The sequence below is a fragment of the Anabrus simplex genome, chromosome 7, assembly GCF_040414725.1.
Source record: "Anabrus simplex isolate iqAnaSimp1 chromosome 7, ASM4041472v1, whole genome shotgun sequence".
NCBI lineage: Eukaryota > Metazoa > Arthropoda > Insecta > Orthoptera > Tettigoniidae > Anabrus > Anabrus simplex.
Window position 1 is genome coordinate 218,952,470 of NC_090271.1, and position 121,896 is coordinate 219,074,365.

At 39.3% G+C, this 121,896-nt stretch overlaps 1 protein-coding gene across 3 annotated transcripts; it reads right to left on the reverse strand.

The window, feature by feature from the left end:
• Positions 1–64,423: 64,423 nt before the first annotated feature.
• Positions 64,424–121,449, reverse strand: Phb1 (prohibitin l(2)37Cc). 3 transcript variants are annotated; one of them, XM_067150862.2, is made up of 7 exons: positions 121,301–121,449; positions 120,756–120,858; positions 113,025–113,186; positions 95,912–96,054; positions 82,102–82,218; positions 65,207–65,302; positions 64,424–64,989 (listed from the first exon to the last, which is right to left on the reverse strand). In XM_067150862.2, the coding sequence occupies exons 2-7, from the start codon at positions 120,841–120,843 to the stop codon at positions 64,774–64,776; spliced, it is 822 nt and encodes a 273-aa protein (XP_067006963.2). In that variant the 5' UTR covers positions 120,844–120,858; positions 121,301–121,449; the 3' UTR covers positions 64,424–64,773. The 3 variants fall into 3 exon arrangements, with proteins under 3 accessions (XP_067006963.2, XP_067006964.2, XP_067006965.2); XM_067150863.2 differs by having other exon boundaries at positions 121,289–121,308; XM_067150864.2 differs by lacking the exon at positions 121,301–121,449 and adding an exon at positions 121,070–121,091.
• Positions 121,450–121,896: the final 447 nt, after the last annotated feature.

Consider the following 121,896-nt stretch of genomic DNA (forward strand, 5'->3'; position numbering starts at 1 on the left):
TGAAAACACATTAAATCCAACATCTTACTTGTGATAAAAACAGCTTTGAAAGTATTCAGTCTATCGCTGCCAGTATCTGTTCTCAGAATATGAATATTTATCTTCAAAATTATGGAATAGATTTGCTGGAGTATCTAGTGTACCTGAAATTGTATTAATATATTTTACCTGAACGGAATTCCTCTCTTGAGACTTAGAAAGAAAATGCAACGTAGAGCATTCAGTAATCAATATGACCTCGTACGTTTTAACAGATACCACCAATGATCGAGGGAGCTAAAAGACGGCGTATTAGTGAAGAAAGTCAATGGAAGAACAACCATTCCAGTGGATTACTAGCTTCCGCTGCTTAATCTGTCAACGGTAAACACCACGTATGTATAGCAGAAGAATTGTTGAGTATGAATAGCTGTAGAAAAAGTCCGCGTTAGTATATACTTATCTGTAGAAGATAACCCTCCATATGCATCTTATTGTTATAATTTTCAGTAAAAAGAAACCTTAAAAATGAGGAATTTATCACCTAGTCCTAAATAAAATAGTTTATTCGCCTCAATAATAGTAATTCATTTCATGTGGCTATTGCTAGCTTGATGCAGCACTTGTAAGGCAGACCCTTTGACGAGGATGGGGGGTGTCTGCCGTGTATGTGAAACTGCGTGATCTTATGATGGAGGATAGAGTTGTATGTGGTGCATTGGTTGCCGGAGTGTTGGGGACAGCACAAATATCCAGTCCCAGAGCGAAGAGAATTAACCGTTTAAGGTTAAGATAAAAATACCCTTCATAGCAGACTGTATAATTTGCAGCCCTTAGTTGAATTGTCAGCGTTGCGGCCTTCGGTTTAAAAGGTCCCGGCTTCGATTCACGGTCGAATCGATTATTTTAATCGCGTCTCATTACATCCTTTGACTCCAGGACTGGGTGTTTGTGTTTTTTCCCAACACATTAGAAAAGTTTGGTCACTTTTTATTTATATGCTTTTACCTCCATGATACGCACGCATATTGAAAAAAAACCTTCTTCTCTGCCCACTTAAGAACTGAAATGAGAAGTGTTCTTTGAATACTCAATACACGACGGCATGGCATGCGTCATAAATAAAGTCATACATCAATCTTAATAAGGGTTATTGCCACCCCTCGCATGGATAACAGCTTTATAACGCCTTCTCGTGCTTCTGACAAGGCGCCGCACGTTCAGTCGAGGCAGATATCTCCACTCTTCCAAACGAGCGTCTTAATGTTTCGAGTGGTTGATTTCTCACTCGGATGTGTTGCTCCAGTTGGACCCGCACTTCTTCGATCGGATTCAAATTCTGCTGGAAGTAGGCATAGGCCTACTGCTTTAAAAATATGACTGCAGCACGCTTTGCATGGAACATTCCGAGTGAAGTGTATCCAAAAAGAAAATAGGGCCTTATTCTGCGTGCAGTAATGGCACACCAAACACGGACTTTCCGATCGTGAAGAGGAATTTCATGCGACTGTCAGTGTACCAATACCATGAATTCTGAGAATTCATATACACACTTAAATGGAAATAAGCTTCGTCCATTATAATTAAAAGAGAAGGATCGACAATACTATCATGGACAGACTGCAGCATCCAGCTACAGAAACGTACGCAGGCAGCAGGATCCCCTGGTGTTAACTGATGAACCGCTGACACTTCGTAAGGATAAAACTGAAGCATTTTGATTCCCCGTAACGGCGATCTTTGTGAAATACCGCACTCCTGCGCCAATCGACGTGAATATTTCCTCAGGCACCCACTGTTGCTTGAATACCTGCAAGCTGGGCAGCACTGACTAAAGTGTCAGTAACTTTTCGCTGCCTCTCCCTGTAATAACTATGGGTTTGGAGGGTGCAAGGCGAAGCGCCCACTATTTAGATAAAGAGAGTAGCCTACACGAGTAAGGCGCGACACTAGCAGAAATAGGTGCACAGGGAAGCAACAATTTCTCTTCTGGGTGACTTCCGACAAAATAAGTAGTGTTACGAAAATGCAGCACACATCGCGCTGGGGAGAATTAGGAGCAAGGAGACGAGTTGCTCCACTAAGCGGTATATCCAACGCTGTCATTGGAGAGATGGCATGGAATTCCCATAGTAGAAGAATAAGCCTGAATGGAATTTTTTAAAGTAGGAAAAAGTAAGAATTTTAAAAGTAGGAAATTAACAGGATATACTGGGAAAAGTATTCATCTATAGCAAGGCCTCTCAAACGCCCAAAATCTCACGCGTGCAAACAGGCGCAGAGGTCATGTTCACAGTGCATCGGTTCCACTCGGCTTGGCTCGCACCAGCGCGTCGTCTCGGGACGACTCGACTAAGCTCGGCTCGGATTTGGAGCGTTAAGGAACAAGTGAGGAAGAGGGAGACAGGCGGAGCGAGCGAGACAGGAGTGGGGAAAGAGAGAGACAGCGCTATTGCTCCAAATCGCGGAGTGGGGGTCTGCACTCTGGTCAACCAAGCGAAGTCGTCTTTTGCACCGTGCACCACGCAATGCACTGGTGCATACACCCTGAGAGGCCCTGGTTTATAGGAAGAGATATTATTCTAAAACTTACCAAGGGAAATGTTCAATAAATTTCCAATTTCTTTGAAATAATTTAAGAAAAGATTAGCTAAACAACTGATTAGGAATCTGCCGCCTGGATGACAGTCCTAAATGAAAATTAGTTGTGACTGATTGATTGATTTGCAGTGTTCTCATTTTTTATTAAATGTTTGCTGTACTTTGCAGCTAATATATATTTTGTTGTTGAATATAATCAGCAGTATCTATGAATTACAACAGGTGCGTAGGGGGAATTACTGGGGGGAGGAGTGTAGAACCCCACCCCATGTAAATTTTACAAAAATAAAATAAACAGAAATTGACAATGAACAATAAAGCTTCAGAGAGACAATTGTAGAACCAAGAGATCTGTTGAATCTATTATCTAGTAAGCCTCGAATGTTGGATTTTAGGTTGTAAACTGAACATACCATTCGCTGTAAAACTGCTGACCTCTGATCGTATTGTTCTTGTTCTGTATTTTAATATAAGATTTTGTAGTGTACTGCAATCTGAATATCAACATAATTCACTTTTGTCAGTGCCGTTATAATGACAAGTCTTGCATGCGCGCATCACACACGCACAAGCACCTTCACTGTGTTCTTATCATCATTTTGTAATTATAGCCCCCACCCCATTAGCTGATCCTGGATACGCTACTGAATTACAATTTATTTATTATTCATTGAGTTTTATAAATCTTCACATTTCCTGCCAATTTATGAAATCCGTCCCTACAATTATCAAAGAAAGATGAATGCCACTACGGTTGGCAAAACTGCGATGGAACCTTTGTCAAACTGGTCTAATATTACAGCTCCTTCCTTCATTATTACATGCTAGTAGTACCTGGCAGCTCCGCCCGCACTAACGTTAGAATGAGAAATTACCGGGCGAGTTGGCCGTGCGCGTAGAGGCGCGCGGCTGTGAGCTTGCATCCGGGAGATAGTAGGTTCGAATCCCACTATCGGCAGCCCTGAAAATGGTTTTCCGTGGTTTCCCATTTTCACACCAGGCAAATGCTGGGGCTGTACCTTAATTAAGGCCACGGCCGCTTCCTTCCAACTCCTAGGCCTTTCCTATCCCATCGTCGCCATAAGACCTATCTGTGTCGGCGCGACGTAAAGCCCGTGGCAAAAAAAAAAATGAGAAATTTGATTTGAACCAGTGTTGGTGAGAACCTCCCTCCTCCCCCAAGGCACTACAGCCCTAGAAGGGCCTTGGCCTACCAAGCGACCGCTGCTCAGCCCGAAGGCCTGGGGATTACGAGGTGTCGTGTGGTCAGCACGACGAATCCTCTCGGCTGCTAATCCTGGCTTTCTAGACCGGAGCCGCTATCTCGCCGTCAGATAGCTCCTCAATTCTAATCATGTAGGCTGAGTGGACCTCGAACCAGCCCTCAAGTCCAGGTAAAAGTCCCTGACCTGGCCGGGAATCAAACTCGTGGCCTTCGGGTAAGAGGCAGGCACCTATACCACGGGGCCGGCTGTTGGTGAGAACAGTCCAATAATAACTTACCTCTGATCAACCTCTTTGTCATGCTTCATCTCTCTCCTCAATTAATTTGTCAGTTCGCACAGTCAAGAAACATGACTTCTACGAGATTAGGCAGTTTATTCCCTTTTAAGGGTTCTAGACGTACATTTCCTTCGGCTTGCTCCAAATGTACTTTCATTGTCACCCACCTTTCAACTTAATTAGTGATGTGATGAGTCGAATATTTCCACTCGTTTACCTCAAGTCAAACATGTATTCGAGTCAGCTCAAGTGACTTCGTCTGCTTGCTCCAGCATGAGGTCAAAGATACAAAATGACCCGAACAGCCCCGAGTGCTTTCAGGTTATGGATTGATTCCTATAAGCAAGAAACCAGTTATTAACTTCCACCTTCTTTTTTTTTTACATTTCCTTTTTTCCTTTAGTTTTAGTACATATGCCAGAGAATTAATCTTCTTTGCAAAGGTTTGAGACTATTATTTGGTTTACGATTCAGAAGAATTCAATATTTTTGTTTTCCTATTTATTAAAAGTTTTTTTCTAACTGCCAAACCACATGAAATCACAGAAATCACATTATTACCATTTGAATACTACGAATACGATTGCTTTTCATTTCCATGCCTGGAATGGGCAACCTGCATATTCACAGTCATAAAACAGATTCGAGTAAACTATGTGAATATAAAAAATACATTCGAGTTCACTCACCCACCTCTTTCACGAGACATAGCGATAGCCTCTCTCACTCTCTCTCTCTCTCTCTCTCTTGATTTCTCTAAGGCATTTGACTCTGTTAATCATGAGTTGTTTCTTGCAAAGTTGAAGTCAATTGGTTTCTCGCAGAGTGCTCTATCTTGGTTTGAATCATATCTATCAAGTAGATCACAAAGAGTTACATTTGTTGACGGACGATCCTCTATCTGGGAATCAGTAAACTGTGGCGTACCACAAGGATCAGTCCTCGGTCCTTTATGCTTTTCTATTTATATTAATGACATTTCTGAAGTCTTTAAAAGTAGTACTTTCCATATGTATGCTGATGACTTACAAGCTTACTTCCACTTCAGTCCCACTAACGCACCTTCTTGTATAATGCATTTCAACCATGATATCTCTCGATTGATCGAATGGAGCGCAAATCATAATCTCCAATTAAATGTGGCTAAGACCCAGCTTATTTGCATAGGTTACTCAAAACTCCTGAAAACTGTTGACCTCAAATCCCTCCCACCAATAAAAATTCTAGATTCAGATATCCATTATAGTGACACCGTTAACAATCTAGGACTCATTTTCGACAGAACCCTATCCTGGTCTGATCATACGTCAAATGTGATCAGAAAAGTTGTGTCATCCATGCATATTTTGAAACGTAACGTGTCATGTACACCACCTTTTATGCGGAAACTACTTGTTCAAAGTCTTATATTCCCCATAATTGACTATGGATCAGTCGTATACAACGACTTATCCGAAACTTTGAACATACAACTACAGAGGGTGCAAAACGCATGTGTTCGTTACGTGACAAATGCCAGGCGTGATGAACACATAACACCCTATTACATTCAGCTGCAATGGTTGAAACTCCATGAACGACGGGAAATCTCAGTAGCCGTTGCTACGCACAAAATTCTCAAACTGAAGACCCCACCCTACCTATATAATGCATTTAAATCTATGGAGTCAGTACATAACAGAGATAATAGGTTTACAAAAACTACCCTTCAAATTCCCCTTCATCGTACCACTAAATTTAACAAATCTTTTGTTTGCACTGCATCCCGTATCTTCAATGTCTTTAACCTTCACCGTTTCGCAAATGACAGGAACTGCACCCAACTAAAGCAGTCCTTAACATCTATCTTCCTGGAGGAGTACGCAAGGGGCTGAGATCAGGTATTCTTGTGTCCAATAATAATAAATATGTATATTTCTAAGAAAATTGTTTCTGTTTTTTATATTCCTGAGATTCTTGTAGCCTAAAATATTAAAAAATCGAATGATATGCTTTTCTACTTCTTATATGATTTATGTTTTAACTTTATTGGAATTGTTATCTGTATTTTAATTTTAAGTTTAATTTTAAGTTTAATGTTTAATTTGATATTTTAATATTCTAAAATGTAGTTAGTATATTCATAAACTTGTATTGTGTTATAAGTAGACGCTACATAAAGGGGCTTTTCAGCCTCAGTGGCATGTATATCATCATTATCAATAAATTCAATTCAATTCAATTCTCTCTCTCTCTCTCTCTCTCTCTCTCTCTCTCTCTTTCTCTCTCTCCGAATACGAGTTACTCGAGTTGAGGAAGTATTCGACTCGGCGCATCTCTAATCTTCATTTAAAGTTTCTCTCACAGAGCAAAAATGTACAACAAATGTTGGCCTTGCACTACTAAAGCTTACCCATAACGATTTTCTGTTGCAATATGGCTAAATGAGAGATGGGACCAATATCAGAAATAAAAAACCGAATTGAGGAATCACGGGTAGCATTTCATCGGATGAAGAACGTATTATGTAATCTGAACTTAAATCTTCATCTTAGTACCCAATTCGTAAGTGTTATGTCTTCTCCACTTTGTATTACGGTGCGGAGGCTTGAATACTCACGGCAGTAATAATTAAACGCTTAAATGCCTTTGAGCTCTGTAGTCATCGTCGCATGCACAGAATATTTTGACTGCATTATGTAACGAACGACGTAGTTATGCAACGCATGAAAAAACAATTAGAAATAACTAAGACCGTCAAAGAAAGGAAGGCACCATACTTTGGCCAGATTATGCGTAACGAGAAATACCACCTCCAGCAACTTACAGTATACTTCAATGAAAAGTAAAAGGAAGAAGAAGCTCTGGGCGACGACACATTTCCTGGTTGGGAAACCTTCGCCATTGGTCCAATTCATCATCAACTGGCTTATTTAGAGCAGCTGTTAACAAGGAGCCCTGGACCACATTGACCGCCAACGTCCATTGAGGATATGGCACTTCCAGAAGAAGAATATAAGGAGAGATCCAGAATTTATATCTAGAGAGAATCTGAAGCTCGACTATTCCACTATTTAGCAAATAACTACAAAATTAAATGAATGATGATATAATAGTGCATAAATATAAAACAAATCAAATACATAGGTATTCATAATCTACAAAGAGAACAAAACTTTAGTGCGGATATATACTGTTTAATTTTTGCATGTGAGCTCTTTGCGTCGCAGTCACCCAATACGTCACCTAGCAGCTGCATCGGAATAACATATAGACTAATTTACATTGTGCACTCTATGGCCAGTCAAATACATGCTGTAAAGATGTCTCACAGTCCTGTTCTAATGAATTTACATAAAAGCAAGCGCGCTCAAGTGCGATAAAATGAAAATAACAGGGAAACGATAAAATTGTGGCGATAGACAGGTGCTGATTGGTTGAAGTTCCTGATATTCTTACATAGGATTGGTGTCCGGCTCCATGGCTCAATGGTTAGCGAGCTGGCCTTTGGTCACAGGGGTCCCGGGTTCGATTCCCGGCAGGGTAGAGAATTTTAACCATCATTGGTTAATTTCGCTGGCACGGGGACTGGGTGTATGTGTTGTCTTCATGATCATTTCATCCTCATCACGACGCGCAGGTCACCTACGGGAGTCAAATCAAAAGACCTGCACTTGGCGAACCGAACATGTCATCGGACACTCCCGGCACTAAAAGCCATACGCCATTTTATTTCATAGGATTGGCCATTGGAACTACGAGATTAATAGTCACCCTAATCCACCCAACAGTACCACGCTCGATGAGTGATATTTCTGGGCCTAATGTACTTCAACATGTAAAAGAGCAATTATCTGGCAGACTATTAGTGTTATGAAGAAAGTGCATACCAACATTTTGTGCAAAAATTATTTCTTAATCCTATATGTATGCTCCTTTTCAGATACGACTAACAGTATACCTATAATTTTTTATTGGATAAAGCTTGAACCAAAAGGCAGAAAGGTATTTCTTCCTACAAAAATGCTAGAGTAGGAAGAAAAAATTATTTCTTTTTTTTTCTTCAGAAAATTAAATTACAATCAGACTTGATGGGTTGCATTTTAGTAGGCCTATATACTACTAACCGATCATGTGCCATGCTCAATGGCTAGATGGTTAGCGTGCTGGCTTTTGGTCCAGAGGATCTCGGGTTCGATTCCCGGCCGGGTCGGAGATTTTAACCTTAAATGGTTAATTCCCGTGGCTCGTTGACTGTATGTTTGTGCTGTCCCCAACATCCCTGCAACTCACACACCACAAATAATACTATCCTCCATCACAATAACACGCAGTTACCTACAGTACACATGGCAGACACCGCCCACCCACATGGGAGGGTTTGCCTTACTAGGGCTGCGTTCTGCTAGAAGTAGCCACACGAAGTTAAAACCGTTCAGGTAGCGTATTTCCTTTTAAAGGTCTTTGGCGCAGATTTTTGTCCAACTTTCCATACTTTAGAAAAACCTTCTTGCTCCACTGATATGTTAGCATAACTATATGTAACCTAAAATAATCTGAAATAATCTTTTTAATGATGATATAATTAGCGTCTCAAAAAACCTTAAAAGTAGTTAGTGCGACGAAAAAACCGATAACATTATTATTATAATTACTGAAGTCGATTGAGTGGTTCCCAAGATTAGCCTCCATTTACAAACTCAAGACATTATAATATTAGTACAATGAAGTTCGACTCAGGGCGGCCGGCAAGAATGCCACCGAGGCATAATAATTGCTAGTGATGGGCAACGCTCTCGCTCGAGATTCTCGAGAGTGACGTCACAGATCTCGAGGCACTCGCGAAATTCTCGAGACCGATTCTCCCGTTCTGCGATCTGTGCGACGTTCCTGTAACTATGAGTTTGAGCTTGATAGTATATCAGCAATTATTGCGTGAAATAACGTTCTCATATGGAAACGTGTGTGCCAATAAATGTTGCCAAAAGCTTGGAAAAGTACTGCATGTTCAACTATGAACCCCTTAACACCAATAACGAAAGTTAAAACAGAATGTCAGTATCTTAAATAGTTCACGACTTATTTGAGGTGGATATCTTAGCTGAATAACGCTGCATAATTTGTGAATAACTGTAGATAGGATGTAAACCTACCTGGATACTAGAGGCGTGCATTATTCGAACATGAGACTGGGCAAGATGCGCCTTACTCTATATGCAACCACCATTACGTATGAGTGGAACGTGTAATCAAATTTGACTGTGTTTGCTCCAATTCTTTCGACAGGGTAGTAATGGTGGACAATGCTCTCGAGACCGATCCTCCAGTGCTACGATCTGTGCGACGTCCCAGTAACAACGAGCGTAAGCTTCATAGTATACCACCAGCGTTCTCATATGGAAAGGTGTGTACCGATACATTTTGTCAAAAATCTAGAAAAATATTGCATGTTCAACTATGAGCCCCTTAATACCATTAACGAAAGTGAAAACACAATGTCAGTGCCTTAAACGGTTCATGAGTTAGACGTCTTAGCCGAATAACCCTGTGTAATTTGTGAATAACTGTAGATAGGATGTACACCTACCTGAATACCTCGCAATGTCGACAGGATAGCTTCTTGCGATGTTGGCCGGGCCGGAGATGTTTCCTGTGACGATTCCCCTTCAGTGATGATATGTGTTCTTAAGTGCCGGATCATCCCAAAAGTATTTCTACTGATGTGTTTTACTTCTTTTGAATAAACAGCACAACGGGCTGTGCTACGTGGCATCTCTTCAAAAATAACCTACGAGTACATCCACGACTTACGTTGCGTTTCGGACATCGTCTTAAATTTGTCACGTACAATTAGACACAATTACACATTGCACCGTCATATACCGATGCACCTATTATTGACGCGAATACTCTATAACAATGTAAGAAATTATTCCCTTCGTCACCAAAATGCCGGTAAACACAAGCAGTATCAAAAGAATTGGAGCAAACTCAGGCAATTCAGATTACACGTTTCACCCATGCGTAGTGGTGGTTGCATATGCAGCAAGCTGTATCTTGACGCGTCTCCAGTACGAACGTCCGGCTCCATGGCTAAATGGTTAGCGTGCTGGCCTTTGGTAATAGGGGTCCCGGGTTCGATTCCCGGCACGGTCGGGAATTTTGTAACCTTAATTGGTTAATTTCGCTGGCACGGGGGCTGGGTGTATGTGTCGTCTTCATCATCATTTCATCCTCATCACGATCCGCAGGTCGCCTACGGGAGTCAAATCAGAAGACCTGCATCTGGCGAGCCGAACTTGTCCCCGGACACTCCCGGCACTAAAAGCCATACGCCATTTCATTTTTCCAGTTCGAATAACGCACGCCTCTAGTATCAAAATAGGTGTACCTACAGCAGCCGTCAGTTTCTGTACTTAGCCTCAGTGGCGGCTGCTAGTATCTGAAGCTGGGTGTTGCACCAAAATTTTCAGTGTCACATTTTTATAGCTTACAGAAACTACAAGAAACTCTATTATCGTTAATTAACGAACTACTTTCCTACTAAAACTGAAATATATCTGGCAATTACAACCCAGGAAATAAGAGGCTAATTACACACTATAACTACAGTTACTTTTTTTTTTGCCAGTTGCTTTACGTCGCACCGACACAGATAGGTCTTATGGCGACGATGGGACAGGAAAGGGCTAGGAGTGGGAAGGAAGCGGCCGTGGCCTTAACTAAGGTACAGCCCCAGCATTTGCCTGGTGTGAAAATGGGAAACCACGGAAAACCATTTTCAGGGCTGCCGACAGTGGGGTTCGAACCTACTATCTCCCGAATACTGGATACTGGCCGCACTTAAGCGACTGCAGCTATCGAGCTCGGTACTACAGTTACTCTTAATAATAATAATGTTACTGGTTTTACGTCCCACTAACGACATTTTTACGGTTTTAGGAGGAGCCGAGGTGCCGGAATTTAGTCCCGCGGGAGTTTTTTTACATGCCAGTAAATCTACTGACACGAGGCTGTTGTGTTTGAGCACCGTCAAATACCACTGGACTGATCCAGGATCGAATATGCCACGTTGGGGTCAGAAGGCCAGCGCCTCACCCGTCTGACTAAGCCCGGCACAGTTACGTTTGCCTCACCTGAATTGAAAATTTACCCTGTTGTTTTAATTGAAGCAAGATGTTGGTAATATTGTGGCTGGCGTGGTATATCATGGGAAAGAAATTACCCGGCAAGTCGGCTGCGCGGTTAGTGTCGCGTAGCGGTAAGCTTGCATTTAGGGGATAGTGAGTTCAAACACCACTGTTGAAAGCCCTGAAGATGGTTTTCCATGGTTTACTATTCTCACACCAGGCAAATGCTGTGGTTGTGCCTTAATTAAAGCCACGGTCGCTTCCTTCCAACTCCTAGCCCTTTCTTAGGCCATCATCGCCGTAAGACCTATCTGCGTTGGCGCAACGCAAAGCAAAAAGTCTAAATTTTAAAAATGGAAATGGAATTACCTTTGCGAGAGGAGAGAAAGTAGGAATGAAGTAACCCCCGCAGAGTGGTGCAATCTAACGGGGGCATTTGGAACTATTTCTCGATAGGGGACTTGCTAGTCTCGTGCAACTCCCTGAGACCGACACTGGTGAGCATGCTACCTGATGCTATACAGGCTTAATAGGCTCGTCCCTGCTGAGGTACATTGCGCCGCGCTGTCCACTAGGGAGTTGTTGTAGGAAAGCAAACGCCCTGAGTTTGACTCGAAGCCAGCCACGTTTACTGGTCCGTTACGAAGCGTTGGTACAGCGAACGACCAAAGACGGTTGATTTTAACATGTTTTCGGATATATGTTAGGATTATTCTAAAACATTCGAAGAAATGACGACAAATGAAGTGCAAAATGATTGGGAATTGTGCAACACTGCAACAATACCACGCACCGCCCTTGTTTAGCCTACTCATTCGTGTACTTACCACTGCATACAATGCCAGAATGCGTATCCTTTATAATTATGTTCTCCTGCGTCAAACAGATCTCGGTAGAAATGAACGCCCCAGTCGCTTGTTGACACGTGTTCACGTAATGGAGAAGGCCCGTGGTTGGCTATTCGCATACTCGGCATAAACAACATTCAGCTGTGTCAACCTGTAGGCCTACGACACGCTGCTCACCAGACAATGCGGGGTCAACGCTCTCAAGACTTCTCGAAATTTCTCGTGAGAAACTGACTGCGCTAGTCTCGGGAAATCTCGAGACTCTGTCTCTCACTACTCATCATTAATAATTGCGGCGCAGCGGCGACGATGTGGATGGAGCCACGAGCGAGCAAAACAATAGCGTCGGCAAACTGTTGAGACTCGCGGTGAGGAAGCCACCAGAATTTGGAAGCTGATAAACAATGGACCAAACGCCCAGAATGATCTGGAGGTAGAATATACTAGAATCTCCCGCTAGTCTATGTAAGAGCAAAACTGTGGGAGCGCAGTCAATCTGTAGTCTGTCATTCGCGAGCGAAATAAGGCCCTTCGTCCACCAGTGCAACGCAACTGCGATTCGACTCAAGAAAGTCACATGAGCTTTGCACTGAAGTCGTTTCACAGTCGGACCCCTGTCAACTGCGCAGTTCTCGTCCACTGCACGACTGCAACGCACTCGTCGATCAACTAATGAACGACCAACTCACAAACGACTGGCTTGTCAGTTGCCTGGTCCGACTAGAGTCAGACGCTCCTGCTATTTTTCGTAATTCACCACTCGTGTAATTCAATTGTATTATGTCATATCGTGATCAGGAGTTGTGTACACAACTCGTAGAAACACAGGAAAAGCACCCTTGTTCATTCAACTACAGTTTGTCCAAACACTGCTTCTATTCGAACAAGTTTAGTGAAATATCCTTCTGTTTTGTGATTCGGAATTTTTTAACAACTTCAAGCATTTTTAATCATATTTTTTCCTATTATATTGAACTTTTAAAAATTTGAAACTTGATGTAAAAATGATTGTGTAAAAAATAATAATTACAATGAATACAACTTACTTCAAAGTAATCAGTAGTCTTTCTTCCACTGAGATACATCTCCTCCTGTTTGTGCCCTTCTTCCTGATTATTGGGTCAAGTTTTCAAACCAGATCCTAAAAAGTTCCGTACACACCCTGTAAAATCCCTTGAACTTTTCTTCGTCTTCTTCAAGTTCTCGAGCTAACGCGATTGAACGTGACTGATTTTCACTAATTAAAGGATAAACCCAAAATTCCCGCCTTCTTTGAAATCTTCTCAAGTACCAGTACGCAATGACAACATTCCGATTACGTACTGCACGGCTTGCTATTCTGGAGCAGACCGACAAACTATTGATTTGACCGTCACAGAAGAGTTGCGTCAGTGGACGAGGAACATGCAACATAACTCTCATACAACTGTCACAAACAAGTCGGATTTTAGTTGGGTTGGGTTGGGTTGCGTTACGTTGCGTTGCGTTGCGCCGCCTAAGCAAGCAGTACGAGACGATCGCGAGTACGTGACGAGTCATTCGTTGGGAGTGAGTCCGTCAGATGGCTACGCGGAATTTAACGATGCTTGCTGTTGTGAAGTGTTCTGGAATGACATTGCGCTGTCAGCTGTGTAGCGAACGGGAGTTCAACACGTTTTTGTCCAAGTGTGTTATGATCGTGAGTAATAACTGTGTCGAGTGGAAAACTAAAACGCGAATGAACTTGTGATTAACTGTAAACAGTACTTCCAATGCATTTAGTTGATAGTAAAACACACTATCTCTCCGTACAATAATTCAAGGTTCACGGTCTTCGATAAGTACAGTATAAAAGACAGACGAGGCTTCCGATGTTCGATTCGATGATTGAAACTTTTTGGATTGCGTTTCCGTTATAAGATCACTTGCTACCTATTTATGGACAGAGTATTATTGCACTTATCACCTGGACACAGGCTAGAGCATAAGATAGCTTCGACTGATATTCAAGGGTGTGAAAAGTGGTCCAGAGACACCGAAAAACTTGACCAAAACCTCAAAACGCAAACTTCTCAACCAGTCACTAGGCTAATATTTTAGGAGTTAATGCCCTGGAGTATTCCAAATTACACAGGTAGTTGTTAAAGTCCCAGCCCTTAGTCCAACAGATACTTTGAAAGTGAAAGCTTGCGCGAACACCACAATTAACTGTGATTTTTTCAGGTTGATGATGGTGAAGTTCCAAGGCTCCAGAGCCAGTACCGTATTTTTATACACTTGTTTGTATACCCAGAAATGTTTCAGTTTCAATTTACTGTACTACAGACAGTTTAAAACAAGTAGGTTGTGGCAAAAAGTAAAGGTTGTTTCAAATCTATTAGAATTTTAATCTTACTGCCACCTTCTGGCGCTCAAGTTTACCTCTCCAGAGATAGTTCAATTCCTCCTCTTTTAGAATCAGTAAACAATACTTGTTCAGTTTTGATTCTCGTAAAAATAAATGACTCCCGTGGTCTCGTCACCAAGCATGAAATGTAATTCTATAGAGTTTTGCCCTAAAAATGACAAGAAGAGAACTGCCACAAATTCTCTGGGAGACAAAAAGAGAAAGAGCAGCCCAAGAAACATGACTTTACGAAAAACTGAAGGATTTCGTCCGAACCAGTAGAAAGGGGTATTGGCCAGATTTTCACGGTCTCTGGACCAGTATGCTGTACAAAAGAATGAAAGCTGCAGAGACATGGGTAGCGGTGACTAGTGTGCCTTGATGCTACGAAAGATGTTACTCACAGGGGAGTGACAACTGAATGACATCGATACAAGTTTCTCAACACGGTGACTGAGACTCGAGCTGACCAATGAATGTGAAATTTCTAAAATGAAAATTCGATTCTCTTTAAACGATCGTAACTCCATGAACTACCCTGGGCATTAATACTCCAAGACTAAGAGACAACGGGACAAAAACACCGAGATTAACCTCTCTTCCATTAATGGTTAGAGGCAGACTAAGTGTTTCAGACAGCAGAGTGCTAGTTTTCTGAGCCCTAGTTCGCGGGTTAAATCTCAACTCAGTCCCGTGGTACTGGAACTGTTCAAATACGTCACCCTCGTGTCGGCAGATTTACTAGCTCGTAAAACAACTTCTATGGGATAAAATTTCCGACAACTAGACTCGACGTTTCCGAAAACCCTAGAAGTAGTTAATGGGACTTGAAAGTGATAAGAATACCCAACAATTTTTATCTAAATAAATAACACATAAAGGAGTTATATTCTGTTATATAAATGACTGTTCAATATATGAACAATCCTTCACGATTTCTCTTACTGTTCAAGATATGAACAATCCTTCAAGATTTCTCTTACAGGCATTGCAATTTTAGGTATATTTAAAAATGCAAACTAACTAAAGGGGCAGATAGCTATACGCTGAAAGATAAATGCTCTCAAGTTACTCAATTCTACGAACAAAACATAAATTTGCTTATCAATATTTGCAATAATTTATGCTGAGTAGTTGCAAGATTTTAAAAAGTTCACGGTTTATTCGGGTCAAAAAATAACCTGGTACTGTTCTAGTTTTACCCGAAGATATACAGTATATGAAGGGTTTACAACCGTAATGAATCAAAGCCATTTTTTCTACTACTACTGTGCCAAAGATGTCAAATAAGCATTTGGGACAAAAAGCGCCATTGAAAGGAACTCGTATCTTTCTGGTAAGTCAAAAAACGTAAATATCTCACAATGACATTATACGTCGTTATCGGCCTTTGAAAAGACGCTCCTCAATTACTTGAGTTTGATGACCACGTTGTTCAGACTACCTGAAGCCAAGTTTTAACGAGATTTAGGGAGTTACTTTATGCCCTTCTTTCATGGCCGTCTTTCAATTTAACCCCACCCCATATTCACTGAAAGGTCAGAACTCTGCAGTTATCCCTAATGATGGTTCCTCAGTGGCTCATTAAACATTACCTTTTAGGAAAGTCACTAATTACTTGGCCAACCACAGGCACGCTAAACATTTTTTCTGTAAGAAAGTTTCTTATATTTCTGTTATTCCAGTAGTAGCCTTATTATGATTTTAGTACTAATAAAGAGACCTCTCTCATGACAATTGGGTTGTTCCTGAAAATCGCATACATCAAGCGATATTTCCAAATACATCGAATCCCTACTCTGACCCACCAGGTCACCGGAGCTTGGTCCGGTAGAAGATATTAATTTTCTTTTTACCCGAAAACATACATTATATGAAGGGTTCGCAACCATAATGAATCAAGTCAGCTTTTTATATGTTGATACATCTGGTGTACAAGATGCTGGAAATTCTGCTCCATTCTGTATTCAGAGTACATTTTGTCAACTACTATCAAGATTGGGTTTTGATGGCCTTTGTGGGAAAGAAACAAATGCATAATTGGAGGGATTACAGAGACGGTTGAGTGGACACCCGACCGTCATAGTAAAATCTTTCGTTGCATAGCACATAGGCCTAGAATCAGTTACGTAAATCTCTGACGAACAGTGAAATCCAACACAAGAAACTTCCCATTTTTCGTATCCGGGTTATCTGATTTGAGGGTTAATCCTACAAACTAAAACAGAAATAAAATATAAACAGTAGTATACATCACTCTTTATCGTTTTTGAACTAGGTTTTCCCTAAGTTGAGTTGTGTAGCAGTTACGAAACCAAAAAACATCACGCCGCGTGGCAGTAGACTGTTGTATCAATTGCACTTCAATAATTGAATTCAAGCTCGTTTTTCTGCTATTAATCAGTCTGTATGGTCTACTACAGTTCTATCTCATCATGGTAGAAGAACGTAACAAAACTGCTCCACAATAATACAAAACTCGAAAGTTATTTAGTTATTTAAAAAGTCGAAAGAGGAGAAGAATATGACTAGCGACCGCGCTGTGGCAGTGAGCAATAACACCGTGTTTCACCGTTGTGACATGCTGCTTGAATATTTGAGTCAACACGGCTTTCACTGGAGAAATGTTAAAACTTCTCCACAGAACTTGAGTACAGGGATGCTCACCAGTACACCTGCTCTTTTCTTGCCAGCAGGTTAGTCCGTATGCACGAGTACACTATTATTCTGTTGCGCTAAATCAAGCATTAGAATACGTCACCTAAATGTGTGTTAAGTCTTCAGTCCGAAAAGCCCCACCAAAGGTTGTGCGATTATACGAAAAACCAATGGTGTTACCAACATGAGGCGTGAGGTGATGAGGAGTGAGTTGTTTGCCGCTGCTTTCCTCGCAACTTTCAAACACTAGCCATGCGTCAGTTAATGCTCCGAATGACATTACTCAGCACCGTACCTCAGCAGCTTCTATACTGTCACAGCCATGAATGAGGCTGAGACTTCAGTGGAAGCCTGTGCCAATAGATCAGGGCCTCTCAGGGTGCATGCGCGTGGTGCATGCACTGTGCACGGTGCAAGAGACGACTTGGCTTGGTCGAACAGAGTGCAGACCCCCCACTCCTCGATTTGGAGCAATAGCGCTTACTCTCTCTTTACTCACGCCTGTCTCGCTCGCTCCGCCTGTCTCCCTCTGCCCCACTTGCGCCGTAGTGCTCCAAATCCAGGCTGACTTGAGCCGAGCAGAGGCGAGTTGAGCCGAGCTTAGCCGAGTAGCCCAGAGACGAAGCGCTGATCCGAGCCATGCCGAGCGGCAGCGATGCACAGTGCACGGAGCTCTTGCGCCTCTATCTGCACGCGTGAGATTTTGGGCGTTTGAGAGGCCCTGCAATAGATAGATGCAGAAACTCCGCATCCATCGAGCCGAATGGCTAAATGCAGCACCAGCACTGCCAACTCAAAATTCCATTTGGCGCTGCACAAACTTTAAAAATCTGTTGAATTTGAATTTTTTTTTAAACGCCAGATTTTTCTTATGTGCAATTTCTGGAACAATGCATAAAATAATAAGGCCATTACACCTGATTCAAGACGTTACTGAGTACTTTGTAAACAACTGGTTTGAGATATGACTGACTATTAGTATATAATTCAAAGGAGCACATGCCTACCGGCATTAAATCTGGGTTTAATTCTGTCTGTAAGATTTCATAAATGCTTACTCTAATGCAAAACGATAAAACATTAAATATTGTATAACAAATAAGAATGAAATAGCATGAAATAGCGTATGGCTTTTAGTGCCGGGATGTGTCCGAGGACTTCGGCTCGCCAGGTGCAGGTCTTTTTATTTGACTCCCGTAGGCGACCTGCGCGTCGTGATGAGGATGAAATGATGATGAAGACGACACATACATCCAGTCACCGTGCCAGGAGAATTAACCAATTATGGTTAAAATTCCCGATCCTGTCGGGAATCGAACCCTGGACCTCTGTGATCAAAGGCCAGCACGCTAACCATTTAGCCATGGAGCCGGACACAAACAAGAATGTAAATATATATTAGTTCAGTCTGATATTATTTGATCTTATGATTAAATATATAAACGTATTTATACAAACAACGATTACAACGATTTTCAACAGCAATGGACGAGAAAGGAAATTGACGTGGTTGCACTAAAGCAAGTTAACATGAATTGTATACATTGATTAGTTATCAGTTGTCTACAAATGATACAAAACCCTGTTTTTACTGAACTCAAATGAAAAAATACAATATTATGGACCTACTGACGTCAGCTCTGCTAGAATAAATAAAAACTGCAAATAAATAGCTAGCCGCTGCCGGTAAAATTTTGCATCTAACTGTGGTCCTAAAAGCTCCATTGACTTGGCAGTACTGAGCAGGAAGAAAATAAAATGTGAAAACCTACAACGTCCTAAGTTGCTAAAACACATTAACAATAACATTACTGGACCCCGGATTTTTAGGCAGGAATTTCATTATTAGGAAGTGTCGTATAGCTCGTTCTTCCGTTATGTAGCGAGAGTAATATAAACTTTAGCGGTTCTGATGGGCCGTACCCCTAATGATTATGCAAATCTCATGGCATAACCGTTGTGCAGCATAGACTATACTTGTTACCCACTGCAGTAAGTTTGCTTTCTAACCTATTGAAAATGAAAACCTACAACCTGTTTTCCAGTCTTTGACCGGGTCAGGGATGTAATGAATAAACCATATAGGCTATTATTACAATGGGGTCGCCACTCCCAAGGTGATATTAATGACTGATAAATGTTATGAAATGATAATGGAGAGTGTTGCTGGAATGAAAGATGACAGGGAAAACCGGAGTACCCGGAGAAAAACCTGTCCCGCCTCCGCTTTGTCCAGCACAAATCTCACATGGAGTGACCGGGATTTGAACCACGGTATCCAGCGGTGAGAGGCCGACGCGCTGCCGTCTGAGCCACAGAGGCTCTATTCTAACCTATTATCGCCTAAAAATCCTATTTCTAAACATTAAACTTACTGTTACAGGAATTGTTGCCGTTAGTCAAAGTGTGCTTTGTCTCCTCTGCTGTCATTCATCTCCAATAGATGGGACTATTGTTGCAGTTACATGGAAGACGGATATAACAGTTATCTTCTATGTAAGTAAAAATACAGTTTTGTTTGTACACTTCACAATTTTGCCACATACTTTTTTTTTTTTTACCTTAGATCAGATATATAAAAGTCAAAAGTGTGTCCATTTTAATTTCTGTCTGGATACTTGTGTGAACATCGCGGGAAATTGTTTTGACAGAATTTCTTGAAACTAGGTAAGTCAGTTAAGTTCAGGGATATCCGGAGAGTACACTAGGCTATATATTATTTGATTAGTATACAGTTGCATAACAATATTAAGAGGACTACAAAAGGGAGAGTTCAATAACGAAAAAAGTTCTGTAAATATAGCTTCCGATCTTTTATGTCCTACGCACTTCCACTTAGCGAATAATAATAATAATAATAATAATAATAATAATAATAATAATAATAATAATAATAATAATAACGGAGATGTTCGCGATTGTTACTTTTTCACACAAACTTTCAAATGTCTCCGGTAAAACACTCATGTTCATAAAGAACAAAACACCTTGAAAGACTAGAGACAGGAAATTCATGTTCACTGGACATGTGCATTAGTATGTTCGAAGAAATGATTAGCATTTGAACCATGTCGGCCCTCAGGTTCAACAAGGGCCACATCGATATTTCGGCGCACCACCACCGACTGGTAAAAATGTGCCTGCGGCTCTCGTTATCGCTATAAACCGAAGGTAATAGATCTGTGTGACTTGAGCAGACGTATGCGAGAACCGTACCGTCAAATGAGTGAGTTTGAAAGAGGGCGCAATATTGGCATGAGAGAACGTTATGCATCCATCCGAGAAATTGCTGCTCGTGTGGGACGAAGTGTGTGGGCAGTGCAACGAGTGTGCACAGAATGGTTCACAGAAGGCCGTAGAACACGACGAGATGGGTCTGGTCGCACCCTCCAGACCACCCTCCGAGAAGATCGACACCTCATCCGAATGGCATTGCAGGACAGATCTGCGTCCTCCTCGGCTCAGGCGCAACAGTGGACTACATCGTACACTATCAGGAGTGACAGTCCGTCGCCGTTTATTACGGCCTGGATTACCGGCGCGTCGTCCACTTCTCCGCCTACCATTGACTAATGTGCATAAACATGTTAGACTGCAATGGTGTATGGAACGACGTCACTGGTGACAGGAATGGCAGCAGGCAGTGTTTTCGGATGAATCCAGGTTCTGTTTATTTGAAAATGGTTCGCCGCAGACAGGGGAAGAGGCATCACACTGACTGTATTCACACAAGACATACAGCGCCAACTCAAGGCCTTATAGTGAGGGGTGCTATTGGGTACAACCACAAATCATAGTTGGTGCGTGTCCAGGGTGTTGTAACCAGTTTGACCTACGTGAATGATATCCTGCGACCCGTAGCCATACCCTTCCTGCACGACACCCCAGACGCCATATTTCAGCAGGACAATGCGCAACCACATGTTGCTGCAAGAACATGTACCTTCATGTTGTCATAGGATGTCAGACTGTTACCCTAACCCGCCCGATCACCGGACTTGTCACCAAACAAAAATGTGTGGGATATCGTGAAACGACGGGTGCGGCACTGTGCAAAGATGAGCTGTGGAACCAGGTGAATGCAGTATGGATGGCTATACAGTCCGTCGACGTTTATTACGGTCTAGGTTACCGGCGCGTCCGCTTCTTCGCCTACCTTTCACTGATGTACATAAACATGCTAGACTACAATGGTATATGGAACGACGTCACTGGGGACAGGAATGGCAGCAGACATTCTTCAACTGTGTTCTATTCTTCTATCCTGTGAGTCCTTCGCTGCACTTTATTTTATTATTTTTATTGTCTATTTATTTCTTCCACCACATTCGTCCCATGACCTTACTGTTACTTCGTAACGCACATGCGGTCTAACAAGAAACATCTTAACTGGAACTTAGATGGTGTCGTGAGCTCCCAGTCGGAATGCTTGCGTACAGCGAGCCATCTGGTAACGAATGAGAGTACCAGTTACCATAGACAACGGTAAAGCAATCTTAAATTCAAACTTTCATTATTGGAGAAGCGTTCCTCGTGAACAGTCGAGATTTTCTTTTGAAGACGCGAAGCAAAGTTCGCTGCGAAACGTGAAGAATTTCGCCTTTTTTTTTTTTTTTTTTTTTTTTTTTTTTTGCGTCGCGCCGACACAGATACGTCTTATGGCGATGAGGGGACAGGAAAGGCCTAGGAATGGGAAGGAAGCGGCCGTAGCCTTAATTAAGGTACAGCCCCAGCATTTGCCTGGTGTGAAAATGGGAAACCATGGAAAACCATCTTCAGGGCTGCCGACAGTGGGGTTCGAACCTACTATCTCCCGAATATTGGATACTGGCCGCACTTAAGCGATTGCAACTATCGGGCTCGGTACCTTGTTTTCTAACATGGCAAAAGCCCAAAAGCTATTATCATGGCTACAATTATACGGGCCGTGGAAGTATCAGTCTAAACGATAATAACGAAGATATTCACCAGAAGCAGGCTATGCGCCGACGCCGAGTTTCATCCTCTACCTACCTCGTTATCATTATCATACACTAATCGCACATCGAAACACGCAGGTCGCCCATGAACGAGAAATAGAAAGTGGTGGTGAATATTGTTTAAAGAGCAAGTACGCTTTATTCCATCATAAAGGTGTACTTAAAACGGATAGAAAATCTAATTTCTGATATGTTTTTACCGTTTGAACTACAATAATAGAGATTTTTACGATTTTTTTTAAATTTGCTAAGTCCATCAAAGCGAACGTCGCTAACGGGTATACATCTTTCAGATGTCATTGTAACCAGCTAACTAACAATGTTGTAACTGGTTTAATAAGTTCGCGTGGTCATTAGTTACTGACCAGGAAAATAACGAGGAAAAAATACGCGAGCGATCATTCGACGAGCGAGGGAAAAAGGTACCATAAAAGAGGAGGTTGGAAGGCTAGGCTTCGAATGCTCCAATATCACTGGAAAACAAAATGTAATGGCCTTCAGAGTCCGGCAGCAATGATATTGTTGTTAGTTGAGGTGTGCTACCACTCGTATCTACTAGATGGAATTACTGCCGCAATTATAGTTAGGCGAACCTTTTCTTGAGTCCTGATCTACATAGTGCTGAATGGGAACTAGGGCTCAAGGAAAGGTTCGTGTACTATACATAAACACTAACCTTTCAACGATGGGCACGAAGTAAACATATTTCTAGGGCGGGTAGTTTGGTCCCTAGTCTTGGCAGTAAACACATAAATCTCCCACAAGCAAAACAAGATCAAATTTATTCGATTCACCTTTCGAAATGAATTTATGATTGCGACTCTATACTTAAGTTTAACCCACTCCTCTCACAAACACGAACGAACAAACAAATATCACCGAGCTTGATAGCTGCAGTCGCTTAAGTGCGGTCAGTATCCAGTATTCGGGAGATAGTAGGTTCGAACCCCACTGTCGGCAGCCCTGAAAATGATTTTCCGCGGTTTCCCATTTTCACACCAGGCAAATGCTGGGGCTGTACATTAATTAAGGCCACGGCCGCTTCCTTCCCTTTCCTAGCCCTTCCCTGTCCCATCGTCGCCATAAGACCTATCTGTGTCGGTGCGACGTAAAGCAAATTGCAAACAAATATCACACCACAGTCTTCGAAATGAAATCTTTATCACGTTTTAGCATATCTTGCATGTTTACAATTTGCTTTACGCCGCACCGATGCAGATAGGTCTAATTGCCACAATGGGTTAGGGAAGGACTAGGAGTGGGAAGGAAGCGGGAAACCAAGGAAAACAATCTTCAAGGCTGTCGACAGTTGGGTTCGAACCCACTATCTCCCGAATGCAAGCTCACAGCTGCGCGATCCAAACCGCACGGCCAACTCTTTCAATACCCTACCTTTCGCCAGTTTTTTTCCTCCACTGAATTGGATTATCCGTGTTTTACTGTTTATCGTGCAATTCCCTGTATTAGCCCGAATACTGTATTTCTGAATGGGAGCACGCAAAGATATAAAGTTAGCAGAAAATTGAACCAATTAGTCTAACATGCCTCAAGCTGTTGAAACAGAAAAGAAGGACAAAAACGTTCAAGCATTTAGAATTTCATGGAGAATAAAGGGCGCTTGCGATTCTATTTTGTCAGCTTAAAGTGTAATGCAATTCAATAGTGTCTCCCCCAAGAGAGCATGCTCGTCTGGTTGCCATGGATACCGTCAAGGATGGATGATCGTTGCTACTATGTGAGATAATGCAGGTCATTAGCTAAAAGGTACCTCTGCATTTTCTGTCTGTCACTGAAGCCAAGTATTTTTGTTCTTGTTTACTTGTACACCTACACTTCATCTTCTGGCTTGGCTTTTAAGGCAACACGATAATAGCAAAGTTATTTGAGAGTAGCAACAAGGGGAAACATAATAATAAGAGTCGGGAAGAAAGTTCGTTCTGATGGACTAATTATCAAAACGGTTCAATAGTGAATAAAAATACTTTGGTATATAACTCGTTGTTTGAAATTTGTGAGCGGAAAGGAAATGTTGGTCAAGTTTTAAAATCAAATAAAAGGGACGCTCATATTTTTACCCATGATATTCCAATTTATAGGCTGCTATTACGACAAATTTCTTAAATAAAGTAGGCCTATATTATAAAGGAAAGTTACAGAGGAAATATTTACAGTCTACTAATACGAAGTGAACAAACTGTTTCTCATAATCTGAAGAAAGACCTTCAGCGCCAATGGAGATCCCGAATAACTGGTCTACAGTACTTACACCAAAGCGGACAAAAGTAAAGAAATAATATTATTATTCTGCATGCCACAGAAGACCTATCCTACAACTGTCCTTAAGGTTGTGCATGTATGAAATAATTCGCCGTGGGCCATAAACCTCCTTTTGTATCTTGGTCCACTACCAATGACTGATCTTCATCAGCCTCAAATCGAACCGTAAGATCAACAACAAAGTCTGATCTCGTATTCTTATCGATTGCCAGGGTGTCAACTCTACAAGTACTTTCGTTGGTTACAACGCAGTGGAATTCCTCGTAGACCCTAAAGGTTTTGATGGCCAGTGCTGTCCGGTATATTGCTCCTAATTAGAAGATGTCTTATATTTATCTGAAGATCCGCATAACGGCAGAAGCCAAGAGTATGTACAAGAGTTTTTATCTCCCTGCAGACACCGCAACGGGTACCGTCCTAACTCCTTCGTGGAAAGCCCTCAAGGGGGTTATATTACGGTGGAATTTAATAGCGTCCCGTCGTTCATAACTACAACATGACGAATATAATACAGTAAAACCTTGTTTATCCGCATCCCGATAAGGTGGACTTCGCTTAATCAGGACACAAGAAAAAAAAGCAGGGAGAAAAGGGAAATCCCTTAGAAAATGTAGAATGCACAGTTTCATAGGTTGCTGGAAGTCAACAATCGCACTCGTCACATAGCTCCGAAGTGGTTAAGACTGTTTACCCATAGTTGTGGATACACGCTGCAGTCAGTTTAAGCTGTTGCCTAGAAAGGCATCTCGTTTTGTACCGTACAGTACTGCAGTTTATTAAATGTTAACATGTTATCATTACAGTATTCAGTAAGCCCCCCCCCCCTTTTTTTTTTTTTTTGGACAGAACAAATACAAGGGTCTTTCTATTCATGAAAAATTAGCAATAATAGAAAAAACTTGAAAAAGGTGCACCAAAACGTAATATTGTGCCGAGCAGATAATCACAATACAGACTGTCTCCGACATTAAGAACGAAAGTGAACTGTTGACATTTAAGCCAAAATTTTTAAAAAAAGTGAAGTGAAGCGAATCAGGAAGTCTGCAGAGCAATCCCCGAGATGATGCTCGCGCACAAGTGATTTACACAACTACGTATGAGTGGACTGGCAGTCAGAGGAACTAAAATTGAAGTTGCTACGGAAATACTGGTAAAGTTAGGCATACGTCTTCAGCGAGTTCAGGCTGGCTTTTTTTCTTTCAGATTTCCAAGACACCATAACATTACGAATATTTTTAAGGCCAATGCCCTTTTACCATCCATAGGGTAAGCAAGACCCATCAGTTTTGGTGAAGGCAAACTGTCTAGGAGAAGGAAAACCCTGAAGCGTCTGTTGCCCATGTTAGGGACGACTGAAAACAGACCCCGACGCCAGGCTGGGACGAAAGGTTGGTCGCTGTTATTGTCACAACAAAATGAATCAAATGACAGGGCCACTAATCATGTTACATGCTAGACCATCCCCTCCAGGCGATGCACGCTGACTTCGCCCAACAAACGTGAGAAGTGTGCAAGGGGTACCGATTTACGAGCTGAACAGGATAAAGAAGCAAACTCAGAAAGGTTTCACTCACTGCGAATTGCCATCCTCAACATCAGAACACTGACTGGACGCAGCCGTGAGTGTCGCTGCATACGCATTGCATGCCTTTAAGAGACCACATGGAAGAGCCAGAAATCCAAGGACATTTGAAAGGGTAACAAGTTGATTTACCGGCATATGATCAACAACAATGGTGTTGCCGTTGTTGTGAGTGAGGACATACGCAGTCATGTAACCAAAGTCTTAAGAAACTCCTCGACCGTCTTATGTCACACCCGCCGGCTCCAAGTGTTCTAAGCAAACGCTCCGCAAACAAGACTCGATGAAGACACCAAAGATGAATTCAGGAACGAGCTTCATATCTCTGCCTGTCCCGAAGAAGACCTCTTTTCTACCTATGGTGAGTTGAATGACCAATGAATACCAATGAAATGAAAATCGCTGTAATGGAAACCGAAATAACAAAGTACCGGTACGAATCCTCGAGTTCGCAGCAACAAATAATCTTGTAATCAGGATACGTTTTTCAGGAAATGCACCAACCACTTTTTTACCTACACAAGCTCTGGTAACAGCAGTCAGCTAGATTGTTTTCCTTCTGAGCAGACGCGATTCTCCCATTATATCTGTCACAATGGTTATTTCCGATCATCCTGCTCCCCAACACGGGATCACAAAGTTGCGCTGATCAGTACACTCACATTTCCATCCATAAGTGCCGACTCTGTCGACACCAACTGGTCAGCACTCCGAAAGTGCATCTCCATCACTAACAAGGAAAGCCAGAGAATCACGAAACCGGCCCGCAAATAAGCAAGTATGGTTCTGGACTGAACATGCGCAAAAGAAAAAGTATGAGAAGAAACAGGCAGGTAACTGTGATCAAAATCGGCAACGAAGAAGGCGGTTGATGAAGCCAGGACGGATCTCTACAAATACTGTATTTATACTTTCATCTAGAAACGTGGAAAGGAGAGAGGAAGGTTAAGTTTACCGATTGGCCAAGGCTCACAAAAGGGCTTTCCAAAATATCAAACATCATGGCATGTGCATAAAGGATAAGGATAGCAGAAGACTCCAGGATACATGTAAAATCCTGAAAAAATGGTGAGGTCATGAAAATGAGATTTCCAACATTGAAATCTCATACTCACCTATTCCAGAAGGCAATCTGATCTATGGGTCAATCCCAACTATCACTACCACTGAAGTGTTCACAGCAGTCAACAGCATGAAGAACATGAAGGCACCTGGTTTCACGATCTGCCAGTAGATTTCTGGAAAATAAAATAAATCTGCGACAAGAAAGTACCCTGGCTGACCTATTTCTTCAACATCATAACAAACATCAGCCATGTTCCAACTGTTTGGACAACAAACATCTCAGTCCCCATCTTCAAGGATAATGAAAACTAAGCCGACTATACCAAGCACCGTCCAGTCCATCTTCTTGAGAGAATCCTGGATCAGCCATGCACAGTATAATAAAACTCATCATTGACCAGTGTGATTTTGATAAAGGCTATAAAACGACTGATGCCATTTTTGCTACCCGCCACTTCACAGAGAAACATCAAGAAAAGGCCAAACCATTGTACATGGCATTCTTAAAACTGGAAAAGGCATTCAAAAGCATCCCACACTAACTCATCATACGACCTCCGAGACCATGGTGTACCCAAGCCACTCATTGACTGGATCAGAATGTTGTACAAGAACACCATCAGCTGTGTATGATGCTCAACTGGCCCCTCCAGCAGTTTCCCAGTAACAGTTTGAGTAAACCACAGTGCAGCACCATCACCCGGGCCTGCAGCTGAAGCACCATGGACCTTGCTTTATGCCAATGACATCATACGTGCTGTTGGCTCTATAGAGAAACTCCAGCAACAGGTCCAAGCAAAGAATGACCATCTAAATTAGTTTGTCCAGAGTATCTGGAGACGGTAGACATTCCAGGAAAGCTTCATATCAATGGACAGAATTTAAATAAGGTAGACACTTTTTCGGTAACTGGGCTCCATTTTGCAAGGGGATGGTGGCATTAACAATGATGCGAGAAGGAGAGTAAGTGCGGCCTGGATGAGTTGGCAGAAGTTTCTAGGATCCAGTGTGCTGCACGATTTTAAAAATGCCGGTTTGTCTCAAAACCAAGATCTACAAGACAGTTCAGACACCCTCTTGCACTGTATGGCACTGAGTGCTGGGTGGTAACAATGGACACCGAAAGACATTTCCATACCATGGAAATGTGCATGCTCCGTTGGGTCGTCGGTGCTTCTTTGTTTGACCACGTCAGCAATCCAGCATCTGCTTTCTGAATAATCACTGCCTAGTCATAATGAAGTCTATTTGATACCGTCCAGTGTCTCCAGGTCTTGTCCACATATACAGCTGTTGTTTGTAGTGTTTGAACCAAGTGTTAGCAAGGACTAAATTACGACTGGTGCAGAATTCTACCAGCAGACTTCCTCTTTCATTCCTTTGTCCCAGTCCAAATTCTCCTACTACATTACCTTCTCTTCCTTGGCCTATCTTTGCATTACAATCTCCAGTCACAATTAGGTCCTCATATCCTTTTACATAGGCCCTGCTGTATTAAATCTTCTCTCTCTTTATATATTATTTTGTTTCCATCATCATCTACAGAAACCAGTAGGCATATAGACCGGCACTATTTGGTGGGTATTGGCTTGGTGTCTATCTTAACAACAGTAATCATTTCACTACTGTGTACTGGTCATAGAAGCTTACTCCCGCCCCATTTTCTTATTCATTACTAAACCAACTCCTGCATTTCCCCTGTTTGCTTTTGTGTTAATTATGTAGCTGCCTAACCAACAGTCCTGCACTTCCTGCCAACGTACTTCACTTATACCAGCTACATCCAACTTTAGTCTACCCATTTCCCTTTCCAGGTTTCCTAACCTATTGCAACGATTCAGATTTCTAACATTCCACGCTACAACTCGCAAAAAGTCAATATTCAGATGATGCCCCTTCTCATGTAGTCCCCACATGCATATCCGAATAGGGGACTATTTTAAAAAAATCAAAATCTCTTTATTTGCAAATGAGGTGTCTACCTCGGTGGCAAATGGTACACTAAAATACATTATTGTCAAGCACCAAATTTTAAATTAACAGGAGACGAAGAAAATTTTTCCTAGAATACAATATTATACAATTTACGCTAATAATTTTTTCTATTAAACACACACATCATCCTTAATAAATTTATATTGTTTACAAAATTCTACTTATAATATCTTACAAACATAGTCAACTCATATACAGTACGGTATGTGAAATTACTTCTAATAATACTATACAACTGGTATAAGATTAAAATTAACATTGAATTTATTTACATATTTACATTTTACCCATTTTGGAACCTAAGTAGCATAACGACCTGCTGCGTCTTAACCAGAGCCCCTTTTGCCACCACTTTTCAGAGTTCCTGAAGGGCCTTCACAGCTGCCGTAGCGGTCCCAGGGCCCTCGAAGTCCCCACTGTACTTCACCCCTACAGGCAGTCCCCTACTTAGGCTGTCCAAACTCCTTAGACCAGGGGATGGAATTAATTTAATCACACACATTTATTATTTACAATATCCTGCACTGGTCGAATGCCCTCTAACATTTAATTTATTATCTCTGTTGTTGTTTATTCTCTTCTTGAATATCTGTACAGATTTTGGAAAAGGATCAAACACTACCCCTGGTAAACTGTTCCACTCCTTCACGCCCTTCCCAATGAAAGAAAATTTACCCCAATCGCTTCTGCTAAAATTCCTTCTAATTTTGTACTTGTGGTCAGTTCTACCAATATAATTATTTTCCAACCGAAGTCTCTCACGGATATCTCCCCATGCTTCTTCTCCTGTATAGGCTCTATATAATCCTATAAGTCTACTTTTCTCCCTTCTCTTACTTAAAGTTTCCCACCCAAGTTCCTTTAACATTTCTGATACACTACTCTTTCTCCTGAAATCCCCTGTTACAAACCTTGCTGCTTTCCTCTGCACACCATCTAGTTCTTTTATTAGGTATTTTACCTCTGGAATATTTTACCCAGGAGGAAGCCTTCGGTAAATCATTCATTCATACAGAGAAGCTGCATGTCCTTGGGAGATACCTACAGCTGTACTTTCCTGTTGCTTTCAACCATGTAACAGTATCAACATACATAAACCATGTTAAATGTTATTACAAGGCCACATCAGTCAATCATCCGGACTGCTGCCCTTGTAACTTCTGAAAAGCTGCTACCTAGTGATGGAAATATTGAACACAAAACAATTGCTCATTCGATAATTTCATTTTATTTGATTATTTTTTTGGTTATTCAATTAGTTTTCCATTCCATTATTTTTTTCGATTATTCATCTGAAATTCCATTTGAATGACAGGGGCAATTGAACAGTTTATGCTTTCAAACTAATTGAATGAAAAGTAATCCTAACACAGTCACCAACTCAACAATCTCATCACAGGGTATTACAAATGGTCTCTGATAAGCCTTCCAAAAATAATACGAATTCATACTCCACACATATGAATCATGCACTCAGATGCCATTACTTAAAGTGCATAGATTAATATATTGCATCATGTACCCCACACAGTAATGCGAAGGGCAATGTTGTAGTACTGACTACTTGGCTCAACAAATTTATCAAGTCATAAATTAAAATTGGTCAGAATTTTCTCTAAAATATAGCATAGTCGCTATCTTTGAAATTCGGTTGTTAAATGCCTTCAAGAAGACTTCAGATCGTTAATGGTGATGATGATGATGATGATGATGATGATGATGATGATGATGATGATGATGACATTTTGTGATAGTGGTTCTTTCCCCAGCCAAGTTCAATAAGGGTTGAAAACAATGAAGGAAAAGGTGGTGGTGGTGGTGGTGGTGGTGGTGGTGGTGGTGCTAACTCTTTCAAGGGGGAGTACAACTGGACAACCATCCTCTATTAATATTTATCAGAGTGAAAAAAATGGAAGGTGTCCGACACTTCAAAAACTGAAAGTATCAGGCAAAGAAAGACAAGGCCTATGAAGGGCCTAGACCTTGGAACCTAATACAGTCGGGATTGGAAAAAAAAATTTTTTACAAGTTGCTTTATGATGCACTGACACAGATAGGTCTTATGGCGACGATGGGACAGGAAAAGGCTAGGATTGGGAAGGAAGCAGTCATGGCCTTAATTAAGGTACAGCCCTGGTGTGAAAATGAGAAACCATGGAAAACCAACTTCAGGGCTGCCGACAGTGCGGTTTGAACACACTACCTCCTGAATACTGTGGAAAAGAACAAGAGTTAACTAAAGAAGGTTGGTTAGGATAGATGAAAGGAAGGAGCCTGGCACAAGTGAGTGGAAGCAATTCCTAGACTCAGCTAAGGGCCCCGTTGTCGCCAACCCAGGCTCTCTCGCTCATTCACTCAATCAATAGCCACTGATATGTATTTAGGGCAGTCACTCGGGTGGCAGATTGCAGATCAATTGTTTACCTAGTCTTTTCTTAAATAATTTAAGAGCCCCTGGAGCCCCTTTTAGTCATTTCTTATGACAGGCAGAGGGATACCGTGGATTTTATTCTACCACTCCAACCCACAGGGAGTCCGACTCGTTGGCTGAACAGTCAGCGTACTGACCTTCGGTTCAGAGGGTCTCGGGTTTGATTCCCGACCGGGTCGGGGATTTTAACCTTCATCGGTTAATTCCAATGGTCCGGGGGCTGGGTGTTTGTGCAGTCCCCAACATCCCTGCAAGTCACACACCACACATATCACTATCCTCCACCACAATTACACGCAGTTACCTACACGTGGCAGATGCCGCCCACCCTCATCGGAGGGTCTGCCTCACAAGGGCTGCACTCGGCTAGAAATAGCCACACGAAATTATATATATTATACCCACAGGGAAAAATAATGGTTGGTGAATGAAAGAGAGGTGTATTATTATCATCATAAAAGTATTTTTCGTCGCCGTAAGACCTATCTGTGTCGGTGCGACATAAAGCCACCAGAAAACATATATTTCACCAGCAAAAATATATATATTTTGCTGTGTTCTTGAAGCTAATATAATGTATTTTTCCCTTTGACATAAATATATAATACTGGCATGTGGCCTCCAGAGAGGCCTGGTGTACTGTAGGTCTTTCAAGTTAACACCATAAAGGTGACCTGCACTTCTATGAGGATGGGACCCTACCTAAGATGAAGTCTAATGTTGAAGATGGCACAAATACCCAGCCCCGAGCTATAGGACTTAACTAATGAAAATTACAATCCCTGACCCTGTCGGGAATCAAACCCAGGACTCCTTGGACCAAAGACCAGCATGCTAATCATTTATCCATGGAGATGAATGACAAAATTAAACTAAGTATATTGTCTGCTGCTAGTTAAAAAAATTTCTAATTGTAGTGCTGGGGGTTAGTTCCATTATGTGGCCAGAAGATGGCATTTACTTAAATAAGGAACTTTACTTTACAGATAAAGATTAAGACAGGTAATTCACTCATTTAGTTTCAACATTTGGAGATTCATTTGGGGAAAAAAGGCATATTTATATTTTTCATAAGAGTTAATTTATTCACTTATTTTGATCATTATCCACTCCACACACACAAAACGAAAAATTTATTCTTGATGTATCTGATTATTATATGCAATACAACTGAATGATATTTGAAACTCATTTGATTATTTTATACTAATTATTCTATTATTTAATTGGTTAATTTTGCTGGCACGGGGGCTGGGTGCATGTGTCTTCTTCATCATCATTTCATCCTCATCACGACGCGCAGGTTGCCTACGGGTGTCAAATCACAAGACCTGCTTCTGGCGAGCCTAACTTGTCCTCGGACACTCCCGGCACTAAAAGCCATACGCCATTTCATTTTTTTCATTCTATTATTTAAATAATCGGATGGAGGTTGTTCGATTATTAAAAGTATTTGATTATCCCATCACTACTGCTACCCCCGTTGCAATAAACTGGTCTCTCGACAGGTACATATGCAATATGGCATAATTTACAGCAAATTTGCAATGAGTTTTTAATATTTTCAAGTATTCTCCCCATTTATTATTAGCATTATGTGAAAAGTACAACAAAATGTAACAATTAGTCCTCGGTTACTGTACATCTGAATAAATTATGTAATAAAATTATACACTACCATCAATAACTGTGGTTCAACCATAACCATTCTGTACTACAAAACATATTTCATGTATACAGGTAAGTGTCCTCCTTTAGCCAAAAGAAATCTGGTCAGCATTGAGTTAAGAGTGTCATACAATCGTGAGTGTAAACAGTGTCAAGTAGAAAAATTAAACACAAGTTAATTTGTGATTAACTGTAATAAATTTAGTGGATAGTAAGATATGCTAAGTCTGTTTGTAGTAATTTTAGTTTTTAGGACCCTGATAACCTGCCACAGTATTATGCTGTGGGCTATTTGGAATGATATCAACGACTGTATGTTTGATACATCTGGTCTAAACAGTCAGCCCTGTTAAAAGAAGTTAATGGGATGCAAAACCAGTAACATTTTTATACCTCCATAGCCTATATAGGGGTTATCATTTTATTGTATACATGCAGAAATCACCTATTGAGGGCCAAAAACATATTGGTATTGTTTTTCATATGGTATTTAAATAAGTAGTCCTTCGTTTCACAGTACACGTCCACAAGTTCTCTTGCAAAGAAGAACTGAATTAAGAATAGCAAAAGTAAAAAATTGTAATCTGGAAACAACCTCAGGATGATGATCTGAAATGAAATTAGACATTATTATGTATAGTGAAAAATCCCAAACAAACGACGGTAAGCAGGTTTAGGATATGGAAAGAGAATGGGTGGCATACAGGGATGCTGCAGTACAAACAAGGTAATATCTAGGAACCATTGTGTTTAAAGATGGGAAAACATGAACATCTTGGTGGAATGACGAAGTGAGGGAAGCTTGTAAACACAAAAAGTGTATCCGACATAGCTCCAAACAAGGAATGATGCAAAGAGAATTGTATGTAAATAAAAGAAATAAATTGGAAAAAAATTTATTGTTGAATCCAAGAAGAAGTCTTGAATTCAGTCAATCCTAGACAATGGCATACTATGTACCATTTTCAGTTAGTGTTTTCTATTTTTTTCTTTTTAATTCTAAAAAGCTCAAGTGTTCTCTATTCCCACTTCCCTGAAGTGTACGACTTGTTACCAATGGTGACCACTGTTGATGTCATGAAAGTATCCCAAATCTACCATATCAGCCCAAATATGACTACAGTATATTTTTTAAGTGAAAATGTACTTTTTAAAAACTGTACTCATCTTATATGCACAGTGTAATGTTTCAAGACTAGTTTTAGTGAAGGTCTATTTGTACCATGCCCCAACTGTAATGGCATATTGCAGAAAGAGTCACCACACACACTGCAGCTGAGTTCAAGATCACAAATAAACCAAATATTCTTGAGCTACAATGATACTTTTTCCAATGTCCCCTGTGAACCATGTGACCTTGCGGTGGGGAGGCTTGCGCGTCCCAATGAAGCAGACAGCCGAGCCGCAGGTGCAATCATATCGGATGGGTGTCTGTTGAGAGACCAGACTAACGAATGGTTCATCGAAAGGGGGGTAGCAGCCTTTCGGTAGTTGCAAGGGCGGCAGTCTAGATGATTGACTGATATGGCCTTGTAATAATACTCAACACGGCTTAGCTGTGTTGATACTGCTACACGGCTGAAAGCAATGGGAAACTACAGCTGTAACTAACTCCCGAGGACATGCAGCTCTCTCTGTATGAATGATGTACTGATGATGGCTTCCTCCCGCGTAAAATATCCTGGATCTCCGGGTGGGGACTACACGAGAGGGGGCGATCATCAGGAAGATGGACACTGACATTCTGCGAATCAGAGCGTGGAATGTTAGAAGTTTGAATCATTGTGGTAGGCTAGAGAATCCAAAAAGGGAGATAGATAGACTAAAGTTAGATGTAGTTTGTATAAGTGAAGTACGTTGGCAGGTAGAAGTCAGGCGACTACAGAATTCTCAATACAAAATCAAGCAGGGGAAATGCAGGAGCTGGTTTAATAATGAATAAGAAAATAGGGCAGCGGGTAAGCTACTATGATCACCATTGTGAAAGAATTATTGTTGTCAAGATAGACACCAAACCAATGCCTACTAGTTCAGTGGATGATGAGGAAATCAAAAGAATATATGAAGAGATAAAAGATTTAATACAATAATGATGTAAAAGGTGACAAGAATCTAATTGTGATGGGAGACTGGAATGCAGTGATAGGTCAAGGAAGAGAAGGTAGTACAGTAGGAGAATTCGGATTGGGATGAAAGAACGAAAGAGGAAGTCGGATGGTTGAATTCTGCACTGATCATTAGTACTTGCTAATACTTGGTTCAAACACCACAAATGACGGCTGTATACATGGATGAGACCTGGAGACAATGGAAGGTATCAAATAGACTTCATTATGATTAGGCAGAGATTCAGAAACCAGGTGGTGGATGGCAAAACTTTCCCAGGAGCAGACATGGACTCTGACCACAACTTGTTGGTCATGAAATGCCATCTGAAGTTGAAGAAATTGAAGAAAGGAAGGAATGCAAGGAGATGGGATCTAGACGAGTTGAAAGAAAAGAGTATGAGGGATTGTTTCAAGGAACATGTTGCACAATGACTAAATGAAAAGGCTGAAGGAAACACAATAGAGGAAGAATGACTAGTCATGAAAAATGAGGTCAGTAAGGCTGCTGAAGAAATGTTAGGAAGGAAGAAAAGATTGACTAAGAGTCAGTGGATAACTAAGGAGATACTAGATCTGATTGATGAACGACGAAAATACAAGAATGCAAGAAATGAGGAGGGCAGAAAAGAATACAGGCGATTAAAGAAAGAAGTGGATAGAAAGCACAAGGTAGCTAAGGAAGAATGGCTGAATGAGAAGTGCAAGGATGTTGAAGGTTGTATGGTTCTAGGAAATGTAGATGCTGCATACAGGAAAATCAAGGAAACCTTCACAGAAAGGAAATCTAGATATATGAATATTAAGAGCTCAGATGGAAAGCCACTTCTAGGGAAAGAAGACAAACCAGAAAGATGGCAGGAACATATCCAACAGTTGTATCAAGGTAAAGACATAGATGATTTGGTTCTGGAACAAGAAGAGGTTATTGATGCTGATGAAATGGGAGACTCAATTTTGAGGTCAGAGTTTCACAGAGCTGTAAGAGACCTAAATAGGAGCAAAGTACCTGGAATTGATGAAATACCCTCTGAATTCCTGACTTGCTTATGAGAAACCAGCATGGCAAGGTTATTCCATCTAGTGTGTAAGATGTATGAGACAGAAGAAGTGCCATCTGATTTTCGGCAGAATGCTGTTATACCTATTCCCAAGAAAGCCGGTGCTGACAAGCGTGAAAACTACCGCATCATTAGTTTAGTATCTCATGCCTGCAAAATTCTAACACGTATTATTTACAGAAGAATGGAAAGACAAGTTGAAGCTGAGTTGGGAGAAGATCAATTTGGCTTCAGAAGAAATGTAGGAACACGTGAAGCTATCCCGACTTTACGTCTGATCTTACAGGATCGAATTAAGAAGGACAAGCCCACGTATATTGTGTTCATAGATCTAGAAAAGGCATTCAATAATGTTGATTGGACCAAGCTGTTTGAGATTCTGATGGTGATTGGGATCAGATACCCAGAATGAAGAATTATCTACAGTCTGTATAAAAAAATCAGTCTGCAGTGATAAGAATCAACAGCTTTGAAAAAGAAGCAGAAATCCAGAAAGGAGTGAGACAAGGCTGCAGTTTGTCTCCCCTCCTTTTCAATGTTTACATAGAACAGGCAGTAAAGGAAATTAAAGAGGAATTTGGAAAGGGAATCACAGTCCAAGGAGAGGAAATCAAAACCTTGAGATTTGCCGATGATATTATTTTATCTGAGACTGCAGAAGATCTCGAGAACTTGCTGAATAGTATGGACGAGGTCTTGGGTAAGGAGTACAAGATGAAAATAAGTCCAAGACAAAAGTAATGGAGTGCAGTCGAACAAAGACAGGAGATGCAGGTAATATTAGATTAGGAAATGAAGTCTTAATGGAAGTAGATGAATATTGTTACTTGGGAGGTAAAATAAATAACGATGGCAAAAGTAAGGAGGACATAAAATACAAACTAGCACAAGCAAGGAAGAGCTTTCTTAAGAAAAGAAATTTGCTCACTTCAAACATTGATATAGGAATTAGGAAGATGTTTCTGAAGACTTTCATCTGGAGCGTGGCATTGTATGGAAGTGAAACATGGACGATAACTAGCTCAGAAAGAAAGAGAATAGAAGCTTTTGAAATGTGGTTTTACAGAAGGATGCTGAAGGTGAGATGGACAGATCGAATCACAAATGAAGAGATACTGAATCGAATTGGTGAGAAGAGAGCGATTTGGCTAAATTTGATGAGAAGAAGAGATAGAATGATAGGACACATCTTAAGACACCCCAGACTTGTTCAATTGGTTTTTGAAGGAAGTGTAGGTGGTAAGAACGGTAGGGGTAGACCAAGGTATGAATATGACAAGCAGATTAGAGCAGTTGTAGGATGCGATAGTTACGTAGAAATGAAAAGGTTAGCACAGGATTGGGTGGCATGGACAGCTGCATCAATCCAGTCTATGGACTGTTGACTCAAACAACAACAACAACAACAACAACAACAACAACAAACAAGAGTGTGGCTTGTGATCCATTGCTGCTTGGGTTGGCATTAATGCATTCAGTTCTGGTCACCATTCCAGTCATGGAGGATTGTGTGTAAAGGAGAGTGAATTTGACACTTTGGCTAAATAAAGGAGATATAAAGAGGTCATTTTATAAAAATTAAAAATGCAAGTTTTATGCAAGGCAAAACATGTTATTACTGTAAAGGGTGCAAAAAAATTTGATGTTTCTGAGAGTATAATACGGTGATGGTGAAAAGACAAAGAAAGTTTAAGGTTACAGCTAGACAGATGTTATTAAACGTAAACGTAACAATTTTTAAGGATATGATTGTAACATTTTATGTCGTTCACCTTTGATAGAATGTATGTCAAATAACACGGTGATCTGTGCGTTAAATAATGCAGGTTTCGGTATATGCCATATCCATGATGTATTTTTAATGCTTTGTTATAGGGCCTCAGTATAGACCATTGTGCATTTTGGAAGAAATTGTCTTGAAGAGTCATGACAGTATAACATCAAACAAACAAACAAACCTCATGGCACTACAGCCATTGAAGGACCTTGGCCTACCAAGCGACTGCTGCTCAGCACGAAGGCCTGAAGATTATGAGGTGTCGTAGGTTCAGCACGACGAATCCTCTCAGCCGTCATTCTTGACTTTCTGACCAGGGCTGCTATCTCACCATCAGATAGTTCCTCAATTCTAATCACGTAGGCTGAGTGGACCTCAAACCAGCCCTTAGGTCCAGGTAAAATCCCTGTCCTGGCCGGGAATCAAATCTGGATCCTCCGAGTAAGAGGCACGCACACTACCCCTACACCATGGGGCCGGCATAACATCAAAGGGGAAATGAATATAATGTTTTACACTGTTCATCCCTGGTGGACTGTATGTTAAATAACGTAGTAATCTCTCTGTTAACTGATGCAAGTTTCGGAACGTGCCAACAACAAGATGTACTTTTAATGCATTATAATTGCCCTTGTTATAGGGCCTCAAGAGTAGAGTATCGCATATTTTTGGACAAAATTGACTTCAAAAGTCAAAACAAGAGAACACAAAAGGTGATCATGTTTTTATTGGTTGTTAGAGTATGTAAAAAACTGCAGAGAAAGTAATGATCAACCCTGTTGCTCATAAGCTAAATATTACTTAACGTACGTGTAGCCACAAAATCAACAAAAGATGATGGGCCGCGATCCATTTGTCTGCACTGTAACCTTGACAACAGCTTTATACTGTAATACTGTGCAACACATAACATCTGTAGTGTCTAGCCACATTATATTTCATACCACTATGTGCATATTTCTCACATTACTCAAGGGACAAATGTTACATTTAAATCAATCAATCACTACTGATCTGCATTTAGGACAGTCGCCCAGATGGCAGATTACCTATCTGTTGTTTTCCTACCCTCTTCTTAAATGATTGCAAAGAAATTAGAAATTTATTTAACATCTCCCTTGGTAAGTTATTCCAATCCCTAACTCCCCTTCCTATAAACGATTATTTGCCCAAATTTATCCTCTTGAATTCCAACTTTATCTTCATATTGTAATCTTTCCTACTTCTAAAGACACTACTCAAATGTATTTGTCTACTAATGTCATTTCACGTCATCTCTCCACTGACAACTCAGAACATACTACTTATGATATAAACAAGTAGATCTTCAATACGGACAAGTAATTAAATTTATAACATGTAACATAGCACTTAGTCGAGCAGCTTGTCTCCTTTCTCCCAAGTGTTTCCAGCCCAAACTTTGCAACATTTTTGTAACGCTACTTTTTTGTTGGAAATCACCCACAACAAATCCAGCTGCATTTCTTTACACTTTTTCCAGTTCTTGAATCAAGTAATCCTGGTGAGAGTCCCATACACTGGAACCATACCCTATTTGGGGTCTTACCAGAGACTTATATGCTGTCTCCTTTACATCCTTACTTCTTATTCTTCCTGATATGTTTCTGCTTATGTAGGTCGTTCATACAGCCCCTAAATACCCTCATAACCATAACCATAACCATAACCATATGCAGAGATCTGTACCCTTTATTTACAATCCCTTTTATGCGATTACCCCAATGAAGATCTTTGCTTATATTAACACCTAGGTACTTACAATGATCCCTAAGAGGAACTTTCAGCCCATCAATGCAGTAATTTAAACTGGGAGGACTTTTCCTATTTGTGAAACTCACAATCTGACTTTTAACCCCATTTATTGTCATATCATTGCCTACTGTCCATCTCACAACATTAACAAGGTCATTTTGCATATATATACCAGCATATAAGAAAACATAAAGGTCCAATAATACCACCTTGAGGAATTCCCCTCTTAATTATTACAGGGTCAGATAAAGCTTCGTCTACTCTAATTCTCTAAGATCTCTTTTCTAGAAATACAGCCACCCATTCATTCCCTTTTTCTGTCTAATCCAATTGCACTCATTTTTTTTTTCAGCAGTCTCCCATGATCTACCCTATCAAATCGCTTAGATAGGTCAATTGTGATACTGTCCATTTGACCTCCTGAATCCAGGATATCTGCTATATCTTGCTGGAATCCTACAAGTTGAGCTTCAGTGGAATAATCTTTCCTAAACACGAACTGCCTTCTATCGAAACAATTATTAATTTAGTAAGCATGTCTAATATAATCAGAAAGAATGCTTTCCAAAATCTTACATGCAGCGCATGTCAAACTGATTGGCCTGTAATTTTCAGCTTTATGTCTATCACTCTTTCCTTTATACACAGGCGCTACTATAGCAACTCTCCATTCATTTGGTATAAGCTCCTTCATGCAAACAATAATCAAGTAAATACTTCACATATGGTACTACTGTATATCCCAACCCGTTGTCTTTAGTATATCTCCTGAAATGTTATCAATTCCAGCTGCTTTTCTAGTTGTCAACTTACAGTATGTATCTTATTGTAAATGTCATTGTTATTATAGGTAAATTTCAATACTTCTTTAGTATTAGTCACGTCCTCTATCTGGACATTATCCTTGCAACCAACAATCCTTATATTATACTGCTGGCTGAATACTTCTGCATTTTGAAGGTCCTCGCATACACACTATCCTTGTTCATTAATGATTCCTGGAATGACCTTCTCGGAACCTGCTTCTGCCTTAAAGTACCTATACGTACCTTTCCATTTTCCACAAAAATTTGTATGACTGCCAATTATGCTTGCCATCATGTTATCCTTAGCTGACTTCTTTGCTAGATTCAGTTTCCTAGTAAGCATTTGTTCCTTGAATTTCTCCTTACTTGCACAGCCAATTTTAACCCTATTTCTTTCAAACCTGCACCTCCTTCTTAGTCTCTTTGCTTCTATGTTATAATTTAGTGGGTCCTTACCATTCTTTACCACCTTAAAAGGTACAGACCTGTTTTCACATTCCTCAACAATTACTTTAAACCCATCCCAGATTATGTTTACATATTTATTTACCGCTATCCACCGATCATAGTTACTTTTTAAAAACTACTCATGCCTGTTTTAACAGCCATATGGTACTGTACCCAGATGAGATAGGCCCTAGTTTCATGATTAGATTTTTATAAGACGAATGCAAATATATAGGAATATTAAATTGAATACAGTGTCAGTTTTGTGTGGACGGAAGGATTTCAACATAGCTAGACATATCGCGACAGTCCGTCGCCACAGTTAAGCTTGTCATTATGGGGAGAGTGTTTCTTGGTCAGAAGCTAAGAGGATTAAATCTAGAGCTCACAACAACAGAAGTATTGACAACACGGAAGTGAAAGAATATTTATTTCTGAACAAGGGCGAGCCAGGTGTCTCACTGATACCGAGAATATGACGTAGCAGTATTTTCCAACGCCTCGAGGCATTTTGTGTTGTCAAGTTGTAAGGAAGAGATTTTAAACTAACCGATGCGGTGTTGACCAATGGAAAAATTTATCATAGGCCCGCAGATAAACCAACATAAGAGAAACTCAGAGTGATCTCCAGTTAGCTTCTCCGATAACAATAATTAAATTATTCCAACCACAGAATTGAATAGAGGGGATTTTTGTAATATCATTCCCATGTTGATTAATAGTAATTATAATAAATTAAAGTAATAAATTCTTGGAAATGACCCACGCTATCACGCCATTGGTCAAGAAGAGCACGCCATCACCGATGCCGAGTTAGCGCGCGAAAAGTAGGAGGACAGGAATCTAGTAATATTTCCATGATCACCGAACGATATGAGTTCAGAATACGACACATGAATATGTATCACCAGTTTATTAAGTGGGATAAAGCAAGAGATCCAAATCCACCTGCATATGCTGATTTAGGATAACCAACCCCTCTCCCTATGAGATGACCGCGGATGACCTCAGCGGAAAACCATGTCGTCCATAAATAACCAGTAGTGGGACCTCACATCACCCAGTCGTTACCAGTCACCAGTTGTGACCAGTCGAGCTCACATCAACCAGTCGTTTGAAATAATTTGTTACGCTGACACGGTGACTCTGTAATTCGGTACCAGAAAACTTATTATAGATTCTGTTAGAGTGAAAGTACGTTAGCAGTCATGAAGGTGAAGACGAACAGTGATAATTATTCAGTATATCGAGTGTAAATTATCAGTATCACTGTATGTGAAATTAATACATTTCTCAACATTTCGTGTGTTGGAATTTAAAGGATCGACAGGAATGCCGATAATACTTTTTGAAGGCAGTGTTCAGAGCCTGAAATAAATATTTCATGATAGACGGTGTAACAATTACTGTAGCAGGGAACTGTAGGAGTGAGGCGATCGCAGGACGGCATCGTATACTTCAGGATGTGCGGACTGAAGAACGCGATACGCGCCGGTTCGAATGAAACGACACTTCATCGTAATGTGTCACAACATGTGATTCGGGCTCAAGAAAGAATAATTGTGCAAATGTAATGGGTCTAGAGGCACCTATAAGTGTTTTTCTTCTTGTATAAATTAATGTAAATTCTGTAAGGAAGGTATTAATCATGGGTAGTCACCCAGAAGTGTTTTATTGTGTTAAGTTTATAAAGTGCGATATGATGGACGAGTAAATTACCATGGGGCCAGGAGGCATCTCATCCGCTACGAGACAATGGAATTCTACATAGGAATGAGTACACAAATTTAATATTTGGGAATGTTATCGCGACTAAACGGGGTTCAGTGTAAATTAATTATGGTTACTTAACATGGTCCGTCTCCCGAATCCATGATTTTAATTTTTTTGTTAGATGGACGAACTAATTTATATTAATGTAATAATGGGTTAGATTAATTAATTTGAGTATTTGTTTGTTGTATATAATGTAAATATGGGATATATTTCTTTCAATTAATGCATGCTGTTTGTAATACTTTGATTTAAGTTCACTGCAAGTGTTAAATTCCTTTTTGTGCTAACCCATTTATTTGATTTCAATCACTCCGGTGATTATTTGTATTTTAGTTAGGAATATTTTCTACCAGACAGCCAGATTATGAAAGTGCCAGAGGATGTAAAATTTGTGTTGCATACGGAAGGTCATAAAAATAAAAATGAATAATAATAATAATGTTCTATTTACTTTGGGCGTTCGTAAGTTCTATGTAATAATAATAATAATAATAATAATAATAATAATAATAATAATAATAATAATAATAATAATAATAATAATAATAATAATGCCCGGTGTGTTTGCGAGAAAGAAATAATAATAATGTTTGTGAGTTGGCAAAGGAAAGTAACTTAATAATAATAATAATAATAAAATTTTGTGCATTTGCAAGTTAAAGTATAATAATAATAATAATGACAGTGCTTCGTGAGTTAGCTAGTGCAAATAATAATCAATGTGGAGAAGACATGTAGCGTTAAAGACTTTAATTCGCGTAATCATTTTGATTTTACCTAAATTGTTGATTTCACGTTTGGACTTTATTTTAACCATTAAAATTTGTTTAAAAGCGATAGAGGCACGTGAATTAGAATGGTCACGATATGTTAAAAGCCCAGAGTGGTTTGAGCCCATATTTAGAGTTGGAAGTCATGAGGGACGAATATCCGGCGTGAAATAAATTGAGCCGTATTGTTTGTAATGATAAAATAGATGAATCTCAAGGCCTAAGATGATATAAAATGCATATTCCGGTGTTATTAGTGGCAGAATCCACGCACCGAGGATTAATTTACGAATTAAATGTTTGAAGAGTTCCAATAAAAGGAAATGGACTTCAAATTGGAAGGAATAGTTTAGCAATCGCCGGCATTGGAGGTATTTGCCCAGCCGCGATGTGCCATAGGTTGTGAGATGTGTCTTGGTAGGACGTGTGTCCCCATATAAATTAACAGCAGTACGAAACTGAAGGTACGGTCCCGAATACCGTGTTGTCCCGACCGATATAAAGCAGATCTTAGTGGTTCATAACAGGATTTAACATATGTGACTAAATTCTAAAGAGTGGAAATTAAAATATCATCTTTCCATTTTTAATAATAATAATAATAATAATAATAATAATAATAATAATAATAATAATAATATGAAGAGGAATAATAATAGGAAGGATTTATTCGATTTATTTGAGAATAATTATGGTGAGATCAATGTAAAATATTAATCCCATGATGAATAAATGATGCGATAATGATAATTTCCACTGATGGAAATAATAATAATAATAATAATAATAATAATGAAAAGTTGAAGAAGCAGAAGATGAAGAACTTGCAATAGTATTTTAAGAATAATAATAATAATTGAGGAAAGAAAATTAAGATATTTTTGGACGAAAATAATAATAATAATAATAATAATAATAATAATAATAATATATTATTAGGAAACTGATCATTAAATTGTGCGGATAAATTACGAGGAAGAACGACCCTTCGTTTGAAACGTCGGCAAGGGTTGGCATATAATCATCCCAGATGCCAAATGATAATAATCAAATATAGGATTATAATTGAAATTAATGATAATAATAAAATAATTGATGGTAATCAAAGAATATAATAATGATCAGATAATGATAATGATATTATTTAATAATCATAGGAGGATATGATAGGGACAGTCGTCATGTGTCGAACTACTCAGAACCGGATGTTGGGTTTTCACGGGGGAGATTGTTAGTGGTAGATGCGAAGATAACCCAGAGACGGCACATATCTTCATTGTCAGAGCATAGTAATGAACCTTTCCGTACGTCTTGTCGTATTGACAAGTGTAAATATTGAAATAGGCTTTGAGTTAATGAACTCTACCTGGTGTGTTTGTGAATCTGGAAATAATAGGCTAGAGTTTGTCCGTACTATAAATTCCCGTTTTTTCGAGGCGATGACATTTCCACGGTGGGTGTCCGGCTCACCAGAATGTACATAACGGAAGTGTCTCATGTCCAAATGGAACGAGGAGATGACCGTAAATAGTTATTGTCATGCCTTCGTCTCTGAAAGAAGATCTCCAGCGATGAAACGTCCACTCATACGGATGTGAATTCGACCCCCAGTAACCAATTGGGGCGAATTCACCAAATGTTTTACACTACCAGAGTAGTGAGGGAAATCCAAGTAGTATGTCATTTATTTTTCAGGATGGAAGTGTCCCAATGTAATAATTGTAATCATGTGTAGTTTGCAAAATAAGTGAATAAATTGTTCCTCATTGCAATTTCAATAGGAAACAGTTTCCATATCTTTTTATTGTAGTTAGTTAATTATGCCCATGGAATTTAAGTTGTCACTTCCCAGTCCTATTGTGGAGTCAAAAATTTGTATCCATGAATGAGTCGTCCCCCGTTACCTTAACTTGCATGCCCCGTTCATCCCTGTGTTCATTTGATGCGCCGATATATAATTAGATTTTCTTTATTAAATTTATTTTTTATCTTTTTCGAACTGATCACCCCTGAGATTAATGCTAGTCTGGGACTCAGGAAGTGAGCGGGTGCAGTACTGCCTAATAGCTCTACTTTTAAGACCTTCCTTTCTATCACATTTATTTTTAACTACAACAAAAACATCTTCGTGATCATTAATACCATCTATTACTTCAATTCCTCTACAGACCTCATGTGGTTTTACCAGCACCATGTCCAGAATATTCTTCCCTCTAATTGGTTCTATCACTTTCTGAATCAGCTGTCCTTCCCATATTAACTCATTTGCCATTTGTTGGTCATGGTTGCTGTCGTTGGCATTACCTTCCCAACTGATATTTGGTAAATTGGGATCTGCTAAATCTTGCTGGAATCCAACAAGTTCAGCATCACTGGAATAACTTTTCCTAAACCCAAAATACTTTCTACCAAACAGTTAGTAATTTTGCAAATGTGTCTAATAAAGCATAATCAGAAAAAATGCTTTCCCAGTAGTTACAAACAACACGTCAAGTTGAGTGGGCTGTGATTACCTTCTTTATGTTTCACACACTTTCTCTTGTACACTAGGGGTACTATTACAGCTCTCCATTCATTTACTATTGCTCCTTCATGCAAACAGCAATTAAATATTTCAGATATGGCCCTATAACCCAACCCATAGCCTTTAAAATACAGTTCAAGAAAATTAGCGGAACATGCTATTTAACGTCTGGTATGTGAACGTTAAATGGTAGATGGGGTTCCAATAGTCGTACAGCATACCTTGAGACCTTACCTACTCAGGGTATGTCAAATCGAAGTTATACTCCATCTGTAGGCGTAGCCATGCATTGAACTGTCAGGTGACCCCTCAAAACAAAGCGCAGCATCCGTGTGTCGTTATGAGGTACACAGACTACTGCGGTCATTTGAGCACTTCTTACATAAACCAGCACATCCCATGAGACATCTTAACGAGGCTCAAGTCGCAAGGGCCATCACTTTGATCCAAGAAGGATGGACTTTTCGTCGTGTTGCTGTGGATCTCAATGTCTCTCCGTCAATTATTCAACACTTGTGCAATTGCTAAAGTGAGACAGGCCAGTTCACAAGGGCAGTTGGACAAGGTCGTGGACGCATGACAACCCCACAGGATGACAGATATCTGACCATCTGTGCATTGTGGCGTCGTTCAGCAACTGCCAGAGAACTGCAACAAGACCTCAGGAGGGTCACTGGGGTCACGGTGTCTGACCGGACAGAAAGGAACAGGTTAAGAGAGGTGTCCTTATGACCCAGACATCCTGTTTGAGTGCCCCATTTAACGCAGCAACATCGTGCAGCTTGCCTTCTGTTGGCCTGTACCCACGTCAACTAGCAACTTCACCAATGGAGACCTGTGTTGTTCACAGATGAGTCCAGATTTCCCGACACAGCGTGATGGATGTCAACATGTATGGAGATGCCGTGGTGAGCAGTACATGCCAAATGTTGTCCAGGAAGCCAGGAAGGCGAACGATTCAGACAAGGTTCTGTGATGGTGTGGGGTGGCATCAGTATTGATGGCCGTACGGATCTTGTAATCGTCCGTGGTAATCTTACAGGTGCGGGATACATCGAGCAGATACTGCTACAGCATGTGGTCATTGCTGCATACAGTGTTGGCCCTGATATGGGCACCTGCAGGGGGGGCAAGGAGGGGCTTCCCCCCACCTGGAATTCAAAAAAAGGTTGATGTTCAATTGTTTAATATCATACCAGATTATTTCGTAAACTGAACTTACTGAAAGTCATCTAGCATCTGTTATAACCGAAAATTTCTGTAAACAATTTAATGTTGCTGACGTTATATTAGTTTTAATGAAAATGAAAAATGAAAACCTGCAACCTGTTTTCCAGTCTTTGACCGGTTCAGGAATGTAATGAATGAAACATATATAGGCTGTTATTACAATGGGGTCGCCACTCCCAAGGTGATTTATTAATGAGTGATAAATGCTATGAAATGATAATGGAGAGTGTTGCTGGAATGAAAGATGACAGGGAAAACCGGAGTACCCGGAGAAAAACCTGCCCCGCCTCCGCTTTGTCCAGCACAAATCTCACATGGAGTGACCGGGATTTGAACCACGGTATCCAGCGGTGAGAAGCCAACGCGCTGCTGTCTGAGCCACGGAGGCTCCATTAGTTTTAACATTCAAGATAATTGTTAATGTGCCCCCACCCCCACCTGGAAAAGACCCTGCGGGCGCCCATGGGCCCTGAATTTGTACTCAGTACTCATGCACAAGAAAGCCTGGGCTCATGTAGCACTCACCACCAGAGCTGTCTTGCGAGAACTGGACATTCAAAAGATGGAATGGCCAGCAGTGAGTCCTGACCTCAATCCTATCAAGCATGTGGGGGATGGCTTGACAGAAGTGTTTGTGGGTATCCTGTTCCACCATAGACTCTCCAAGACCTTGAACAGCCTCTCATTGAAGAATGGGACCTGATACCGCAACGTGACCTCCGTCGACTTATACGGAACATACCACGTAGGTGCCAAGCTGTGATAAACGCTTGTGAAGGACATACACCATACTGAAGCTCTCCTACTCTGATAAAAATCCACCCTGGAGGACTGTTATCACTTGGTTTTCGCCCCTATTTGGACATTTCCGTTTGTGTTCTGAAAATGAACGCGAATCCATCGATGTTCTTTTGTATACTTCAACGGTAAAGAATAAAGGTTTAGTTGGTAATATACCTGGGTGTCAGGTATTGTTTCGTGGATCATGGCATACGTTCAAAAACATGTTCCCCTCATTTTTTTGAACTGTCTATATCCCCAGAAATCTTGAAATCTTGAATGCCTTGAAATTTTTCATCTTTTAATAAATGTCTTTATTATCATAGGTCAATTTCAGTATTTTCCCAGTAATAGTCACCTCCTCTATCTGGACATTATATCGAACTACTTTTGCATATTGCCAACTGAATACTTCTACCTTCTGTAAGTCCCTGCAAATATACTCTCCTTGTACATTAATAACCCCCAGAATGTCCTTTCTTGTACCTGTTTCTGCCTTACAGTACCTACACATATCCTTCCATTGTTCACTAAAATTCATATGGCTGCCCATTATGTTTGCCATCATGTTATCCTTAGCTAATTTTTTTTGTTGAATTCAAGTTCCTAGTGAGCTGCTTTTCAATCTCTCCTTACTCCCACAACCATTCATAACTATTTCTCTGTAATCTTTATTTCCCTGTTATAATGGGTCCTTACTATTCCTTACCACTTTTAAAGGTAGATACCTGTTTTCACACTCCTTAACAACTGCTTTAAACCCATCCCCTGTAGGAAGTTTACATTTTTATTTACCGGTACCATTTTCCATTGATCATAATTGCTTTTTAAAAATATCCCCATTCCCCTTTCATCAGCCATATGGTATTGCCTAATAGTCCTACTTTTACGACATTCCTTTCTAGCACATTTATTTTTAAGACAAAGACAGCTCATGATCACTTATATCATCTTATCTGTTCAGTTTCCCTATAGAGCTCAGCTGGTTTTATCAGCACCATGCCTAGAATATTTTTAATGTAATTTGTTCCATCACTTTCTGGTTCAGCTGTCCTTCCCATAATAACTTAATCACCATTTTTTGGTCATGCTTTCTGTTGTTCGCATTCCCTTCCCAGTTAACATTTGGCAAGTTCAGACCACCCGCTACAATAATGTTCCTTTCTGTGTCATTCCCCACATAGCTGATTATCTTATCAAATAATTCCGCATTAGTGTCAGCGCCAGCTTTGCCAGGTCTGTACACCCCAAAAACATCAAGTTGCCTATTGTCTTTAGGGATGAGTCCTACACCTAGAATTTCATCTTCCTCATTCTTAATTTTCTCGTAGCTTACAAATTCTTCTTTCACCAGAATAAATACTTCCCCTTCTATCGTTCCTAACCTGTCTCTACAATAAACACTCCAGTTCCGTGAGAAAACTTCCATACCCATATCACTTCTCAGCCATGATTGAATCCCTATAACAATATCTGGTAAATATGTAGCTCTCAAATTACTTAATTCTATTCCTTTCTTCACAATACTTGTACAGTTTAACACTAACAATTTTATATCATCCTCACTTGACTTTATGCTTTCTATACTGCCATCACCGCACCCTGGTTCACCTTGTTTCCCTGAATGTACCTCCCTATTATTCTTCTAAACAAATCCTCTATGCGTACCACTGTAGTTCAAGTGAAGACCATCTGAGTGTAGATCTGTATCTCCTACCCACCCATTAGGATCTACTCCCAATTTCACACATCCCCATTCCATAATCTCATTTAAATCCCCAGTCACTCCCCATTCAGTATCCCTCCTACACAGTATCCATTGCTTCCTTAAACTTCTTCCATGCTGCCATAACCAGATCCCAAACATCCCCAACTATGTTAGTTCCTATTTCTGCTTGCCTTACATTACTGGTACAACGTGCAAAATTACCACCTTCTCCTTACCGTCTTCCCTTCATTTCTCTCAACATCTGCCTTAACTTAATTCACTCTAACCCTCCTTCCCTTTCATCCACATGCCTGACAATTGAGTCACCCATGACGAGAGCCTCACCCCCACCCTCATTAGATACCTTCCAATCCTGGTCTCCTGTAACTTCCCTTCTGCCTGCAGAACCCACTTCCTTTTCCCTTTTCTCCCTGTCATTACTCTATTCCATCTCCCTCTTCCTATCCTCTACTCTACATTTCCCTTTCCTATCAATCCCTTTCCTCTAGCCGACACCCCTCCTCTGTAACGCTTCCCTGGTCTCGATCTGCTGATCTACTACAGCTCATACAGATTCCTCACCGATACCTCTCCTGGGCCCACTCCCTGAGGAAACTCCTCAGCCCTCGTTGTCCTTGACCTCAAGACATTAGCCCACCTGTCTTCCACAACATCTTCCCTTCCTTCTCCTCTCTCTTGCCCACCTACTGTATCCTGTATACTGATTGAGAGAGAGCTATCTTCATTCCTGTCCTCCATTACAAGTCTAATTACCATATCTCCCTCAAACTCGCTATCTCTTTCCTTATCCTCCTTAGTTCCCACTCACACCCATAGTCCTTACACCTGCCTCCCTCAGCCATTCTTTTCTCTCTTCAGAGAAATGTGAAATAATATGGTAATATCAACAGAAGTAAAATGGCATATTTTATGAACAGAAGTACGTATATATGTTAGATGATGGAAATAACGTATACTACACAAAGATTTAACGAGCATAATGCAATCAAGAAACAAACTTATAGAATAACTACACTACAATTATACTCGTTAAACATATCCAGCTTTGTAACTGCATCTACATTTGTCTCTCTTCTGTTGAGCATTTCAAGTCAGCACATTTCTTGAAATTCAGACTGTCCATCACAGAATTTAGATACTTCTTCCTCGGTCTTTCTCTTCCCTTCAACTTTTCCTTCCAACATGGTTATGAGGAATTTGTTATGACATACTGTGTTGGCCAAGGAATTTGGTTTTCCTCTCTTCTATAGTGGTGATTAACTCCCTTGTTTCATCTACTTCCTCAAGAACCCTTTTGTTTGACTTTTTCTCTATCCAGCTTATTTTCAGCACCCTGCTCCATATCCACTGCTTCCAGGCGTTTTATATCCTGTTTTGCTAAGACCCATGTTTTGCAGCCATACAACAAAACACTCCACACAAATATTTTGACAAATTCTTTCCTAATTTTAACGTTTATGTTCCTGCTTGTAAGAAGTCGTTTATTCTTGCTAAAGGCTTGTTTATTTATGGCAATCCTCCTCCTGACTTCTGTGGTGCATCGATTGTCCTGGGTGATAATGCTTCCCAAGTAGCAAAATTGACCAACTTGTTGTACGGTTTCACCATCTATCTGTGCACTTGTTAGTATCTCCTCTTTTAATTTCTTGACAACTAATACTTTTATTTTCAAAGTGTCCAGTTTCTTTTTTTTTTTTTACAAGCTGCCTTACTTCGCACCGACACAGACGATGTGATAGGAAAGGCCTAGGAGTGGGAACAAAGCGGCCACGGCCTTAATTAAGGTGCAGCCCCAGCAATTGCCTGGTATAAAAATGGGAAACAATGGAAAACCATTCTCAGGGCTGCCGACAGTGGGGTGGGGCTCGAGATGATGTTATTCTGTATAGAGTAATAAATAAGTTACAAGATTGTGAGTAACTGCAAAATGACCTCGATAATGTTGTGAGATGGACAGAAGGCCATGGTATGATGATAAACGGGGTTAAAAGTCAGGCTGTGAGTTTTACAAATAGGAAAAGTCCTCTCAGTTTTAATTACTGCGTTGATGGGGTAAAAGTTCCTTATCACTGTACGTACCTAGGTGTTAATATAAGGAAAGATCTTCATTGGGGTAATCACATAAATGGGGTTGTAAATAAAGGGTACAAATCTCTGCACATGGTTATGAGGGTGTTTAGGGGTTGTAGTAAGGATGTAAAGAAGAGTGCATATAAGTCTCTGGTAAGACCCCAACAAGAGTGTGGTTCCAGTGTATGGGAGCCTAACCAGGATTACTTGATTCAAGAACCAGAAAAAATCCAAAGAAAAGCAGCTCGATTTGTTCTGAGTGATCTCCAACAAAAGAGTAGTGTTACAAAAATGTCAGAAAGTTTGGGCTGGGAAGACTTGGGAGAAAGAAGACGAGTTGCTCGACTAAAGTTCCCTATGGGAATCAACATCTATATCATAAGGGGTATGGTTCAAGCTGTCAGCGGAGAGATGGCATGGAATGACATTACTAGACGAATTAAGTTTGAGTGGTGTCTTTAATAGTAGAAAAACCGGGCGAGTTGGCCGTGTGTTTAGGGGCGCGCAGCTGTGAGCTTGCATCCGGGAGATCGTGGGTTCGAACCCCACTGTCGGCAGCCCTGAAAATTGTTTTCCGTGGTTTCCCATTTTTACACTAGGCAAATGCTGGGGCTGTACCTTAATGAAGGCCACGGCTGATTCCTTCCCTCTCCTTGCCCTTTCCTACCCATTCATCACCATAAGACCTATCTGTGTCGGTACGACATCAACTAGGAAAAAAAAAAAAAAAAAGTAGGAATAATCACAATATGAGGATGAAGTTGGAATTCAAGAGGAAAAATTGGGGCATATATTCGTTTATAGGAAGAGGAGTGAGGGATTGGAATAACTTACCAAGGGAGATGTTCAATAAATTTCCAATTTCTTTGAAATCATTTAACGATATTTTGGAAACGTGTTATTTGTAATCTACATAGTGTAATTTACATTGTGTATAAATTTTATGGTTATCGGAGGCATGGAAGTTAATTAAAAAACATTACATGTCAAACTCTGCACCTATTCCACCACGAACCTTTTTCTGGCATAATCTCAACTGAATTTCTTTGATTATAACTACTTCTTTCTTGTTATCTCCATGAATGTGGTCATCATTTTTTCTTTCTCCATGCTAGTAGCTCCTCTGCAATCCACTAGGTGTCAGTCAAACTCACTTGTTTTGAATTTAGCAGGCCTTCTAAAGGTTTTGTGTGTAATAGTAAAAAAGTTGTGTAAATGAGCAGAAATATATCATGGGTGGTGGTAAATGTGTTTTTAAGCAATGCAAATTTCATGGAAATCGTTTCACAAAGAAAGAAGAGCAAGCAGCAATGAATGAATAATCTAATCTCTCTGCCTCTGCAGCAAAAATTGGACTGGACTTGGATCTTATGGAGAAGAGTATAGAAAATTGTACATTAAATACAAGATTCAGACTTATTGACTTAGAACTTTTGTGTCATGCTATAAAGTGTTCATGTGCATGTTCTAAACGTAAAAACAGTGAGTATTTAGATATGGTGGAAGATAGACAAGTGGGTTTAGCCAGTAAGTTCAAATTAGTTTGTAGGTTATGTGACTATGAATTTTCATTTTTTTCTTCAAAGAAAACTATTTCTGGTTCTTATGAAAGTAATGTTAGATATGCATATGGACTGAGAAGCATAGGGCAGGGTAAGGAAGGAGGTAATCTCTTATGAGGTTTCCTCAACATGCCACAACCATGTGCAAGGTTTGATAAGTTTAACCAAGTGTACAGGCCATACTAATTGTAGGCATAATTGTGTACGAATGGGTAAAGTGTACTACTGGACTGAGAAACTGTTTCTGTATGTTTCTCACCAACAAACAATAGAGTACTTTCCACTTTCAATTTGCACATGAAACCACTCTGATATGTGTGTACAGTCGAAACCGGTTAAGACGTCCCTTTCTAGCACGTTTCCCTGGTTATTATCCCATTATTCCGAAGTCCCAGGACGTGTTCTATTAAATACATGCTAAAGAAACCTGGATAGGACATATACGTCACTCTTTAGTACGTTTGTAACTCCCACCATAAGAAATTTAAATTAGTGTTCCCGGCCACGTTGCGCACACAAGATTAAGCTATTTGCCTGGGTGAGGATTTGGTAGAGAGCTTAATGTCACGGCGCCGGAGCGTGGTTACGTGTCAGCCTACAGCTGCAGGGAGCATCAGTCCCAAGCCAGTCTTATCTTTGCGTCTGATGTATTGGTGCTTAATTTTATGTTCGTGAGGCCTCTTTCAGACGGCGTGGGTTCAACCCGCTTCCGCGCTCAGTCACCGGTCCGCCTAGGCCTCAACTAAGAACTGATTGTTCAAACAGAATTTTTCAGATGATCGTAGGCGGAGAGTAACAGCGCGTGGAAGAAATGTTTCAGCGGGCAGCCCGTGGCGAGTTGCAGTCCCACGCCCACAGTTACTTGTTATTGGACATCAGTTTTTATGCATGCCATCTACACAGCGGATCGACCGTGCACGCTACATCAGTACTTCGACCTGTATCAGAACCCAATACTGTAATGTACCTATAAAGAAGTAGAAATGGATTTAGACGAGAAAGAAAAATAGGTCTGTTCTCACCCATTTGACATTTATTTCTCATTTTCAATTTAAAAGTTATTAGCATGTTTTTGCTTTTCCTGTTTGATTTACAGCGGTTGTTATGGAATCCGAAATAGACATTGAGAACTTAATAACTTTAATGTCGGAAATACCAGTGGTCTTTTGTTTTGGAAAACGTGATACGGTACCATTTAGACCCGTAATTGAGAGAGTATCCTCAAAATTGTACCCATCTCCTTCTCTAACGAAATGTGAAGGACATAGCATGCGTGAACTAGGTTTATATTTTCTTAAATGTAGAAGGTAAACAAAGACTATGATGGTCCATATTTATAACCCACACTGTAAAGAGTGTTGAAAAGGATCCGCTGGAAAACACAGGAAGTTTTGCATTACTCGATCCGTTGTGTGTGCAAGAGTCAGCGGAAGCAGGTAAACCCGTGCATACACACGGGCGCGTTTTACTCTCGTACCGTCTGAAAGGGCCCGAGTGACTTGAGTACGTAAATTAGGCTCACTGTACTTACGTGTAACAACATATGTAAATTAGGCCTATTGTACTTACGTATACAGCTGACATGTTGGTGCTTAATTTTACGTTCGTAGATGAATGTGTAACAACACACATAAATTAGGACTACTGTGCTTATGCATAGTGATTTGCAGGACATTCAGTTATGGAGAAGAAAGCTAGACGGTTTATAGATGATGAAAAATTGAAGTTCAGTGAGAAAGTGGATGCTAAACCACACACGAAACGTGTGCAAATCACATTTCTAAGAATGTTTTTCCTTGAAGTTTTACTATGTTGGTGTTCTTACAATGTGTTATCTCTTTATTTTCATCGTAATTATTTTTATGTTCAAACCTAACCTTAAATTTAACAGCAAAATTATTTTTAATTTTTTAGCACGTTCCTTCTTTTTGACATTTTTTTGGTCCCCACAAAAACGTCCTAACCAGTTTTGACTGTCTATTGAAGGAGGGGTGTTATCTAAAAATCACTTCACCAATTTCTTTGCAACTTTATCTTTTTCCTCTTCTTGCAGATAATATGCACAGGATACAAGTTTTGTGATTTTTCTATGTTTGATTCTGTACTTTTTCTTGAAGCAACTCAACCAACTAATAGATGCACTGAAATTGGTTTGTCCCATTGAAATTTCTCTTGAAAGTTCCAAGACGCACAGTGGCAGGTCTTCATCCCAAATGTTATCTACATATCTGATCAAGCAATTAGCTTAATAATATGATTCCAGTTTAAACCATGAGAGAAATTTCTATTCTGATGAGAAATTATGCTGGTTATGCTAATATCCCATGCAATAAATACACTCAGCTTGTATATACAGGTGATCATCCCATTCATATACTTTAAACAAATAGTAGAGCTTCAATATGTGTGCTTGCGGAGGCTGAAAATACCTCGACATATTAAACATTTGAGGTGAAGAAAATCATGTATACAATTTTGGCAAAAAACCGCAGCAGTGCCGTTATTAATTTGCTTATTTTAGTTACCAATGTCATTCTTTTTATCATGATGGTTGACAGCATATTAACTGGAATGCAAAATTCCATTGCAATGTACTGTACAGTGATTACCAATACGATAATTCCTCTGTAACGATAAAATATTCAAGTCCCAGCAATTATCCCATTAATTCAAAGTAGAATACCTCTCGATGTAACGATACTCCTGTTAATAATTAATCTCTCCACTGAGATTGCCTTCTCGAACACCAGTGATGTTCTTACCTCCTGGTACTACGATCATCCAAGCAAAAAAGTAATTGGGAACATTTTGTTAGCACCATACGAAGAGTGAAATTTCCTACCGTATGAGCTTAGCATGCATGAGGGTTTACAGCTGTGTGCTTACCTGAGAGGTGGGCTTGTTGAGCAACTCTGGGAACTCGGTAACTACGCAATTCCAGGAAGATCTAAGTAGTGTGCATACCAGAAGGATTTAAACGGCAGTACTGTAGCTATCGGACAGCTGCTTAACACGCTGGGTGCCACGTGCCGCCATATGGTGTCACGCAGGTCTTAAAATTTGAGATGGCGTGATGCCATATGGCTGGAGACAGGTCTCGAAATCAGAGTTGGTGTGACACCATATGGTGGCACAGGAAAGTTTCTGGCAATGCGCTATAGAAAATCAGCTGTGACATCTATGTTCGTAAAATCGGCCTTACGTGAAGAGCGAACTACAGGGTCTATTCCAGCTATGTATTGCTACTATGCGCCACAGTATTCTTCCAAAATCACTGACTGGCCAGTGGTCATTCTCACAAGAGCAAAGCGCACCAGGTACTGGTTTTTTCTCGTTTACGTGCGATTTATCATTCGGTTTGTATTGCTGTACAAAAATATTTTAAAATGGAAGATGTTGGTAATATTCTTGGTGGAAATGGTAAGCGATTTACCAAGAAGAGGATTAGTGAATTGGATATTTGTGAATTACTGATGGATTCTCATGGAGAGAAAGATGTAAGCATTGATGACAGTGAATATAACGCTAGTGACGATGAGTGCACTGACAGCATGACGGACATATCGAGTGATGCGGAAGATGATAGCGATACTGATAGTGATATAGGTGGGGACGGTGCTGGTGCAAATGGTGTAAACAATCATGTGAACTGATGACTGGGGTCTTTGTGTAGGGGCACAGAAAAATATTCCACTTACAAGCCAGGAGCATCTAAATCTTCAAATTGATACTTCTTCAGCCACCAGGAATTTTGAATCGGTCTACAACCAACCCTCAAAAAAATCCCACAGGGGGGAACAATATGTAAGTACTTGTTTTGCATTCCAGTAGTTTTAATAAATATTGTTAGTTTGAATTCAAGGTTATGAATTTCATTTTCGTTCCGTATTGAATTTTTTTTTTTTTTTTTTTTTTTTTTTTTTTTGCTAGTTGTTTTACGTCGCACCGACACAGATAGGTCTTACGGCGACGATGGGACAGGAAAGGGCTAGGAGTGGGAAGGAAGTGGCCGTGGCCTTAATTAAGGTACAGCCCCAGCATTTGCCTGGTGTGAAAACGGGAAACCACGGAAAACCATTTTCAGGGCTGCTGACAGTGGGCCGTATTGAATTAAGATTCCATATAATTTAATTAACAAAGTTTTATTCCACCTACTCAATACCTTACAATAATTGTAATGCCTATGTATACATTACAATGTGTTGTTAAGGGACTAGTTTCGGCCCTGTGTAAGTCATCATCAGCCTAAATAAGGTACACTTTTATTTGTCGATATCCTGGAACAATATTTTGTTGTGAATTAATAAGATTGATAAAATGACTATATGTGTAATGTGCATATAAAATGGTGAAATGCATGAAATGTTATGTGAAATAAAATTGTATTGTGGTACTAATCAATAGATAGTGAATTGTCCAAGTTTACATGTATTGCAGTGAGACTATAAATATAGTACCACATCAATTTTTACAATAATGCTTAAAATATTACATATACATTAAAATTGCATAATGATAAAAGTATAAAATGCCGGTCTGAATATAAAGTCCAGATGCTTCTAGTGAATTCTATCGTTCAAGTACATCTTCTGTCAAAATACTGAATATTTGTTATGTACAACATTGGCGCAGAGGGTATCTATCTTGCTTAAAGTCCGGTGTTTTATGCTTCAGAGAATGTATTCAGGCTGAATATGAGCAACTTCTTATAGTATAAGGAGTTCTGCATATGATGAGAGGAGAAATTCCCAATCCAAGATGGAACCAATAGAACCTGATGATGAGAATAAAAAATTAAAATTAACACGAGGTTCTTTAACCTTTCCAGTGCCGAGTTTTGATGACCAGGCCAAGTTTTTTTTTTTTTTTTTTTTTTTTAAGGAAGAAGCACTTTTACAGATACATGTTTACTGATACAATTAATGGAATGCATATCATCCCCTTAGCCCCGCAGCCCAATATGGGGTCGGGGATGAAGTGAGATTATATTTTACACCATATTTGTACGGCCAGATGCCCTTCCCGATGCAAACCTCAGTTGAGAAGATAATGAATATGAAATGAACGATGGTGAATGAAACTGGGTAAGAAAGTGGAACGAATCGGCTGTGGCTTATGAATAAGAACTGTCCCGACATTTGCTTGGGAGTGCACAAAAAAAAAAAAAAACTATTCTCAGGACAGCTGACGGTGGGGTTCAAACCCACTCACCTGCCTAGCGCAAAGCTTAACTCCATAGACATAGCATGTTAATACGCACGGCTACTCCGCTCGGAGATACTATTACTGAAATATAAAATTGTTAATCCTAGAACCGGAATTATTAAAATCATTTATGTTTGGGGAAAAAATAATTTATCTGAGAAAGGGATGGCAATTCCGCATGTGATTCATCATTACTACTTTGTCTCGCAATTTCTTGTAGTTCAATATCACCCCTTAGTTATTCTCCATCTTCATTATCAAAATATAGCACTCCAGAATCACTATTTATGAGGAAATATTCAATATCTTCATCAACAAGAGACGACAATGTATACTTCAAGACACCATGATGGCTAAACGTAAGCGGGAAAGATGTTCCACTCCAACGAAGCTGGAATAACACCAGATCGCTTTCAAAACACATGAAATGGAGTGGTATATCTGCCATACAGAACTTCCTTGAGCATTTCCACGGAATCTCAAAGCATGACACTATATTGCATACATTTGTAAGCTCGGTGAAGTACACACTGCACCAAAACGTATATGTACAGATTTGGCGGATGAGGCACGGCATTCAATAACGTATATATATGGATTTGGCAGTGAATGGGTTAAAGACAATGAAAAGAAAGGGAGGAAAACAAAGAGAAAGAGTACTCACCTTGCGCGGCAATGTGATCGGCTTGACCGGTAGTGTGGAACTGGAATTAGCATGTGCTGGGAATGGCAAGGAAAGCAGGAGGGGAAGAGGTTGGTAAGGAGAGGGACTACCAGGTGGAGCAGGTAATGTGGGGTAACGTGTGAAGGGAGGGACGGGGAGTAACTTAAGGTGGGGCCGAAGGATGGGGGAGTGATGGTAACTGTCTCGACGAAAGACCTATAATTAACTTTTTGATCAGCTTAATTGTTTTTCCTGAGAAAAGTAATAAATCAAATAAAATATTTGATTGTTCTGTGATTTCATTAAGGTTGTAATTAGCATTGAAATACTGGTCCAGATGTATGTAGAATTTCTCAATTATATTAAGCAGAGGACCCTTGTTAGCTATTTCCAGGATGTCCATGTCTTGTTCGATATTCGTGAAATTATGATTGTAATCAACCATGTGTTGGCCGATAGCCGAAAACCTATTATATTTAACTGTATTGATGTGTTCAGAATATCTTATATTAAAACCTCCCAGTTTGCCCTACATAAGAAATGTTAGCACATGGGTTACATTTGAGCCTGTAAACACCTGATTAGCACAGAAATTTGATGTATTTCAAATTTGTGTTGTACAAAGGGCACTAGGAAAGTTTTGCAATACGCAAAAACGGTTGGCTGGACACCCCTGTTATGGTGAGGGATGAAAAGAGGGGTGAAAACCGGTCGGACAGCAAGGGGCGACCTTCACACCAGTTGTTACCAAGCAGTGGGATTGAAAGCAATTTAAGATGTCAGTGTGGTCTAAAGGTGAATATCACGCAATTATCTGCTACAATTTTGCTCGTGGATTAACTGCTGACCATTGCCTGGAGGAAAGACTGTCCACATCGGGCAACAATTTTCCGCTGGTACAAAGAATTCCAGAGGGGAAATTTTGGGGTTGAAGACGATTTCTGTTCTGGGCAACCGTCTGAATCAGTGACCAAGGAAAACATTGAAGCTGTGAGGAAAATGTTGCAGCAAGAGAGGCGGTTGACATATCGGCAGGTAGAAGAAACCCTCCACATCCTTGCACCAGCTATTCATTCAATTCTACACGACCATCTCCATGTTAGAAAGGTTTGTTCCCTTTGGGTGGCAAATTCACTCTCAGAGGAACAAAGGGCACATCGAGTGAAATGGTGCCGAGAAACGCTAAAATAGTTTGAAAATGGGACTTCGTGTAACGTCAGTAGCATCGTTACAGGTGATGAAACTTGGCTTTATTATTACAATGTCCCAACAAAATCCTAGAACAAGGTGTGGCTGTTTGAAGATGAAGGTACTCCTGCGACTGCACGAAAGTCAAGGTCAGTGAAGAAAAGGATGACTGCAGTATTCTTCACCAAACAGGGCATCCTGACTCAGGTTGTGCTAGAAACACACAGGACAGTTACAGCGAAGTCGTACAGTGAGACTTGTCTGCCTCAGGTCATCCAGGCTCTCAAGCAGCTCCGTCCAAGTTCACGGCTCAACACTTGGCTCTTGCATCACGATCATGCTAATGTAACAATGGATTTTCTTGCCAGATCAGGGTTGACTGTGCTTGATCACCCTCCATACGGTCCTGATCTTGCCCCATGTGACTTCCCACTCTTCCCAGAAGTGATGAAGCTGAAAAGGTGGCGTTTTGCCTCTGACGAGGAGCTTCTGGCAGCATGGGATCAAGAGTGTGAAAATGTAACCGAAGAAAAGTGGCAGAGTTGGTTCAGTGCCTGGTTTTGACGTATGGAGAAGTGTATTGAGAGTGGTGGTTTTGAGAAAGTCTAAAGCGTTCACTCACATTGCAAAACTTTCCTAGCGCCCTTTGTACATTCCATATAGAGCATCAAAAAATTCTGTGACACCGTATGGCGTCACGCTATATTTTTATGTTTTTGTAAAAACTGATGTGACACCATATGGCGTCACACATGAGCTTAGTATGATTATATAAAATTTACTTAATACATTATATTAATATATCCCAAGATTATATAAACAACCTACAAGGTGTACAACTGCTGTGGTACCGTTTATTACAACATATATTTATATTTGGAACTAGTTTCGACGCTGTTTGGCGTCATCTTCAGAACATGTCAATGCCATAAAACACAACCGTTTTTCCGCGGTCGGCCTACACATAAAAGAATTTAAGCACAACTTTACTGAAATAAATCAAGATCTTGAAGTATTAGATATTCTAAACAAAGGTTCTTTCCTAGACGTCACTGAAAACCTCTATATTCATTTAGACCAATATTTCAATCCCAACCTAAACTTAAATGATATCTCAGAGAAACCAAAGATCCTATTTGACTTTCTCATTGAATTTTTCAAAAACATGAATATCCCAAAAAACAGATCTGTCTTTCACATTATGCATAATACTTTGTCACGCCACACACTTTCACCACATCACCCTCCATATTTCCCCTCCTTCCACTCCTCCTCCCCTACCGCTCCTTCCCTCTCCCCTCCTAATCCAACAATGGCCGCTCCCCAGACCTAAACTATCCAACACGCCCTGCTCCTCTTCATCTCGCGCCATAGCTTTACCGCCTTATGTCCCGCAATAAACATCATAGAAACCTGCCCCCACCCTACACGTAATGCTGCAACAATACACCACAAATACTGGCACAGTCAACCTCCAAACTATCAGAAAACGAATTCCTTAATACCAATTTTATATTCTTGTCGAGCTGAATACCGGACCTGTGAAGATTACAAGATTATTTTGTGCATCTACAGAAGGGTGGTGTTAATGAAGCTACGTAATATAGAGAGAGGCTTTCAAAGGTGATTAAATGAAGAAGTTATATCATGTTCAAGATCATGCTTTCACGTCTCTGTACAGTATTTAAAATACAATTTACCGTTGGTCTTTATAGCTATTGTTGAGAGTGAAGGAGTTTTTCCTGTTGTGTATGTTTATCAGGAACTCAAGGGAGACTTCATTAGTTAGTCCGAACATAAAGAAAATGATGAACTCTTCTCAGAAGAACTCTTAAGGTTTCACCTTACTTTTTCCTGCCTGCTGGCTCTTCAGAAGTGTGTACGCATGCGTTTTGTATTCAGGAATCATTCAAGGCAAATATTTTCGCACTGCAAGATGTGTGGTTAAGGTTATTTTTAATATGTATAACTTTTGCTTTCTCAACGATTCATTTGTTTCTATATTTGTCCCTGTTTTTATCTCCTAGCAAGATGTGTATTGTTTAATATAACGCCTTGTGTAATATAAATGTCTACATGCTAGCCTATTTCCCACATTTTGGCTGAAGATGACGCCAAACAGCGTCGAAACTAGTTCCAAATATAAATATATGTTGTAATAAACTATAACAATTTTGTATTGAAAAGGTGGACCGTTTTAAGTTTCCTATCTTCCATTCTCAGTTCAATACGGATAAAAATGAAATTCTTAGATTTAAATGCTGTGGTACCCGCACGATTCTATTGAAATTCATGCCTGGCTTCGTTAAAATGGGGCACGTTAAAATGGGGTTCTACTGTATTGAACTTTGTACTGTAAATACGCCAATAATCCCTACCATTAAACAATTCCCACACCATATTTTATACCGAGAAATTTTGAAATTTCTTTTTGTGTAATTGTATAGAGCAAAGTCATCTCCGTACAGGCCATGAAGGCCCTAGGATGGAAGGTAAAGGCTCCACTATCCGTAACCCCGGCACTTGAAGGAGTGAGTGGTTAGCTTTACAACCAGCTGTCTTTGCCCCTAAGAATTAACCTGGTACTAATTTTTGATGTAGGGCGAGTGAACCCCAAGACCATATGAAACTCCGGAATTGGAAATCTTGTTTTTTTTAATTTGACTTACTGACGGAGAATCAACCCATGTCCTTCCAGGTGAACCAAGAACGCCTTTACTGCCTTGACCAGACAGTCCCAATGTAATTTTATAGCTATGTTAACTATGTTGATAACTGTAAGTATGACAGCACAATAAATACATCTGGTCTGCATTACCGATATGAAAGAGTAAAAACAAATTTCTCTGGCGCAAACCCATAAAAAATCTGTGTAAATTTTAAATACCCAGCTTCTTCAAAAACTGAAGTTATTTCATTCAAAAATAAGAGTGAGCCATCAATGGCAAGCCTTACAACTTGTAATTCTTAATTCTCTTGGTATTGCTATAGATTTTAATCAATACATTTCACTCGTGAGTATACGTCCACACTGTATCTTTTCAGTTCACATAATCACACATTCTGTTTTCGATTTCTGGAAACTCCACTTTTTGTTTGTAAAGTGCCTGGCAGTTACGCTTGTTGAATCAAAACAAACATTTTCCCTCCAATTACGTATGGAACTCTCGTCCTCATCGTATATTCTTCCCGCAGCACAATTATCAATTTGCTCTCTCTTCAATAATGTCCAGCTGAAATGGATATGGCTTTTAGTGCAGGGAGTGTCCAAGGACAACTTTGGGTTGACAGGTGCAGGTCTCTTGATGTGATGCCCGAAGGCAACCTGCGCATCGAGATGTGGTTGAAATGATGAAGAAGACCCATACATTCACCCCCCATGCCAGCAGAATTAACCAATTATGGTTAAAATTCCTGACCCTGCCAGGAATGGAAGCTGGGACCTGTCACCAAAGGCCAGCACACTAACCATTTAGTCATGGAGACTGCTTCTCTTTAGCCATGAACAGACTGTAACAAGACCTCACACCAGCCATCCTAAACACGTGCTACTATTATACTAATGCCACTCAAATGACATGTAGGTAACACACTTTCTTGCTTGTGGTGGGAACAGAGTTGATGGAAAACAACTAACTTCCAGATTTCTGTACCAAACTTTGTTGTAATTACTATTTCATTCCAACATTTTGCCATCAATTTATTTTTTTAAATATGCAGAGATTAAATGAAGATTCTGTCAAACTGTAATTCCTTGATATCAAAATTTCGAGCTTTAGACGTTTGAGTTATAGAAGTTTGACTGTACTTCCATACAGTATCATATGAATCACAAGATGATTCATTTCTAGCATAAGGAAAGTTCTGAACATCAGTACAAGAAACTTAAAAACAAGGAGTATACAAATGTATTTAATTTTAATTTTGTTTACATATATTTCATCACAAACCACTGCCAGCATGTATTCTCTCAGTACAATGCTATAACAATTAACAGGTGCATTTTCTTCAAGATGTTCTACATTCAACTAAGTTTCTCTTAACCTCAAAGACACTCATATAAATGCACAATGCAGTGCTTACCTGTACAGTATTGTCCCATAAATTCAACTTGAAATAAGACATATCTCAATTCAATTTGAATCATCTATGAACGTAACTCCAGCATGTAATCACTATACATGTATCAAGAGCAGAGTTCCGAAGCACGATTCAATGTTCACTTCTTCGACCACCAGAGCTCCTCTTACTGAGCTGGGAGGTTAAGCAAAACGTTCTGACCAGAGGGAAGGTATGACACTTGCCGTGATCTTGAGAGCTGATAAGCGATATCTTCAGCTGCTTCAATACGTCTGAGTTCAACTAGACCCTCTCCAGCCTCACCAAAAGATTTTGCAAGCAAGATGGCTGCCTGAGCATCACCCTCAGCTGTAATGATAGCAGCTTTCTTCTGTTGCTCTGCCTGTAAGACAAATATATGATTAAAACAGGAGGTAAAAAAAAAAAAAAAAAAATTCAAGAAGGTAAAATAAACTGCTACAACTGATTAGGCATAATTTAAGTTTTAGTCATTACGAACTGACTTCTAAAGGATGCTGATAATGATTGTCGTTTCAATGCATTCCACTATAAGTTATTCACCTTGACAGTGACTTAACAGCTTACTTCGTAATATTTACCTTTTCTACAACAAAACGAGCTTTCTCAGCATCCTGTTGAGCAACTTGCTTCAATTCAACAGCCTGAGTGAACTCCTTGCCAAACGTAAGGTGTGTCTGAAAGTACATCAAGAGCATTAATTTCACATATAAAAGTACACATATCAAGAATATTTATGATATACATTGCCCATACAGAAATTTGGTCACCTTTTTATATGTTCATACCTTTACACAATATGCTTACTGAAATGAAAACACACATGCAATGAAAACAAAATCATCTTTGTAACATCTTTGAAAGAACTGAAATGTCATTGCATGTGTCATAAACAAAGTTATCCCGGGTCATACACCAAAATGGCTTCATGGTAATTAAGCATCTTAATAAGGAGTATTGCTACCCTTCGCATTGACAACTACTTCACAATGCCTTCACATGCTTCTGACAAGACACTGCTAGTTTGGGTTGTCACCAAGTTGCCTCAAGTGAGGAATTATGTGGCACTAAGATCTCGTCAATGTACCGCCAAGCAGTTAAGCATCCACTGCAAATGACCAGGAGATAGGTTTTCGTATCAAGACTTATGCCTACCTACACCATAACAGATCTACCCCCATAACCAACAGTAGACTACACAGCTGTCAGATGAAATTGCTACCCACGTCTTCTCCAGACTTGCAGATGACTATCTGAATGAATACAAAACAAGATTCATCCAAGAACAGCACAGGATACCAGTGTCTTAGCTGTCAGTCCACACAATCTCTAGCAAACTGCAGTCTCCTGCCACGATGTCTGTCCAGTGCAAGTACTTGATGTCAGGATCTTAAACTGGCCCCTCTAAGCCTGTTTCTGAGCGTTTGGTTACTAACTCGTACACCAGAAGCCTGCTCTATGTCTACTTGCAGTGCTCACACTGTAACTTTGCAGTTTCCGAGAGCTTGTGGATGCACAAAAGGATCCAATCTTAGGTTTTTTTTCCTTTGGTGACCCATGCCAGGGCACCTGGCTACACTTCCAAACTCCTGAAAACATTTACACAGACACCCAATCGTATTCTGGCTATGTACCTATGCGAGTACCTTCTTGAAGCAACGTAAGTGCACTAGTGGCTTAATGTGATAACTGCTTCCCCCATTGCCAACCTTAATTCACACGATCATCCATGACTTGTAAAACTACACTCCATAGAGACCAAACTTTGCACGCACTTTGAACTGAGGCACTCATACATTTCAACAGACAATGACATCTCCCAAACATCTGGATGACATTGGGACCTTCTGTTATGTACGCAGGACATTTTATTGTCATAACAGTCCAATTTCCATCCCACTATACATTTGTACAATGTAGTTAGGAACATCTTTAGAAATGATTTTTTTTTTTAGCAGTGTATATTAAAAACACTTAGTCTAATAGTTCAGCAAGATAGAAAGTCACAGTCAGTATTTCCCATAGTTGAAAAACTTTAGTGTGTGAATGGTACAGCGAGTCTTGCGTACAAGTTGGCTGGCTGGCTCACCATGGCAGAGTGGCAACTCCGTGGACCCTGTGACCATGGCTTACTTTTGATCAAAAATTAGTTTCCCACCAGAAAAGTTTACTTTATTGCTTCTGAATGAGAACATTAAATAAGTTCAGGTAGCCTCCTCCGCTTCCACGATCTGGAAGGAGGGCATATATAGCAAGTGGAGAGACACATCCGCACTAGTACACTGGCAATGCGATGTGCTTACCATATGATAGCTTGCAGTGGCGCCACAATCTGGCCGGCCAGTGTCTTGAAGAGGTGCAGTTTCCCAACTGAGGGGTCCATGTCACACTGAGGAAGAACCTTGGTACTCTTATGATTGAGCTACAAGAATTTATTTAATGGCCTAGTTTTGTTCATTCATCAATTGCACCAAACTAGTGTCAAGTTTGGAAGTGATTAGTGTGTTTATGTGTAACAAGTGTTTAGATTGTGTGTTATACAGTTACATTGCCACGAGATAAGTAAACATTACAGCAACATATTTTTATGAACGATTCATAAGAGATTACATCTTGCACAGATGGCCTTTTTTTTTTTTTTGCTTTACGTTGCATCGGCACAGATAAGTCTTATGGCAATGATGGGACAGGAAAGGCCTAGGAATGGGAAGGAAGCAGCCGTGGCCTTAATTAAGGTACAGCCCAGCATTTGCCTGGTGTGAAAATGGGAAACCACGGTAAACCATCTTCAGGGCTGCCGACAGTGGGGTTCAAACCCACTATCTTCCGGATGCCAGCTCACAGCTGTGCGCCCCTAACCGCACGGCCAACTCGCCTGGTGTGGCAATTTTTAAAGAATACCCAAATGTGCTGAGGTTCTTGAGGAGCATACAGGGAAAGACAAGACAAAATTGAATACGAAATGAGGAAATAAGGAGAAGCGAGGGAGTGTGTAAACTTCAAGAAGAGATTGATATGACAAAGCTAAAATGGTTTGGACACATGGTAAGAAAGCCAGGAGAGAGAATACCAAAGAAAACATTCATGGATACAGAGATTGCAAAGAGGCCTAGAATGCGATAGAGGAGTTCTGTTGTGGGCTGTATTGCAAATAGGAGTCCAGAGCAATGAAGTACTAGAAGAGGAGTGGTGGAAAGATAGAGTAAGGTGGAGGGCTTTGGTACACTACTCTACCCAGAGAGAATCTGGAAAAAGAAATGGATGAAGAAGAAGAACAAGCAGACGAAGAAGAAAGAAGAAGAAGTAGTGTGTCCTCAAGCAGAGAAACCGAGTGAAATTTTTTAAATAAATTTATGGAAACAGGTCAGACTCTCAATAAGAAGCAAAGGGTAAAACAGCACATACTTAACGAGAAGAAAGTAGCCAAAGTTGGAGAATGATTACAACATTCTCAAAATCTCTAGGACAGCTCTCACAGCAAACTACAATTTCAAGGAACTCAACATGGTGAGCTACCAAACTCTTAAAACTAAAACCATACAGATCACTGTTGTCCACAAATTGCTGCCACGTGACAACAATAATATAATAATGTCATTTGTTTTTATATCCTACTAACAACGTTTATGGTTTACAGAGATGTCGAGGTACAGGAATTATGCCCCGCAGGAGTTCTTTTACGTGCTTTCTGCTGCAAAGTCATTAAATTTATTCAGGAAATATTTGATAGGCTAATTAGCAAGGGGTTATGGCACGCATGGTACCCAGATCTCACATCATGTGATTTTTATTTATGGGGGAACTTGAAGAATCGTTAGGTCAAACCCCCACTAATTAGAAAAATCAAAATACAGTGGAACCTCGATTCTCCATTTTTGGAGGGACCACGAAAATAAAACGTACAACACGGGAAAACGAAAAATCCGGGAATGAATTAAAACCATCAACAATTTGGCTAAACATCTCAAAAATGAGGTATGTATAATTATAATCTTACAAACACTCCCAAACCAAACTACAGCCTCAATGGGACTTTGCCTGCCAAGCGACCGCTGCTCAGCCCGAAGGCCTGCAGCTTACAAAGTGACGCAGGGTCAGTGTGACGAATCCTCTCTGCCGCTATTCCTGGCTCTCTAGACCGTGGTCGCCACCTCACCATTAGATAGCTCCTCAAATAAAGGTAATCACATAGGCTGAGCGGACCTGGAACCAGCCCTTATGTCCAGGTAAAAAATGCCTGACCTCACCGGGAATCGAACCCGGGCCCTCTGGATGAGAGGCAGGCAAGTTAGACCGCGAAACCGGCATCAAACATTAATTACCAGTACGCGAGTTCAAAATCTCGATACTTTATGTTCACTTTTACAGGGGAAACTTCGTCATTTTCCCGTGAAAACTTCTTTCAGTTCAGCAACTTTGATTAGCCAAACTCTTCGAAAAATATAACAATGCCAAACCAAACGACAATCAACCAAAAGCAATTTTTAATTCTCTTATCTAATAAAATAAAGCACCTTAGATACAAAACCGCCCAACATGATGGCGAAATCCTTCTTTTCTTAATCTTCCATTGTAATTTAATCTACCATATACTGTTCGTAGTCAGTTTCTGGAAATCTTGTACCGCGTAAATTAGGTCTACTTCGACTTTTAAACGTTATGTTGAACTCGAGAACATCGTTTCGAATGTAGGTATCAATTCTCGAAAGTTCTCGAATGAATTATATTCAATTCTGCCTGTCACTAATTCAGTCAAATTGGAAAGAGAAAAAACAATCATCATAACTTCAGGAATTACGATTAATCCTGACCTTGAGCTCAGCTGGAAAGCGCGCTCGCTGCACATGTCAGTAATGAGTTGGAAATGATACAAACCATTTAAATGTAACGTGCGCAAATAAAACGACTGCAGTTTTTGACATTTTAACACGAAAACGTAAAATTCCCAGTCTTATATTAGGACCAAACCAGTAATAGGCAATCCCTAGACCTCCCAAGACTTTTAGAATGCAAGGTGCAACATCTGTTCAGATCTCGATAACAATCATATACGATAATATTCAAATACCTACTAGATTTGTGTTAAGAAGGAACAGTTTCGATTCCTGCCTGAAATTGCACGTTATAATTTTTTTTTTTTTATTAAATCTTAAGACCAAAATTGCGAAAATAGGTAAGGACATTCTATTCCTGAAAAACTGTCTCAAGGAGGGACTTGTCCCTAATTTTTTGAAATCGGTTCAAAACAAGAATGTATTGTCGTACTGGCATAGAAAGACATAAGATAAATCCAACATTCTATGGATCAGGAACGAAATTAAATTTCTTTATAGGAAAAAAGCATTCCTTAACACTCAGTTATACGAGGCCCATCTCATCGCGTCTGCCTACATTGCCCCATTAGAATGGAGTTTGTTTCAAAATTACGTAAATGATAAAATCGCATACCTACTTGTAGATAAACAGAACAAGTTAGTCAACAGAACTAATACACTTAGGCGTAATAAGAGAACTGAGACTGATTCTCCCTCATCTAAGGATCATCATAATCAGACTCATTCAACCATTCCTGTATTTCAAGAGCCGGTTATTAATCTTTCAGAGGCGTGTTTTGATAAGTCCGAAATAAGTGTTATGGAGAAAGGTCCCAAATTCAATTGGCCCATTCAATTTAAACTTAAAGACGCGATTATGATCACGGCGGAAGCCGAAAGTGCAATACAAAAGTTACCGATAGAGAACCAAACAGAGACGAGATTTAGTATAAAGAAAAAACTTTCTAATTTAATAAATAATAACAAAGATAGACTTTCTACACATCATAACCAAACAACAGCTTCATTGAAACAGAAAATTAAGGAGAATGGTTTGATTGTGACTAAGGCGTACAAGGGGAATGCGACGGTCATTATGAATAAAGAATCATACATACAGAAAATTGAAACCTTTTTCGCAGAGAACTCATTCAAAATTATAAAAAAAGACCCGACGAATATCATTCAGAGAAAAAGAAACTTCTTAAACAATCTTCTTTCATCCTTAATGAAAGGGAGTCTCAAAAACTTATTAATATGAACCCGGGTATTCCGACGGCTAAGGCACTACCGAAGGTGCATAAAGAGAATATACCTAGAAGACTGATCATTAATTTCAGAAATAGCCCTATATATAAGACGTCTAGCTTTATACACAATTTCTTAAGAAAACATAGATTTGAGGGTAATAGGTCTATTAAGAATTCCAAAGAATTTTGCGATCGTATTAAAGATTTAAACATACAATCAAACCATAAGATGTATTCATGCGACATCAAAAATATGTTCTCGAATATTCCACTATCAAAAATGATAAATCTTGTAAAGAATAATCTACTTAAATACAGTAATTTGAGTAGGCAAGAGATAGCCGATTTTATAAATATTTTGGAGTTCGTCATCACTAATAATTACTTTACTTTCAACGGTCAAATATAAACAGGAAGGTCTTCCTATGGGGGCCCCAGCTTCGGGAATTATGGCGGAAATTTATATGGATTTTCTTGAAAATAGCAAAATTAACAATATTAAAGGAATAATAAGCTGGTTGAGATACGTAGATGATACGTTTACAATAATTGACCATAGCATTACTAAGGGACAGGAGGTATTAGAACAATTAAACAATATGGATTCACAGATTAAATTTTCTTTCGAAAATGAAAATAATAAAGCATTAAACTTTCTTGACATTACAATTATTAATGACTCTAATAAACTTAGGTTTAAAATATTTAGGAAACCTACTCAAACGGCAAACGTAATTAAACAAAATTCCGTACACCTGGCAGCACATAAGAGGGCCTCCTTTTATAGGATGATTTATAGAGCTTATAATATACCCACGTCAGAAGCAGATCGTAAAAATGAATTGGATACTATTTATTTTATAGCAAAAAGAAACAGGTTCAACAGGCAATTTGTAGATAAAATTATTAGCAAAATTGAGAAAAAATCATTTTCCACATTAACCAAGGATACAAAAAAAAAAAGAAGATAGTCACGCCCTTTTTACTTATAGTCACAGTAAAATATACGAAATCACGAATGTTTTCAAGAAACTTAATATGAATCTTTTAAAACAACCAATAACAACACTCATCTTTTCTTCAATCAGCACACTATCAATAACGGCAATAGCAAATTTCAGAAATCAGGTGTTTACAAATTAAAGTGCCAGCAGTGTCCCGCCAGTTATACTGGACAGAAAGGCCGCAATTTTAACATAAGGTATAATGAACATGTTAATGCGTCAAAGTACGGCAGATTCTCAGCATTCGGTTCTCATATGGACGATACTAATCATACATTCATGGGCATATAACAAGACCTTCAAATTCTCCACTTATGTAAGGAAGGAAATCTATTGAATATTTTAGAAAACATCTTTATAAATACTGATCAAAAATGCAACCCGATTTATAATCTTAATGAGATATTGGAGGATATCAATATACTTTTCGAGGAGTTAATCAATAAATTCTTTTCACGAAGGCGCGTGAATAATATGCCACCTCACGCCCCTCCCCTTACGTCAAACTCCTCTCAACCTCCCCTCACAGTCAGTCATCAATGACCTTCGAGGACGTCACTCAGTTAACCTTAGCACTTGACGTGGAGTGGTCGATGTAGGACAGGCAAAGAGGTGAGTGACGGGATGGGCACTTAGATCACATTTTAACGGCATTTTATTCTTCAGTTCATTCATATTTTCTTTTTAGGCCCCTACTGTCAACACACAATCAGGTTCAACTTGCATCAGTATAACTCCACCTCCTAATCAAGAAATCTATTACAATGTGGCATCACCAGAACACTGTTTTATGTACAATATACACAATTTTATTTGCATAGCCACTTACGGAGTTTTATAATTGACAAGTTGTTTTGAACAACAGTTTTTACATATGATTTTAATTGGACTTCATGTTTCATCATGTTCACACCGCACCATTTTAACACTGAAGATTGACAAGACGCTATCACGCCGCGTCACAGTATACAAAGACTTTGCATTTACTTATTTTAATGTGTCCTTGCCTTATTTTTAATGTTATGTATTTGTATTTATGACTGGAGATGTCCTATAAGAGGACAAAACATGTTTCAGAGTGAAATTTAATGTAATCTTTGTAATAAAGACAATTACAGTATTGTAAAGGTGGAATTATAAAATCTAAACTTTCACAAGTTGATCCTGCCTGAAAGCACAGTGACTATATACAGTGCCCTGAGGAAAGTGCCGAGAACCTGTTCAGCAGTACAATTGAAAAAAGTAAAAATATAAACATCTAACCCTGGACATAATGTGGACGCTTTATAAGTGCGAACATTTGACGAACCTCGTTCCATCTTCACGTAGAACTGTCGAAATGTGCTGTGTCTCCTTACAGTTGTGGCCACTCTCTGCTTTGTGATTTCCAAGATTCTCTAAACAATACCACCCGAATGCGATGTTAAGATGGTCACTTACGCAAGTCCACCGCCGATCGCTTTTCCAGTACACTACTTGCTCTAATTATCGCATTGATGGGGCGTTAACACCAAGATCCATAAGAATGCTTTAGCCGTCCTTTCATGAGATAAAGTTTATTGAAAAACGTTTGATCGAGGATTTAGCGTTGATGGGACTGAAATTTATGGACGGTTGATCCAGGAAATCGTTTCTTCGAGTAACAGATAACGCGGGATTTTTACAACGTGATTTAATTATGATGCTCGCGGGACCACGTAATTTGAATGCATAATCCGGGAAAACGTAGTTTCCGGGAATGGATATTCGAAGTTCCACTGTATCACAAGAGAAATTTATTTTGAAAGCTGAACTGGTGTGCACGAAAGAAAATTTCCTTAAACGATGCCAGAGTTGTGTGGATGCAGAAGGAGGACATTTCCAAGATCTCCTGTGAAAAGCTACATGCTTATTTTCATTATATTTGGACTATCCAGAAATTAACTTTCCCTATTTCTTTTCTTGTAAACATATCTAGCCGGGAAATATGAGCATGTGTGACAGATCTATGATGCAGCAATCATTTACCACGAAGACAAATCCCGCCTGGTGTCAGTAGCAGCCAAAATGGCTCAAAATGGCGGTTCATATTCTTTCTCCAGCCACCTGCAAGGTTCAGTCTGTGATAAATGCACAAAATATAGCACCGATTGAAATTCATCGCCAGCTGTGTCAGTTCTACAGGCAGGGTCATGAACAAACAAATGATGCATTACTGGTGTAGAGACTTTGCCGAAGGTCATCAAAATGTCCATGATGAAGAGGACCGTGGGTGACCGTTCCTCATCAATGACCTTATGGAGCTGGTGTGGCAACGCATTATGGAGAACCGCCGCTTCACGATTACGGAACTCAGCCGCCATTTTCTGCAGATATCGTGATCCTTATTGCATGAAACTGTCACTAAACATCTGTTCTTCAAGAAAGTGTGTGCCAGATGGGTACCAAAACACCCGACACCCGACCACAAAATGCAGCGCATAGGAGCAGCACTGACAACTGAAGAGCGTTTTTTCAAAACTCGACATTTGCAGCAAACATAATTTTTCAGGAAATTTGTTTTTTATTTTCACTTAGAAGCATATGCATGAAACATTTCAAATTTTCGTCTATATTAGTTCCAATAGAGACAAACACGGTACCTGAATAGAACATGCAGAAACTCAAGGTGGATGGGGTAAGATTAGAAGTTAATTTTCTCAACTTTTTTCAGAAGTCGATATATGCAAATATTCTGGTAAAATGGGATTTTACATTAATACTCTATACTTTTAGTTATGGAATTATTTACTTATTTTTATTTTTGTTATTTCGTGAATAATATTTTTTGAATATTTATTGATTTTTGAGCTCCATTGTCGTACATTTTATAACATAGGCTACTTGGTATTGTAAGATTACATAATATTATTAGATTCTAATATACTTAGCATCAAACAATGTAACATAAAACAAAATAAGGTATTAAGCTATATTATCAATCCTATTGTAATGAATGAACACATTAATATCACACAAGTTAAATTAAAGTTAAGTCTTACAAAATAAAATCTACTCAATTAACCCATTGAACTGCAATTTTTCTTGAAAATAAATATACATTGATTGCGATTTAATCTGGCTTAAAAGAGAACACTTTTGCTACAGCAAGTTAACACACTGAAACACAGTTCACATTCTAACAATAGTTCAACACAGTGTGGTAGATCTTAAAATACTCGTATACATGCAGTGCCACCTTACACTTATCACATTCATAGCGGGATTCACCCCTGTTCTTTCCCTTGGGATTTTTTCCTCTGCAGTCATAGCAGACCTCGCAAGAAAAGCCACTGTGAGAAGATTAAGAGATTTTGGGAGAAGGAAAAGGCAACGACATCAGCTAAATAAGTTTAACTGCGCTCATTAGTCAGGCATAATGAAATAATAATAATAATAATAATAATAATAATAATAATAATAATAATAAATACAAGACTGACAAACCAGATCAATAGCTTCTTTCAGCAGAAGAACTATGGGGCTTGGAGAACTGAACTCTGTGGTAGCAAGAAGATTACACCACATATTATTTGGTACATTGTCTTTTTGTGTACACATTCAGTTTTCTAGGTTATGCAGATGCCCACCTGCGCCCCCGTCTTCATTTTCTTCAATAATGTCATCTAATTCTTTGGAATTACTAATGCTATCGTCACTAGAAGGTAATTAAGTATCACTTTCATCCGGAAAACCGCCACTGACATCGCTTTCCTCCAAAAAACGTAATATTCGAGCTTCATACAACTCGGCCATGACGTTGACTTTACCTTCACTAAAGCTTTACGCGGCAATTTACTCGATCGTATTTAGACTCTTTGGCGGCGAAATACGTAGCTGAAGGGCAAAGATAGCTGAAATACGATTACCAACATCTCGTAGACATGTTGAGATTGCAAAGAAATATTGATATGTATCCCTGGAAACCTCAACAAAGCAATAAAGAGGGTGGACGGAAATTTCCATCATTGCATTTATGGCAACCCGCGGACAATGAGGATATTTCCGTCATTGCAAGGCAATGGGTTAATATTTAAGAACTCGTCAAAATACATAGCCATCGGAAGGCTGTTACTTGTCTTCTAACACGACCCTGTAGAAATCCACAGCATCATCCGGTATTTCAAAAAACTTCAACAGAGCTTGAACATCCTTCTTTTCTTTGCTCACCATATTTTTCTTTGATAAAACAAAGGATTTTAGCAATGCTTCATGGCCGGATTTCATTTTCAGAACTTCAACTTCCACTGGGTATGCGAAGTAGGTATCCTGTACTGATACGGAGACTCTCTTATGTCTTTTATTATATGTGGTAACACGTTGACTATTCATTTTAAATGGCAGCTTAGTTCATAGTACCTTCCGTGCACTCTCTTTTAGATCTTTGATTTCAGAGTCCCTGCTCAGAATTTTAAGGGTGCCATGCTTCTCTAAGATATAGTATTGTTTGGGAGACAGTATGTTTTCCTGTCTTCTGTAAGATTTCTCAATTCTACCAAACACTCTGTCTGGAGCCATGTAGCTGTGTCCCCTAATAGGGAAGAAATGTACAATATTATTGAATAATGTGCTTTTTTCCAAGAAAGCAGTAAGTGTGGCCAGGATGAGACTGTTTTTGTTTTGACTCCTACAAGAGTCTGAGAATAAATGTATCGTGGTAGAGCCATCTTTGTTCAGTTTCCTTTCTAGGTTAAAAAGAAAGTCCAACAAAGCCGAAGCAACTTGCTTGCAACCTCGAGGATTCTGTTTCTAGCCAAGTATAGAAAAATATGTCTTCCTTTCTCTGCTCCTTTCAGTGAATCATGATGCAGAGATTGTATAATCACACTTGTCTAGCATAGAAAACCTCACTCACTGATAACTTCGGAATTGGTTGATTCTGTCGCATGTCAAAACATATCTTGATGACACCTGGGTCATTATTCATTATTTGATAAAACTGCGTTGCACAAAGTTTATGCAATCTATAACTTGTCCTCAGTTCATTCTTCTTCTCTAGACAAGTTTCTGTCTTTATTTTCATCAGACTAATTTTACAAGTGGAGCATGTATCAGTGTGAGGAGTTTTGAATGACAGATTGAAACACTTATAGAATATATACTTGTATTTTGACAGCGAGCACAGTTTCAATCCAGAACTTATCCTTTCTTCACAGAATATCTTCCACATCTTATTGACTGAGAGATATGATGGTAAATATCCTCTCTTAGAATTTCCTCTGCCAGGATGGCTCTCTCTGCATTTATAACTTTTGATGTGATTCTTAATGGCAACCGTTATGTCCTTGTGTTCCTTGCCTGTTCTGTCACCACCTCGATTTTCCTTAGGTAACTTCCCAGTATGATGAAACCTACTAGCCAGATAAGATAATCTGTCCTTTGACATGCCAGAAATTCCTTGAAAAGTTGCAGCACAGACAGGAAGTACACTGACTGACAGAGCAAATGCAACACCAAGAAGGAGTGGTTCGAAAGGGATGAAAGTTGGGGGAAAAAACAGAGACGGCACGGATGAATAATTGTTGTTTATTTCAAACCGATATGCAGGTTACACAATACGCACGGCATCGACTCAGTAGGATGTAGGACCACCGCGAGCGGCGATGCACGCAGAAACACGTCGAGGTACAGAGTCAATAAGAGTGCGGATGGTGTCCTGAGGGATGGCTCTCCATTCTCTGTCAACCATTTGCCACAGTTGGTCGTCCGTACGAGGCTGGGGCAGAGTTTGCAAACGGCGTCCAATGAGATCCCACACGTGTTCGATTGGTGAGAGATCTGGAGAGTACGCTGGCCACGGAAGCATCTGTACACCTCGTAGAGCCTGTTGGGAGATGCGAGCAGTGTGTGGGCGGGCATTATCCTGCTGAAACAGAGCATTGGGCAGCCCCTGAAGGTACGGGAGTGCCACCGGCCGCAGCACATGCTGCACGTAGCGGTGGGCATTTAACGTGCCTTGAATACGCACTAGAGGTGACGTGGAATCATACGCAATAGCGCCCCAAACCATGATGCCGCGTTGTCTAGCGGTAGGGCGCTCCACAGTTACTGCCGGATTTGACCTTTCTCCACGCCGACGCCACACTCGTCTGCGGTGACTATCACTGACAGAACAGAAGCGTGACTCATCGGAGAACACGACGTTCCGCCATTCCCTCATCCAAGTCGCTCTAGCCCGGCACCATGCCAGGCGTGCACGTCTATGCTGTGGAGTCAATGGTAGTCTTCTGAGCGGACGCTGGGAGAGCAGGCCTCCTTCAACCAATTGACGGGAAATTGTTCTGGTCGATATTGGAACAGCCAGGGTGTCTTGCACATGCTGAAGAATGGCGGTTGACGTGGCGTGCGGGGCTGCCACCGCTTGGCGGCGGATGCGCCGATCCTCGCGTGCTGACGTCACTCGGGCTGCGCCTGGACCCCTCGCACGTGCCACATGTCCCTGCGCCAACCATCTTCGCCACAGGCGCTGCACCGTGGACACATCCCTATGGGTATCGGCTGCGATTTGACGAAGCGACCAACCTGCCCTTCTCAGCCCAATCACCATACCCCTCGTAAAGTCGTCTGTCTGCTGGAAATGCCTCCGTTGACAGCGGTCTGGCATTCTTAGCTATACACGTGTCCTGTGGCACACGACAACACGTTCTACAATGACTGTCGGCTGAGAAATCACGGTACGAAGTGGGCCATTCGCCAACGCCGTGTCTCATTTATCGTTCGCTACGTGCGCAGCACAGCGGCGCATTTCACATCATGAGCATACCTCAGTGACGTCAGTCTACCCTGCAATTGGCATAAAGTTCTGACCACTCCTTCTTGGTGTTGCATTTGCTCTGTCAGTCAGTGTATTTCACCAGTTTCCTTCCTAATGCTGTACTTCACAGAAACAGTTTTCTTCTTCCTAGCACTTTCAATGTTCACTACCCTGCGCTGAGGTGTGGAAATGCGCATATACTTCAACAGAAACTTGTCTTGATCGATCTTGTTTAAAGAAGTCACATGATGATGGAATTCTGTGATATCTTCATAGCAGACTTCAGCAGCTTTGTATTGTTTCATCCTTTTAGTTACTGTACTTGTGGACAAGTCTTTGAGTACATGAATGCACTTAATATTAGGTTTGCTTTTAGTTCTAGCCAGCTTTCCAGGTACTCTCTTCTTGTACCTAGACTTTCTCCCACCGACACATTCCTGAACCGGCACACCAGTTTCAGAATCTTCAGATTCATTATTCATACTGTTGTAGAGTGAAATAGTTCCTCACACAGTAACTTGCTTAGAACTTCTTAAGGAGCGAGTTTCATTTTGTCGACGACAATGAGGGCTAATCGCGGGAACATGTGGCACGCAGTTCCTAGAATACATCCTTTCAATAAAGGAGTCCGGTGTTCCATTGTTCCACAGAATAACACTTCCGATTATCCATGAGAATGCCACGTGATTAATAGTTAACTGCATTTATCGAGTTTTGCTTTAACTTTCCGAGAGCACTTATTGACTTTTGCAAAAACCTAGTAATTTCAACCACTTCTATACACGGCTAATATCAACTTATGCAAAGGATGATTGCACAGGATGGTGAGCAAGTTCAAACTGATAACATTAGCATGCATAACTCAATTTCGATTTTTTTTTTTTTTGCATTTATCGAGTTTTGAAAAAACGCTCCTCAATTCTGCAGTGACACCATGATGATGACCACAAGATCCTTGAAAGGATCGCCACGGTCAATGAGATGTGGGTTCCTCACTTCATCCCGGAAATCAAGCAGCAGTCAATGCACTGGCGTCACTGTGGATCTCTGGTCAGGATGAAAGTGAAACAGACTGTGTTGGTGCAGAGTGTGATGTGCATGGTGTTCTGGGACAGGAAGGACATTCTGCTCATTGACTTCCTGTCCAGAGGTGAAACAATGTACGCGGACGGTTACTGTGAAACACTATGGAAATTTCAACAGCCCATTCAAAACAAGAGGCGTGGAATGCTCAGTGCAAGTGTTGTGCTGATCCATGACGATGCTCGTCCATATACGGCTTGGCACTCAGCAACTGTTTGTCTGGGAGATGTTCGATCATCCACCATATAGTCCTGATCTTGCTCCCGGTGATTTTCATCTTTTCTTTCACCTCAAGAAATTCCTGTCCTCCGGTCAGCATTTTCAGCTGAAGACGAATGTCTCACGATGGTTCCATTTCTAGGCATCAGAATTCTATGACACTAGCACACAAAAATTGATCCCATGATATGACAAGTGACTCAATTCTGGTGGTGATTATGTTGAAAAATAGCTCCAACATTGTTGTATCGGTTTCCAATAAAGTTTTTCAAGTAAATAAGTTGTTGTTTTTTTAAACAGAAAACTTAATTTCTGGATGGCCTTCGTAATTGTAAGGACATGAATCATCATAAAGTTTGTGGTTTCAGTAGCGTATATATTGTATCCAACTGCTTGGGAGTACGAGCTCTGGCCGCCACCCAGATTCGCCATGTGGCCTGCCAATTCATACCTGAGACAGTATTTTCTTGCATTCAATAAAGAAACTGAAGGAAAACAATTTCCCTACTGTATTCATTAATCAACACTAAGTTCCTAAACCAATCCCAAAGAGAACCACAATGCAGAACATTAGGGTTCTGAGTGTTCTGACTTGCTATCAAGATGCAATATAGTTCTGAAATAAAAAACAAGAACAATTTTTTCTACACACACAGCAGACAATTTTTACCAATGATATTTCAATTTGCTCGATGGAAGCCCTTCAAGCTCCAAGACAAACTTCATGGAACACATGTATAAACAAGGAACACATGTATAAACAAGGTGCAAGTATGGATTCTATCTTCTTAAGAGGATAGTGTAGTATGATGCTACACTGTAAGAGACTATCCTCATTTTTCCGTATTGAAAGTCTGTTAAAGGAGAACGATAAAACTTTGATTTCCACCTATTCAACACATTAAAAGCAATTATAAAATTAGGATCTCATTCTTAAATTATTGCTAAATTATTTAAAACATTGGACATGTTTCGTTCAAATTTTGAACATCTTCAGCTATAAACATTCTTAACAAGGTTAAAACCGGTAACATTATTTTATAACTAATAAGTGTAAGTTATAGAATAATAAGTGTAAGTTATAAGTTATAGAATAATGTTACTGGTTTTAACCTTGTTAAGAATGTTTATAGCTGAAGATGTTCAAAATTTGAACGAGACATGTCCTATGTTTTTAATAATTTAACAATAAATTAAGAATGAGATCCTAATTTTATAATTGCTTTCAATCTGTTGAATAGGTGGAAATCAAAGTTTTATTGTTCTCCTTTGATGCTACACTATCCTGAATTCTTCAGATAAGATGAAACTTGGTAAGCCTAATGGTCAAATCTGAATAATTTCCTATAAGGAGAAACCAGAATAAGAATATTAACTCCCAGATGGGACAGAAAGCCTCTGATAAGACGTACATTGGAAATAAATTATTTTCATGTTGAAAATCAGTAATACTGACTGGTAGACATCCACACTCTCCAAAGAAGAATCTCTGTTACCCACTTCACCCACTGCATAGCATATATTCGAGGGTAGTCTTTGATATTTTGTTGTTTTTCTCTGAATGTATTAATTTAGCAAAAATTGAGTATGCAGTTATGATACGAATAATAATAATAATAATAATAATAATAATAATAATAATAATAATAATAATAATAATAATAATAATAATAATAATTGTATGGCCCCAGCTACTGTGTGCTGGCATTTTAATCTGATGCCATTTAGGCCACCTGCACATCAATTTGGATGGTCTGCTTTACTCTACTGGATGGCAAACCAGATCTTTATTCGGCAGCTAGTCAAGAGTTTTAATTAATTTTGTCAGACAAAGACCACGTGTCACCAGAGTTAATTTACATGCCAACATTGTATGACATGGAGTTGTGAATGAACTTTATTCCCCCTTCAAAACTCCAACTAACTCTGCCAGGTCTGAACTGGTGATCCTGGAATCCAGAAGCCATCACACTACCATTGAATCCAAGAAAGAGCTATGGTAAAGTAGATATACACTTATTTTCCATGAATTCACCATGTTTGTTAAAGCACTTTCCCAAATGCACTTTTCCATGTCAAGAGATAGAATCTAAGGCTTTGCATACAACACTATTTGCGAACCATGGACTATATTTTGTTTATGTTTGAACTTTTTCCCCTCATGTAAGAGGCAGCAAATAGAGAAGGTGAAAGTCCAATTAAACTAAATCACTATACACAGGGTGTTTCAATACTTCCCTTTTCCACAAAATCAACTTCCCAGTCTTACTGTAGTAGTATGAATATAAAACTGTAAACTGTACAGCTGTTATTTAATTAGGATTAGATACTCACTAATGAAATATCATCTAGAATAACTCCAAACTGAGAAGCACGTTCAGTCAGTTCCTCGCTGACCTTCTGAGAAACAATTTCACGCTGAGTAATCAGCTCTCCTGCATCAAACTGTGCCTGCAAAAGAACAATAACTCAGTCCCACAAGACGATATACAGAACACAAATACCGGTATTAAGAAAAACAGGTGAGCAGATTGCAATCTGCTCTTTTAAAAAGACAAAGAAATCAGAAGCATTGAAAGCTCGTGAAAAAGTTATTGAATTGTAAGAAGCAAGAAGAGATCTTTGCAAGCAAGAAGTAGACATGCTGCAATTAAGGGATAACAAAGAACGAGCCTTTATACACATGAAAAAAGAAACTGAAAAAATTAAGCAAGAAAATGAAAAACTGAGAAATGCAGTGCTAGAGGCAAAACTTTCCTTTTATTTGAAGAAACAATAGACTAAATTTAATGCTGTCCCAAGGTTCCTTTTGAAATATATTGAAAACATATCTGTAGCCACTTTTAATTAATATTTCACACTTCTAGAAATTTATTAACCTATGACCTATTTGTAACAAACATAGTCACATTAAATATTGTCTATTGTGTGCTATAGAAAACAAAGTGTGTGCTTGTTCATATAATATTAGTGATACAGAACTCGTGTGTTTTAAATTTATTCCACCTTTAAAGCAGCGTCTTAATGGAAATGGTTTTCAACGATTTTGTTCCGATTAACAAACTGAGGACTATCTTGATCAGCTAAGCCACGTAGGCCTATATTTTCCTCGGACTAAATAATTCCTGTCAGGTCATCTTTTTTCTTCTAATAATAATAATAATAATAATAATAATAATAATGCTATTTGCTTTACGTCCCACTAACTACTTTTTACAGTCTTCGGAGACGCCGAGGTGCCAGAATTTAGTCCCACAGGAGTTCTTTTACGTGCTAGTAAATCTACAGACACGAGGCTGTCGTATTTGAGCACCTTCAAATACCACCGGACTGAGCCAGGATCGAACCTGCCAAGTTGGGGTTAGAAGGCCAGCACCTTAACCGTCTGAGCCACTCAGCCCGGCTTCTTCTTTTTTTTTTCTTCTTCTTCTAGGTAGTGATGGAGTTCTTCATCTTCCTTTGTTTGCATAGCAATATTATGTAGCACAGCGGTAGCCACTACGACAGACAAAGATGTTGTTACTGTTGTTTTTAAACCCAGCTTCCATATTGTCGTTCAACAGTGTTTCTTGTCTTAATATGGGCTCTGTTGTAGTTTTCCTCGACTTGATTTCGTGGATTTAGTAATGAGGTAAGAAGAAAATGTGTAAGTCGATATCCATTATCCCCTAGGAGATGTCCATCTTGGATTCTTCCCATCTCAAATTTTATTCTTATTTCAGAATTATCAAAAATAAAACTGTCATGAACTGATCCAGGCCATCTAGCAACAATATTCCTTATTAGTAAAATAGCATCACAAATGGTCTGTACATTAACTGAGAAATAGGACGTTCTGTTGCAGAAAACTTCTGCATTACGTCCACCAGGAGACAGTATAGGTATATGTGTACAATCGATGGCACCCATTACTCCTTTTTTTTTTTTTTTTTTTTTTTTTTTGCTAGTTGCTTTACGTCGCACCGACACAGATAGGTCTTATGGCGACGATGGGACAGGAAAGGGCTAGGAGTGGGAAGGAAGCGACCGTGGCCTTAATTAAGGTACAGCCCCAGCATTTGCCTGGTGTGAAAATGGGAAACCACGGAAAACCATTTTCAGGGCTGCCGACAGTGGGGTTCGAACCTACTATCTCCCGAATACTGGATACTGGCCGCACTTAAGCGACTGCAGCTATCGAGCTCGGTGAACCCATTACTCCAGGGAAATTGCTTATCACATAAAAATCGCAAATAACTGAACAAACTTCATCACCTTCAGGAAAATTCACATACAGGGGTCTCAAGGAACCAATTGCTTCAGAAACTTTCCTAATATAGCGACAAATTATTGATTTAGATAAACTATTCACATTTACTAGTTCCAATTGAAAAGACAAGTAGCATAAAAACGTAGAGTTAAAAGTAGTTGTTGTATGGGTATTAACGGACGGTTTCTATTAGTAGGATATTCCAGTCTACTATCAATTTGCTCTAAAAGTTTCAGTACTACGCTCTTGGAAAGTCATTCATTGAGAAGAAATGATCATTACGGTCAGTAATTGCAGGTTCAGGTCCCAGATTTTCCAATAATTCTATATACAGTAATTCAGCATCAAAATTGACTTCCACATTCATGATCTTCTAAATAACTTCCTGTGAAATGCTTTAACACTTCCTGTAAAATGCCAAAATGCATAAAACACTTTAAAAGAGATCTGTAATTTCCAACTACTACCAAACACTGCAGTGTTTACAACACAGAGACACCATTTTGAACATATCGTCATGTTTGAAAGTCGAAAAGTGGCACACCAAAATTGACTGTGCGTTTGACGATCGTCAAAGTAAACAGACATTGAAGAAACGAAAAATGGACGATAAACGAATTGTCAAAGTTAAACAGTCGTCTAATTCATAAACAAAGCTTGGTGAAACCGGCCACCAGTCTTCTTAATTCTCTCGGAAGAAATGAATTTATTTCTTGACAGATGACCTTCACATATTCCAATAAAAACAAACAACACTGACAAGAGATGGGACGTGTGTTAGTCTGGACTGAACACTGTTCTTACCTCAAAACAAGGATTCACAATGAATTCAACTGCACAGAGTTTTGCAGATTAAAGATCATTAAATCTTCATATTGCCAGATCTTCATCAATATCATAACAGAAAGAAAAATGTTAGACTGAATCTAACATTGACAGAACTTAGCAGTTTGTCTGTGCAGTAAAAATATGCTGTTGGTAATTTACAAAACTTATACACATTTTGAGATTGCAGAAATATGTCCCTGAGCCTGGTATTGCATTGTTGACCTATCGCTCAAGCTTGCCAAAACTAAACTAAGGTCAGTTCTGAGCCCTCCAAAACCAGCCAACAAACTGGCAAGACAACTGAGCTGCTATCACACAGCCAACCTTTTCCTTCTCTTCATCGTTCCGTTCACAAGGCCAAAGTGCTCACGCCCAAGCAACACTGTTTGGTCAGGCCTGCTGTAAAGTGTGTGGATTTGTCCTGTACAGTACATCTTGAACTCCAAGAGAGTCACAGGTGATCGTATCGATGGAGCGGGTGCCCACATGTTGTTACTGATAATTCTGTCGCATGTAATGAACTTCATTACTAAGCATCCGTATCAATGTAATACTGAAATCAAATTGAGAAGAATCCCCTTTTTCAGTACTATAATACTGTATTATCTCTTAGAAGAAATAAACTCATTTTTTGATTCTACATATAAGAACATGTTTCGTCCTTCATATGGGACATCTTCAGCATAAGAAAAGATATAAGAATATATCAAAATACTGCAAAGTTGACAAATAGAGAAGACAGAAACCTTCAAATAACTAAAGAAAAAGTTGCCCAAATAATGGTTCCTATATTTCAGTCAATAAATTACAACTGAAGGTTTGAGATTGTCTCCTAAGAAAAACATTATCACAACTGAGAATGATTTTACTCTTCAATGTTTATATCACAACACTAAGTTCATCTTGCATCATTTCGCAAGTACTCATGGTCAGCTTGATCCGATCTATTCTCATCAACACCATGCTTGTAAGACTTGAGTTTTCTCCATAAAAAGCAGTCAGACGTTTTTCAACATCCCTCATTCTCTCTAAAGAGATTGCGTTCTTTGGTTCGATGAGCCTAGATTCATAATTGGATTTACTCAGAGTTAAACAGAGATCTAAACACTCTCAAGGTCATTTTTGAATGTGTTTACCATGAACAAGAATATTACTTCCTACTCTGTACTTTACGTAAATATGCTACATTTTTAAATTTGAAAATGCCAAGATCCTTGATTTTGTAATTTCATAATTTTTTACACAACTCTTGAAGTCAGGAACACTGGAATTTCTATCAATTTCAATGTTGATTACATCATACACTTGTTCAGGTTGTACTATTACTTCCTATTTTAAAATTTTATTTTCTATACTTCCAAATACACAGCCTGGAGGAATGTAACTATGACCAGTTACAGGGAAAATAATTTCAATTTCATTTATTTGTGGAGGAGATTTTTCTGAAAGCCAAGGAACACACACCGAAACCCAAATGAATTTTTATTTTGTGCAGCACACCCGTAACATACCATACATCTGTAATGGAACATGTCTAAGGAAATTAAAGTGTAACACACATAATGTTATAGTATTGGAATCTCGACTGAATTAATTTTCTGTCCAGCATTAAGAAGCAACATTAGAATGGTTTAACTCAGATTTATTACGACCTTTAACAAAAGTAAAATTCTGGACATAAATTTGTTTGCAATAATAGCAGGACTAATCTGGAACATTAGGCAATGGAATATTTTACTCACAATCAAATGAGTTTCATCATCTTTGATCCTCAAGGTGTAACAAAATGTTGTATACTTCAACTCGTAAAACCTTTTTTCAGTTAGCCGATTTAGTTCAGTTAATGATGTAGATGTTGATTCCCATAGGGAATCAGAAGTAATTGTTCCGAATGAGTAAATTTATAATACCAATATAAATGGTCCGTTATTGGACATTATAAATTTTCCAGCTAACTCATTCCTGGTTGCCAGCGTTTCGCCCCCGTGTGCTAGCCTACGCAGTGGCCTCCACGGTATGCACTATCCAGCGTCTTGGTAGGTGTGCTAGGTACCAACTGATGAGCCCAGCCTAGCACACGGGGGCGAAACGCTGGCAACCAGAAATGAGTTACTGGAAAATTTATAATGTCCAATAACGGACCATTTATATTGGTATTATAAATTTACTCATTCGGAACAATTATTTCTGATTCCCTATGGGAATCAACATCTACATCATCTGATGGCCAAGCAGGCATCAATTTTTGATAATGAGACAATGTCTCTCATAGTGCATTGGCACTGCCGGTGGCTACAATTAGCCTACGCAGTGGCCTCCACGGTATGCGCTATCCAGCGTCTTGGTAGGTGTGCTAGGTACCAACTGATGAGCCCAGCCAAGCACACAGTGGCGAAACGCTGGCAACCAGGAATGAGTTAGCTGGAAAATTTATAATGTCCAATAACGGACCATTTATATTCGTTCAGTTAGCCGAGGGTCTCTCACGGGTTTTAACTTTCCAGCCAGAATAAACATCGATCCTAGGTGTACCAAAGCCTACTTCTGAGCTAAAAATGTTGCTGAAGTAAGATAGCTTTACCGAGACGTTTCCAGGCTTGGAAGAATAAATTTTCCAAAACATTGCACAGTTTATATTTGCAGGCAGATACCAACTTTCTGATCGTCCTTCCGAATAATGTGTGTCTACACAATTTAGACTACTGATAAAGTTCATGATAGTTTTTTTTTCTTTGGTTCATACTCTAGTGGGAAGGCAGGGATGAAATGGCTTCATAGAGTAGTAAGATTAGCATGGAGTGTTGGTAAAGTACCTTCAGATTGGACAAAAGCAGTAATTGCACCTATCTATAAGCAAGGGAACAGGAAGGATTGCAACAACTATCGAGGTATCTCATTGATTAGGATTAGTATACCAGGCAAATTATTCACTGGCATCTTGGAAGGGAGGGTGCAATCAGTCGTAGAGAGGAAGTTGGATGAAAACCAGTGTGGTTTCAGACCACAGAGAGGTTGTCAGGATCAGATTTTCAGTATGCGCCAGGTAATTGAAAAATGCTACGAAAGGAATAGGCAGTTGTGTTTATGTTTCGTAGATCTAGAGAAAGCATACGACAGGGTACCGAGGGAAAAGATGTTTGCTGTACTGGGGAACTATGGAATTAAAGGTAGATTATTAAAATCAATCAAAGGCATATATGTTGACAATTGGGCTTCAGTGAGAATTGATGGTAGAATGAATTCTTGGTTCAGGGTACTTACAGGGGTTAGACAAGGTTGTAATCTTTCACCTTTGCTGTTAGTGGTTTACATGGATCATCTGCTGAAAGGTATAAAATGGCAGGGAGGGATTCAGTTAGGTGGAAATGTAGTAAGCAGTCTGGACTATGCTGACGACTTGGTCTTAATGGCAGATTGTGCCGAAAGCCTGCAGTCTAATATCTTGGAACTTGAAAATAGGTGCAATGAGTATGGTATGAAAATTAGCCTCTCCAAGACTAAACTGATGTCAGTAGGTAAGAAATTCAACAGAATTGAATGTCCGATTGGTGATACAAAGCTAGAACAGGTCGATAATTTCAAGTATTTAGGTTGTGTGTTCTCCCAGGATGGTAATATAGTAAGTAAGATTGAATCACGGTGTCGTAAAACTAATGCAGTGAGCTCGCAGTTGCGATCAACAATATTCTGTAAGAAGGAAGTCAGCTCCCAGACGAAACTATCTTTACATCGGTCTGTTTTCAGACCAAGTTTGCCTTACGGGAGCGAAAGCTGGGTGGACTCAGGATATCTTATTCATAAGTTAGAAGTAAGAGACATGAAAGTAGCAAGAATGCTTGCTGGCACAAACAGGTGGGAGCAATGGCAGGAGGGTACTCGGAATGAGGATATAAAGGCTAATTTAGGAATGAACTCGATGGATGAAGCTGTATGCATAAACCGGCTTCGGTGGTGGGGTCATGTGAGGCGAATGGAGGAGGATAGGTTACCTAGGAGAATAATGGACTCTTATGGAGGGTAAGGGAAGTAGAGGTAGACCAAGACGACGATGGTTAGACTCTGTTTCTATCGATTTAAAGATAAGAGGTATAGAACTAAATGAGGCCACAACACTAATTGCAAATCGAGGATTGTGGCGACATTTAGTATATTCAGAGGCTTGCAGACTGAACGCTGAAAGGCATAACAGTCTATAATGATAATGTATGTATGTCATACTCTGCTGCCTTCTTAAGGCTTCCTATATGGTCTTGTACAAAAACTTTCTGATGAAATTTAGTGATATTTATTTTGAATCATGAAACTCCCAATATATTTACAAAATTTGTCATGCAAACTGGAATTTTCTTTTTCTGTGTGCTTTGTACAAAATACTGTGCCATTCTAAGCAGTTGTAACCTTTGTTTTTGACTTTATTGGTTCTTTCTACATCAACGTCTGGAGATGTGAATTCCCACAAACTTCAATATGAATCGATTTTGGTATTCTCTTCCTGTTTCTTTTTTATAAAACAAATTATTAAACTCTTCTATATCATTCATAGAAAATGAAACTACGTGATACTATGGATATGAATGTAAAATATCTTTTAGCCAAACTAAAATGCATAACATCAATGCCTTCGTGATTTACAGTGTGTACTGTAAAAAGCAAGCCAAGCCCATCAGCTGATCAATACGAAGCAATCAAAGCAAATGTTACGAGTTGTACTTGCGACTGTAATACATACTGACTGGTAGCATTCTTTGGATAACTGGGGCAGTGAAAGACAGGCCTTCATTTTTAAGCATACTGCATGTTTACACTAAATTTATCACCTCAGGATTTATGCAAACAGCTCCAATTGAGATTAGACCACATTTTCAGTTATTTTTGTTATAGTGGAAGCCACTTCTTTTCAATTTCGACTGAGTTAATTTATAACTGTTAGGTTTTCCTGAATTTCAAAACTAATGTATGAATAAATTTAGATTTAGAAACTATCTGAGAAAGAAAACACATTACAACACATTATACCTGAAAAAAGAAACAACCAATTCTAACTTAATCAAGTTTTTTTTTTCTTTTTTCAAGTATAATGTGTTATTGTATGCTTTCTTTTTCTGCTATTTTCTAAATTTTATTAATTCATAAATTAGTTTAAACAAACCTAAGAACCTAAAAGTTATAAATTGTTCAGGTTAGGTACGTTGTCTTCATCTAATGAGTAATCTGAATTAAAGGGAAAATTTTGGTGAAAATTACCAATTGAACTGTTACCATATAGCACCCTTCTTGTGTAAATACAATGTTGAGAGTTTAAATACTGTGTGTGGAAAGATGTAATTGTCAAGAAAGTGTGCATGCCACAATGCAAATCCAACTATACGAATGAATATACAACAATATTTTAATTTCCTTTAGATGAGGGCAAAAGGCATTTATGGACAGAAAATGTTACAGTGACAAAGAATACCAATGTACAACCTGTGACAAAGTTCAAGACAGAACGATCGGTCCGGCAACACTGGAGACACATAACGCAGCACCTGCGCAGCAGCAGGTTCTGACCACCTGGTCCCAACGTTGTTCAGTTGAGCATCGTGTGTGTGCCGTGTAAGACCTGTGTGACACAGTGCGTGTTTAGTGCGTTGGTTCTGAACTGCGAACAGGAACACAAACGATCAAAAGATCAATGTACAGTTTTGTTTTAAGCTTGGCATGACACCAAAAGAAAAGCATGCTATGCTGGTACATGTTTATGAAGATCAAGCACTGTCAATGAAGTGTGAGTACGAGTGGTTCACCCGTTTTCGAGGAGGCCGGGAAGGTGTTTCTGACAAGCCCCGTACCGGAAGACTGGCAACCGCCGTCAGTGACGAAAACACTGAGAAGGTGAGGACATTATCGTTCTCTATATGCAATTTTTTATTTTACGGAGGAAAAATATCACACATGAACACGTTTACGTATTTCTAAACAACTTTATTATCACTACGAAACTTATCCTAGTCTCGTCAATCTCTCTTTTTGCACAAACACACACTTCCAACTTCTTTATTTACTTTCCTCCCTGAAGAAGAAGAAGCCAATCCTCTCGAGAGAAAACAATCACTCTCTAAAAGCAATCTACATAGAATATATACATGTTTCACATCAGAGACCTAATGGTGCTGTTTCTTGACGCCATACTGGAAGTCTGTGTGTCCGTACGTCCGTTGCTATGTTAACCAGGATAAGCATCAGTACGTTATACGTCCATTGACACGAAACATAAATATATTAACATAATACTTTCGGCTTATCGTAAAACTTCAAATACGATTATTGAAGGTTTTATCATAATTAGGATATCTGTCCTACGACAATTATCCCCACTAAAACCTTCAATACTCATCCCGGACCTTCCCTTCTCCAGGTCCCAAATTACATCTAGGCGTCTTGATATCTATGTCTTCAGCTATTCCATCCTCCAGGACAGGCATCGGTGCATGTTGATCCTCTCCGAAGTCCGTACTCCTCCGGGACCCCCCAGAGAGTGCCCATTCTCCGGTCCCTCCGCTTTCCTGTAGGGGTCGAGATAACATCTTCTCCTTGAGAAACCTCACTGTCATTTCAGTCGTCTTTTTTCTTTTTCTTGGAAGATTCACCTGTTGTATCTTCGGAGCTTTTCTCACCATCCTTCTCGCTTTTTTTTCTTATTTTCAGCTGTTTTACTATCTGATTGATCTTTCTCTCCAGATGCCTTTTCGGCCCTTGATTCTTTTTCAGACTTTTTCTTGCCAACTTTTTCTGATGAAGTCTCTCAGCCTCTTTTCTAAGAAATCTATCTTCACGATAACGTACATATCGCCGTAAGTGTGCCCTTGAGTGATAATGGATGGTTAGAACTCTCTCTTGCTCTTCATACCATGACAAGTAGGTACGACACAAATCATAGTAATACACCACCATCTTCCGGGCATATTCAGCACCTATGGTTTCAGTTTTGGCTTTAGATTTGGGTTTGATTTCCTTTTCTTCTTCCTCGGCTTTCTTTTCAGCTTTTTCATCTCCTCCGCTTTCTCCTTCCTCACCATCAACAGAACCTACTGAATCAAGAATCATAAAGTTGACAAGGTTGAGCTCCTTTCCATCATCCTTTCCACCACTCTCTTCATCGTCACTCTTGGATTTGTCAGCCAAGAGAGCCTTGAACTTGATGTGATCCACGGAACACAGATGATGTTCATAAGACAGTGTATTGAATCTTTGTTTACACACCCGGCAATATGGATTCAAGAATTTCACCATATTCTCATGATCCTCAGAAGTCATGTGTGTTGATCTGGGCTGCTTGTAACTGAGCTTACAAATGGCACAGAACTTCGTTCTATCAGACAGTGTATGCCGGAACTCTTCAGTTTCCTCTAGCATGCGTTGCTTTTGACGTTGATTCATACGCATTCGCTGCAAGGTCTGCTTATGTAATAATGATTGTTTCCTCATGGCATTTATGTGTTTAGGTGAAGAGAGGTGCATTTTGTACTCCTGTACTGTGTCACATTGTATTAAGCAATGAGGACAGGACAGATCATACGCAGGTTTCTTTCGTTGACCTTCTTCAGTTGTAGAATGAGCATCAAAATCTTGATCTTTTGCATTGTTAGCCTCTGAAATGGTTTTCTCTTCACCTTTCTTCTTCTTGACTTCGTTTTCCAAGGTGTTCATATCACTTACTACTTTATCTACTGGTACATCTAATTCTACGCTGTTGCTTTTGTCATAAATGTGTGAAATATCCTCTTTCAGATCTTTAACCCAGGAATCGATTCGGCCTTTTATCTCTTGAGACTGGGCCTCGATTTTCCCTGCGAGTTTTTCAGATTGTGTCCCGATCAAAGTAGTTAATTCCGTAAGCATAATGCCCACCGAGTCGTTGGCTTCCTTCTCCGAGATGACTTCAAAATCGAAACTGTCCGGGTCTTCCTCGTTTTCTATCAGATCCTGGCGCAGCCTCTCTTGTAGTTTCGCCTTGCTCCCAGCCGTTGGTAATACTCGGGATGACAGTGCCTTTCGTAAAATCACTACAGTCATTCGATCAATTTTCAACGTTAAGTTTCGGAAATCCTGTCACGGTCGCCAATTTTTCGTTTTCTATATGCGATTTTTTATTTTACGGAGGAAAAATATCACACGAGAACACATTTACATATTTCTAAACAACTTTATTATCACTACGAAACTTATCCTAGTCTCGTCAATCTCTCTTTTTACACTAACACACACTTCCAAATTCTTTATTTACTTTCCTCCCTGAAGAAGAAGCCAATCCTCTCGAGAGAAAACAATCGCTCTCTAAAAACAATCTACATAGAATATATACATGTTTCACATCAGGAACCTAATGGTGCTGTTTCTTGACGCCATATTGGAAGTCTGTGTTTCCGTACGTCCGTTGCTATGTTAATCAGGATAAGCATATGTACGTTATACGACCATGGACACGAAACAAATATATTAACATAACACTTTCGGCTTATCGTAAAACTTCAAAATACGATTATTGAAGGTTTTATCATAATTAGGATATCTGTCCTACGACAACATTAATCACGAACGATTGGTGATTAACATGATAGAGGATGAAGTGCAGATTAAGCATGAATCCGTGCGACAAATCATTACTCAGAAGTTAGGGAAGAGGAAAACGTGTTCTCGTCTTATGCCACATCACTTGACTGACGATCAGATGCAGGCACATTTAGAGGCTTCATAGGATTTTGTAGAAACTGCGGATGCGACACCATATTTCTCGAACTGTATTGCCACTCAGGATGAAACCTGGCGTCTCAGGTACGACCCTGGAACAAAACGGTAAAGATTGGAATGGCATTCTCACGGATCCCCTCATTGGGAAAAGGTCGGAGCCGAAAAGTCACGCATCAAAACGAAGCTCATCACCTTTTTCGATAGTCAAACGCATTATCCACAAGGAATTTCTATCTGAGGGAACGACGTTGAATGCGGCACGGTACATTGAAATTTTAACCAGTTTCATGAAACGTCTATGCAGGTTACGACCCCAGTACACACAACAAGGTGCATGGACTTTTGTCCATGACAACGCTCGCCCACACACAGCCAATATCGTCAAACAGTTCATGGCAAAAAAAGGGGTGGTGCAACTTGAATATCCCCCATACTCGCCAGATCTCAATCCTCCAGACTTCTTCCTATTCCCACGACTCAAACTCGCTTTGAAAGGAAAGAGACTTGACGATATTCCTGACATCCAGCGAATGTGACGAGGCTTTTGAACACCATCCCAAAGGAAGCCTTCCTGCAAAGTTTCCAGAACATGGTATCGCCGATCTCAGCAGTGCATAGTTATGGGAGGGGACTATTTCGAAGGACAGTAAAGTCACTGTCGTGCATTGTTCATCTATGTTGATAGTACAGGACTACTCACCGAACTTTATTGTCACAGGTTGTATTTTTCACACATTTTCCTGAAGACAAATTATCACAGAAATTACAAGTTATCCATGTTGATGGCAAGCTCTGCTTTTGACTATCTTCTTGTTACATAGATTTAGAGTACTGTGTTTTGTCGCTCCGTGTTCTCCCCAGAAATTTTCGTCAACCGTGTTGCAAGAATGAGTAGTCGGGCAGGGAATACTGCGTAAAAAAGTATGATAAAATTTCAATGTACTTTCCTCAGGGCAATAAAAATGTCAGACAGGTAAACATTTAACTGCAAAACTGAACTATTTTAGTGTTATCACAAACCAAACATAACACAGTACTTTGCACTTCCAGTGTTCTGCAGCTCGTTCACAATTATGTAACGCTGAGCCCTACCACTCAGTTGCTGTGGAGTTTGTGACGTCATGCGGAACAGAGTGCCCGCATGCGATTCCACGCCAATACAGACACTGCTCGTGCACGACACTGCATGATTATCAAGCTAAACTCCAATGTAATGGATGTAATTATGCTGACAATATTGAAGATTTTATCATTGAAATAAAACAGTTTTATAGTATTTATTACATATCAATTTGGAGCACCCAGTGACTCAAATATGTATTAATATTATGTGACTGGCACATATCTAGGTTATGTTACCCGGGCGGTTTGTAAAAACGAACAGGGTGGTGCGCCCATTAAAAAGGTCCTAGGGAGAACACTTGCTGATATAGAACAAAACTAACGCAGCAAAAATGGTCAGTAACCAAGTGAGCATTTGTGATATTTCTTGGGTAAAACCCAGTCCAAAATGTAGAACTGGAACCTATTTATGAAATCTAACTTCAATTAAATGATATTAGTATGATATATGTATTTTTTAAATTCAGCTATTGCTAGTAGACAACATTTAGGTATTAGAAGCAATGCAACTTAATTACCTCAGCAGTTTCCATGAATGTGGGAAGAAATAACAGATCTTGCTCATCAGGAAATTTATCATTTGGGTGAACAAGTTCATAATAACTACAGAGAAAATCATACAAATATTTGAATGGCAGAAGGGGCTTAAAAAGATCTCTGGAGCATAGTGCCAGAAGTTCCAAGAATATTAGAGTACATTTAAAGGTATGGAGGTAATGCCTTGTATTATTATTATTTTTAATTTTTGTACGTTCATTGTCTCCATATTTTTATTTATACATAATATGATTTATTAGTACATTGAAGAGTAAGACAATCATTAGGCTTTGATCACTTTGATGACATTTCAAACCTACTTACAAAATTATATATACCTTAACGATCACAGTGTTAAAGAGGAGATGTTCAATAAATTTCCAATTTCTTTGTGATCATTTAAGAAAAGACTAGGAAAACAACAGACAGGGAATCTGCTACGGGCGACTGCAGTAAATGCAGGTCAGTAACAACTGATTGATCTTGCCTGTTATATTAATGGAATATTTATGAGTATTTCTTAATTACAAGTCACAGACATATTGTGCTTGCACCCCACGGGTCAGAAGGATGAAACTATTCGTCTCTTTCCGTAAAGTCGTCAGAGCTATAGTACGGCCTGTACATCACAAAGGCAGTGATAATATGCATTACTATAAGATCTCAACAAGAACTTACAACAACTGCTTTTAAGACTTCTGTTGTGATTGAAGGCAAAACTCTTTCATCATAGTCTACACCCAATATTGTGTAGATACGGGGCAACTGGTCTGGTATTGGTCGAAATAATATACGTAATGTAATATTTACATTCTGCAAGTCTGTAATAAAAATAAAAAATTATTAAAACATAGAATAAAAATACTATCTAGGAAACAAGTCTGGTGGCATTATTAGACATCTTGTGAAAAAACACTAATTTAAAATTTATCATCAACTGTCACAATTTTACAATTTAAAATATATATTTAACTGCACTTGAAATGCAGCATCATCATAATGAGTATTTGCTTGTTTAATTTACATGCCCAATTCTTTAAAGACAAAAGGAGAAAATGTACATCTCATGCATCTTCCTTCTCAAGATGTTTGCTCTAAATAGTGTGTCAGAACTACCAAGGGGTGTAAAACATTTACTGTAGAATTCCAGATGTCTTTCAAAATAATGATGAAAATCAACATTTCTTTGATTCCAAAATTTTAACTAACAGTTTCCCTTGTGCAAACACACTGGTTAAGATCCAGAATCGAATGGCTGTATACCAGATTAACATAAGTTATGAATGCTTAGTAAGGTTCAATTATCTTGCTCTAATTTCTAATAGATTTCCTGAATTCAAAGTCAGTTTTAATTATGGAATCTGGCACCCCTACCCTCCCATGTGTAATGGTGAATAACCTTAGGCTTGAATAATTAATTTGCAATAGCAAATCCCATACTAACACAGAAGTCCAGAAATCGCTTCCTGATCCCATTAACTTCCGTATCTTCCCTACATATATCCATTACCTCCTCGTGATTTTCATTGAAATCGCTCATCACCACTGTATTAGTTGTTGGCCTTGACTACTAGAGCACATAGAGCTTCATGAAACTTTCCTCCACCCTTTTGTGCATTTTCACATGAACACACTGCAACATTTCTAGTCCTAATTCCAGCAACAACCAATTTGATCTGCTTTATTTGTTCAATCATATGCTTAACAGCAACTATAGCTTGTGTTATGGTCTTCCCAATTAAAAATCCCACTCCACGCACACTGTACTTTCCCTTTTATTACCTGTTAAGAGAACCTCATAGTTCTTTTACTTCTTACCATTTATTCCCTTCCCTGAGTACAACCAACTCCTAGCATGTCTAGGTGTATCATCTAAGATCATTCAACCAGTTCTACTTTCCCTTTTCTTAAGCCCCTTTGATACCGACAACATCCTGTGGAATTCTATTTCGTTGCCAAGTCCTTGACCTGTCAAATGGAAGTGGGACGCTATTCCAAAGCTTGCTACACAGTCGAATCACATTATGACCACCTGCTGCTAGTATCCAGAATAACCCCACTTCTACATGTATCTGGAGCCCTGCCGTCTGCAGTGTGTCCCACAACTGCTGAAGGGAGCATGGCAGAGGAGACAGATGGCAAACACAATGTTCAAGGTGGTCCCACAGATGATCATCTGGACTGAGATCAGGGCTGTCTGCGGGGGCCAGGGAAATCTTCAATGTGCTCTTCTAGCTAAGTGCCGACACATCCACCTGTGTGGCAAAGTGCATTATCGTGGTGAAAGTTTACATCCTCCTGAGGAAAGACAATCAGCATGTACACGTGAACATGATTGCCGAGGATGGAGAAGATCAAGAGGGCCTACCACAAAGATGATGAGATCTAAGAACACCACAAAAGCATTCCTCAAGACCATAACATGCACCCACCACCTTCTATTCGTCCAGTAATGGTTTCAAGGTGTTTGTTTTCTGACGTTTCTCGCTGGACATGCTAACGTTCATCCGTTCTATGCAGCTGAAATCATGACTCGTCTGATAAGGTTAACCATTGCCAATCACCAGTGGTCCAATCACCATGTTGTCGTGCAAATTCCAGTTGTTTACATCGATGCACCTGTGTTAGCATGGGTGCAGTCACCCTCACAGTCTACTCCAGAACCCCGTTTGCAGATGGGTTCGCTAAAGCGTTGCAGATGAAATGTGTCTGGATGCCCCCTGGTTTATTTGGATGATGAGTTGTTCCACTGGAGCCTGTTAGTTGGGTTTCACACACAGTCATATTCGACGTTCACCTCATATATCAATGGCGCGTGGAGCTCAGCAGTTTCAAAATTACTCCCAAAGGTGCCATTCATCCACTAACAATACAGTGGAACTTCCATTCTTCGTTTTTGGAGGGACCACGGAAAAAACGGAAAATCCGGGAACGAATGAACCATAAACAATTTACTAAACATCAGAAATATGAAATATGTATACTTATAATCTTACGAACACCCCTAAACCAAGTTTCCTCTGAAAACTTGGTCAAATTCCTTTGAAAACTTCTTTCAGTTCAGCAACTTTGATCAGCCAAACTATTCGAAAAATGTAATACCCGTAACGCCAAGCCAAACAACAATCGACCACAAGTAGTTTTTCATTCTCTAATCTAATAAAATAAAGCACATTAGATACAAAAGCGCTCAACATGATGGCAAAATCCCTTTTTTTTTTTTTTTTTTAATCTTCCATTGTAATTTGGTCACCGGCATACTGTTCCTAGTCAGTTTATGGAAATCTTGTACCCGTAAATTAGGCCTACATCGACTTTTAAAGGTTACGCTGAACTCGAGAATATGGTTTCAACAGTATCAATCCTCAAGTTCTAGAATGCATTATATTTAGTTCTGCCAGTCACTAATCACAATCAAACTGGAAAGAGAAAAAATATCATTAACACTTCTGAAATTATCTACGATTATTCGCGACCTTGCGCTCAGCTGGAAAGCGCTCTCGCTGTACAAGTCGGTACGGTACGAGTTCAAAATGATACAAAATTAAATGTAATGTGCACAAATAAAACGACTGCGGTTTTTATAACATTTTAACACAAAAACGTGAAATTCCCAGTCTTATATTAGGACGAAAACAGTAATAGGCAATGCCAAAACCTCCAATGGCTTTATGTATGTAAGGTGCAACATCTGTTCTGGTCCCGATAACGTAATCGTATACGATCATATTAAATTTGTGTTACTTAAGGAGGAGCAGTTTCGATTCCTGCCTGAAAGCCCAGTGACTATACAGTGCCCTGAGGGAAATGCCGAAAACCAGTTTGGCGATACACTCGAAAAAAGTAAAAAAAAATAAAATAAACCTCTAACCCTGGGCATCATATAGACGTTTTGCAAGTACGAACATTTGACGAAACTCATTCCGCCTTCAAATAAAACTGTCGAAATGGGCTCTGTCTCCTTCCAATTGTGGACACACTCTGGTTTATGATTTCCGAGGATTCTCTAAACAATACTACCCGAATGCGATGCTAAGATGATCCCTTATGCACGTTCACCGCCGATCGCTTTTCCAGAACAGTACTTCCTCAAATTACCGCAGTGACGGGACGTCAACACCAAGATCCGTAAGTATGCCGTAGCCGTCTTTTCGTAAGATGCAGTTTCTTGAAAAATGCGTGATCGAGGATTTAGCATTGATGAGACTGAAATTTCTGGATGGTTGATCCGGGAAATCGTTTCTTCGAGGAACGGATAATGCAGGATTTTTACGTGATTTAATTAGGATGCTTGTGGGACCACGTAATTTGAACGAATAATACGGGAAAATGTAGTTTCCGGGAACGTATAATCGAGGTTCTACTGTATACCTTTACCCCTCACCCATGTGAACAGTTAACGAACGTCTCTGTTTCTGAAATGCTGCCCCCTTGGCCCGAAAACAGATGATCATCCTTTTTACAACTCTCTTAAATAATTACCTGAGAGCAGGAAGTGCAGCCCACATGACTGGGTAGCCTCTATGTTACTTGCTACACGTTGCATGTGGCATGTCTAGTGGGTGATATCTTATTCACCATCAATAAAATTACTCTTTTTCTCAAAATACCTAGCCTAAAAATATGTATCCTCATATTATACCTGACAAAAGAAATGCACTGACAGCAGTTGCATAAACAGTCATTTGTGAATTGGTATGGTTACCAAATGTGTCCAATTAGATGGTGTCAATACATTTCTTTTGCACCCTTCGAAAACCTTTACTGGGTTTGTACTTGCAATTTTGGAATCTGATTCACAGAAGGAGCTAATTTTTGCACTGAAATTGTGCATTAGCCCTATACAGTACTTAAATATTTTACTATCTACTGTACCTAACAGGGACATGAAGAGAGGACCACAGGGATAAAAACAGAGCATATATTTCATGTTACCTAGGAGTGAGTTTGCGGAAATGCCAAGCGTCAAACCAGGGGATGTCCCAAGCTTCCCAAGAAGATGAGTAAGGGAATCCCAGAAGGAAAAGAGGGCTGGAGTTATCTCGACAAGTCATTTGTACAAGTAGATAGGCTAAATTTTTCACAATCGACAATCCCTACAACATATCCAAAACAGCTTAGCCAACTTTGTTTCTGAGACTGCACAAATTAGGGATTTTACTAATTTGACATTGAACATAATTTCAAAAGAGTGGTTCGTTATCAGTGTACTTTGTAAGGGTTTGCGACATCCTTCATTACGATGATTTCCTACAGAAGAGACATCCTGGTATATAACCATAGAAATTTCCAGGGGCCATGTGGCTATTCTCTTTACAGTTACTTCAGACTGGGGAAGAACTCGGCATCAGTAGAAGAAAGAAGGGAGATAGATTATAATTGCTAAACGTACGAACAGATTTGATCCGGGATAGTCTTAAACAGCGTATATCTGGTCACCTGAAAACAAATCAACAGTGGAAGTGTATTAAATAAGAGGGCTTAAAGAAACAATCCCAGTGAAGTAAACGCGAATGCGGGAAATGGATTTTTCGAACCCGAGTAACAAAGGTGAAGGTAATTGCGGTAAGCGCAATTAATATGGGATAAAGAATCTGGTGTGAGACTGAAAAATCGTATTAGAATGTTTTCAAAACGCTCATAAAACCGAATGCAGAACAGTGCAGCGTTGTAACATAGTGTATATGAACTGTGATTTTCCAGAACCAAAGATAACCTTGTGTGCATGTTCTCCAGTAACTCACATCTGGATACGCGCACGACCCATCGCCATGAATCGTCGAGGGAGTGATAAGACAGTGAACCAAGGATCCATGACGTTCAATGCCAGTGAGATGCAGAGTTAAACCATCGCAATGGAATGGACTCCCGAGGACTTGAAGGATGACTAGAAAAAGGCTGAGTACACAATGCATCTATTACTGCATGATCATGCCGCGCAAAGATAAATGAAATCACACACAACATATATTCTTCAACTCACCTCATATTTAACACCACAAGCTCTACTCAACCTCCCACATTTTCCTTTCGAATTTTAATATATGAAGTTACAACCAAGTCTACCAGCTAATTATAAATATAGCTAAAGTTTTCTGATGAGTACCTGTCCTTGCTCCTAAGTGCTTCAAAAAGTTTGTCGTCTTATCTTTTCATATAAGACTAACACCTTCAACAGACGAACAACTTTGAATTTTATCCCCTCTTTAACTAAATTAACACAACTGTCGAAAGACATAACACCACAAGCTCTACTCAACCTTGCACATTTTCCTTTCGACTTTTAATACAAGAAGCTACAACCGCGTCTGCCAGCTAATTATTAAAATAGCTACGTTTCTGACGAGTACTTGTCCTCGCTCCTAAGTGCTTCAAGAAGTTTGTCGTCTTATCTTTTCATATAAAATTAACAACTTCAACTTTGGATTTAAATAACTACCACTAAGGCCCAGTTTCTTCAACGAATGTTAAGTGTTAACTCTGCTGTTAAGGAGACTTTAACACATCATTTAACAAAATGGTCGTCTCACCAAGAATTGTTAACTCTAACAAATTGTTAATACTTGTGTTAAATTAACCTGGCAGCAGCCCTGTGTTAAACCTCTTAACAACTGCTAAAATTTCAAAATGGAGGCATGTAGAAGACATACGTTTGAAGCTTTACTGCTGTATGAAGACTATTTATAAACTGAAGAAGGCAAACTACGACCCATACTAAGAAATAACTACTTTCTAGAGTTGCCAGAAGATATATTTCTAATTACCAGCCATAATGAACAAGATACTAGACGATATTGAAAATAGGTTAGAGTTTCCAACAGTGAGGACAAATACCATGAGGCAGGATCCGCTTTGGATTACATGGAGGTGTTAGAACACTAAAATGCGAACACATTTTACTCAAACTTGTCAGGTTTGCAACCTAATAATTTCCGAAAAATGTATGAATCCCCAGATTCTAATGCTACACCTATATACTTGACAGCTGCAATCCTAATAAGTGGAGCAGTGGCCGAGTGGTCATCGTACTTGTCTCCGAACCACAACAACGTGAGTTCGAGTCCCGCCGTAGACACACTTTTTTCTTTTTTACAAATGAAATCTGTTTCAGGGAATGTGAAGGTAAAATGCGAATAAAATGAATAATCAAATTGCAGTGGAACATTATTTTCTACCTCAAATTAATATATATAGAGAGAGAGAGAGATCCAACGTTTAGGCCTGTATTCATTTCAGGTAGAAAAGAAACTGTACTGCAATTTTTATCTTAAAGTTCACTCAAATATTAATTTGATCTTCTTCTTCTTATTTATCCATTTACCCTCCAGTGTCCTGGAGCTTTAGACTCTTTGTCGGGGATACAAATGGGGAGGATGACCAGTACCTCGCCCACGCGGCCTCACCTGCTATGCTGAAGAGGGGCCTTTCTGGGGGATGGTAAGATTGGAAGGAAGCGGCCGTAGAAGCGGCCGTGGCCTTAACTTAGGAGAAGTGGGAAACCATGAAAAACCACTTCCAGGATGGCTGAGGTGGGAATCGAACCCACCTCTAATCAGTTGACCTCCCGAGGCTGAGTGGACCCCGTACCAGCCCTCGTACCTCTTTTCAAATTTCGTGGCAAAGCCGGGAATCGAATCCGGACCTCCGGGAGTGGCAGCTAATCACACTAACCACTAAACCACAGATGCGGACAGGGTCTGGCCTCTACTTGTCAGATATTATGCTTGAGACACTTTTCATGTAATTGTAGGCGACTGTGTTCACGAGTGCAAGAAAAAAAGTGTGTAGAATCCTATGAAGAATTCCTGCTGCCACTGCAGCATTAACAAGGCATTACAATATCTTCCCCGCAATAAAATAATGCTCGAAAACCATTCAAAACATGTCAGTTATCACATTTTCCCGGTGATAAGAATGTAAGAATAGGCTATATCGAATGTTGTGATATAACAGTCCGTTCTTTCATTATTTAAGCACATTCGCATGATTTTAAATTAAAATTAAATGACATAAAAACTCGCATTCATCATAACACTTTTGTCGCCTCTTACTTGACATGTTTACATCTTATCGGTCTCCGCTAACTATAACCTATAACAATGTCAACCCTGTGTCTGTGTGACAAAATACTATTTCAACACACCACTAGGAGCGCTTTATGTAAAGAAACAAAAGACGCTCACTGCCAAATGCGTTCAGAAATCTCACTGAAATGTGTTAATTTGTCTTTAACAATAGTTTCTAACAAATGTTAGAAATGCGTTCGTGAAACAAGGCACTTCTAAACAAAGTGTTAAATTAATAACAATTGTTAGTTAACATTTGTTAATTAAAATTTAACATACAGTTGAAGAAACCGGGCCTAAGAGTGACTTTTATCCTAAATATTAAGCTATTATAAGCTCCTTACACCATCTCCAGAATAAGGCACTATATTTACCAGATTTCATTTCAACGCAGCAATTTACATATTCTTTTTTAACTTTTAACTAACTATTTGTTACCACATTTAAAAACAAGACATTCGCAAAGATCTACAATACGGATTGATTATAAGACTTTGTCATAAAAGTACTTATAACTACTATATTCTGACCTTCGATAAAAACTACGTATAAGAACTATCAGGATACTGATCTATCTTTCTTTCAGGTAGGCTGATGATCCCCTCATTATGGGTGAAACATGACCCAATATCCAATATGTTAACAACTATTTCTTAAATTTAAATAAAAAACTCTTATGTATTGAACAGGTGGAATTTATAATCTAGTATTATTATTTTACTTTCATCCAATTGAGCGAAGTGTTGTTGCATTTGAGATGACAGTCAAAGTAATCCTCTTCCACATGGCTGCGTTTAACCTTCAAATCGTTAACGATCGAAGACTATGATCAGAAAACAATCTTTAATAACCCACTGGTCCGAAATATATGGCTTCATCTGGCATTTGTTTTAGAAAGAGAGTGATCTGCAACCAACTAGAGGGAAGAATAAAAGCAGATGAGCTCTATAGAGAAACCGAAGTAATAGATGGTATTAGTGATCACGAAGCTGTTCTTGTCGTAGTTAAAAATAAATGTGAAAGAAAGGAAGGTATTAAAATTAGGACTATTAGGCAGTACCATATGGCTGATAAAACAGGCATGAGGGAGTTTTTAAAAAGTAACTATGATCGGTGGAAAATGGTAAATAAAAATGTAAACAGACTCTGGGATGGGTTTAAAGCAATTGTTGAGGAATGTGAAAATAGGTTGGTTCCATCACTTTCTGAATCAGCTGCCCTTCCCATATTAACATATTTTCTATTTGTTGGTCGTGCTTCCTGTCGTTCGCATTACCTTCCCAATTGACATTTGGTAAATTGAGATCACCGGCTACTATCACATTCCTTTCCATATCATTTCCAACATAGCTTATTATCTTATCAAATAATTCTGAATTTTTGTCATAAATACAAATAAATAATAAATATTAGCGGCTTAAGGCCCGTGGACACCCAAACAAAGAAAGAAAAAGTTGCAGCGCTGCACCAAATGTGGTAAATGAAAACCAACTTTTAAGTGATATGAAAGAAATCTTTAATAGAAATTAAAATGAGAGGTAACTATTATCTAAAACTCTGGCATAAAATATTGTTCCTCCATAGAACGTTGGCAACAGGATGAAAATATGTAAACTGTTTGTTAAGCAAGAAAACGTATTATCGAATACACTAATCAGAACTATTCAAGAGAGACATGTAAACATTTGAGATATCTTTTTCCGATATGCCTGTATTGTACGTCGTGTATGTTCGGGTACAGTGAAAGATATAGGCTATCTACTGTTTGTAAAGATGAGGGTATTAAAAGGCTTGTCCCTTTAAAGGGGGTAAGGAATGATAAGGATCCACTATATTGTAACAGAGAAGTGAAGAGACTAACAAGGAGGTACAGGTTGGAACGAAATAGAGTTAGAAATGGTTATGGAAGTAAGGAGAAATTGAAGGAACTTGCTAGGAAATTGAATGTAGCAAAGAAGTCAGCTAAGGATAACATGATGGCAAGCATAATTGGTGGTCATACAAATTTTAGTGAAAAGTGGAAGGGTATGTATAGGTACTTTAAGGCAGAAGCAGGTTCCGAGAAGGTCATTCCAGAAATCATTAATGAACAAGGATAGTGTGTATGCGAGGACCTTCAAAATGCAGAAGTATTCAGCCAGCATGTCCATGACCTTTAGGCCGGTTGCCTTTTAACTTTACCACAATTCATTCCAATTTCTACCAAGGGCAATTTCCAAGGTCACACGAAAATAAAGGTAGAAGCTACCCAGGTTCATCATAAGGAAGAAGATTAAAATCAGATTAAAACTTGAACCAGGTGTTAAAGAATGTAAATACTCGTTTAACAGTAATTGGATTAACTTGCAAGAACTTGATATGTTTTGTTAATAAATAGCCAACAAGGCACCTTTAAATAAGAAAATGTAGACTTCATTTAACAAATAATAAAGGAACTAATCCGTAAATATCAACAAGGAAAAACAACAGTGACCTCCATACCTCAAACAAGATAAGTAAAATATTGATTTAATTGTGATCGATCACGCGTTGCCTCCGATAGAGATTGCAGCATCAACATAGGAATATCATCTTCCAGATCACCAGGTAATGCAAGCTGTATTATTTCCTCTATGGTAATACAGCTGTTCGACTGCCGTTCGTGAAGTGACCTTCGGCAAGCGGAGAGTTACGATTTCTTCCAATTCTTCCCCGAAGTTTAACGGACGGTCAGAAGGTGCGCGAAAGGTGTTTATGTTACGCTACAAGTTAGGGAACATACGTCAGAAATACGTCACAACTGACGTGTTATAACGTTAAGCGCTTAACGAACAAGTACAGCGCGAAAACTCTCTAATAACATTCAAAACTCGTCTTGTGGTTAACACCACCACACTTAAGGTTTTAAGCTCTACAAAGTGATCAAGACTTATTTAAACATTTGTAATAGTTTTTCACCTTTGTTTTACAATTGACCAGTAGGGTAAAGGGGGCTAAGAGTACGCACTATACACAAAATCACTTATAAATTTTTAATGTTTGGAATAATAATCATGTACATTTGACTTAATATACATTGTCTATCGGCCTACATATATACGGTATCAAAGTGTTATTAACATGGCACAAAAATCGTAAAATCACAAAAATAATGAAATATGTATTTGCGTACTCTTGGCAGAACTGTCGGGTAAGAGTACGCGATGAATCCGTCTAAGAGTTCGCACTTAAGAAATCATCTAAGTGCAACGATCACACACTAAGGCATCGATCCCTTCATAACCAGAGCATTCCTCATGCCACCACTGATCACAAATACAACACTTCATCCATTCCTCGGCGAAATTTTCACCACATCCAGCGCAATAAGTTTCTTCTTCCTCTCTCGATGTAATTCGCTTTTCATTACCCTCTGCTGTTCCTGATGTTGACTGTTGAGAACTTGCTGGTTTATCGGTGCTACTTTGCTTTGAATATTTCAGAGTTCTTTTTGTTTTTATCCGACTCTTTTCCGTTGCTGCTGTTAATTTTGTCTCGAGCTGTTTCTTGTTAGGGGAATCAGAAAGAATTTCAGACCTTAGACCTAAATCTCTTCTTTTCCTTGTCGACTCGTCCGCTCGTTTGGGCAGGGGGTATAAAGGCCGCATACTGACCTGCTCTGTGAATTCTGAGTTTTGACGAGCAGGAACTGTAGGTGGTGTTGTCTGAGTTTGAACAGAAATCCTATTTAGTGAGCTACGTGGTGGAGAATTCGACTGATGAGGTGCAGTCCCGGGCTGTTTTGGCGTAACATTTTGTGACAAAGTCTCACTTTCTCCCGAGGTCACACACTGTGCTGGAATCTCTGTCACTGTGGCTGGATGGTAATCAATGTCTGTAAAAATATCTGGGTTGTAGGGGAAAATTCCAGTGCAAGCAAAAGATTTCTCAGCCAGAGGAACTGTTGCAACTTTACTGTAGGCTCTTCTGAGAGACTGGTTATGACAGACTTGCGTGTAGGTGTCCCAGGATTGGCTACTATGTGTTTGACTACTTCATCTGCATAAGTAGATTTTAAGGGCCCAAGGAAACACCTGTCCAAAGGTTGAAGCTTATGAGTGGTGTGTGGAGAAATCGAAAGTGTTATATCGTTCTTTCTACAGAATTCCACTGCTTGTAGTGAGCAATGAGAACTGTGGTTGTCGAGGATCAAAAGCATCGGGTTGTCATTTGACGCCTTAACATGTTGGAAATGTGGAAGCCAGTTATTAGCAAAGAGATCAGCATCCATATAGCCTGTATCTGACATTAGGGTGAGTGAAAGAGGTAGTGCTTCAATCGTTTCCTTCCCTAAACAAGGCGAGCGTCAAAGAGTACGCACGACAAGCGTGTAAGAGTTCGCGCGTACTCTTGGGCTTCCAACCAGTGCGCACTCTTGGCCACTTTGCAACAGTTTTAAATAATCATTGCTAGATCGCACCACTTGTCAAACAAGCAGACAGCATGCATACCATCAGCGAGGCTATAGAGTGCACTACTTCGTGATGGACTGAAATTACCCCTGGTATGTGTTAAAAATTAATGCTAGTTAAGTAAGGAACCAAGAAAAAAGTTCATTAGAATGTACTAATATGATATTTACCTGTAGAAATCAAACCACTCTAGGTAAAACCACACACTTTTGGGATACAGTCACGATCGCTAATAACTTCACTGCACGACCGCCAAAACAGAACTGCAGTGCTCCCAACTATACGAAAACAACTATGCGTACTCTTAGACGCTGCGAACTCTTAGCCCCCTTTACCCTAAGTCCCCAACTTGTGCAAATATTTTAAGAATGACTTTCTCCTTAAGCATCATCACACTTTGTATTTTATCGAACTATTGTTATTTTACTATTAAAGTTCTACAGATTGTATTTTAACATGTGTATATCTTTGTTTACTTGCCCAATTTTGGCTGATGACGTCCAAGACATTGAAACCAGTACCAAATAAATAATGCTGTGATTTTGAGTTAGCAGCATACTTTGTAATGAATAAGGTGGATCAATTGCACTCTTCTTTACTGTCTGTTAACACAATATCTCCGTGTCCCCTGCAGAAATGCTCAAACAAGGGTTTACAGAATAATTCTTTTCTTCTTCGTTTCCATACTGAACTGGGAATCATGACGTTAATTCAAATTATGATCTTCACACGACCGCATTGTTGGCTTCGAAACCACCTGAATTAAGCCTGTTAATTACCGCAACTTAAGAGAACAAGATTATTCTTCCCACTGATAACATATGTTGCCTTAAGATTTACGCACCTCAAGCTGGACTATTCTCTTGTTTATCAAGACTCAACAACTGGAATACCTTCTAAAAATGTTATGTTTTATGGTCAGACACACCACATTTCAACTGGTTATAATCTAACGGTGACTTTATAGGTGCTGTCATATGTTTAAGGGCCTTATTTTTTGGTGAAATAAAACTGCTGATGTCGGTGTTAAAACTAACACGATTTCGGTAGGTATTTCGTGAAATAAATTGTCATACTGATCGATGTTTCTTGTGAAATATTCCTTATGGTATGGGGTAAATCTAACTAATTTTGTGATTAGGGGTTTTAAAGTGAACACTTGTAATGTATTAAATTGTTATTAAACCTTAGAACAACCAAATATACAAAATGTTATAGAAATAAATACCGGTAGGCCTATATAAATCACTGAAACCTTGAAACGAAGTTAGGTGGAAGTTAGGAATTTATACATAGCCTACACTTTTTTGCCGGTCATGTGGTGTAGGGGTTGCGTGCCTGCCTCTCGCCAGGAGGCCCCGGGTTCGATTCGCGGCCAGGTCAGGGATTTTTCTCTCAACCTGAGGGCTGGTTCGAGGTCCATTCAGCCTACCTGATTAGAATTGAGGAGCTATCTGACGGTGAGATGGCGGCCCCGGTCTCGAAAGCCCAGAATAACGGCCGAGAGGATGTGTCGTGCTGACCACACGACCCCTCGTAATCTGCAGGCCTTCAGGCTGAGCAGTGGTCACTGGGCAGGCCAAGGTCCTTTCAGGGCGTTAAGTGCCATGGGGTTTGGTTTGGTTCTACACGTTTTTACATTATGAATGACTTGTCTCCAAAATAAAAACTACACATGGTTTCAACATTATCAGGATTCAGAGTTGTGTGACAGTCAGAAAGTATATTTTTGTAAACAAAGCAGCCCCTTTCACTGACCACATTAGACGTCGGAAACCATAATGCTTGCGAACACTTGGTGCAAATTTACTGCGGTCTTCTATCGAACCTCCTAAAACTTCACTAACAATGTCTTCTTTCTTCTCTTCTATCAGACGTGCTTTCACTGCATTTTGCAAAGCCATATATCCCTGGAGGATATTTATGGATATGCTGGTGCTGCCCGGCCGGGGATGAGTAACTCAGACAGTTAAGGCGTTGGCTTTCTGAGCCCAAGTAGGTAGGTTCAATCCTGGCTCAGTCCAGTGCTCAAATACGGCAGCCCCGTGTTACTAGTTTTATTGGAACATAAAGAACTCTTGTGGGACAACATTCCGACATCTCGGCGTCTCCGAAAACTGTAAAAGTAGTTAGTGGGACGTAAAAACAATAACATTATTACAACTCAACCAGGCGATTTTTATTTTGCTATTTGCTTTACGTCGCACCGGCATAGATATGTCTTAAGACGACGATGGGATAGGAAAGGCCTAGGAATTGGAAGAAAGCGGCCGTGGCCTTAATTAAGATACAGCCCCACCATTTGCCTGGTGTAAAAATGGGAAACCACGGAAAACCATCTTCAGGGCTGCTGACAGTGGGGCTCGAACCCACTATCTCCCGATTACTGGATACTGGCCACACTTAAGCGACTGCAGCTATCGAGCTCGGTGCGATTTATTTACAATAGGCCTACTAATATCGTCATATTTTATAATAAAGTCAGTATTATTTATCTTTCCTTTTATATTCATCCATGTCCTCATGCCAAGATTAATCCAGTTTTTCTATAGAAATGCTGGTTTACATGAATGCTTTTGTTGTGTCTATTACAGATTACTCTCTACCACTTTTCAACTCCTTTGCGATGTGTAAAGTATCGCCGATTGTTATTTGCCGCTTAAAATTATGTTCATTTGCTTCATTCTTCTTCTTTTTGTGTGTTTCTGATTCTCTACAGTATTTATCGCACGTGTCTCTTCGTTTTCACGTAATGCGAACATTACAGTACTTGCACATTAGAATCTTTCTTGCAGCATCAAATACATAGAAAGCCTCACTGTTGTATTCCTCGGCCCTCGGAAAAACTGTTGTGACTTTAGTTTTCAGCATTTTTGTACTTTAATACTGGACATTTGCTGATAAAGTTTCATAAGTGGCGAACTCTCACTGCGAAAGAGTATAATGCCCACTGCTGTATCTACAACCGATCTTGCTACGAACACAACGCCATTTGCTGTAATCGATAACAGATATCGATTTTTAATGACTGCCTCAGAGATCGCGCAACTGAATACACATACCTCCGATACACAGGGCTCATCGCTTTGTGTGCATTTGTGTAGAGAATATACAGCGCTATCAGTCAACTGAGAAGGAAACTACTATAGTCAAGTTCTCAGAAGCATTTAAACGTTTATTGGAGATCTTTTCCGATATGATTTTGCATTTTTCGTACCAAGTGGGGTATATTTCATAATTATTTGCGCGATTTACGTAATAAATCAGATTTCGCGATAATTCGCGAGTTCATTTCGCTAAAATACGTTACCTACAAGGTCATATATAGGCTAGAAAGAAGATATGAAAAATTTCGTGCATATCGTTATTACCAAAAAATACGGCCCCTGCATATGTTTTAGATGGTTATATGCACCATACCCTTAGCACTTTAATGTTACATTTAAAATTTGCCTTAGTAGGTGCATTTAAATGTTGTATATAAATACACCTTAAGTTCTACTAACCTCAAGCTGGACTACTTTCTCGTGTATCATACCCTAACTATTGTTACCTTCTCTGTTTTGCTTTCATTAACTTTTGACTATTTAGCTTTCAACATTAATCCTTGTATTTGCTGCCATGTGTTTTATATTTCAACTAGTCATAGTTTAACATTTGTCTTGTAGGTATTATCATGTGTTATATATTGTTATTCTAAGTTGCATTTTGCTCAATTGATTTGTTGGCTGATGATGACGCGCAATGAGCGTCGAAACTAGTACCAACCTTCTCTAAACATTATGTGATATATATTCACATCAATAAACATTCATGGTATTGAAAAGGTGGACGTTTAACATTTTCATTTTACTGTAATCCCAGTTCAATACGGAACAAAACGAAGTTTCTAACTTTCAATCATGACTGAGGCGTCGTGACTATCATAAAATTCAGCTATCTAGCCGATGAACCATACTGAATAAACTAACCTCTAAAATAAGTCATCCACTCTGCGCCTGAAGTGTATCACATTTTTATTTAACCCCTTCAGTGGCGGGTTCTGGCAGACCTCCTGTGCCAGGAAAGTGAGATTTTTTCGGAGGAAATTATTTATTTTCAGGAAGCAATGAATGAGTAACAATTATTAAGGGAACACATTCATATATTATTCAAGGTTAATAAAAACTTACTTTACACTCTATTTACACGTTTTTTTACAGTAGGCCTGTGATATGGTTGTATAAAATATTGGTGTTTTGAGAATACTGTCCTATGAGCAATACATTTTTATTTCAGGCTTTTGTATTATTCCCAACAACACTAACGCAATAAACTGCCGAATTCATAAAAGTTAGTTTCTTTCCAAAACTGTGCCCTTGCATGCGGAGATTTATTTATTTACTTTTAGCATAGGGCCTATGAATTTTTTTCGGTCACTGTCAAATTTAAAATTTCATCCGTTTAGAAACAGTTGTTTAATTTCTCATCATCAATCTTAGTATTTAAAATGACATATATCATTCATTTTTAGTTAGATGACACCTGTCTGCCCTATCCTTTAAGCCCACTAGATTAAAACCCAGATTATGACCCTGTAGATATCATTGCCGAAGGACTTAAGGGACTGGGACGGATGCACTACATTGCTCACAACTTCATATAACTTGTCTGTCGCCAGCTACCTCTCACTGAAATTGTAAACCAATGGATGTAATGCTTCTTCCAGTGGAGACCACATTCTTTTGTTTCAAGAATTAAAAATGCCATGTCAGAGGATGAGTAAACTGTCCAACACTATAGATTAATATTGATATGGGTCACATTGGAAGCAGCATTGAATAGTATGAAGATATAATGCTAATTCAACTTCCAGCAGTCAAGTCTTACAATGCTGGAATGTAAAATTACGAATCTTCCCACAACATTAATTATTTTTATGTAAACAATCCTCTGCAGTGTGCTATAGTTTTCTCAATAAACAATCCTGCTCCAAACCCTGCACTATTTCCACTGACATTTGTTAGAGAGCATCTTAAAATCTCTTGCCTTCTCTCTATCCCCCAAGGATGGTAATCTTGTTTTATTTTCCTTTAAAGTAAGTACCACCAACTTCTCCCCCTCTTACCAAATATAAACCAATTCCTAACATGTTCAGTCATTTCACTTTACTGATTCACCAAATTCCTTCCATAAGAGAGAACAATGAACAACAATTTCTGAAAAATAGTCATTCCTATACTGCTCCACACTAAATAATATGGAGGATTGTATCATATCTCTGAAATTTAAAATTAAGCATAAATCGAAACAAACCTTTGCTCCCAGTAATAACCGGAACATTCCTTGGCCTGGAACGAATGTCAAATATAATAGGCCTCTGAATCCAAGGAATGAAGAAATGTGTTCCTTCTCCAACTACCTGATTCTTGACACCAGCAAACCTATCAAATATAACAGCTCGGTGACCTCCATCAACTGAAAAAATAATAAATTATTACATACCAGACAAATCACTTTACAGTTCCATGCAAATTAATCAGTAACAGGTTTCTTTCTTATTTACATATAGCCTACTAGCAGTTATGGTAAAGAAGCAGACCATCGCCAATTCACTTGTATGTGCTCTTAAATGCTATTAAATATATTCATTAAGGTGTGACAGAAAAAATAAGGTGCAAAAATATTGTGTTCTTGTACTATTACTCAAGATATAAAACACTGAACAGTGCACTATATATGACTACCAGAGCACGTGTCAAGTTTACAGGGTAACTGAGGAGTGATGACATCATACTGATGATATAGAGCATTACAGATTTAATATTCAAAAAAGCAAGTCCAATTTTTTGCTACTGCATATGCATGGTGCATTTGATTAATTAGCATTGATTTGCTTCATAAACAGGGTTGCCAACATGTACTCTATTAAAATGACTGAAATACCATGAAAACAGGTGGTGTATTGAATATTGTTGGTACTACTGTCAATACTGTTTTACTGTGTCTATCTTTTACTTTTTCAAAGTTTGAAGCTTTGATGGTTTGAACACTATGTGTGTTGTTAGAATTGAAACACTGTAGAATTGTCATGTAAATACGTAATTTTTTGAGGTGTAATTCACTTAGAGTGCATATGAAATGAAAAGAAAGTGTGTTACAAGTGTAATTTTCCACTGGGGGCATAAAATGAGCAATTATATTTTCAACAAGAAATTTGAGATTTGAAACCTTCTATAAATTAAATGTTACCACATTACAACAATATGGCAATGTATCACCAGTTAATTAGCCCATTTGAGAAGATTCAGCACAATAACTGAAAAACATTACTGATCATATCATTTACAAAGTCATTCCACCTACTCAATACTGAACAATAATTGCAATGTCTATAAATAAATACAGTGATAACATATTGTAATGTATTTATAGACATTGCAATTATTGTACAGTATTGAGTACCGTAGGTGGAATAACTTTGTAAATTATAGGTTATCTTAATTCAATACGGAACCAATAATGAAATTTATAACCTTGAATTACTGATCATGGCAATCACAACACCAATACTGCCATTTCCTGCCTTTTGACAAGAATAAGCACAAACAGCTGTCTTAAACTTTATTGCTGTGAATTCTCATGCCGCTTAATTTTGTGGACGTTACGGCTTGTCTACAACAGTTAGCCTCGCTTCTAACTCAGATAATAACAGCGCTTTCACCAAAAAAAGGCAGCAAGGGACGTAACATTAGGGAAGGATGGGCGCAGCATGCGCTATGTAGAGACGTTATAGGCACATCTTGTTCTACCGTGTACAGAACTGTTAAAAGGTAAGAGTGCAATGATCATTTTCTCGTAACACAAGTTCTCTGCGATTGACACACAACAGCTGTGGAGGCCAGAAATCATTTGCAACAAGTACAGGGCACGAACATCAGCAAAATGACATTAAACACTCAGGCCGGTTCGACGCACATATCACGCCCACAGGACTCTTACTCGTTCAGCCGGTTTGACATACCAAAAATGGGCGGTGCAGGCAGAAGTTGGAATGCCTATTACTCACGTAACACTGCTGCTTCGTGGAATTTGTTTTCATCTTATGAATCAAGAAGTTACGTACTTTCATGCCATCTCTGTTTCATAATTAGAACTAATAAAAAATTGATTGATATCTGTTGCTTTTGAATCATATTAATGAGGGATAGAACATGAGATGCCCTCTATTCAGTTTCAAGGTATTGGTTTTGAGAGGTATCACGTCCTTTCCTGCCATCTCGAGAATCTTTTGTGAACTATATCTAACTTGAAAATTCTTGCCACTAATGAACGGGAAGCACCAAAAGCAAATACTGCACAGATATTTTTTGCTTCGCAGGCTAGCAGCTACTCAGTCGCAGAGGAATGGCTGGGCCATCTCATTTTCTTACGGGCACGGAGATTATTAGTTTGATAGATGACAGTAGTGGAAGTGCTGTATCGGGAAGCGATATTTTTGGTAGTGATATGGACAGTGTCTATGCATAGCAAGAGGTTGCTGGAGAAGTGGCAGACAGGGCAGATAAAGAAGAAATAGCTTCAGCCGTAATAACTTGTCCGCTGTTCATTGGTTGTGGCGATAGGTAGATGTCGTCACGAACACACAAAAGATCCCCTTAATGGGCATGCCAGGTAAAAGAAAGCATTTTGCGTCCAATTTAGATTTTTTTGTTGCTATTTTTCTATGACAAAGTGATTGACCTAATTGTTCGAGAAACAAACAGGAACGCGGCAGAGTGTATACTTTGCACTTGATATGGATTTAGACTATGTCCACTCTGATGCCAACCCAATATGAAAGGACGTATTTGCTACAGTGATAGTCTTTCTTTTAGGAACACTTGTATTTTATTTTATTCATTTCTTCTTCTTCTTCTTCTTCATTTTGACCTGCAGTGGACCACATTATTTCAACCAACTGCATACCTGAGCTTTAATTCTTCCCCAATATTCCTACATTCGCATTCTGTGATTTTTTTTTTCATCAGTCCACTTCTTGCCTGTTTTCAACTTTGACTTTTCTTGGAATCGCTGGTATGCTCGAAGTTTCTTTCGGAGTAGAACAAGTTCTTGGATGTGTTCGTGTGTGAACTCAAGCAATCACTACTGATCTGCATTTAGGGCAGTCGCCCAGGTGGCAGATTCCCTATCTGTTGTTTTTCTAGCCTTTTCTTAAATGATCGCAAAGAAATTGGAAATTATTGAACATTTCCCTTGGTAAGTTATTCCAATTCCTAACTCCCCTTCCTATAAATGAATATTTGCCCCAATTTGTCCTCCTGAATTCCAACTTTATCTTCATATTGTGATCTTTCCTACTTTTAAAGACACCACTCAGACTTATTCGTCTACTGACGTCCTCCCACGCCATCTCTCCACTGACAGCTCGGAACATACCACTTAATCGAGCAGCTCATCTCCTTTCTCCCAAATCTTCCCAGCCCAAACTTTGCACCATTTTTGTAACGCTACTCTTTTGTCAGAAATCACCCAGAACAAATTGAGCTGCTTTTCTTTGGATTTTTTCCAGTTCTTGAATCAGGTAATCCTGGTGAGGGTCCCATACACTGGAAGCATACTCTAGTTGGGTCTTACCAGAGACTTATATGCCCTCTCCTTTACATCCTTACCACAACCCCTAAATACCCTCATACCCTTTATTAACAATCATATTTATGTGATTACCCCAATGAAGGTCTTTTCTTATATTAACACCTAGGTACTTACAATGATCCCCAAAAGGAACTTTCACACCATCAACGCAGTAATTAAAACTGAGAGGACTTATCCTATTTTTGAAACTCACAACCTGACTTTTAATCCCATTGATCATCATACCATTGCCCACCATCCATCTCACAACACTATCGAGGTCACCCTGCAGTCGCTCACACTCTTGTAACTTATTTATTACTCTGTACAGAATAACATCATCTGCAAACAGACTTATCTCTGATTCCACTTCTTTACACATATCATTGATATATATAAGAAAACATAAAGGTCCAATAATACTGCCTTGAGGAATTCCCCTCTTAATTTTTACAGGGTCAGATAGAGCTTCGCCTACTCTAATTCTGAGTTATATTTTCTACAAATATAGCCACCCATTCAGTCACTCTTTTGTCAAGTCCAATTGCACTCATTTTTGCCAGCAGTCTTCCATGATCTACCATATCAAATGCCTTAGATAGGTCAATCACAATACAGTCCATTTGGCCTCCTGAATCCAGGATATCTGCTGTATCTTGCTGAAATCCCACAAGCTGAGCTTCAGTCGAATAACCTTTCCTAAACACAGACTGCCTTCTGTCAAACCAGTTATTAATTTTGCAAACATGTCTAATATAATCAGAAAGAATGCTTTCCCAAAGCTTACATACAATGCATGTCAAACTGACTGCCCTGTAATTTTCAGCTTTATGTCTATCACCCTCCTTTATACACAGGGGCTACTATAACAACTCTCCATTTGGTGTAGCATCTTCAACCAAACAATAATCAAATAAGTATTTCATATATGGTACTATATCCCAACCCATTGCCTTTAGTATATCCCCAGAAATCTTATCAATTCCAGCTGCTTTTCTAGTTTTCAAATTTTGTGTCTCACTGTAAATATCATTGTTATCACAGGTAAATTTTAATACTTCTTTAGTATTACTCACATCCCCTATCTGGACATTATCCTTGTAACCAACAATTTTTACATACTGCTGACTGAATACTTCTGCCTTTTGAAGATCCTCACATACACACTCGCCTTGTTCATTAATGATTCCTGGAATGTCCTTCTTTGAACCTGTTTCTGCCTTAAAGTACCTATACATACCCTTCCACTTTTCACTAAAATTTGTATGACCACCAATTATGCTTGCCATCATGTTATCCTTAGCTGACTTCTTTGCTACATTCAATTTCCTAGCAAGTTCCTTCAATTTCTCCTTACTTCCATAACCATTTCTAACTCTATTTCGTCCAACCTGTACCTCCTTGTTAGTCTCTTCACTTCTCTATTACAATATAGTGGATCCTTATCATTCCTTACCCCCTTTACAGGAACAAACCTATTTTCACATTCCTCAACAATTGCTTTAAACCCATCCCAGAGTTTGTTTACATTTTTATTTACCATTTTCCACCGATCATAGTTACTTTTTAAAAACTCCCTCATGCCTGTTTTATCAGCCATATGGTACTGCCTAATAGTCCTAATTTTAATACCTTCCTTTCTTTCACATTTATTTTTAACTACGACATGAACAGCTTCGTGATCACTAATACCATCTATTACTTCGGTTTCTCTATAGAGCTCATCTGCTTTTATCAGCACCACATCCAAAATATTCTTCCCTCTAGTTTGTTCCATCACTTTCTGAATCAGCTGCCCTTCCCATATTAACATATTTTCTATTTGTTGGTCGTGCTTCCTGTCGTTCGCATTACCTTCCCAATTGACATTTGGTAAATTGAGATCACCGGCTACTATCACATTCCTTTCCATATCATTTCCAACATAGCTTATTATCTTATCAAATAATTCTGAATCAGCGTCAGCGCTACCCTTTTCCCGTCTGTACACGCCAAAGACATCAAGTTGCCTATTATCTTTAGAGAAGAGCCTTACACACAGAATTTCATGTTTTTCATCCTTAACTTTTTTGTAGCTTACAAATTCTTCTTTCACCAGAATGAATACTCCCCCCTCCTACCATTCCTATCCTATCTCTACGATACATACTCCAGTTCCGTGAGAATATTTCTGCATCCATTATATCATTTCTCAGCCATGATTCAACTCCTATTACAATATTTGGTAAGTATATATCTATTAAATTACTTAATTCGATTCCTTTGTTTACAATGCTTCTACAGTTGAGCACTAAAATCTTGAATGTATTTTTCAACTTCGGTGAACCAGGGTCCCTTGTATTTCGTATGTACAAAATGGTAAAAGATACGGTTGGTCAATATCTGCAAGCTCATACATGTTATGTGACCAAAAAAATTAATCTTCCTTTTCCTAATATTTATTATTTATTTGTATTTATGACAAAAAAAAAAGCATTTTAATAAGCAAACATATTAATACAGAATTCAGAAAATCCTTAGCAATTTCAGCTGTATGCTGCTCTGGAAGTGAAAGCTGGACTTCAGGTAAACTGAAAAGAAATTGCCTTGTAGCTGCAGAATTGTGGATATGGCACAAAATTTCAAGAACAAGCTGAATGGAATGAAAAATCAACCTGGAAGTTTTAAGGGAAGTACATGAAAGGAGGAGATTAATTGAAATGGAAAGGGAAAAACAAAATTTATTGGACATAGGCTATATAAACAGAGAAAACATTTTCATCAGTAACATTCTTGTTTGGGGAAGAAAGGAAGAGAACAGCCTGGGAAGAAGTACTTGGAAGATATAAAAAAAAGAGACTAGCACGTGACAATTACATGAAATTGAAAAGGACACCAAATGACAGAGGAAAGTGGTTGCATCGACAAGGGACTGTCTTTAAAACATTAATTATTTTTTTGTCAACATATTTCACTTTTGAGAGATGCTCGCTCTATGTCAGGATTACCAGTTCTCATAAGTAAGACGAACCCCTGACGCACTCTTAACCCACTGCATTATGTACAGGCAACCCCTTGCTTCCAAGAATCTCGGTAATGATTTAAACGACATACTATCATTAGTAACAGCAGCTGAGAACTGCCCAAATGGCAAAAGGTGTGAAAACCAGGTCACTTTTCTAAGACAAATTATGCTATCTAACAAAGTCTCCTTTCGGTTCCTTTTTTCATGTTTGCCTGTAGTCATTCTTATTTGTTTTGGGCCCCTACTCCTTGCTGGTTTGATGTGCATAAAAAATAGAAAAAATCAATACGAGTCACTGTGTGAATGCAACCTGGAGATATTCACTGAATATTGAACAAAACACATCTAATAATGCAGGCACTAAATGCACTATTTGTTACACCAACAAAATATTGCAAGCCTGATACAGACTCAAGGATGATTGAGTAACAAAGTCTCTTAATTATTTTTTTTTTACGTCACACCAACAAAGATAAGTTGTATGGCGCCAATGGGAGAGGAAAGGCCTAGGAGTGGGAAGGAAGCGGCCGCAGCCTTAATTAAGGTACAGCCCAAGCATGGGAAACCACAGCAAACCATCTTCAGGGCTGCCGGCAGTAGGGATCGAACCCACTACCTCCCGGATTCAAGTTCACATCTGTGTGCCCCTAACCGCACGGCCAACTCGCCCGGTGAGTAACAAAATCATCACATGAAACTTTGTTATACTAAATGTTGCATTTAAGTGTTTGAACTTCCATGATACGTGTACCTAATTTGGAAAAGGTAACTGGTTACTCACATAAGGGTCAGACTATGTTATAGTGTTTATTTTATCACAACTGCTGCAGGGGTTCCTTCCTTCTTATAGGAATTGAGAGGAATGTAGTGCTATTAAAATAATCCAAAGCAATTATCTGTTAACTACAATAACTGGTCAGTTCTGACAATCATTTTCCAAACATTTTGTGAGCCACAGTATGTTTTTGGTTTGTTTTCATTAAAGATACTCCAGTGCAATGCATTTCCTTCAATTAGTCCTTATCAATGGGTATGTCGCCTCATATACAAAGGATACAAATATTATTATTCACACGACTTATGAGAAAAAGTAATGAATTTTCACATGAAATTTTTACAGGAAACATTACTCTAGCCGTTAGCAATGGATATCCTGAGTATAATTTTCCTTACTGTTATCAACATTGCCAAACATGACAGCTGGAAAGGTATGCCACCCTGCATCTAGTAATAGTATAGGTTTATTTCAATACTATGGACATCAAATGCGAATGAACATCAGAATAGTAAAAGAACATTTAAAAAAGTTAAAAGACTTCATGACAGTTCATAGCAAATGTTGCACAAACACAACCGTAATACTAGCAAATTAACTGCAGGCAATTTAACTTTCTATGCTGCAAACTCACCATTGTAAAGAGCAGAATTCACCACACCTCCCACCAATGCAACTCCCAAGCCAACCTGACCTATCCGATTGAAAAACTGGGCAGCCATTCTGATGAGCTATATCTGAAAATCGGAAGTAATTAAAGATTAAAATAATAATAATAATAAAAATAATAATAATAATAATAATAATAATAATAATAATAATAATCTTAACCACACAACCAGTTATCATCGAAATAACACTCAAGCTAAAAAAACTTAAATCGTAACAGAAACAAAATGCCAATAAAAGTATCACATTAAGTACGGTACTTCATGTAAATTGATGTACTTTTATTAACAGTCCTTAAGGCGACACACAAGTGGCCCCCAATATTTGTAAAGAATTATACGTGAGAGGTTATATTCTGCAAACTAATTGCATCAGAACAGATCATGATAAAATAAATTAACACATAAGTCAGCATGACATAACTTCCACAACAAACATCATAAACAAAAACATAATAAAAGAAGTATTAAACTAAACTTCAGACTGAGAAAAATTTACCGGTACTTTTACCTTGGGCGGAAGCGTGTTAACAAGAACTTACGGCCGCACTGCGCATTAAGGATCGCCGTTCACGGGAGCCAGGGCGCAGCAAGGCCGGGAATCCTCCATAGAAGTTACAATTATCAAGGGTCATGTTATAAAACAGCCTTAAATTGGAGTAATTTACACATAAACATTTTCAAAAATGGAATTAGGCAATTTCGAAAGATACGAAGAATAATCCGATATAAATTCAAATCAGCCAATTTTACAATTCGTATTATAGATCTCTTAGCGTGAGACACAATGGCTCAAACTAGCCGTTGCCTACGAGATACATTGTATACATCGTATATCTCGTAGGCAACGAACTAGCTAACTTCACGATTTAGTACGAAAAAAATAAAAGAATTATATAATAATGTAATCGGGTGGACTTTGTACGCCTCTTTCCATTTATTGATGGATGCAGTCTGTAGTTGCAGAGGGCATTGATTCAGTACTTTAAAAACAGTATCTTGGTTCAGGACAGAACATGGGCACCCATGGCGGACTCACAGGGAAAGGAAAAAATATAATTTAGTCAGGGGGTTTTCTTTCAAGAAAATGATTTAACAATCAGTATT

What these genes read in the sequence shown, in the direction of transcription:
- Phb1 (XM_067150862.2), bottom strand. Translation starts at nt 120,843, where the DNA reads ATGGCTGCCCAGTTTTTCAATCGGATAGGTCAGGTTGGCTTGGGAGTT. An exon ending in GGTTATTACTGGGAGCAAAG is followed by an intron (nt 96,055 to 113,024) that starts GTTTGTTTCGAT and finishes TTTTTATTACAG; the next exon opens with ACTTGCAGAATGTAAATATT. An exon ending in AAGTCTTAAAAGCAGTTGTT is followed by an intron (nt 82,219 to 95,911) that starts GTAAGTTCTTGT and finishes GTTCTTTTGCAG; the next exon opens with GCACAGTTTGATGCAGGAGA.